Raw genomic sequence first — 142,883 nt, forward strand, 5'->3', positions numbered from 1 at the left:
GAGATGGAGCCCTCGCAGCATGACCCATGTTGGTGCTGTGGTGAGCATGGTGCTGGACCAGAGGTACCTGCCAGCCGAAATTATCCCATGACTCTACAAGAGGGCTCTCACAACAGCTGAAATCCTGTCCTCACTCACCTGGTAAGCTGCACTGCTATTCATTCCTATACTTTGTTTTCACACACAAGTCAATTTTATTATTATTGTATTTCAGTTAGCCTGTGGCAATCCATTTGAAAACACCTCAGTAGACAATCTGCTTTAATGTCAACAGGATTGTAGGGGGATGTATCCTGGTGAACCCATGGCTCAAATAACATTGTGTTTGGAAAACTGGTTGTGTCTTGTAAATAGGAGACTACAGTCGAAAATAAGCTCAATGTGTACGTGCTGTGGAACTGCATTTATTCTTTTTCAACGGGGTGAGCTTTGCAGGAGAATGAGGCAGAAGGTGAATGCCACGTTTTGACAGACAAGATCCATTTTAGCACTCCATTGCTTCTTTGTTTGTCTCATTTTCAGCACCAGAATTTAATGTTCTTACTTTATGAATATGAATGCAGGTATTATGCATACAAGTTACACATTTCAAATTCATGGAAAAACTATGTGAGATCACTTGAAATTGAGAGACGGAAAACTAAGAGGCTATATACTTTTATTTTTGAAGACTGGGTGTTCTGGTAAAAGTAATTTTGACATTAGCTAATATACAGCACCAAAGACTCTTACACATCAGCCCCTGGACACAAGGACAGCCTGGAAAAGTAACTCAAAGGTGTGCCCTGCCTAGCGCCAGTGAGGAACTATCCGTTCTAATTCACATGTGAGCCTTTTCAGGGCTTCTGGGTCTCAGTACAAAAAACCCCCTTTCAATTCTGTTGTGACACACAGATGCTCCACATGCCAATTCACATGAAAGAGTTGTTCACTTGCATCACATACCAGCTGAAAGCGGATTTCCCAAAATATTGTTCCTCCCTGGTCCTCGGAACCCAGTGGCATAGAGAGCAGTTAACTGAGAGTGGCGGGTTATCTTCATAGGTATGGAGACAGGAAAAGGTGGGTGGTTTTTTTTTCTTTTTTTCAGTCAAAGCTGACTGGGGCAGCCAGCTCGTGGCACACACAGTAGAGAAACAGGGAGAGTACATTTAACTGCAACGGGGCCTTCCCCTATGGGTAGATGCACCTTCTCACCTTGCCTGAGCTCCTCTACAGCTCGGGTCCGGAAGCCGCGCGCTGTCCTTACACACCCCATTTCTCACTAGGGTTTGTTACTTCGGCACAGCACTAAGCCTTTTGGCTCGTAGCTCCCTCAGCAAGCCCCTGGCGCGCAGGACGAGACGGAGCACCTGGGATCCGCCGGGTGTGCTGGGCGCAGGGCTTCCCAAGGGGGGCTGCCTCTCAGGGCAGCCTGCCCGGCTCACCGCCAGGCAGGGCGGCTCGCCCTCGCTCGCACGGTGCAGCCAGCCAGCCGGCCGGGGGAGGCACCTGAGGGGCGCAGGCAGCTTGGCCCCTCCGGCATCAGGCCCTTCCCGCGACAGCCATTTCACGCCACCGCCCGGCCGGTCCCTTCAGGTTACAGCGGCAAGCGGGCACCTGCCCGGGCGGCGCTGCCTGCCCTCTCCCCGCCGGCCGTGCTGGCGAACTGCGCCAGCCCCACGCATGAGGGACTGACCAGCCACCAGCGGGCGGGTGGCGCGGTCCTGCCCAGTCCTACGGGCCCGCAGCTCCAGCGGTGACTGCGGGTGAGCAGCTCCTAGCGCCTCCATTTTGTGAGGGGCACCCCCCCGCCCCCCGCGCGCACCAGGGCGGCCCTCACGACCCCCACCACGCGTGAGCTCGCGCGGCGGAGGGGCGGGGCGGCGCGTGCGCAGAGGCGGAGCGGCGGGCTGAGGGGGCGCGGCCGGGGCGCGAGTCTCGCGAGAGCGCGCGGGCTATTTCTGGGAGTGGGCGGGCACAGGCCTTCCTTTAGTGCGCGTCTGCCCGCCGCGCTGCATACCACCCGGTGCTGCATCCCGTCCCGCGCCACCCGTAGGCCGAGAAGATGGAGGATAGCGCCATGGATATGGAGAGCATGGGTCCCCTGCGTCCACAGACCTTCCTTTTCGGTAACAGCTCGGCGCCCGCTGGCCTCGTCGTTCCGCTCCCTCAAGCCGCGGTGCCGAGCGGGAGGCGGCCCGAGGCAGATGGGGGACTGCGGCCTCGTGTAGGCCTCGCGCCGCGCTTCGGTGGGGCGGGGAGGGGTGACAGACGGGGGGGGGGAAGGGGGCTTGTTGGGGCAGGTGGCGCGCGGCGCCCGCGGCCGTTATCCGGCGCGAGCCCCACGTGGCGCATTGCTCCCACGTGGCGGCGGTGCGGCCCGGCCCAGGCCGCATTTGTTCCCCACCCGTTCCTCGGTCGGAGCGCGAGGCAGCGGGTGGCCGCGGAGCACGTGGCAGCGCGGCGGGAGGTGGAGCACGTGGGGGGGGGGCGGCGGGGCCTCGCTCACCGCAGGCCACGGGGGAGCCCCCTACACCGCGTGCCGGGAGGCGGCGTCCCCTGGGCAGCGCGGGGGAGGCCGGGCGGGGCTTGGGGCCGGGGGCCTGAGCGGGAGCTGCGCGGTCGGCGGCCCGCGCGCCGCGGCCTCGCGTGGGGTTTTCCCCACCCCACGTGTGTCGTCTGCCTGCAGCGCCGTTGGGTTTCGCTGCAAGTTCGGGGCCTTGGAGCAGTAAATTCCAAAATAATCAGTGGTTAGCGAATGCCTGCCTCTAAGTAGATCAGTATGCTTACAACTAAGTGGTCTTTTCACAGGCTGCGAGCTTAAAGCAGATAAGGAGTATCAGTTCAAAGTAGATGACGAAGAAAATGAACATCAGTTGTCTTTGAGAACGGCAAGTATTGTTAGTTTTTTACTTCTAATCAGTGGTATGTGATGTTGTGAGAAGTGAGTTTTTAATGCTTAAATTTATTTCCTTGAACCTTTTCTATTTTAGTAGTGTGTGAATCTCTTAAATAATAAGATACTCTTGGAGTGGAATGTACCTTGTCACTTGAAGTATTTGCTATGTTGAAAAAAAGAAAGTTTAAAATCTCCAGTAGTGCATTGTCCTTTACAGCAACCAATGCAAGGCTGCAACAGTTGAAATATTAAGTCTCAGTAGGTTAATTAATGTATAGTAAACAGAGTTAAAGGCCAGAACATACCCTCTGACATCTCTGACGCAATAGCTCAGATGCTGCAGGAGCACAGAGGGAGGATAGATTTGTACGAATCATGGATGGGCACATTTTAGTAGACTTTATTAGAATCCTTATTTTAAAAATCTTTTCCATATATTCCACAAACATGTTTTCAGTCCTTTTTTTCCATAAGCAGCTAATAACCACATTGAAATTGTGTGTATTGAGGGGTTATGTTTTGATTTATTTCCATTAGTGCTTTCCTCTGTAAGGATGTATCTGGGAGCACTGTCTCTGATTCAGGTAATTCATCTAAGAGACTCCTCACTGACAAGGATACTCCTGGAAATCATGAGCTGTACACTGAGAGTTCTTAGATGTGTCCTTAGATCTTTCTGCTGCCACACAAGCAAGACACTATTTCAAGACCTTTGTTCTGGGCTGAGCATGTTACTTCTGGTTAGCAGAAAGATCATATGCCACAACTTCACAGACAAGGAATTGAAATGTACTATCTCTCTATGGTTGATAACCAGTTTTTACTTGAAATCCAAGAGATATGTTGATGGTACTTGGAAACGAAATTGAGCCTTAAATTTGTGGGTTACTTCTTACAGCAAAATTGCTTCCTGTGGGAGACTTGCATAATAATGCTCTCCAGACTTATTCAGAGTGATACTTACAACACTTTAATATAGGCATTACAGTTTTGAGAGTCATGTGTCTTCAGTGCTTGCACTTTGTGAAAATTGCAGCCTGGGCTTGACAATGGCTAATTTCTTCTTAATTAGAATTTCTTTTGAGGGAAGAATATAACAGTAAACTACGTATAGGACAAGTTCATATGGATAGTTCTCATATCTGAATGTTTTGCCATGCAGATGAACTTAATCACTGAGTGATAACTTGAGTTATATGCTTTATCCAGAGAGCCTCTTCTTGGAAAGTTACCTGTAGCATGTCTTCTGATGCTGCACACTCTTCGGGTGATGAAGCACATTGAATGCATCTCAGTACTTAGTTTTTAGGGTTGTGGGGAAAAAGTCTTAATTCAACAACCTATATTTTTAAAGAAAAAAGATGCTATACAGGAGAAATGGGGGTTGAAATAACTGACAAACCAGAAATGTCTAAGAGGCTTGGAAGATCTTAGACATAGCCATGAACAGCAAATGCCTTGGCAAGCAGAGGAAGGAGTTGATGAAGGATGTGTGAAGGCAGCAAATACCTGGTGACTGATCTGTGCACCTGATAAAAGAGTAGATGTATAAAGGTTGACTCACATGTGTCAGTTAAGATGAAAATGTGGTGATGGACTTGGGTATGAGGTACAGAAAGAAGTGGGGAGAAAAAAGGGTAAGAAATGGAAGAGAGGTTGATGTAGAGGTAAAAAGTGGCATGAAGGTTTCTGTAGATGTCTTAGTAATGATAGCTGAGAACATAGAGGGGTGGTCACTGTTTCATTACCTATTTGCCAGTGTGCATACCTTCAGTGTAGAAATGAAAGCGCATGAATGGATATTTGCCAGACACTCAGTAAATAAATTTATAGTAAGTGCTATAGTATTGCTTGAACAGGTGCAAATGACAGGAGTAACTGGGGTGGAGGTATGCTCTTAAATTCTTGGCCTGTTGGGTAGTCCCACCAGCTGAATGATAATGTGTTGTTGCTAACCCATTTGGGAAGTGAGATCAGAGCAGCAATTTCACCTCTTCAGATTTACATTAACAAAACTTGCCAGTAGTAGTGAATTCTGTATCCTGTTTCTCAGCTTCAGTCTGATATATCTAGTCTGGGTCATTATAGCGTGCCTAAAACTCAGCTCTTGGAGAATGGCAGTTTGAATGGTATGCCTCTGCCTGAAGTGTTTACACCCACATCTTCCATGGAGGGTGGAAAGCTTTCTTTTCATGGGCATTGGGAAAGGAAACAAGAGAGCCTTGTTCACTTGTCCCAGGAATAATTGTAGTACTTCAGGGATTCTTGGTTTTCACATCCCTGATGTGTAATCCTGACTCAGATGCCAGAGGTTCAGAGAACTGGAATTTCAGGCCTGTCCCCTGTCTAGTCTCTCATTTGCCTCCCTGCAGCTATGGTTTTTGAATCTTCAGAAAGTGCCAGACTTGCATGTGGTGTAAGGAATCCTGGCACTTGAGTCTTGAAATGCTCTGGGACAGCAGCTCTCAGTCCTTGGTGAATTAGTGCAGAAGGCATATGCATAAATGACAGTACTGAACTGAGCAGTTAAGACTTAACTCCTCACTGAATGTCAACTGAGCAAAAAGTGTGTGGTGTAAGTGATAGTTAAGCAGTTGGCAGATGAAACATGGTGGGAAGGGAGAGGATAAAGGCTGATTCTGGAGTAGTGATAGCAGTTGTTTCCCTTCCTTTTGATATGTGTTTGTACTTCTTCCCTTGGGCCAGCTTCAGTGCTGACTGGACTTGTCACTGACCCATTTCAATGCAATGGTCCAGTATAGCAAAAGGTCTCCTTTTCACTCTTGTCAAAACACATGCCTTGGCTTGTACCTTGCAAGTGCCAGTGTTACGGGGAGAGAGGCTATTGGCTTGGGAAGGAGTGCAACTGAGTCATTGGCAGTCAGAAGAATGAACTTCAGTCTTAAGAGATAGAGAAAGATAGAGAACAGTGAGTTCAAAATAACTCAGAATATTTGGAAAGATTCTTAGAATGTGCATTCTTTCCCTCACAGGTTACTTTAGGGGCTGGAGCCAAAGACGAATTACATGTGGTAGAAGCAGAAGCATTGGACTATGAAGGCAACCCTATTAAAGTAGTACTGGCATCTCTGAAAATGTCAGTGCAGCCTACGGTAAGTACAGGAACTTGGACAAATCTACAAATTGCGCCTTAGGTGAGAAAGACTAGTTAAAAAAGGTTTTAGTGAAGTTTAGTGAAACTGTACAGTGGTTAGTGGGTTCAGACAAGTGTCAGTTTTAGCATGTATAGTAATGCAAGGTAAATAGTAATATATTTTTTGTGCCTAGTGGACTTACTCTAGTCATCTGGAGATGATGGACTTTTGTTCAAATTATGCTTTTTTACAGAATTTATAGTAATTATGCATGACATTTCTATGTATACAAATGTACATGTTTGCAAGCAGATGCATCTATAGCCTGCGTTGCTTTCTTTGAGCCTGGGATGAGAAAAATCCAGTTTTTCTGTAGGTCCCAAGTTCTTTGAGAGAGTCAAAAGGTGACTGCTACCCTTTATTTAAGGGCACCCTGCTTGTCATTCCTGCAATCTGGAATGTAATTTTGAAGCAGTGTTGCAGATGTTGTACAAGTGGAGCTGCAGAATGCTGGGGGTAGGTGTGATGGAAAAATGTTCAAATTGACATTGCTGCCAAGATGAGTAGAAGCAAATGTGGATTAGTCTGGCATTGAGAAGTGTGCTTTAATTATGATAAGCAATGAGAGTGTAGTAAACCCTGTTGTGGCCTACTGACCCTGAATTTACTGAACACTTCCAGAATATTCTTTCAGATGGAAACTTGGAGTAACTGTATTAGCCTTGGAGTCTATAGATATTGGAGCTCTTCGTTTCATTTGCATGAATTGTCTGTTTAAGCATACACTGCCTTTAATATTTGAATAAATAACAATGCTTTTTTTCCTTAGGTTTCATTAGGTGGCTTTGAGATCACACCACCAGTGGTCTTGAGATTGAAATGTGGTTCAGGGCCCGTTTACGTCAGCGGTCAACATCTCGTAGGTATGTGTTACTCTAGTTACTGATCTTCGACCGTGCTGTTGTCAGCACCAACAGAACTTGAGTGATGTGTCTGGTATCTGAAGCAGTAGTTTGTCTGATACTGGCCCTGTGAAACTTCAATTCACTGTCCTCAGAAGCATGAGGTAACTGGAGGACAAAGGACTTAAGAGAAATGCTTGCATACCTTTTCTTGCCTCTTGATCTGTATGCGTAAGGGTTGTGTGTCAGCCTTGCAATTTTAGTTCTAATTTCTCCCCTCAAAAATGGGTGATGGTTCCTGGTGGTATTAGCGTCTCACACCAGAAAGCGGTGAGCTTTTTGCTTACCAGTTGAGAGTGAGAAAGACTGCCCATGAAATAGTTTTTAGTGCATACTCACCCTAAGCTAGGACCAGCCTTCTCCTTTGTAAAATTCTTTGAAACTGATCTTTCTCTCTAGAAGGTCTCTTAAATGTGTCTCCTTAGAACTGGAGAGAATTGTATTCTTAACTATATGCCTTCTGTGTATGGCGCAGAAGGCAGTGTATGGTTGGTATACACCCATTTTGGATTTCAGTGTAGTAGTATCTGCATGCAGTCAGCTGGAAAAGTTGCTGACCTCAGTGTTAGCTTGCTGGTGGGAAGCTTCCTCTATCAGCTCAGCACCTCAGTAAGATCATGCCTATTTAGTTGTGGCTGATATTCTTCTGTTTTTCTTACTAGCAGTCTTGTTTTAGCTATTGTTAAATGAGGTGGGTTTTTACACATTGCCATCATTTTATCAGCATTAGAGGAAGAACCAGAATCAGATGATGAGGAAGATGATACAAAAATTGTGAACACTTCAACAAAGAGACCAGCAAGTGGAGGAGGAGCTAAAACACCACAGGTATATATACTTACAGTCAGATTGTCTGCAGAATTTTCTTTTGAATTTTGTATTAACCCTGCCTCTAGGAGTAAGGTGTTAGATGGCTTGCTTACTTAGTTTGTGGTTTATTGACATCTGTGGGGAAGGATTATTTTGTATATGGGTCTTGACAAATACTAAATAACGGAAGTGTAGTTAAGTACATAGTTTCCAAAGTTTTGCTGGAGGGTTTAATATGAAGACTGCTTTGTGGAGTCTGCACCTGTCTGCAGAGTTTGTGCAGATTCTAGTGTAAAAATCAGCGTACTGCAAGAGTTTAAATGCTGATCGAAGCTCTGTAGTGTAGAAGAAAAGGTTTGTGTGCTTAGATCATGCTGTATATTTGTCAGTAGCTTTTGACTTGTCAGCTGTAACTTGTTCATTTTTAGTGAAATTGATGGAAGATGGTCTTGTAATTATGCCACAAATTGTTTTGGGTCAAGGTTGCTGTTTAAGTCAAAATGGTATTTACACTTCACATACTTGATTTTTTTTAAGAAAAAGGCAAAATTATCAGAAGATGATGAGGATGATGATGAAGATGAGGAGGAGGATGATGAGTATGTATTCTTGCTTTGATAATGTATTTTGAAATACAGGGTTAACTGTTTCAGAATGAGTTGTGTGACATAACTGGATTTTAAGTGAGCAAGCTACTTTTTTCTTGGCTACAAAAAACACAGAATTACCTCAAAGTTTATCTCACAATGCACTCTAAGTTAGTGTTATTCAAATATGTTATACAGGGTTATAAAACTTGGTTTTATGTAATTCATTAACTTATAAATTTAGAGTATCTTTAGTAGTAGTGGAAGTCCTAAGATTTGTGCCTTCAGTATTAAAACAGAAAGGAATGCATTTAACTGTTTTTAACAGCGGAGTATTTGGCCTAACACCTTGCCATGTGTTAAAAGAAGGTATAAGGTAGACTTGAAGATTACTTGCTACCTTCATGAAAAAAAATCTGGGGTGGGAGTGGAGAGGGAAGACTAATATCTGATGTGTTAAAAGCTGTGGGTATGAATCTTCTTATGGTGACTACCTTTCTAATTGTAGTGATGAGGATGACTTAGAGGATGATGAGGAAGAAATGAAAACGCCAATGAAGAAAGTAAGTGGCACATATATACATACATAAGTGCACATTGTGACCCTCTTCACCCATCAAGGGTTAAACAGCCTGTTCAATGAACTTGGAGTGATAACACCTGGTGGACTTAATATCTGCAGCAAGTTTATTCAGACAGGGGGAGCAAGTGCTAACACCCCTTAATGTACTAATAGGTGCTAATTAACTGTCCTGATTTTGAGTCTTTGAGGATTCATATGAAGACCCCTAAAGCAGAAGTGTGTGTGTGAGCTGTGCTTGCATAAATGAGATAGCTGTTTAGGTTTGAACTCTGCATTTATTGTAATGCAGAAGCTAATTGAAGTGTCCTCTTCTTTGCACAGTGTTCTGTTTCATAATGGACTAGATACTAATACAAGGGCTGACAGTAATTGGGCACATAGTCCCTTAAACCAATGAGTTTAAGCACAGCTATTTGGAATGCGTGAATGGGATGCTTTTGATTTAGCTTGGTCTGTATAAAGAAATTCTAATAGAATATTAGAACACTTCAGTGTGAGTGTACATCCAATCCATATTTTATTTATGTTGCTGCAGAGGGGTGGCTGGGTTCTTAACAGTGTGCATGTGCGCAGTTGTGGGACTGGTATGATGTTGTATGTGGCCATTGGGCAGCAAACAAAATCCTGCTCAGAGATGTGGCTTGTGCTTTGCCATTTCAGTTAGTCCTGCATGCTGTGAAAAAGGTCTTTCTAGCAACCTAACTTTCAATAAAAATCTAAATGTGTGAGCCCATTGGAAAAGGTTCAAGTTCACTTTAGGTAGCCAAATGCTTGAACGTGAATGTACATCAGCCCTTGAGTGCCATCTGGTGGTAAAATAAACTGTAAGACAACTTTGCAACTGTGGAGGTTAAAGGTAGTAATTTTTTTCAAAGTTGGGTGCTTTGGCTTGAATTTGTTTACATACCTGCTGTTTAGAAGCAAACGTTTAATGTTTTACTTCACTATATGCTGCTCTGTCCTAATGAATTTCTATAGGTGATAGTACAGAACAGTTTAGGGCCTGAACTGCAGATTTCCTGCCATATAATCAATTTAGTGTGGCTGAACGAAATGGTCCTGTGGTTTATAGAGGAATATAAGAATCCAGTTCTTAAATATACATGTGGTATTGCCCATGTGCATCCCAGATGATATTTCTGTATGAAATGCCAAATGAGATAATGGTTATATTAAAAAAACCCCAAAACACAAACAGCCACAAAAAACCAAGTAGCACTGAGTCAGATCTCAGAACTGTAGTGCCGTCTAGAATTAGTCTTATGCAATATCAGCCCCCAAAAGTCTGCATGGTAATATGTAAGGAAAAATGTAGTGGAGGTCCCATGTAGTTGTGTGGCATCATAACAAAACTTGATCTTGGTTATGTATTGTGTTGCACTGACAGTTTTTCATTTGAGTTCCTGTGGCATGCATGCTTTTTGGTTAAATAGTGGACGTCGATAATGTTGCATGGGCAATAAGAATGTGTTTTTGTTTGATTTAAATAGCATGTATTTGTCACTAAGTCTTGAGTATTATGTTTATGAGCTTAACGTTTACTAGCAGTTTTTCATGGCAAATGACCCTAAGTGCTTTCTTTTCAGCCTGTCCGTGAGGCTTCAGGGAAAAATATGCAGAAGGCAAAGCAGAATGGGAAAGATTCTAAGCCGCCCACACCAGCATCTAAATCGAAAGTGAGTGAAGACAAATGAGTAAAACTGTGGAACCTAGTTTTCTCTTGCCTAAGGGTAACTTCAAATAATGTACTAACCATTAAGTTAGGTTTTTGAATCTTAGTATGAAGCATGCTGGGGATATTCTTCATTGCTTCATGTTGCCCTGTGAAACTCTTCAGTGATCAATATATAACTGTAACAGCCAAGATGTGAAATCAGACATGCTGTCCTGTGTGAGTATCGGTGATCCCATGGTTTAAAATACAACTCTCTTTTTGTGTAGCTGCTTCTACAAAGGGATGAGTGCCCACTCTGTTGCCACTGCAGTACAACAGGGGGCTGCTGCTAATATGGAAGTCTGGCTTAACTGATCCATTTGAGAACTAACAGTTTTCTTCAGTTGCTTTGTAGTTGTCAAGCTTCCTTATGCAGCTTTTCCTTGCTGTATGTACTCAAACATGCATGCAAGGAAGGTTCATACAAAAATTAGTGTGGATTGGATGGATGGCAGGATAGCATCTGAAAAGCAGTGCAGTTGTGTACCTTCTAAAGCATGTCTTAATCTGGCTGCAGTTATGGAGTGAACTAAACCACTGAATGTTTGGGCTATTTTCAGTTCCGTTTCAGTTGGGAGAAAGCTGTGTATGCACCTGTCCAAATGTCTAAGATACTAGCTATGCTAACTGTAGTAGCTCCAAACTTAAATGTTCTTTTCCTTGTCTCTGAGGAATGTGTTGGAAGCACAAATTTAACTTCTGTGATTTTTTTTTGAAAACTGTCTGAAGTATCTATGCAATAGCTAGTTCTTGTAGGTTTTAACAGTCTTGTTTTTAGAAAACATGATCTTGTATACTAACCAGCTTTATGTGCAAGTTCCTAATGAAATTAATAATTTTCAGACTCCAGATTCCAAGAAGGATAAATCTCTAACTCCAAAAACACCAAAAGTCCCTCTGTCGTTAGAGGAGATCAAAGCAAAAATGCAGGCGTCTGTAGATAAGGTGAGTTTTTGGAAGCTTCGGGTTTGTCAGCCTTCTATACTTCCACAGATCAGAAGAATTAGGTGTTTTTAAGAAATGGTTACATGTCACTGATTGCTGTGCTGTTATCAGAGTATGTTGATGTTGAAGCTTAGAGAAATGAGAACTTGTTTGGGATGAAGAAGCCTCTGTACTAATGAGAAACGAAACCACCTAGTTTATTTTTGTATTCCCCCGGTAGTGGTGTTTAGTAATTTGGTATTTCTTAGTGACCACAAAAAAACCCACAAAAATCCCAAAACACCCCACAACAAAACAATAAACAAAGAACACACTTTGGGTGATACTTATTCTAAGTTGTCTTAACTAGTGTACACATCTTAGTTTAGGCAACTAGAGTAAAGCAGAGTTCTTCACACCCTTGGAATGGCTTGGTCTTAACGCAGTATTCAACTTGGATATCTGGATGCTTGTAAGGCATTATAGCTTCCAGAAGGGGGAGACAGGTGCCTGTGATATGCATTTGTGAATCATTGAAGACCTGAAAGCATTTGCTTTCTGAACTGGAGATCTGGGGATAATTGAGTCTCCCCTCATTGGATGCTTCATCTTCTGGAGGTCACAGAGCAGTCACTCAGGCATTGCTTGCTATCAGCTTTGACTAGGACTTCATGGTTATGCGTATGCGTATTCTTCTTGGCTGCTATTTAAGTATAAAAATTTGTGTTTTAGTTACAGGCTGGTTGGGTAAACGTGTAGGAGGTAATAGCAATTCTCTCCCCCGTAGCCAAGTTTGGAAACCTGTGTGCTAGCTAGGGGTGCAGTTCAGTACACATGTACTGCAGAATAGGTGGTAGTGAGGACTTGACATCTAGATTGAGTTCTGGTTTTACTTCACTAGCTCAGGAGAATGCTTATAGATCGTATGCTTGTGACTGAACCAGATTCTTTTCTGGAGACTTAACTTTTGGCTAAACTACACTGATGTCGGTTCTGTGAAGAATTTGGGTATTTTTTTAGTTTGGTCTGAGATGATAAACTTCTTCCCCCTTACACTGGCAATCAAGTAATTTAAAGAATTAGGATGATTTTCCTCTCAGATTCTTGATGTTTTGAGGCAGTTTTGTCCCAGGAATGCAAAATAAGACAGCAAGTGTTTCAGCATACAGTGAATGCAGAGTGTCCAATGTCAGATTATGATCAGGATTGAAATGCATATCCCTAAATTATGAACCTGACAGTGATAGATACTATCATTCTACTAGGTCAAACTAACCTCTTGGATCTAGGGATGCTAGGGTGGGTTTTTACATGACTCAGAGGAGCCATGATTAGTGTTATTTCTGCAGTGTAAGCAGAAGTGGCTGAGCTGCTCAGGGTAGACAGATGTCCCTGTGGAGGGAAGCATGCAGACCAGATAACTGGCAAGTAGCCTGTTGCTGAAGAGTTTTTACTGGGAAATGCTGTGTAAGCACAAATATGTAGAAGCAATAGCAGGCAGCTTAATTTAATGTATTCCAAGATGGTGCTAGAACATACCTTAGGCAAAAGGGTTGTGTGTTGCCACATACAACAGCACTTCTGGCTGACAGCCAGCAAATTAATAATTTCATAAAATACAAAGTGATTTTTTAAAAAGCTGCTAGAGTGGAGCTGCTGTATTGTGTAGTAAGTAGATGTCAGCAGGTTAATAGAAAAGCATCTGTACTTGACAGAACCCAGGGGTAAGAAGACATTGTCTAAATCCAAGCTTTTTGGTTGCAGTATTGCAGTTTCAGGTATTCCTAACAGAGCTTTCTTTCCTTAGAACATAAAATTGCTGTCTTCTGCAGTGTGCTGAGTAGCAGCTAAGTGTATTGTCATAATTGGCTAGGTATATTTCAAGTCAGGTACCTGAAAAATGGGAAAAGTATTACTCATGAGGCATGTGAAAGTAAATTGATGTCTCTTAAAATAGTGGGGCTGTATTTTGCCTGGAGATAGGAGAAGACATGAAGGTAAACCTAGACCCATGAATTACTGAATCTGCTTTGTACATTTGAGTATGTACAAAGACTTTTTCAAAAATACAAGCAAATGTCTCTAGAATGGTTATTTAAATTGATAGAACTAATAAATTAGAATGAGTCTTAAAGGGTGGTGGGAGATCAGTTAATTTTTTGCTTTAGAGAGCTGCAATAAAAAACCTACCTGTGGTAGGATAGTAATAAAGTAATAAAGAAATCGGAGTACAGATCATATAGTAATAAAGTAATAAAAGATAGCTGTAGTAAGAATCCATAAATACAGAATTAGTTCTAGTTTGTCTGAATAGCGCATGAATGTTGACTACAAACAATGTTATCTTAAGTGGTCAGTGCTTGCTGTTAAGTTTTTTGAGCATGACCAAAGATGCATGTACAGCCATTTTAGTGTAGTCACTCTTGTGAGTAATACCTGGGTACTGCAGAGAAGAAAAGTCTTGAAAATGGTTTAAAAGCAGATTTGTTCAGGATGTTATAAGGTGAATTCAGTAAAATCCCATGTGTATTGTAAGAGTTTTAAGCTTTAATAAATGAGTTATTTACTGGAATAATTAAATGACCTGCATACGCTGAATCTTGCTTTTTTTCAAAATAGGGTTCTTCCCTTCCTAAGCTGGAGCCCAAATTTGCCAACTATGTTAAGAATTGCTTCAGGATGGAGGACCAGAAGGTAACTGAATTTATTGGAACTTGATAAAGTCCAAAAACTTTTATAACCTGACTTAGGGGATTCTTTTCCACTTCTTAATCTTTACAAGCCTTGGTATGTTTCAAAGGGTTACAAACCACAAACAATACTTCAAATTAAATAAATGGGAACAGTTTTAAGGGTATAGTTGGCTAAGTTGGGAAAGCTAATATTTTATTACATTTTTCCAGCTTTTATATGGTTGGTAAATTATCTCTTGCTTACTAAACCCACAGAATTTTCCTTTTGGCACCATATTGGCCAAGGAAATGAGCTGTGGTTTTCCTTGCTGCTGAATTTGGCCACCTAGGCCAGTCTGCTGTTCAGCCTTTTGTTGGGGAGGGTGTCTGGGAGGGGGAGCTGTTTTGTGATTGAGATTATGGCTTTCTTACTAAATTTTCTCCCAAAGTCAACTGAACTCTTGCAAGAGGGCAAGCCAAAAGGTGGTATCAGGAAGCAAGTTTCTGAATTAGTTGTTATCCAACATATACTAGGCTAAAATGTCTTGATTTCCCTATCAAGATTCCTGTAAGTCAAAACTTTCTTCCAGTGACAGAATTCCTTATGCTTTCCTGCTTCCTTCAGTGGTTCAGAGTAAACTTGTCTGATAGACAAATTGATAGGTTCTTGAAAGAACATTTAAAAGCAGTTAGCCTCAGCTACTGGAGTTGGTCTGACATTAGCCAGGGTAGGCAGAGTTCAGCCAATATTTGCCTAGCTGGTCCACACCCATCCTCTCACTTACCTTCACTGAATTCTTACTATTGTGACTTACCGTGAGTAACAGTCTTCTAGCAGAAAGGCCTAAGGTCTTGCTTTGAACTTGAGTTTTCTCTGAAACGAATGCTTTTTAAATTTTAATTTAATGTCAATATTTTTTGGAGTTAACTGGCAATAGTAGACTGAAAATAATTAGAAAAATGGATTTCAATTTCTAACTTCTTGTGTACACTTCCAGGTCATTCAAGCTCTCTGGCAGTGGAGACAGACTCTGTAAGAAAAGAAAACAGTTTAACCAGTTCATTAAAATCTGCAGTCTTATTTCTGTAACCATTATTTGGCTGTCCTTTTTACAAATGCTGAAAGAGCTTTCCCTACCATGTCTGATAAATGTCATCCAGATTACCTTGCCAAGAATGTGTTGTCCAAAATGCCTGCTTAGTTTTTAAAGACGGGACTCCACCCTCAGCTTCATTTTAAGTATGTATGGAATGTTTTGATAAGGCATGGTGGTAGTGGTGGTCAGACAAATGGAAATGGTGGGGAGACTAAATGTACGTGGAAAAAATAAAATTTAGTATTTTAATAAAGTACTATCGTTTCTTTTTTATGGGTTGGGGGTAGTTTGCATACTGAACCCAGAACATAAGAGCTTTAAAGTTCTCATAGGAACTACTGCTAAGTATTTTAGCTACTTCTCTTTACCCAGTACACATCAGATAGTCTCATTTATGTTGTCAACTTTAAAAACAACCACTCCAATTCCATGAGCTTTACAGCTACTGAGCAGATGATTGGTGAGAAGACTTAAGTGGTAAGTGGGACTTTATTCTTGTCTGGAAGTGACCACTAATTATATAATTGCCTAAAACAGCCTTTCCTGCATCTCAGTTTCTGACCTGCTTCATTGCTCTTTGGTTTATGGTTTCTCTCTAACAACTGAGTTGGTAGGGCTTGTGACTCCACTTGTAAAATGTAATACTTTTGATTTGGGAATTGCTGGCTGTGCTGTTCTTCTGAGGGTCTACAGTCTCTGAGGTTGTCTCACATATGACTCCTGTGAGGGTTTTGTGGAGAAGAGAATTAGCTTGAATTCTGTAGGGTGTGCCTAGAGAGCTCACTGAGCGAGATCAATGCCAGTGGATAAATTCCTGGGACTGATGAGGAGCTAATCTCCAGCAAATCCCAAAAGCTCAGATGGGCAGGTAGTCCTGTCTCAGTTCCTTGGGTCTTTTCTGATTATTGCCTATGTTACTAAGGTGGAGTTAAAACAAGTTTTTTGACTATTCTTGGTTGTCCTATGAAGGAGAAATGCCAAGGTATAAGGGCTCCTTCAGATGAAGGGGAAGGAAAACATAGATATCGTGCCTGGCACTGAACTCCTCGTCAATGCTCTTGTCTAAATGCTGTATCATTTCAAATGCTTGAATGCTTATCTATGTGTAGTAACTGCAGTAATGGTATGAAGACAAAGAATACTTAAAACATAAGCAGTTGTATGGTAACTATTAAACTGATTTAATCCTTGCTATGTGTGAGAATTAATGCAACTGGCTTCTGTTTTCCAGAGCAGAAAAATCTTTTTTGAGGATGGAAAGGCATTAAAGCAGACTTTAGCAGGTTGGAGGTTTTTTTCCACTTGAAGGACTTGCACAGTTGGTGTCCTGGAACAGTTGTGCTAATTGGGCCTGGGGTCTCTTGTTTTTTTACTGCATGTTCTTTCTTCCAAGTAGTTATAGAAGCAGAATGTATAATTTGGTGTGTAAAATCATCACTGGAAATATTTAAGGTTTGCTCTTATAAAAATCTTTGTTTCTATAGTTGAGATTCTAGGCATGATGGAAACCAAATCTCCAGAAGCAAATATTTCTTTTTGGAAAAACAAAGCCAAGCAAAGTGCATGGTAGAGAAACACAGTGCAAGACTAGTGTCAAAGATTCACTTAAGCTTGAATATAACTGCAGTATGTGAAATGGCAGTGTAAGGGTTTGAAATGTCTGTTTCAGTGGGGTTATGTAAATAGATTATGTCATATGCACAAGTGAGAGCAAATTTCCCTGGTGAAATGGAGCTAATGGCACAGACAGGCTTATTTAAGCAAAATTGCCCTCAATTTCGGCTGAAACAAGTGAAAATTGTACAGTAATTTCAGTAAGAGGTTATCTAGCCAATAAAATATTGAGTATTAAGTTTTTTAAGAATAGCACAGGGTGTTGTCTGTTTATAGGTCACTGACCAAGGCAGGTCTGTGGGGCGCAGCCACCCTCAGCACAGGGTTTGCAGGGTAAAGATGGAGCCCATATGGGCAGTTCTAAAGGAAAATGTATTCCTGTGCTGTAGCTGAGTATAATGTAAGTCAAATCTCTTGTCAGGCTGCCATTAAGTGTCATGAAGTGTCTTTTGAGGCATCTGCATCGTGGCATAAAAATGATAACTTGGTCCTGGTTAGCTTAGTCGTTTTCTGCCAGTTTGTTCTTACAGCTCTAGCTATGAAAAGTGGTTGGTGTGACTGTCTGCCCTGCTCCTGGCTGCATGGCGGCCTGCCCTATCCCTCCCAGGAACAGACCTTGCTTGTTCCTGCCAGTCATGGCTCCAAACACTTCTCTCCTGTTGGGACTGGCCATCCAATGACTCCTGTGGGACTGCTGGGCTTTGCAGCCATAACCTGTAGGATATTCACATGCAGCTGCTAGTTCTTGCACTTCTTTGAACAGAGACTCAAAGGTTGAATTCAAAAAAGTTTAGTTTAAGCTCAGATGTTAAAATACCTGTTGAAGAGAAGATCCCAAATAACAATGTGCCTTATTGAAGTACTGTTCTTGGCTTAATGCAGAATTAAAACATGTTTTTATCATGGTGGTAATACATGATTGCAACAAAGCTGTAATACTGATAGCTATGTTGAGGGTTGTGTGGTCGTCCTTGAGGGTGGCTTATTTAAGAGGTCACAGGCAAATGCATTTGATGTAGATGCAAGTTTTCTCTACTATAGGAAAACAACTCACCTTCCTTTTACAGGATGATAAAATACCTTTGCAAGTGGCTGTTCCTTGACCTCTCCTTTCTCCATTAATTTCTCGCCCTGCTGCCTTTCCTGTTCCTTGCTTTTTCTGTGCTTTCATCCCGTAAGCATTTCATTCCTTATGGTGAATAGATAGCTGGTGGTGTTCCCCTGCACAGGACAAGGGGGAGGCTGCTCACCTGAGCAGGGCTGTGGGATCATGCAGGGTGTGTGGCTGCACTGTCCTCTGTACAGTGTTGGCTGCAGCTACAGCTGCTCCACATGGATCTGTTTTGTCTCCAAGCCTCTGGTGTTTCTGGACATAGTGTTTCAGAGGAGATGATGATAAAAGGATACTGTCCTGCAGTAAAACACCCTTTTCCAGCTTCAGGAGGTCTTGGTCTGTGTCTTATTCCTTGGGGTGTTCAAGAAAAGTGCTTGTGGCCACTCTGGGGTCTGTCTCAGGGTTCTGTTTGCTCCTGTGAATGAAACTAGCTTGCCAAAATGGTGCCTCAGAGCCCAAGTGGTATGATGAGTGCTGGGCTCTGATATTTGCCTGTGCTCAGCTTGTTGCAGCCTTTGGAGAGGAACGACTCTAGTATGGTTGGCAGGAGGGTGGAAGGGAGTGTGTGTGGGCTGAGGTAATGGAAAACAGGGCCAGGATGGGTGGTGGTTCTGGGCTTCTTGCCACCCAGACAGTCCCTCAGGGGCTAAGTTCATGCTGGAGCATTCTGTCCTCTCTAGAAATCTTACCCAGGTACCCCAAACTATGTCCTGCCTCCTTACAACTGAATGGAAGGAGACTGACCAGCAGCCAGAACTCTCCCTACTGTTCCTTCACTCTTTTCTTGTGGAACAAGCACATAGATCCTTAGTCCTCTTCCTGTTTTCCCAAAAGGGAATTAAAGACTGGATCCTGCTAAAGAAATGTAGAAAGAGCTGCAACTGAGTCAGGTGGTTTGGAGCTAAGTGTTAGATGGAGTGCCTTTATTCCCTGGCCTTGTCTAATGGGCAGTAGGTCCTGGCAAGCAGCAGCAAGTGCAATTGATTGTGTTGAGTGAGGCTTGGAGGTTTTGTGATCTGGTATTTATTAAGGGTTGCTTTGTCTGAGTCCTGGCTCTTGTAATCTGAAGGAGAGCTGGGCTTGTGTGACTGGGCACAGGGGAAGTGGTTACCGGCCTTTGAGGTGTGTCTGAAAGGGCCTGACTTGCCCTTCCTACTGCAGACAGCAGAGGGAATCACCTGCTCTCTACTTGCTGCTTGTCTTTTATCTGCATTTACACTTTTGGGAGCAATTCTGTGTGTTGTGTTGGAGCAGCTCTTCAGTGGCTGTCTGGTTGGTTGTCCTATGCAAGTGGATTTTAAGCCGTGCCTGATTGGTACCAAATAAATCAGTCAAATATTAGATGTTAATTAAGATATGAGTCCCATGGAGACCCCTGGACTCTCCTAATTGCATGCATGGTCTGTGGTCAGCTGTATTGGGATGACTTTTGCTCTGTTCCTTACCTTCTTCAGAAACTATCTTCTCCCCTTCTACCACTCCTATCAGCTCTCCCTAGCCAAGCCATAAGATCCTGTATAGGAAAATGATCCCAGGACAAAGCAAAGAACAAGAAAGGACAACGAATAAAAAAAAAGGCAGTTGAGGATCAAAAGTAAGAATGGGAAAAATGGAGATGCTTAGTGGGATGCTCAGCAGGGGACCTCTAATAGTGCCTGCCACTTCCACAGAGGTGGCCATGCAGGCAGCGATGTGCTGCTGCCCAGAGACTTGTCTAGCCAAGGGAATGGAAATCGGCATACTTGAACAGCAAATGGCAAAAGGAGGGAGCATAACTGGGCTACTCAACACAGAGTTAATTCACCTGGTTCATCTTAGACTTAGTGTTTGGCATTTGCTGGTACTAGGGGCAGTCAAACTGAAGACAATTTTCTTAGAAGGGTCCTGCAGTCTTACTCAAGATCCCTTCAACTAATTGCTGGGGCCCTAAGCCTGCTAAGACCCATGCAATTATGTTGACTTACCTGGTATTTAAGAGAAAGTAAGTTCCTCTTCAATTAGGATATAAATGTTTGAAGGTATTTTCAAATTAAACCTGAGGTTTTTAATTGATTTTTTTTTTCCATGAGAAATAACTGCAGGGAGAGTTGAAGGTATATTGCAGCTTGTCGGGGTACTTGGCATTTCACTTTAGTAACCATCTTTATCCATGCCTGGTTCACATAACTTCCCATTACTCCTTATATTTGTCCCATAGTTTATAATTGTGATACTTTCCAAAGAACATCCTAAATGAGCAGCTTCTAGTGACACAGATCATGCAATATTGAGGCAGTATATATTCCAGCATTGCTTTGAGTGTTGCTGCCCAAAGTACCTGCTGCTTTAGGTGTTCCCTGTGTGTAAATGTGTATGTGTATGTGTGGACACTGAGAACAGTGGACAACCACAGCTAATAGGTGAAGCTTTCAATGTAGTAAGTATAATAAGGCCACCTCTGGCCTTCAGGACTTTCTTTCCTGCCCTTTTTCCCATACTTCTAAGCATTTCCTTCAAATTTTCCATGTGGAAATAGATTTTAACTAAATGACCCCCCTGTAGCTAAGGGCAATGATGTGTCATGGGATCACCATAATGAAGGGGGCTCAGCTGTTGTGATCTCATGACACCACAGAAGGACAGGAAGAATGGGGGATCTTGGCTTCTTTTTTAGGGTCTCAAACTAGGAGGGATGCTTCTGCTTGTTCCTTCTAGCTTTATGGTTCTAGATAGTCCCTTCCAGCTTATTCCCACTTCTACATTTTGCCACAGCCTTCTCCTTGCTAACTTAGTCCATCACTGCTCCTCAGGCTTCTCCTCTCTGTCTTCTGATCCTTAACAGTTCCTCCTCCAATGTCTTCTACCCATTGCTGTTGTGAGGAACACTGTCCTTCCCTGGTCAGCCTTGCTGTCTCTAGAAAAATCTTGAACTCCCTTGTAAACATGGTGCTCCTGCATGAATCCGTTCCTCCTTCTGTGTTGCTTGACAAAGTGTCCCTGAGAGCACATCAGAGGCTAGTGCCATCATTTTGGTCACAGTGAAGAACTGATAAAAGCCCATCCTTGCTCTGCTGCTGTACCTCATGCTGTACCTGCATGAGTGGATGGTGTGTTCAGCCTTACCTGCTTGTAGGGCTGCAAGATGCCTCTGCATGCCCCAGGAGAGTGGGACTACTGAAGATGTCCCCTTGCTGACCTGTGACATTGGTTTTCCAGAAAAAGGCCGTGTTTGGGTATATTTTTGTGTAAACAGCAAAGATGACCCACCCATTACATATTTTTGAGCTCTTGTTCCAAAGTGAGGTGTGGCCTACAGCACCTCTTCAGAAGAAGGTTTAGTAGAAACACTTCTTTCAGTGTGGTTTTAAGACAGCTGTCCTGTGTCTGTCTCAAGACCCAACTTGAGTTGTACCAAGGTTGCTCTAGGTTGTTCGTTCAGTTGTGCCATCACTGAGGACAGTGACATGGGGCATTGAGAGGTCTAGCATGTCACTGGTTCAGAGCCTGCAGCTGTGTGTGCATCAACCCTGAACTGCCCCAGGGGTGGCACATGCCAGCTGTTGGGGACATGTGTGGTCATGCAGCCTCCATGTGAGGTCCTGCCTGTGAGATAGTGCCGGGAGGGGTGCAGAGGCAGTGGGCAGGAGTCCACAATGGTGGCATGGGAAGGGATGGGTCATCCCAGAGAGAAGGAGGCTCTGCAGATGGGGGCTGAAATGGTGATTTGCTGGAGGCAGCTTAATTCAGGAGACTTCACTTAAAGAGCTTTATGTTTAAGAGCTGTCAAGCTGAAAAGCTCCCAGTTAAGGAAATATTAAGTTTTGAAGCTTAACAGCTTGTGATTTTTTTTTTTTAGGGAAAAAATGAAACCATGGAGGAATATAAATCCAAGAAGCCAAGCCCTAGGATTTAATGCAGTGGGAAGGCTGGAAAGTGGAATTTCCCACTAGTTTGTGTAGGATTGTCTGTGGAGGTTTGCCTGTTCTTGCCTTCCTTCAGAAGCATTCAAGCAGCTGCTACATGCTTTCAGAGGGGAGCTGCAATGCTGCTGGGTGGTGGGACCAAGGAAAGCCTATGGGCATCCTCCCTGTGCAGGACAGGCAGGACACCAGAGCAGGGTTGGCCATGCTGGGGGGCACAGGGTGGGGGCATGCACTGGCTGAAGGGCTCAGAACACTGAAGGTGTGCTACCCAGGAGAACTAGTCCACTGGCCTCTCCTCTAGCTTGAGAGGTCCGTAATTTTCAGTGATTTCATTTTCCTCATTCCTCTGCTAATAAAGCACTGAGAATTGTTTAAGGAGTGTCCTGGAGCTTTCAGAGGGGTCTGAGGTTTCAGTTCCTAAATCCCATTGACATTCAGGAGGTATTTCAATAGAGAAAAACCTTTACAAACCCTGAAACCGTGGCTGCTGTGTAAGAGGCTTTGTTAGTTTTTTTTTCTTACTCTGTGTATTGTTACTTTGTAAAGGTAGCGTGCTGGGTTCTCCGTTTGCATGGGTTGAGACATACATATTGTCTAGAGCTGGAGGAGGTGCTGCTTGCCTCTGTTCCCAAGAAGTCCGGGAAAGGGCCGTTGGCTGCAGAAGCTCTTGGGAGCATCCTTGCACTCTCTGGAGCTGGAATGGCCTGTCTGCAGTGCTGAGCTGGCTGGTGGCACCTTTTGGGACTTCCTGGTCACCTCTGTCATCCCAGGACTCCCTGCCCTGCCCCAGCTCCCTCCCCGTCCAGTCTGCAGAAGGCTGTCCCAGTTTGTTGCCCCTCTCATTAAAGAATGAAAGCTACCATACTTGATATCCTATTTGTGTTTATATTATTCCATTATTCTGCTATTTTATGTTTATATTTGGCATGCATTGTGTTTTTTCAGTCTTCATTCTCCAAGGTAGGAGTTCCTGGTGGCCAAAAGTGGCCTCACGTGGTCATGGTAAGGAAAAGTCCAGTGGAGCTGTGCTGATATAAGCTCTTGCTCACTATTAAGGGATTTCAGATCATTCCTTACAGCTATTCTCTCCTTAATGCTGAGTGACGGATGTGTTGTCTTTACCCAGGCTCCAGATAGACCTTCACCTCTTTCCAGCTGGGCTTCCTAGCAGCTATTAAATAGTAAATACTTCTTGCCAAAAAGAAGGGGTCATGCCACATTTGTCTCAACAGTGCCAGTCTTCAGGTCTGTTGACTAAGACCCTAACCCACCCAGGTCCTGGGTCACCACATGGGGTTGATGCTTCTGTATTTGCAGGATTACTGTGTCTAATTCTTAGTGCCATCCCTGCTGGCATGGCATGGTGTGGTTCAGGTATTCCAGGTTGGCATCTGATTTGTGGGGCTTAAAAAGCACAGCTCAACAGTCTGAAGCTAAAAAATCAGTGAGCATGAGGCACCCAGCAGCAAAAGCACTGTTTTGGTTTTTTTTAACATAGTAAAGGAAAGCTCTGTTTCAAATGCTTGGTGTGGGAATTCAGCATTTCTGCTTTCACTATATTTATGCCTTTGTTTGGTGTTTCAGTTCATTTCCTATGCCTCCATGCATTTTTAAAGTCCAGGCAACCAGCAGAGCGGTTGCAGACACGTTGGGTCTGGGCTGATCTCCCTGGCTCTTCATCTGTCTTGGGGCTTGGTGAAATCCCATTGTAAAAGCTGACGATGTACGGTTTGGATTGCTTTTATTCCTCCATGCATGGTTTGTTTATGTCCAGGGAGAAACCTCAGTGTGCAAAAACTCCAGATGGAATTTAGGCTAACTGATAAGTGAGCCTTCCCTATGCCTTTTGGTATGCAGTGAAATCTGGGAGTTTCAGGGGCTGAGCACCAGCACCCAGCAGCTTTCCAGCCTCGCAGCTGCTGTTTGATGGCCCATGGTGAAGCAAGTGCTGGGGACCAGCCATGGGTGTGAAGTACCAAAACTGCTAAACACCAGATCATTTCATGCTGCTCTTGTGTTAAACTGTGCTGATGCAGGAATGTGAAGCTGCTGCTTACTGCTGCTACCTGTATGATGTGGGGGAAGCATTGCAGGGTGTATTAGCAGTGTTAGGGGCTGAAGAGGGCTACAGAATAAAGCTGTCCATCTCTGCTGCTCCTGGCTGCTCTGATCTACCCCACTCTAAGCACCTTTCTTGTGCAGTTGTTTGCAGGGCTCTGTCTCGGGATGCATTTTCATTTAGAAATTTCATTAGAATTTTTAATCTTTTGTACAGCCATTCCTTCTCTTCTCTTGTATGTGAGTATCAGCAGGGCTGTTGGCCATGCTGCCACCTACCATACTGACTTGCAAATTGCTATATTACTTTCAGAATTTTTATGCAAGTTTTTATATATATGGCTTTATGTTTTGTGTTTCCAGTGCTTCAAATCAGGGCTTTAGCCTGGTGCTTTGTGGCTGGCTGAGTCCAAGTCCTCACTGTTTGCTCTTCACTGTGTTCCTTCTGCAAGGTTGTGGCTGAATGTCATGGTGCTAAGGCTTAAGTAGTGTTGTTCTTCTGCGTATCAGTTCAGGGTTGTTTTGAGGTGGCTGTTCTGTCAAATGGCAGTAACTACAAAGCATCCCCTCCCTGCCTGTCCAGGCTACGTGGCACAAGTGTATCTAAAATCCCTTCTTACCTTGGGATGAAGTTGCCAGAATAAGTACCACAGCCCTTCTAAAAGTTGTCTTTCCTTTCACTGAATGTTCAAAATGTAGAAATCATCTTCCAGTTGATTTTCAGTAAAAGCTACTTATTGAAATGACCAAAGGCTGGAGATGCAGAAGATGACAGCAGCAAACCGTGCACAGGTTCACTTGCCAGAGGCAGGGCTGAGATGTAGAGCTGAACTTGGTCTTTGTAAAAAAAAGTCAGACTGGGTTTTTTTCCTCCTTTAAATTTCAGATCTAAAAGAGAAAGAGCCCCAGCAGCGCAGTGTGCCAGGTGCAGCGGGGCTGGATCCTGCACTGGCCTTTACTGCTGGCTTCTCATTCACATTCTAAACGGGTGTCCAGTGGGTGGGGAAGGTTTCCCACTCAAGCATGCTGCTAAGTCCTTGGCCCCATTGAATGGGCTTCATGCTCTGTGAAATGTCTGCTTGTTGGGTGATATGGACCACTGGAGCAGGGCAAGGGAAACTCATTTCACTGGGGGCACCTTCACAGCCCTACAAGCGAAAGGTCATCCTGCTCATACTTTGATTTGAGCTGCTGAAGAGCAGTTACTAATCCAATAAGCCACTGAGGCACTGTAAGACATAGTCTTAATTCAGGCATTTGCATGGGTGAGTGAAAGGCAGTAACCCTGAGAGATCCCAGGGGGCACCCTGCAGTGCAGAGATCCTACCTGGCCTGCATCTTGCTTAATAAAATGTCGTGAACATCAAGCTCTCAGGAACATGCCTTTGCAGCGAGTATGCTGTATGAAAAATACACAGCTTCAAATAAAGGGGTTAATTTTCCAGTAGGCATTGGCTGTGGTGGCTGGGTTTGTGTTGGGAATCAGATCAAATAGCAGCCTTCAAGGGTGAAGCAATAAGCATGGGTGCAGAGCTCTTAATATTATATATATACTTACACACACATTCATAACACCATGCAGCTAAGTGATAGTTCTGTTTTTCCACAGATACATGTGAGCTGCCTCATCTATTTTCTAGACTCAGCTGTGTTCTCCAAGGCTGGTAGCCTGAGATTCACTTAATATTGGTATTATTCTCCAGGTAACTCTTGGGATTTTAAAGATTAAAGGGCTTTGTCAGACTACTGAGGCACAAAACATGGCTCTAGTTCAAATAAAAAAACTTGTCTGTGATTGCAAATGAAATGTTTTCATAGTTGAAAAAAGAAAAATCCAATGTACTGTCTTGAAAACAATCCTGCAGGTGTTGCCCTGGCAGTTCTCACTGAGGTGTCCAGGTGCCTTTTGCTCTGTGCAAATTGAGTCCCTTTGGCAGCCAAAGCCCCAGCCAGGATGTGGCGGTGGGAGGCAGCTGTACTGCTGGCATATGGCATGGCCTGGGCCAGTGTTGCCTGTGATGAGTTTTTCCATGTATAACTTGCAGCTCTGCTGTAGTTGCTGTAATTTTCCCTGCTGTTGGGGGAATTGAGATTATGAACTTTAGCAGCAGCTTCACAAATTACTTTTCTAGCTGTGCTGCTTCCATCAGGGTGCAGCAGCCCTGGACCAGGTTGAGTGTTGGGCAATGCCATCAGTTGCTGTCTAAGGAGTCTTTTCTCAGGGATGGGTGATGGGGCTGCCTTGATGGAAAGCCCTGAAGTGGTGGGGTGGGTGCTGGTGGCCACTGTAGGAACTTCCATCCTTCCATCCAGTGCATCATCAGTAGCATTTCTGCATCAGACTTGTCTTACTAAGGCACACAGTACAAAAGCATGAATGTTCCTTCAGATACCGTTTGCATCACTGGGGTGCACAAGTGTAAAACATTGTCCTACTTGAAGCCCTGAGGTCCTCCAGGCCAGCCCATGTGTTGGTAACATAAAGCAGCTGATGTGCTCCGTGTGTTGAAGGCTCTGCTCGTGTGGGAGAGGGAGGCAAGTCATGTGTGAGATGCTTTGGATTTGAAAGCCTCACCAAGTCGTCCTGACTTCTGCATTATGGTTGCTGAGTATTTTCTCATGGAAGGAGGAAAACACAATGCTTTCAGCTGGCACAAAATGTCACCTGTATGAAAGGTTGAGCTTTTAGGCTTGGCAGGATGAACCTAGTGGCTAATGGTAGCAGTGCAGCAGCTTGGCCCCATCACAGCAAGGATGGGGACCAAGTTTGTTTCCCATTTTCTGCATGGATCCTGCTTCCTCAAGGATAACTCTGGGGTTGGGAAGAGAGAAGAAAAGTGACATGGGCTGCTGGTGGAACAGGAGAAATCCGGTTTCAGCTGAGGATGACATCCTTGGTCTAGTGTGGTCTGTGATGTGCTGTCTGTCTGTGGGAGACCCTTGTGGCCATTTCAGGAGCTCTGCTGGGAGGAGAGGTCATGCAGGCTTCCCACAGCCAACCTCTACCATCTTCTCCCTCAGCATGTGATTTACAGCAGATTAATGTTACAGCCTTGCATCTGCGCCTAAAGAAGAATTAAAGGGAAAAAAAGTTACCTAAGGAGGGCCAAAGAAAACCATTGGGGCATGATGCCTGCCCTGGGGCTGTTTCTGAGACAGTTCAGGTTAATTTTCTGATTGCTCTGAGTTTTGGTGGCCAGGAAAGCCAAGAAGGAGCAATTGCTCAGGCTTGCAGATGACTATGAGTGGCTGTGAGCATTACGGAGGTATTACTGCCTTCTGGCTTTGCAGAACTGCCGTGTGCATTATGCAGGGCCTCCTTGGCTGGCAGATACTGGACTTAGTGGGTGATGGGCTGATGCATGTGGAATTGCTGGGCTTGACCCCATGCCACAGGGTCCCTTTCCTGTGGGTGACTGAGCAGTGCCCAACAGCACAAGGTGGCATAGGCTGTGTTCCTCCCCACCCAGACTGCTTTGAGGAAAAATAGATATTGGTGATGAGGAATATATTGAATATTTTAACATCTAAGCTAAGTGCTCTTATCCTGCAAGTCCCCAAATTCTGTTTGTACCATTTCTCCACGGGCATCAGTGAGCTCAACTTGCAGGGCTCAGGAAAGTGGCTCTGATGGTCTTGGCCACCCTTGGAAACAGCCTTCAGCTGTGGCAAGGTGCTGTGGGACTGCTGTGACGGGAATGTGTGGTGCCACTGATGGTGGTGGCATCAGTGAGAGTGGTTTGGACTTCTTTTTTTTGACTTGTGGATCTATAAGACCAGAAGTGTGAAGTCCATTAGATGCATCACATAAGCATAATAGTGCTGGAGGGTTTATAAGAACTTGCCTTTGACATGGTTTTCAAACTTCTTAATCTTTTCTGTGTCTCTCGGGTGTGAAACTATGGGCTGAAAAACACTGTGTCTAGAGGGTGCCCAGTGATGAACTCCAGAGATTAAAGATGCTGCTTGATTTGTGGCTGAGAGCACAGGGGGATTGAGCGCTTTGGTCCCCGCAGATGCGGGAGCTGCAGGGCTGAACGCTCTGTGCTGATGTGTGCCATTATTCGAGTGTAGAATTTGGAAAGCTCAGAGTTATGAGCTATGGTTATATTCTCACTTAATAAGGTGTTAACTGACGTTAGGCTCTCTTCAGAGAGTTAGACTATGCATGGAGGTTAACAGTTCCTGGCATTTTGTCTGCTATAAACGAGCTTTCGGAGACGGGGAAGGAGTTACCGCACGCTCTCAGCGTGTGAATTTTTTTCTTTGCCTAAAAGAAAATGAGGAGGGGGAAGCCCGTCCGGCCTTGCCCGGTGCAGGGGCGCGTTTCGGCGGCGCCGGGCCGTGCCGGGCGGGCGGCGGGTGCGGCGCGGGGAGCGGCCGCTGGAGGGCAGGCGAAGCGTGCCGAAGCGGGGCGGGCAGCGGCGGTCGCCGGCCGGGGAAGTGCCGGGCGAACCCCGACAACCTGACCCCGGTGTAAATATCCCTCCGTGGGAGCGGTGCTGGGCTAATGGACCCGGGCGGGCGCAGCGCGGCCCGGCCCTGCCCGAGCGGCAGCGGGGGGGGGTTGCCCCGGCCCGTGGGGGGCCGCGGCCGGGCTGGCGGGACCCCGCTGCCGCCCGGCCGGGGTCGGGACGTGCTCCCGCCCGCTCGGAGGTAAGAGTGCGGCGGGCTGGGCCCCCGCCACCCCCCGCCTCGACCGAGCGCGGTGCGGGGGACGGCCGCGGCTGACAGGCGTAGGCGGCCCGGGGGCGCGGAGCGGCGCCCCGGCCGTGGGGAGGCGGTGGGTCTGTTGCGGGGGGGGGGGGGTTGTCCTCTCGCGTTTTGGGCGAGCGACGGCACTGCCCGCTCCGTCGGGCAGGGGAGGGCGCGGGGGGGGCCGGAGCCCCGCTCGCTTCTCTCCCTCCCCCCTTTTTTCTCTTTTTTTTCCTAATTTTTTTCAAAATCCACTTTCCCCGCTGGCCGGGCCGGGCCGCGCAGGCGGTGCCAGCCCCGCGGGGGCTGCCCGGCGGGTCCCGCCCCCGCTCCGCGCCCCGCGCATCGCCATGCCGCCCGCGCCCGGCGGCGGAGCGGAGCGGGGCGCGGCGGCGGCGCTCTGTGGGCGCGGGGCCGCGGAGAGGCTTTATCCGCCTCGCAGGGCTGGCCCGGGGGGGCGGCGGGGGGGCACTTGCTGATGATCGGAAGTTACTGACAATAAGCACCTTCATCCCCCCCAAAGGCGGAGAGAGAGAGAGAGAGAGAGAGGGAGAGGAGGAGGAGGAGGAGAGACAGGGGGAGAGGAGAGCTGATGCCTAAGCGAGTCACTCGGAGGAGGCAAAGCGGGCGGTACCACAACTTCTCGGCGGCGCGGAGCGGCGCGGAGCGGCGCGGAGCGGAGCTCGGCGGCCGGATCGCTCCCATGTCAGGGCGGCGGTGGGGGACTGCACTCCGCTAGCGTGAAGCCACTGACCTCCCCTCTCTTCTCGCCCAGCGATGTATTCACTGCTGTCAGCCTGCACTTGCCTGTAAGGATTATGGCATATTTTTAATTTTTTTTTGTTTTATTGGTTTTATTTTTATAAACTTTCATTTTGGAGGCTCCGGTTGCATTTTCCTTGCAATCAGGTGGTAATCGGGACCCGAGCCTTCTTATAAGTAGAGCATCGCTCTGCACCTTTTAAAAAATTGCGAACAAAAACAAAGCAAAAAAAATCAACTTTAACCATTTTACCGCATCATTTGATCTTTTGTTGCTTTTTTTTCTCTTCTCCAGATGTTTACATTTCCTGCTGCTGTGCTTTCAGGTACAGGTACGTGTCCTTTCTGTCCTCTTTCACTTTTGGTTGTAAAATAGAAACAAAGGCGGCGTGCTGACCTCGGAGTGCCAGGCAGTTTTGGCTAGGGCTTTCACTTTTTTCCCCTCTAGTTTTTATAGCCATATTAAAGTGATCCGCATGCCAGATGCTGGAGTGTCACTGGCCCTGGAAAGGGGCTGCCCCTCTCGCTAAGCTCCTTTTCAATGACCGCTAGCGCTGAGGCATCTCCAGCACAGCCGCTGCGGGTGCTTGGCCACCGGGTGCGGGCTGGGGCGCAGCCGGGTGCGCCGGTAGCCTGCTGTAGCGGGATCCTCTGGAGTGCATTAGCCTGGCTAATGATGTGAGAGGGAGTGCTGGACTCTTCTCCTTGCACAATGTTGATTGATGCACTTGCCTTGGAAGAGCAGGCGCTCTCCTGCTCGCCCTCTTTTTTTTTTCCTTTTTAAATTTTTTTTCTTTCCCCTCCCAGGGAACTTACTCCCAAAAACTGATACTTTGAAAAACACAAGTTTCCCTAGCCAGGAGAAGGAGGCTGTGTGCTCCCTCCCCATTATTCAGTAGAAAACCATCCAAGTCAGATCCTGCCTTTGATCCTGCCTCAGCAGGAATGAAGCTGTTGGAGGAACACCCTAGGCAGCGAGGCTCTGCAGCCCAGGCGCCTGCGGAATGGGGATGGCGACTGGGGGTCCTGGGGCAGCTGTTGCCACCCAGCAGCCCTGGGGCCTCGCACCTCCCTGGGATGGGGATTTTAGCAGGGCAACCCGGAGCAGACCCACCTGCGGGGCCGGGCAGAGCAGGTGCCTCTGCCCTGGTGGCTCCAGCCCACCGTCCCACTGGGGCTGGGGGCCGCTCACGCCACCCCTTCAGCCCTGCATGGTGCTTTGGTCAGGATTGCACCTGCTCATCCTCTCTCAGATGCCCGACAGCAGCGAGGGATGGTCCTGGATGAGCACAGCCACAGCCTTGGAGGAGGCTCCATCCCTCTGGCCAAGCTAAAACCCAAACCAGCCCCATCCCCTTCTCCTGCACCCCTCCAAAAAATCCGCAGTTGCATTTTTTTTCTCATCTCCTCTGAAAACTGCAGCTTGAACCTAACACCAGCAGAGCCTCCCCTTGGCGGAGCAGGAGAGGATCCACAGCTGTAAATTACTCTGCGGTTGGAAGGCGTTTGCTGTATTTCTCCGGTGCGTTTTTTTTTTTTTTTCAAGCCCAAGGAATAACAGGCTGTGCAGGACTCGCAGCGACGGCACCCTTTGCAGCGGGGAGACATTTTTTGTGCTTGTGCGGTAACTGAAGTTAATCAGCCCTCCAGCCCCCTCCCTCTCCCCCTCCCTTTGGTGCTTTTAGTGAATCAGAAAAAGTTTGGCTGGCTGCCTGGAAAGCACTTGCTAAAATCTGATCTCTTACTTCAGCAGCCTTAAAACTTGGGAAGTTATTGGCATTTATACAGTTGGAGCTTGCAGGCTTCCAAAGCAATAAAATAATAATAATAAAAAAAAGCTCTGCGCTCTGGTGCTATTAGAACCATACTTGCTCAATTTCGTGCTGATTTTGCAGCATTTTGCAGGATTTGAGGCCAGGTTTTCTTGCAGATGGGCACTGAGGAGGTGTCCTGGGTCGCGGCCGGAGGGGCGGCAGATCTTGCTGGGTGTTACACCGAGAGGTGAGCTCTTTTGGCGATTAGCGTTGGGAGCCAAAACATTAGATTAGTCATACTCAAGGGCCTTCGAGTGAGTGTTTACAGTATTAATGGTAGATGAAAAGATGTGAATGCTGTAAGTTTTTATTGCCCATTTTGTTACACTTTCTTTCTGGATTTATTCACAGGATTACATGTTTTGAGCCTGAATGGGAGCAAGGGATTATAGGATTTCTTTTATAATGATCAGTTTGGGTAGGAGTTAGCCTTTGGTGAACTAGAGTAAATTAATGCATCACTTAGATTTAATATTTATTTAGGCTAAAGGAAGTTGTTTAGTTTTGCTTAAAGGGCTCTGTGTTGTATTGGGGAGATTTAAGAGCGCCTGAAATGGATTACATTCTAAGGCCGCCTTTCACCCTCTCGTGCAAGCCATGATCAGCAGGTTGTCCCACATGTTAATCTTAGAATTGCACTCCTCTGCTGCTGACTTGTTACCCTGTGGCTGTGCATGCAAAGGTAAAAAGCCCACCAGCATGCATTGGGGCTGGAGGTATCCTGGGGCAAAATACCTTGGGTATTGTATTTTCTATTAGCTACTCATGTACAAAGACTGCAGCGCATTGATGAGCAAGCTGGCTGCAATTAGGTGGTATGCTAGCTCAGCTGCTGGCTAAAAGCTTTCTTGTAGACACCGAGCCCACCTCTGCAGCTGCTCATAGGTGACCCTGTCAGGTGTAGTATCACTCGTGGGCGGGTTGTGGCAGCACCGGAGAGGTGTTCCTCAGCTAGGGCTGCGGGGAGGTTGGAGGGATGGGAGTTTTCAGGAGCAGGATTTAAACTCCTGGATGGGTCAGGCTCCTCCAGAGCTTTGCCTTGGGTGACACTTCCACTGAGGGACACTGGGGAATAGCGTGTGGCAGGCCAGAGGGGAGCGCTGCTGGAGTGGAGGCGATGGCTGCTGGAGGCTGCACGTCAGCACAGCCATGAGAGCAGTCCTGTACCTTGCTTGTTCTCCAGTCCCTTCCCCCATGGCAGCAATGCCCCATTTTTTTTCTCTTGCACCTTGGGAAGTTCCTCTGCTGCTTGGGGTTGCTGCAGTCCCAATGGCAGCAGAGACACTGGATATCCTTGGGGACACTGGAGAGATTATTTATGCAAGTTGTTCTGAGGGACGTCCTTTCACCTCTGGTTACTAAACTCTCCCTCTATCGCTTATCTTCATCATACTTCAGTTTAATTTTCCCCTTGCCTTTTCACATTTCCAGGAATAATTTGTCCTCCATGTGCTTTTTTCCTTCCATATGTCCCGCAGCGGTTTTGGGTTTGACTTTGGAGTCAGTCCCCACTCTGCACGCAGGTGAGAAACCCCAGGAGCACCTTGCATGGATGGAGGGGATCTCCCATGCTGTGCTGGCTCTGACAGCAGAGGTGGCCCTTAGGACATCAGGTTTCGGGACCTGGAACCTCAGGAGCTCAGGGGTCCCGCTTCAATAGGGCAGGTGGGGGCTGGAGGCAGCTTCAGTGTAGGCTGAGCAGTAGGATGCAAGGTTTTGGGTGCTGCCCTGGTTTGCAAGAGCTTCCAGCTCTTATGCCGCTGGTCTACCTCCAGTGCACTGTCAGCTGGAGTATGGGGTGATGCCAGCACGGGCTGCCCCAGCCATGCCGTAGAGCAGAGGCTGATGCAGCCTCAGCCTCTTCCCTGCCCTCATAAACCTTGGCACATGAAGTGCATCTGTCTTAGATTATGAAGAGGTCCCTCATAGGGCCAAACCCTTTGCTTTTATGGCTCTTGTAGGTTAAGATCCAGCTTTGGATTCTGATCCAGAAGCAAACAGGAGGTCAGAGGAGTGCTCGAGGCAGCATCGGGCCATTTTCACATCTGCTGGTGTTGTGTAGGAGGAAGGCTGCTGTGCGCCATGCCAATAGGAGCTTATGTTACTTCTAAGCTCCTGTGCAGTGACAGACAGTTATTGTTTGGGGCTTTGTAAAGTGAGACAGAGAAGTGTTGCTTCCACACGTTCAGTGAGCCAGATCCTGCGGTCTGGCGAAGCTGTGTGCAGCACATGTCGGAGGCGTGAGCCTGCTGAGCGCCTCCCTCTCCTCTCCCTGTCTGCTCCTCCGCAGCCATCCTCCCTCAGGCTGGCTGGGCACAAGTGCCACTGAACAGTGCCAGGGACACCATTGTGGACAAGCCAGAGCGTGGTCCTTGTCCCAGGGCTTCTGGCCGTGCCTTCTGCGGGTGTAAAGCAGTGCTGAGCCAAGGGTCACTGCTTGCCCTGCCCTCGACATCCTGGCAGCAGCACTGGTTGCTGGCACTGAAGGCAGTATTCTGGACTGTGTGGCCCCAGCGGGGTTATTTGCATGTCTACCCTCCCTGCTGCTGGGCACTCACATGCCCTAACCCTCCTTGGGTGGCATGAGCATTTGTCTTGAGATGGCAGCCAAGGCTGCATGTGCTGCCGGGGGGGGAGACTCAGGGACTTGGGCATCACTGCATTGCCCTTGAAGCCCACGCTGTGGGATAGGGAAAGTGCTACTTTGATGCGGCATGCCGCTCCGCTCCTCGCACAAAGCCCTGCGTGCTGAGACTCAGCAGGGGCTGGGTGCCCTGCGGCTCCCAGGCTGGGAGATCCTGTGCTTGCCACCTCTGCTCAGCCTGGGCTGGGACCACTGAGTCCTGCTCTGTGAGGGTGTCTGAACCCCCTCAGATGAAGGTAGTGCTCCTCCATGAAAATGTGTGAAGTGAGTTCTGCTTGTCTCACTGTGGTTCCTGCTGCGCTGCAATACCCACCTGAGCTGGTCCACCCTGCACTCATGCGAGGCCGCTCGCACACAGGTTGTAGAAGCAATGCTGTGAAGGACAATATGGCAAAGATGGTTTGGGAAAGACTGGGAAGTTTTCTGTTGGTTTTTCTGATTTCAGCCAACTTCATTATTAGGCAGTGAGAAGACAAGAGAAACTTCACAAGCAAAGCCTGATTTCATTAGAGGAGGAGATGCTCAGCGATGCTGATGAGGTGCATGACCCCACCATGGGCCGGAGTTGCTGAGATGGTCCGTGGCTCTGGGTCTGTGCTGCTGCTGGACTTGTGGCAGTGGATGCCGTGCCTGCTTGTGTGGTTCCATTACTCTGTGACCTGCAGGGTTCGGTTGCATATTAAATCATTTGTTCCTGTTTAAAACCCCCTTGCTCTCCAGGAAATGACCATGCTGCTTGCCACAAGGGACTTCTATTCCCCCCTGCTGACTCGACTCATTGCACCAGACTATGAAGTGTTGTGTCCTGAAGCTGCCCCTCGCGCCCTGCTTCTGCCTCCCAGTCTTTGGAGAGCTCAGGCTCATGGAGGAAGAGGAGGCATGTGGAGCAGTTGCCTGGGCTGGAGCAGGGAAACCTGGCCCCGCTGAGCAGCAGTGCCCTGGCGCTTGTGCTGATGCACGCTCTGGTTTTCCCATGGGAGAAGCGAGACAGATTAGCATGGGGTGAGTGCAGATGTGGGTCTTGCTCCTATGCAGATGGGGGTATGCAGCCTGTGCCCCCCATGGTGGCTGTCGGCTGCCTGCCCTGGGCACATGCTACCTTTGCTTCCCATGGTCCCCAGCCCTTCAATGTGCCGGGACAGGTCCCCTGCCAGAAAACCCCTCAAACACATGTTTAGCAGGAAGATTTGCAAGGACAAAGCTGGTTTTCAGATTCCCATCCCAGACAGTGAGGCAGAAACAAACGTGAACTCCTTCAGCATTTGGGGGCTTGGCATTTTCTGAGTGTGTTGTGGCAACGGGCAGCAAAGCAGAGCTGCTGCTTTGGAGGGTTTGATCCATACACCTGCATGTATTGTAGTTTGCCTTTTCAAAGATCTAGAGGTGTACGAGATGCTTCAGAGAAACGGACTCAGGCGTTGTTGAGGAGAGCACATAGAAGGGTATAGCAGGTGTGGTGTTCAGATTTCCTCGGTTTGAGATAGCTGTATGCATCATGGTTATATTTACCTTATTGCAGCTGGCACATCCCAGACTGGATGGAGGTGAGCAGTGCTGGGTTTGGAGCAGTGCTGGGTTTCACAGGAGGGATGCCTGATCAAACCCCACTTGTTTTCTGCTTGTAGAGCAGCTTGGACATAGCATACTGAGGTAGGAAAGAAAAGAGCAGAACGGGCAAAAGGTGATGATTCCCAAGCTCTGTGGGTGCATCTGGGGTGTGGTGGTGCAGCCAGCGACGGGTCCTTTGGCAAGGGGAAGGCGGGGGTGACTGCTGAGGGCTTTTGGGCAGTCAGGTAGGATGAACAGCATCGGGAGGACTCAGGTGGCCACTCAGAATATTTGATTTTGCTGTAAGCTGATAGCGCCAAGCTGGTCAGCTGGACGAGTGGATCTCTCCCTCTGCTGTGGGAGTCTGAGCTCAAGAGAAAGACTCCCCTGGGGCTGAAAATAGCTTTATAGATAAAAAAAAAAAATTATTTCCTGGAACCTTGGTAGTATTTTTATGGGTCTCTTCCTTTCCTTAGAAGCTGGGAAAACACCTGTCATGCTCGCTCCTCTCTTCCTTCCACCCTCACTGAACAATAGCTGTTTTCACTTTGATTTTCCCCGATATGGACACTTTAGATATCAGTTGTGATAAAAGCAAGTAAAAAACGTGTTCAGTGAACAGTGTGATTTAAAAAGGGAAAAAAAAAGGGAGTGGCTGCTGGTTGTGTCTGGGCAGGGGTATGTGAGGATGGATACCTGCTGCCAGGGCCTTTGCCTAGGCTCCAGTCCTGGGAAGGCTGGGGTATGTCATGCCACCTGTGCTGGGGGGGATAGAAACCTTGGGTACAGGGAGGCACCTAAATACCCTCCTGCCTGTGAGCCCAGCACACAGCCCTGATGGGGCTGGCAGGCAGAAGCCCCCAAGATACTTCAGGGAGAGATGCTCTGCTGCAAAGAGTGACCTTCCCAACCTCTGCTGCTGAGACCAGGGGGGCTCCCACGTGGGAATCTGCGACCCTGACAGGTCCAAACCTTTTTTTTTCTTTCCTTCCCTTCCCTGGGTTTTTGTGTTTTGGTCACCTGCTGTGCCATAAAAGCAGGTAGAACCAGAAATTCTACAGAGCTATGCATTATGCTGCCTACCTGGTATGTTGCTTCTGTGTCCTGGTACTTCTCCCAGTGTCCATGGAGGATTAGGCATCCAGCAAAGCAGCTAGAGGGAAAGTAAGAAGGTAAAAAAAAAAAGACTGTCTGGCTCTGCCAAAGTATTTTCCTATTGACATTCAGCAGCCTCGCCATAGCATGAAGAGAAAGAAAGGGGAACAGAGAGAGGAAGGAGGAGGCTTAGCCTGTCATGGTCTGTGTGTTTCCCTTTGTGCGAGCCCCTTGCCGTGCTGGGGGCTGCAGTGGGTGGGGGCCGACATGCCAATCTTCCCCGCTTGGCCAGGGGCAGGCTGTGGGGTTCGTGCCCCCAGTGCCGGGCTTGTCAGCTTGCTTTGACACAGGGCTGGGCTCCCCAGGCAGCATTTCAACACCTCCTAGCCTGTTTTGCCCACACGAACAGCTGGATTTCAAGCTAAACCACAGGGCAGTGTTCTCCACGTAGCGACAGCGCTTCCTCCCCCGGCACAGCACCGTGCCCTTTGCCAAACTCCACTTACACCCTGCTCACTGCATGCGTTTGATTTTTCATGAGGTTATCTGCTTTATTCTGCTGCAGCCAGCGGAAAAGGGGTCGTGCTGCTGGGAAATCCAAAGTGCCTTTAACATACTGGTATTAGAGTGCAATAACAACATCTAACAGCATCCTCCTGCATATAGCTCCTGTCTCAGAGTGGTGCTGCTCCTGCTTCATGGCTGTAGCTGAGTGATTGCCTGTCGAGCCCACTGGTGATGTCAGCTGAGGTGAACTTTGCTTTGGAGGCAAGCTGGGAGGAAAGGGGGAAGATCTGAGGCTGTTGAGTTATCGCAGCCCCTGCCTTGGGGGGCAGTTGAAATGGGATAAAAAGCAGGCAGTGGGGAACAGTCTGGCAGGTCCTGCTCACTGCCATGTGGCTGGTAATGATGGGAGATGAGGCAGAGCCCAGCCCTCAGGCTCGCTCCACACTGAGGTGGAAGGTGAGGCAGTGCTCTCCTGGGTTCATTGGGGCAGACTGGGGGGGGCTGGGGCTTGCCCTGCGTGGAGGCAGAGCCCCATGTGGTGGCCAGGCTGGGGGCCAGATCCTGCAAACAACGGGGGGATGGCACTGAGGGAAAGCAGAGTGGTGAGGGACTGACTGTGCCCTATGATTCCTCTGTTCATGTTTTATAATCCAAATCACGTTGAGATTGATGAATGCTAGACCTTGGTGAAGGTCCCAGGGAACTGCATATTGCATGGATACAAATACCAGAATACAGCAATTAATTAATCACGGATTGCTTTTCCTACAAGGTATTTACAGCACTCCTTATTCCTCTCAGCTTTTTTTTCTCCTGCTGCATATTTCAAATCCCTTCCTTTCCTGCTAAAATACTATCTTTGGCATCATTTTTAAGGACAGCTTGTTAAAAAGCTGTTGTATCTTTTGGAATACCCCGAGATACTCTTCCGCAGAAATCCAGAATTAACAGAAAAATGCAGGGAGCAGTGGCAAGCTTGATTAATAACTAGGCTTGCAGTGTGTGTGCTGGGTGACCATGGGCATGGATGGTCAGATATGAAGCCCTGGGAGTATAAATTAGAAAATGGGATGAAGGACATTATTGATAAAAGGGCATTTCGCTGCTTCTCTGTTGCTGTTAATCCATTTGAAGAGAGGGGTGGTCTGGAAAGCTGGCACTGCAATGTTGCGATTGCATGGGCTCCCTCACCCACAGGTGGGACTGGGGTCACCTCCTTCCCTGCAAACCCTGGGCAATCCGGTAACCGTGCTGCTCCTTGGGCTTCTCCTGTCGGATTGCTAGGTACGAACCTGAACAGATGCTAATGTTTATTTTCCCAAGTGGGATTCAAACCAGAGGTAGGATTTGACTCAGTTATACAAATGTATAAACTAACAGCAAGTGGGATGTGTACTCTACTTCCAGCCATGATTTCCAACTATAAAATGAAAGCTGATTTTGACCTCTTTAAGCTGCCAGGCCTTAAGGTTACAATCCTGTACGAGTAGCATCAGTGCCTCAGTGTGAGGCTGTACTGTAAGACGGCATGGTGCAGTGCAGTATTGATTATCTGTAAAATAAATTATGATGTATGTAGTGCAGGTTTCTGACCCCGTGGTCGCGACCTTGCGGTGATTGGGGAGACTTCCAACCAGCTGAGATCAGAATAGCAAACAGCCCCCCAGCAATCAATAGGAAAAACAGCAGGTCTGATTGCTGGGGCTTTTTACAGGAATAATGTTCGATGCTACGTACACATTGCATTTTTATCCCGGGGAACAGGCAGTTCTTCTACAAACTTCACCTAAAATGAGATGTGAAACTGTGTTTTGGGTGTTTTGCTGTGCAACAAGCCAGCATAACCACAGGGCAGTCAGGGATGGAAAACTTTGCAGTGCAAAAGAGAGCGTGCACATTTTCACATTGGGGTTTTCAATGACCAACAAAACTGGTACGTCTCAGGTTGGAAGGGAGGAGGAAGGGCAGCTCTGCCCAGCAGTGCTGGCCAGCCCCAGCCCCAATCTGCAGAGCAGGCATGGAGGGTCTGCCCTGGTTATATTGTGTACTTATTTTGCCAGTTCGAAATAGCATTATCTCAGCCCTTGTGAAAGAACTCTTCTGACCTGCAAGCCAAACTGACTGATTTGTGGCAAAATTGACAGCTAGATTTCAGGTTTGAATTTTTAGAGATGTGCAGGTGCCTGCAGATGTGAATGTGGTGAATGAGGTGCCTGCTCCAGTGCTTTGCTGGGGTTGTCCCCCTAACCTGCATAGGTGCAGCTGAGCCACCAAAGCACTGGCAAGGTGAGGGATGGGACTGGGCTGCCCCTGAGGCACCCTGACAGCATCATCCTCATCCTGACCCCACTAGCATGAGTGTCATGGTGATAGCTGCAGCTCCTGGGTCAGCTGGGCTGCATTTGCTGATTTGGAGAGGGAGCAAACAAATAGGAGTAGTCTGCTAGAGAGGCAGAGGGCTTGCTTTTGTGCTGTTTGTGTTTGAAAGAGTAGGTAATATGAATTTAATTACTGTTTGAATTAGCAAACAAGAAAATGGAATTTATTTGTGCAGTTTTCATGTCTTTCTGTGAGCCTGATTTCCCCAGCATGCCCCATCACCATGCACGCCAAGAAGCTGGACAACATCAGGTTAAGTCACCGGGTTTCACTTCTAAAGGAAACCTGTGCTAACTCTGACACAGGGCCAGCAAAGCTGAGCTCGCAAAGCTGCTCTGTTAGCCAGGTGGTGGGCCCAGGGAGGTGAGGAGCTACAGGCATTCCTAGACCAAACAGGAGCTATAGGCATTCCCAGACCAAACAGGGAACTGTTCGTACTGTTTCATTGGCACCGTTTGTCTGCCAGGTGCCTGTGGGGCTCTGGCCGGCTCTTGCAGGTCCTCTTGCAGAAGGATGTTTGGAGAGCAGGGGAATGGGGATGTCTGGACTGAGGCACAGTGCTTTACAGCATCCCAGTGCTGCAGGCACAAATGCTGGTGGCTCAAAGAAAGGGCTGTTGGGGAATCTCCAGCTTCATGTCATAAGGTCTCCTTTCCGTGTTTCCCATGGTTGGACTGAATTTCCCCACAGCAACATTTTTTCCCACTGCTGGTGACTGGTGATGGATGCAGCAAAGCGTGTTGGGCTCTTCCTGGTACCCAGATCTGCATGGGGATGCATCAGCCCAGACCTCAGAAGGTGACTTAGTGATTGTAAATCCTCTTTCTCTTTTTCACCTATTTAAAATGTTTCAAAAAGGATTTATTTTCCAAAACTGAGAATTGTTCCCTGAAAATGGGAAACCTGCAATCTAAATTAATTAAAACCAGATGAAACTTTTCTCTAGCTCAACAGAAGATAAAGATAAGAGATCCTATTTGTCCAGCATTTGCAGTGTAAAGATTTCCATGCAGGAGCGCAGCTAAGAGATCAGTACAAATCTTCTATTAGAAAACAAACCATGCTTTTCATTTCTGGCCCTAGGCTCATACGTTTGTTATATCTGATCCTGAAGGCAGATTGACAGTTTGGTTTGGATTAAATTCAACACATGGTTTATGCCATGCTTTTGATAAGGCTCAGTATTAATCTTTTTTTTTTTTTCTCTGCAGTCTTTAGTACATGAGCAGCAGAATTGTCTGTTCCTAGGAATATTTTTGCAGTGAAACCATTGAGGAATTTACTTCTGGAGGGACAATGAAATTACTGATTCTAAAAATACCCCGGATCCCAAGTAAAGTTGAAATCTGTTAACTGCAAGCAGTAAGCTTGACGTGACCTGGGCAGGTTTTGAGCTGTTTTATTAACTGATGTAAAGAGCATTTTCTTTATATATCTTTGGAAAGGCAGCAGAGGAGGAGACTTGTTCATGCAGAAGGAACAGAAAGGATCATGCAGAAGGATCCTGTACTTTTACCACCAGCATCAGCTCACAGTTCTGGTTAGCCAGGAATGAAGATTGTCACCGTTTGCACCTGTATGTGCTTGTGAACTCAGGTATCTTCATGGGAATAATGGGCATTGCCACTGTCCGCTGGTTCCCTGAACGATCTACTGTGGTATGTCTCAGAGATGGGCTTTTAGGTACATTGGCCCATTAGGTACAACTAGTTATTTATTTGTATAGTATATATTTATTCTGTTTATAAATGAGCTTCACTCTCCAAAGCTGGTGTCTTTTCTCATTGCTCTGTTCCCTAGAAAGAAAGTGGGGAAAAAAGGTAGAAGAATTGGGGATGGGGAGGACTGAAGGAGAAGAGAGGAGAGGCAAAGGAGGAATTTCTTGTCACCTTTGAATTTTGTGGCTAAGCAGTTGTGTGCCTGGAAGCCTGCTGCAAAGCTTTGTGTCCATCATCGCTGTAGGATTCAGTGGTCTGTTGTGGCTAATTTTGGGGCCACCTCCACCTCCGATGCAAGTGTGGCAACTTGCAAACATAGTTGTTTTATCAGGGGTGAAGTTGGTCCCAAAGCTTGTCTTTGGTGCTTGAAGGTAACCGGTGCTGGCAGAACCTGTTGATTGGTTGTACACTGCTAGTACTGGGCATTGGAAGAGCTCTGACCTGATGGTTATGCTGAAAGCAACTGAGATCTTAATCCCAACTATATATTAGCTTAGTAAAAAACGAAATTAATGGAGCTGGAGATGAACATTGCCCGTGTCTGCATTCACTTGAAGCTGCCTCCAGCAGCGAGTTATACCCAGCAAGATGCTTAGTTGAGCACTCCTCTGAGTGATGGAGCTCCTGGGGCACATGTCTCGGGACAAAGTCCTTGTTTCTCAGCAAGATGATGCGAGTTCCCTATATCTATGTGTGTTGGATGAACTGGAGATCTCCAGTCTCAAATGGAAAATGTGTGTTTGCACAATTAGAGTGGCCCCTTCATTCCCTGGGAGCAGAATGGTTTATTGATTTCTTTGGCCCGCTCAACCCCACCTATTCAGCAATAATGACCCTTCCACCCCAACTCTAAATCATCCCAGCCTGCCTTGCCCTTAAGCCTCTAATCTTTTTGGGTTGTTGTTGGTATTTATGCTTGTGGAGGTTTATGGTCTGTCGGTGCTAGCTGCTGAAATGCTTTATTTATCCATACACTGGGCCACACAGGGAGCGTCCTTATTCTGGTATCATGTTCAGGATGCTGTAGTTAAGGTTTGTGTCAGCACTTCCATGCACAAACCTTGTTATTCAGGGGTTTTGCAACTCCGTGGAAAAGCAAACCAGCGACCTGGCACAGTGAGGGGAGGCTCAGAGGCACACATTGAAAACCGAACAACCCACTGCCCATTTAGGGATTATTAGATGGACAACTTATTTCCTCAAGGAAAATAGCCCAAAACATCCTCCTCCCTTGGTTTTATTTTGTAAAAAGGGTTTTCTTTTTTCTGTGCTTGTATTGGTGTCGGGTGGGCAAAATGCAGTGAGGTAGGGCACGGGTGGGAATTGTCTCTGGATCCATCAGCTGGATATATGTGGCTGATGCAGGACAAAACTGCCTTCTCTGAACAAATCTTGTGCTGTGGAGGGTTTCGGGAAGGCAGTGGCTGCTCCCTGCTGCTTTGCTTTACCCGGCCCTGCGGCCGGCAGGCTCGGCACCGCAGCCCTCTGAACAGTAGGTGACGGGGTATATAAATGTGATTTATTGCCCTGTTAGCGCAGGAGCTTGTGGGCTTATAAATTACTTGGAGATTTCTCGATAATAGAGGGAGTGTGGTATAAACAAGAGAGATAATAGGGCTTGAGAATGTATTTCAATGAACTTTTGGGGAAGGAAGAGTTTCATGGCTGTTGGCAAGTATGGAGTGATGGCTGGCTGTGGTGGAGGAAGAGCCTTTACAGACCAACCCGGCCAGGATATTTTTTTATTGCTTTCTCTTAATGGCGGATGGATTTTGTGGGTGCTCCATGGAGCAGCCTGGAGCACAGTTGATAAATCAGAGTGAAAATGCTTGCGGAGCCTGTTAGCCCAAGACAGCAGGCTGGTGTTTGCATCGGGGGTAACTTGTTTAAGCAGAATTGATCAGCCACTAGTGTCTGCAAGCAGGAGCAGGCAGTGATAAAGTATCCTCCAGCTTCCTCAGAAAGCGAACACTGTGGCAGCAGGGTTTTTATAAAGGGAAACTGGGACTGCCAAATAGATGCTCAACCCTTCTGTTAACAGGTACTGAGCTGGCATGACTGGCAGTCCTAAGTTACTGCTCCAAAGCCATTTTTCTCATCTCTGGGATGGTGCCAGCAGGTCTTGCAGCACGTCACCAAGTGTAGCTGAGGGGACTCTGCCACCACACATGGCAGCATGCTGCAGGCTGAAAGCAGCAGTGATGGTACAGAAGCATCATTCTGGGGAGGGCATTAATGAATGGGAGGTGCAGGAATACATCTCCTCAAACGTGCCTTTGGGCTAGGTCCAGGGGATGCCCAGGTTTCATGCCTACCTGCCCCTCAGACCTCAGTTTGACCACCTTTGGCAGGGCATGGGGAGAAAGGGTTGGCAGCTTCTCTGTGCTTGTGAGAGCGCCGGGCTTGATGAGGAGCATCTTGGGTGCTGACACTGAAACAGAGGTGGTTCCCATCTCTTCTGTTTTCCCTTTAAGCTTTTGGAGCTGAACATATATTTTGTTCACTGAACATGAATTTCTAAGCCATTTTTTAGCACCTTGGTCTTACTCTGGGGATGGTTTTGGTATGAAATTTTGCCTTGCTGATCATTCCTGGAAGCTCTGCACCATGTTACTGTGTGACATCTCAGATCGTGGTTTCAGGTAGGGCCACCCTGGAGACACGAGAGAAAATGAAAAGGTGGTTGTTAATGATTACTTTAATTCAGTTTTGCTAAATAAAAGTGGGTCTTCCTGGGTAAGTTGATTTGAAGAGATTTATTTAAAATAAGGAGCACATTTCCAAATGGAAATTGGTTCTGTTCACCTCTGACATCAGGAGGGCTCCCATGGTGATGTATTTGGGGTTCAGAGGACATCCAGAGGGCTCCATCCTGCCTTCACAGTTCGTGAAATAGGTTTTGCAAGGTGAGCAAGCATAAAGCAAGATCAAAAGAAAATATCTCCCTTGCACAGACAAAGGAAATTTTGCATCTTATGTTCCAAATAAGTGAATTACTGAACAAAGTCATCTCTGGAAAGCCCTGTTCCAGAAATAGCTTGCAAGACTTCTGTAAATAAAGGTGCTTCTCATGTACATGGGAAGAGAACTATGCAGGAATAACTCTAATATTGCAGGTGCTTGGTCATGGTAACCTGGGGAGAAGGAAACTTATCAGCAATGCGATGGGAAAGTGTCCAATTGAAATGGGGAAAAGCTGTTTGAAGGACAAGGGAGTGCTCATCTCCATGTCTGTGATTTCACAAATTGCCATTTATTTTCAGGTAATTTGCTGGCCTACTCCACTTTTCACTCTGGCTGCTCTTCCTCAGCACAGTTACTCTGTGACCTTTCCTTTTACAAGTGCCAGTGGCTTCAGAAAGCTCCAATGTCTTGTTCCCGGGAGCTGGTCTCCTGCTGGATTGTGCTGTGCTGTTGTCCCAGTTCCCTGCTCTTTCATGTTCAGGAGCCTCCAACCTAAGCCTTCCTTGTGGCACAGCAGCGCTGGGCATCTCTGGGCCCCTGCATGAACGGGGCAGATGAATCTTATGTCCCCTCTGTCCCCTTTCTGTGAATTTTGGTTTTTGGAACAGCTGTGTACTTTACTTTTTTAAAAAGCAAGGATGTGCACCTGGCTCTTCCAACAGTATCCCAAATCAGGGCTCATCTCATAGCCTATTTGGATATGGTGGGTGAAGTCCAAGGACAGAGAATATGTCACTACATATTTCCAGCATCCCTGACAAGTGGGAACTGGAAGGAGAAAAGGAGATGCCTAGTGTTGGTTGGTATTTTGTTGAGTTTTTAGACCTGAGGAGAAGTCACTGTCTCTGTGAATCATTGCTTGAAGTTTGCAGAGATCTCCTTCACATAAAACTTTTTCCTGTTTTGACACTAAAAGCTTTGGATCAGCCTGGCAGTTGGGGAAGGGCAGATCCACAGTTACACCTCATAATGCTGCCGTACGTCAGCCGTGTTCAGCAACACCAGTCCTGCTGTCACAGGCTTTATTTCACTGGGTCAGGATGAAGAGCTGGGAGAGGCTGTCCCCCACGCTGGACATCGCCATCAGGTATTGTAATTAAGCTCTGAAAGAGACATCAGCCCAGAGAGACAGGACTTTTCCCCCTCAATACTAATATTGGCAGGCTGGTAGGCAGGAAAGATTTAACCGTTGAGGCTGCTGTGTATATACCAGTTTCCAGTGATGTTTTGGTAGTTTCCATAACATGGATTTGATTCTTGCCCTGAACCTGCAAACGTCTCCCTTCAGAGCGGTGCTGTTGGAGGTAGTGGGAGTAAAGATGCTCAGCTGAATGATGGAGAAGACAAAGTTTAAATGTAGGAGGGGAAGGTGCAAGCTATGGCAGGGATTTTGGGTCTCAAACAGCTAATGTCAGCTGGTACTAAAAGCAGGCAAGAAAAAACTGGAGGTAGGCTAGTGGGAATGAATGCAAGGCAGAAATGAGGTATCAGCAGCAAAAACACTCCCAGCGGAATGACTCCTGCAATTTCAGTAAATCCCCTGATTGGCCTCCAGTTATTGCTAGATGGATTAACCTCCTTGTCCTTGGTCACAGCCATTTTCTTGTATCTCAGCACTGTGTAGGGGCTGCCAAATCATGGGATGAGTGAGCAGTGACACCTGAGTAGGTCCCCAGGAGCGGGACCAGTTGGAACTTAGTAAAATGTTTCCAGAGAAGAAACTCAGCAGAGGAAAAGTGGCATGAGATAATTCGATAGGGTCTCCAGGCATCTCTGCTGAATCAGCTGTGTGCTTCTGGAGAAGCCACCTTTTACGTGAGATCAGTGCTTGGGAGCTGCTGTCCAGGGAGACAGCTGTTAGCCACATCTCTTTTTTCCTTTGCAAATGCATGGAAAAAAGGTGTTTTGGAAATCCTGCCCTGAACACGTGTGTGCTGCTTGGCAGTTGCCATCTTTTACCCTAGAGGGGGTTGCTTTTCTATAGTGGGAGCAGGGATCTCTGTGTTCCTTGGACAATGTCAGGGGACTGGGATGAAAGGAATTACCAGAGTAACCATTGGATCACTGCTGTGGTGGTGCTACTGCAAATGTTTATTTCTTTTACGGGGAGATTGGTCTCTGGTTTTCCTGAGTATTGCTTGGGTTTCCTATGTCTTGTGCGTCTGCTCCTGTTTCCGTGGAGGTCCTCAATGGGCTGATGTTGAGCAGAAGAACTAGAGATGTCACCGTGGACCTGATGGGCCTGTGCTTTAAATTGGTGTTGTAAGTCCTAGGGGTGAATGACTCTGCCTTATTCTAGGGTCTGGAAAACTTCTGACTGGTTTCAGGGGAGTGGGCTTGGGGTTTCTGCCCTACTGCTGTGGCCAAATGTGTTTGTGCCTGGAGCATCTGCTCTGGGAGGAAGTTGCTGGGAAGAGAAAAGGTCAGGAGTGCTTTGAACCTGGCAGTTTTTTTTTCAGTAATTGGGCTCAGCTCTTGTTTGAAGAGATGAACAAATTGCTGGTAAGTATTTTTAGGGGGGTGTCTGCAGCTTTTGTCCCAGGAGCACCCTGCGGGGAGGACTGCCCTGGTCTCTGCTGCAATCCAACTGGTGTGGCCAAGCTGGGCGGCTCCACCACTGCGTGTGAAACCGGACAAGGAGCTGAGGGCAATGGGGACAAACCGTGTGCTCAGCTGGCAGCACCCAGGGGACAAGTGGGGATAGGGGAGGGGCAGCCCCCTCACCCTTGTTTCTCACCTTTGCGGAGCTCCCGGTACTTTGTGCAAAGGCTTTTAATTTGTTTGGGAGCAAGTTGGCGGCTGCTGCTGGTCTGCTTCAAAAGGGACCTCCTCTGTGGCTCACTGTGCAGGTGATACATGCTCAGACATGGGTTACTGTGCTGCTGCCTTGCTGGGGACCAGGTTTGCTCTTAGTGTGTTTTGGGCTGGAATGACTTTATCGTTTCTTCTTGAGATTGTTTCTTGAATGCCTGTTTCAACTACTCAAAAACACTAATAGACAACTACTTGCAACAGTTTGAGTTGAATAGTTTTAATTCCTGCATATCAGGGTAGTTTATTTCAGCAGGAGTATTTTCTCTATAAAGAAAAGGAACATTTTTTTTAAGGTAGTGAAGGCAGTTGTAGCATGCCAAGCTCCCTGAATCCAACTGCTAGCTTTGTGGATCCGTGATCTCACAGAAGTTGGATGGGGCTGTTCTGCCAAGCCTTGTTGCAGTTTTCTTTGCAGCGATACCCATGTTGCGAGGAGGGACACAGGCATGAAACTACTTCTGAAAAGTATTCGTGTCCTGGTGCTAGCAGTGAGGAGCGGTCCTGGGTCATGCATAGTGTGTGTGAAGCCTGAGGGATGTTGTCACCAGTCAGCAGAGCATGTGGGGAATTAATGAATACTGAACCCTCCCCCCCCGCCCCCAGCAGAAAATGCACCCCTTGGGATGCACAGCAGGAAGGAAGGGAATTGTTTTGGGTTTTGTTTTGCCCTCATTGAACTTGATGGTGTTGAAAATAACTGTGGTGAAGTGGCAATGATGGGAGCTTAGCTCTTCCCCAGCAAAACCGTCTGGGGAGAAACCATGGTAGGAGATTTCAACTGTAAAGGGGAATATTTTGGAAAGCTTAGGCTTGTGGAAGCAGTGATTTTTGCAGGTCAGGACTGTGGTGAAGGCTATGGTAGTGCAACACATCCTCCAGAGTTGATCCTGTCTGCTCTCCGTGGGTTGTATGTCTCAGGGTGGGTTTGACTGGCATGGTAGGACAACATATGTGCATTGAGGTCTTGGTCCTGGGGAGGTGCAAGCATTTCTGCTGGCACCAAGGTCTGGGTTGCTGTGATCATACACAGTCCAGGTCCAGGCCATGTAGTTACAAGGCAGTGCTGTTCAGGTACCAAAGGGGATGAGACCTGAGTGGGTGGCTGGAATGGGAGATGGCAGGTGGGGCAGTGCCTGGAGGGGACATGGGCACTTCACTGGATGTCCCTGGATAGCTCTGCCAAGGTCTAAGGTGAGTGGCAGAGCTAAATAAACAGTTGGGTGATACTAGTCCAGCTTATTCCTATGTTTCTTCCAGTAAAAAAAAAAAAGAAATTAAAAAAAAATTAGTGCAGTAGTAGATGGGAATGTTGTACATTTTGTACATTTTGGAAAAGCAGGTGCTGAACATAGGAACAAATTCGGAGCCCTGAAACCCAGTCTATCCAACTTCTGTCTGGCACGCTTGACGGCTATGGCATTAACGCTTGCAACTTCCTGCAGCCCAGGCTGCACTTAGATGCTTCATGGAAGCCTGAGGTGACCTCATGAAACTGCCATGGAAATTTAATGTGTTTCAGTAAGTAAGGGAGGAATCTGTTTGTTGAGCTGTTTGGTTTTAATTTAATACCCTCTATTTTTTTCCCTACTAATCTTTTGGAAACTCCCATTCATATTATTCAGGAATCATTCAGGAATATTCAGGAATCAGGAATCAACTATTTCCTAAAAATATAGTTTCACTAAGATGTGGTTGGATTTTTTAAAATGGAAAAGCAGTGGATCTTGTGGGACAGAGTTTTAACACTTGAGCAAAGCTAAACTGCTTTTCACCCATGTGGTCCTAAGTCTTCCTGCATCAGTGTCTCTTCCTGAGAAAAAATCATGTGGATAAATGACAACTTCGGGTGAGGATTGCTGAGATTGCCTTAAACTAGTTTCACAGATGTACTACAAGACCACAGGGCTGGACATTTTAAAGCTCTGTCGTGACCTTGTGTCCCAGTTTGGGAACCCCAGGAAGGACAACCAGAGTTACTTGACAAATGCACATTTCAGCATGTCCACTTGCTACATGGAGGATCTCCATTTTCCCCTTGAGACCTCAGTCCACTGACAGTCAGCCAACAGTTGGAGCTGCAGAACCAAGCACCTGCAGATCCCTTTGGGTATGGGGGGACTTGCAGTGACCCTTCAAAATCACCCTGGGAAAGATGAGGCGCCAAAGCTGGAGTGGTCACATCTGCGTGGCGTCGGGTGGCTTCGGATTGGACCTTCTGACCTCCCTTGCAAGCCCTGGGCAGCAGCTTTGGAAGGCAACGTTTTGCCAGTTGCAGTGGAAGTCAGAAGGACCACCCAGTTCTGATAAGGGCAATTTAGAAAGGAAGGGGAAGATTGTGAAAAGAGGGGCAAAGGGGCACAAAGGGAAGGAAAAAACCCCCCACCACTGAACAAAATGAAGATCAAGACCGCTGTTAAACACACTGCCTGCGAGGGAGGTCTCCACCGTGCCTTTTCTAATCTAGAGCCAGCAAGGATTGTATTAACAGCTTCAACGCAATGGAACAAATTAATCCCTGATGTAATTGAAATCGGTGAGGTCTCACAATAGGTGAGTTTGACCCAGTGGGATAGAAATAGAACAAGTATTGGAATGAAGGAGTGAAATGAAGTCACACTGTTCAGCCATTGGTATTTCATTCCTAGAAACAAAGGCCAGACAAATGCAGAGAATACATGGCTCTGCTGGGCATGGTTGAAAGCTGCTCAATAATATCAAGCTTTGAAGGGATATTTCTGTGTGGAGAGGAAGTATATAGCAGAGATATAACAAGCATTAAAAAGAAAGAGAGACAAAGAAAGAAAGGAAGAAAGAAAAAGCCCTGCTTGCTTGTTGCCTAATTGATAGCTGTGGTAAAATAATACCAGCCCTGAATTTAAAAACAAAAAGGTATATCACAGCTGGAGAAAAATAAGAAAAAGAATTAAGGTCTGAATTGTATTTCCAGAGATTCAAAACTGTCAAGAGCTTGTGGCGAGAGGTGGCATCCTGCAGATACCCCTGCAGCCGAGATGCATGGGATTGGTTTGCTTTGATTAGCACAGGTAGCAGGAACTGGTCCCTTGGGAAAAGAGATGCCTTTTGGTGCAGGGAGGTGGCTCAGTCTTGGCCCCTTTGGTGCTGCTGCACCATGGCATGACACAGACTCCTATAGGGGGGAAGGTGGACACTGGAGGGTTGGGCTCCCTCTTACAGGCTGCTGAGCTGCTGTTGCTCATGGTAATTAAAGTGACTTAGGGGCTGCAGCCAGTGACCTGGTTCTGAATTGCTGAGAATGGGCAGATGCAGGTGGAGATGTGGAGGATGGAGGTGTTGGAGTCTGTTTAAGAGAACTCCATTGCAGCGCTTCAGCAGCACTCTTGTGCTGGGCTTTGCACTGGCAGGCAGCACTGGCTGGAGGCACCTTCCCTTCCTCTGATTGCACAGCTGCTGTTTTAAAAGTCATTAATCAAGGCTGAAACCTTGCTCTTCCCCGGACTGAACCATTTCCCAGGGTAGAACAAGTTTAAAATGTCACCAGCTCACAAATGATGCATTTTCACAGTTCTGGCTAAGGCTCGCTCCATCATCAAAAGGAGAAATTTGGTTTTCTCGAAGGCGGCGTAATCTTTCTCTAGAAAATGGCCAAACACTAACTGATGAGCCATAAAATATTTGTTTCCTCAAACTCAAGTTCCAGTTTTTTGGCACTCCATCCCACCTTCCTCATGGTTTCATACCAGGCTCAGTAACACTGTTGTCTGCCATCCAAGGTAGATGGGCATGTTGCTTTAGAGGAGCTGGATGGCAGTGGTACATGGCTTGGAAAGCGGGCAGGATCTCAGGGAGATGCTTGGGAGTTTGGCTGAGCGATAGCCCTATTTCTCAGGGGCTCTGTGTTTCAGAGAGCATAAAGGTCTGACTCAGCCCAAGGAGATTTAATATGTGGCCTCTCTGAAAGTGGCAGGCAGCTCTCCAGAGAAAAGGAGGCTCTGCTTGCAGAGCAGCTTTTGGATCCAAGTATATGTCACCTCGCTGAGCTGTATGTCCCCTCTTCCAAGCCCTGGAAATGTCTTCTCTTTGGGTCTTGTTTAACATTTCTGAAATCCAAAGGGATGGGCAGGCTCGACCCCCTCATCACCCTGTTTCCTTCTCCTTTCTAGCTCCATCCCTACATCCACTTCACTTAAAGTGCATTAAACGAAGAGCAAACATCATTGAATTTCATGTACTGCAGCAACTTGAAAGTGCTCAATTCAAGGAAATGAGGGGCTCAATTTCAAAGCATATCTCTGCAGGAGCAGGACGAGCTCTGGGTTTCTCCCCATGATGGGACGATGTCTCCTGCCTGGGCCCATGCCAATGGAGGGCTCGGCACCCATCCTTGGTGCAGACAGGAGCTCCTCTGTGATGAGGGCAGGCACAGGAGGGGAGGTGGAGGTGGTCTTGTGCTTGGCTTTCTTCCTTTCTTAGCATTGTGAAATGGAGGTTGGGAAGAGAGCAGAGAAGGGGAATAGCCTGAATGCATAGCAAGGAGAAGCACAAAGGGGGAAAGTATTTTTCAGGCTGAAGGACACTGTTGGTACAAGCATAAACAGATGTAAATATATGAGGTAGAAAATTAAGGCAGAGAATATTAGGGAAGTGTTTCAGTTTCTGAAACAGCCTTCTAAGGAAGCAAAGACAAATGATGGTTCATGACTCAATTTATGAACAAGCTATAGAGTAGTACAGCTCTTGTGGAGTGAGATCTTTTGGCATCTGGGTTTTAAATAGGACATTCATGCTTGTCAAATGAAATATTTTTTCCCCACCCCCCAAAAAAATCAAAAAGCTTTTCGAGTGAAATACTTTGTAAACACCATTGGTGGAGTCTTTTCTGGAGTCTCACCCCTCCATCATTTTGAACAACCACTTCCATGGTACTGTGTTGCCCTTTCTCATGGTGCATCCTGTAGGTTACACAATCTTCATCCAAGGTGGCAACTCCCAAGACTGAGAGTGCAACTTAGCTTTTTGGATATTTATTTTTCAAGGAAAAAATATTTTTCTTTTGATAGCAGGAAGAAATAAACACCCAAACAAAGGTCTAAATTCTATTATTTTGAAAGGCTTAGGTATATTTGTGCAATTCTGGCACTGTCACACCATAACCTCTCTCCCGTTGGATGCACGGAGATTGACTCTGAAGTGCTCTCTCCCTTTGCTCTGGGTTCCTGCTGCTCATCTGAGTATGGAGCTGCTTTGTTTTAGATGAATTTCCAGATATGCTCCTAAACCCAAAGCAGTGCACATGTCAAAGCAGTGCACACCCACTTCTGTCTGGCTTCGAACTAGCTCTGTAACCTGAAGGTAACGATATCTTGATGACGGATGGACTTTGCAGTTAAAAGGAGGAAAAAGCATCAAATAAGGAGTGCATTGTGTTTCACTGTATGTCGAGGATGGCTGTCATGGTGAGCTTGCAAATCCTGCTGTAATTGGCATAGAGGAATTCTGCCAAAGTCATAGAAGCAAAGTGGTTTGTTACTTGCCTTTGCGGACTTGCGCGAGATCTGTCTTGGATATCCTCTTGTTGACCTTATTGAGTTAACTTTCATGTGTTTAGAAGGTCATGGAGAAAATCATTAATATTAGGTTGATTTGATGGCTGAAAGGTAATAAGTATTTCCTGCTTATCAGATGGGGTTTGAAAGGACTTTGAATAGCTTGATTTGTTTATCTTTTGCAGTCGGTATGGCCTTTAGCAAGAGGGATTTTGTATTCCTAGTTCAGTTTGGGGAATGACATGTGGTTTGCTCTCCCCTGAGGCTTGGAGGCTCCGTAGGATAAAAAGCAAAAAATCAGGAAATCCTGAAGTCCAGCTCCCAGCTAACTTGGCCATGCTGTGGGCCTTGGACATCTCATGCTGTAACGCTTTATGACATGAACAGTAACAGATTAACATCCCCTTTACTGGAAAGCTCAAAATAGAAAATTCAAAGCGCATAGAGGTTGGTTGGATGGAAAGCCAAATCCCATAAACATGGCTTGGCACTGTGAGGGGTTTCATTGACCTTGGTGAGGCTGTGATTTCTTTCCGTTCCATTCACAATAAGGCATCAGTGTTTGCAGAGATGTGACACAAGCTTGTGTAGGACTAATATTGCAGTGCTGCTGTCAGAGGCTTTTGCCCTTCTTGAGTGTTTCTTGGATTACTTAATGGTGAAACCTTAGGCTGCATCAGCAAAGTGATCTTACAGTCGCCCTCCATCTGGGATTTAACAAATAGGAGAGTCATTCTTTAAGTTGAAGGATCATTGTAAAGCCATTTAAAATGAAATCCACTCATTGTTTGAGAATCATTCGGCAAAAAAGCACTCAATCTCCCAGCTTGGGTTGTTTGAAGACAGATGTTGTTTCTGGTTTCTGTGGCTGTTTGGAAAGGAGGTAGGACTACATGCACCCACCCTGAATGATTGGGCAAGTACAACAGAGAGGAGGGACAGCTGCTTCTTTTCAGGAGTGAGGCACTTCTGATGCATCAGTTGCTTGAGGTGATGGGTTTTTGTAAAAGAAACACTGTTTATTCCCTTGCATAAGCTCTGTATTGCCAACCGTATTTATAGGATGCCTTTGTAGCTGTATATTATCACTGAAAGATGTAGAGACGAACAAGAAATGGATGAGGAACTGATTGAAAAGAAGAAGAGAGGAAGAATCAAAATGAAACCAAATTTGATGCTCTGTTTTGATGACTGGGATTTTGCAGACTATAAACTGTTGGCAAAGAATGAGGTGAAGTTACATGAAACCCGCTATCCTGAGATGCCGAAGTTGTCCTTCAAAGACAGTGGCCCATACAAGTTGGATGTATTTGCAAAAGAGACCACAATACAACCCCAAATCTCACCAAAATGCTGGAGGAGACAAAGGAATACAGCAAATCCTTTTCCTGTCCCTAGAGATTGTCCCACAGGGCATGTTGCTGGTCAGAAGCTAGAAGGTACAAGCAGCCATTCATTTCAGGGACCTGTTGTGCTTAACTCTGGATCCAGAGTCTGTAGGTTTTGCTACCTACAGCATGGATGCGAAGATGATCAGATTGAAAGGCCAGAAAAAAAGGTGGTAATTTTGTGTATTGTGTTTTTACATACAGTAATCACATTTTAGTAATTAAAAAAAAGAGAAGACTATTTCCTTTTGCTTTGGTGAACAGAAGTGGAAGCCCTTAATTTTTCAAGTGGGGCTGGAACTGAAAGACATTTCTGCATTCATTTTTGTGTGGTTGTGATTGTTACAGAAATGTATTTGGGGGGTGGATGGACTTGGTTTTAATTGACCTTCTTGAGTGAGTGTTGATGATCAGTTACCAAAAGAGGCATATGTTACTAATTTTTTTGAGATATGTGAAAGAGTCTCTCTCTTATGGTATATATAAATTAACTTTCTTATCTCAGTAAAGTTAGCTGCTTAAGGGACTGTACTCTTTAGGGCAGGGGTACTGTGAGAATGGATTTCAGCAATGATCAAATACGTTTTTATCTCACAAAATCACCACTGCATGAAATTTTGTTTTAGCGTATTGATACTCTCTGCTGAGGGCCAGATGCAGCCGAGGCTGGCACAGCTAATTCACCTTGGCCACACTCCAGCAGAGCATCCTGTTTCAACAGAGTGGTTAAGTGTGTGCTTATCTTTAAGCAGGCAGCTAAATCCTGGTGGTTTCACTGCTGCTCTGGATCACGGCTTCTTGACCAAGGGGATAGGTCAGCTGCAAGGAGAACCTGTAGCACTTTTCTCCTACAGGATTTCTTTCCCTGGGTTAGAGCTGGGCCTGTTACTCGAGAAGTGATGGAGGGACACATGCTTGGGCTGACTTTATTTCAGAGGTTGGTGCCCCCTGCTGATCCCCATGCCAGGCTACCACTGGGCTCAGACAAGGTGTTGGGGTTGTGGGTGATGCCAGCCAGGTGCTCGTCTGGGGGAGGAGGAGACAACATCCCTCTGGACTGCAGTGTGCCCTTCTTGTGAAGGGAGGAGATACTTAATTAGCTGATCGTGGGCAGGAGAACTGTGACAAGCAAGCGCAGGCGGGTTTGTGCCATGATCGGAGCTGACCACAGCGTAGGATGGTTCCACGGGTGCTCCAGAGCCCACCTGGGCATTGCGGCTGTGGGCTGGGGCCTCTGTGGTGTAAGTGCTTGAGAGACTATTGAAAGAGAGAATTAAAAGACATGTTTGGGAAAACAGATTGACTTTTTCTGTTTGAAGTTTCCAAGAAAGCAAAGCAACTTGCTCTTCCCCCCCGATTCAGATCCCACCTGTTTTGTTTTTTTCCCTAGAAAAATGTGAAATTCATTAACATATGGTGAAAGCAATGTAGTGACGTCATCTTGATTTAAAATCTGTTTTAAATCTTAAAATGATTAGCCAGAATCTTAACTGCAAGTAGCCTTGCTTTTTTGGGTATGAGGCAGTCTGTCAACATTACTTGAGCATCTCCGGTTTTAGTAGTTTAGCGTCCTTTGCAACAATATCATTTGAAAAGAAAGCAAGAAGGGATATAGGAAGAAAAAAATGAATTAATATTATTCATGTCAAAAGCCAAGTCCTGCTTGCTGTGCTTAGACGTAGCTGTGGTGTCTTGGGAGAGGAGAGTGAGCAGAGCCTGGATCAGTGATGGCAATGAGCTCCATCAGCATCCCATAGTGCTCTCCTGGCAGGTGCCATTGCTGCTTCTCCTCTTGTGTCCTTAGCTTTGGGTCGTGGCTTCTTACTGCGCTGTTTTCTGAGAATGGGAAATACTGCTACGATTAATTGTGTAAGTCTTGTCTGTCACCTCTGTCATCACCTTGAATGTCTGTTTAGACCCAGAGTTGCCCTGAATCTCCTTTTGCTTGGCCTGTGCATTTAGCTTCTGCAGTTTCCTCCTGACTTCAGACAGTAAAATAAGAGAGTTAAATTGCTTTCTCTCCTAGGACTTGGGATTCAAATAGCATAATCCCAGCATTTAATAAGGGCAGCAAAGGTGATCCCACAACATCCCTGTGAACCTCATTGCTGTTGCTACTGTGTTGAATATAATGTTTTTGTTTGGGTTGCTTAGTGAAGGTCTGGTGCTAAGCAGCACTGCCTGCCTGAAGTTTTCCTTCTGTTGCTGATCTGTGTGTCTACTTCATAATTGGAAACACTAAAAAGTTCTTTTGAGGTTTTGACTTTCAGGGAGTATTTGGCTTCAAAATATTTGCTGGTGTGGAATGACATATGCAGGAGGGCTGTTTTGCATGTTGTGGCCACTTGCTCTTATGTGTTTTAGCCTGGAATGGACCTGAACGAGGATTTATTGACCCTTATTCATTTGCATTGCTGGCTCCATCCCCACACCAATATATCAGGACACTGTTGCTTGCAGGCTGGGAGGACAAGCGGGCTGTAGTGAGAATGTGTTATGAGAAGTAGTAACCCCACTAGAAGTAAATGTCGTTCCTCTACCAGTCCCAAACCTAGGCATCATTAAATTCCTATATGATTCTTACTTTGTGGTGGAGTTTGTCTCTTACATGCAAGTGGTACGTGGCATTAGAGCTCACCAACAAAGTGTAGACTTCGAATGGTCTTTTTTGCAGTCAAATTAAAAATTGCTTACTGTGCAGTGGTTTCATGTGTATGCCACTTGAAAATCTTTTGCTTTTGGTTTCTGTGAAGGGAGTCTGCCACCAAAATACTGTCCATCTGTGAATTTGGAGTGGGCAGTGTGGTTGTTGTGGTGAAAACACTCTCGGGGAGAGAACATGGAGTGATTTCTGGGCTTTAGTATCATTTGAGTGTGAAGTGCTTTTGGGTACATGCTGCCCAGCCTCCCCTTTGGGAGGGCATCTTGAAAACATCTGGGTTGTCTGGTCCTCTGACCTTGGGCAAGGCGGGATGACTCTCTGGAAGCAAAAACCAGAATCCTGTTTCAGTGTGTCTTAGGAACAGTTAAGATAAGAAACAATATCTCCAGAAAAGGGCAGATGTGTTAGAAGGTTTCTGGTAGCATTTCAAGGCTGTAGTGAATTAAGGTTAGTTTAATCCACTGGCCAGAAAAAACAGATGAAGTGGCTCAAGCAATCAGACCTCTGCTGATAATGGCCTCATGGCTGGACATGCTGGTTTGGCTCTTGCTCGTCCTCATGATCTCTCCCCAAGCTATGGTCCTGCTGAGGCAGACAGAGGTGCATCCGTAGATGGTGACCAATGAGTTGGCTTCACTAAAAAGCAGAGCTGGCAAAAAAGTTAGGCTGAAAAGTGCCTGTGTACAAATCACACTTTTATAGTAGTAGATTTTATGTGTGTGCGAAGCTAGTGTCCAGTCTGCTAATGTCAGCATAAATAGTTTTTTCCCTTGACTTCTTCGTTGCAGTTAATCTGGGGAATCAGTGCAGCTGCTGAAGGTGAAGCACAAATTCTCTGCAATGGAGATGTTCATTCTCTTTCTCCCCTATGTGTCCACGTAGCCTGGTAGAAGTTATGCATATGCAAAGGAGAGGCTAATTTGTGGCCAGCATGGCTGACCAGGATTAAATCAAAGCAGGACCGAGTAGAAGTTTCTACTCAAAAAACCCCCACAGTTTGATTGTAAAAACCCAGGTTTGGTTTATTGTTGAGAGCCAGCTCTGGCTAGAATTACATGTTGAGTGCCTGATACCATGGCCACAGCTGTCAAGTGAAGGGCAGCCAAATCCGAGTCCTCTTGCGCCACGTGCCCATTGGCAGGTTAGTGTGCAGTCTTTCTGTTCAGGATGCTTGTTTTGTTTCATGGTCTGTTCTGTTCTTTCCCCCTGCTCCCCGTCCGCTCTCAGATGTTTGCTGCTGAGGAGAATGTAGATTTTCGGATACACGTGGAGAACCAGACACGAGCGAGGGATGACGTGAGCAGGAAGCAGCTTCGGCTCTATCAGCTCTACAGCAGGACAAGTGGGAAACACATCCAAGTGCTTGGTAGGAGGATCAGTGCCAAAGGAGAAGATGGAGATAAATATGGTAAGAATATTTACTGGGATCCCCCAGACTCCAGGTCAAAGGCTTTAATCCTGTTTGTTGGGCTGAGAACCTCTTGGGAGAAAAATAAGAGCAGCGATAAAGAACAGGATAAAAGGGGAAAAAAATCCTTTCCAGAACATGGATTTGTTGTGTTGGAGCAGGCTGTCAGCCGGTTCTCAGCTGCAGGCAGTTCCTACAGTAGTGTCATGCCCCAGTTTATTAGTATATCACGGTATTTGAAGAGAAAAATCTTTCTGCCCAACAGATGAGGTCACAGTGCATCTAGTGTAATTCATAAGCAATATCCAGGTGGGTGATTGGGATGTTCTTTCCCCATGAACTCTGGGCTTGAGTTTGGGTGAATCCAGTGCTTCAGTGAAGCACTCTCATCTTTCTAGGTGGGGGGGGATATTGGTTTGAGCTGAAAATAAGCAGACTTTTGAGCTTTGAGAGTACCCCAGAGCTTAAGTGGAATCTAGCAGCATGTGGATTCTGCAGGAACATTAATAATTGGACTTCCTGCGGGCTGGCAGCATGTTCAACTATTCTCCTTGTGATCTGCACACAGGCAACATGCTAGAAATGCTGCTAGCAGGCTGAATTATGAAAAAACTCTAATTCTGGTACATTTTGAGATGTTTGTGGCAGAGATGCTTTTGCTCAGGTTGGTTGCTGGAAGGATTTTAGGGATGTTCAGAGAACTGGTCCTTTTTCTTCTATGGACGTACAGCCCCATGTGTTCATACATTGCTGCAAAGATGTGTATGCATTGGCTAGCACGCACAGCTGACTTCGTGTGCAGCACTGGTGAGGTGGAGGTGGGCTATGATGATGGCAGGTCAAAATATGGGAACGGTTGTTCCCTCAGGGAGCTTCAGGCAGGACGAGGTACATGCCATACCTAGCACAGGGGGCAGCTACTGCTGCTGCCAACATGGGTGGAGGAGCAGTGTTTGCTGTGCCACAGGAGGTGACAGCTAGAAGGCATCTGGCTGGTGTGAAATGAACTCCCATGGCTGTTGTGTAGAGTCACCCAATCTCTCAGAGAAAGCTCTGCCCAGAGGTCTCATCAACCTTATCTTTTGTCATTCCCAAATTTCCAGATAAAACAGGAGTGGAAAGTGCCACTTGCCTGCTAATTATTGTGTCATTTTGTTGCATTCATCCTCTTCAGGTTTGATATGTAAACTAGTCACTGCATGCTCACTGCTGGCTTCCCAGGAAAAGCTCTTGCCCACAGTGGCTGTTGGGTAATGTGATGTAGTTTTCCTCTCCATAAAAGAAGGCAGCATTGACAGTGGAGTGCAGCAGGGAAGTGTGCCCGTGAGCAGCTGACAAGTGCTAATTTATGTGTCAAAGCCCATCTTGTCCCCTTCATACATATGCAATCATGTCTGAACAACATATCCTCGCACAGGAGCATGCTTGTGACCAGTGTCAATGCTGCACAATTGCAGAGCCGGAGATTTCCCAACTGGGGAGCTCCCCGGTGCCTGTGTCGCTGCTCACCACCAAATCTTCTCTGCTTCTAGTTGCTGGCATTCATGTAGGCCATTTGCTGACACCCCCACCTGCTCCCTCCCCTGCGCTCCCTAATAAAAGGCTGCAAAGCCTTCCCATCCCTAGCTGTATTGAAAGGTTATGGAAATCGGTTCATCATCTTGCTTGGCACAGGAACACTTAGAGCATGATAATCGGGGAGACAGTGCGGTGGGACATGGAGGTCCAGGATGTGACCATGCAGAGCTCCTAGCTGTGATAATGAAGGAGGGAGATATGTCAGAGTTACTGAAGTGAGAACCATCTGTGTTACAGCCAAAACTGGATACAAAGGCAATGACACAGGATTCATTATGTGCTGGGACCCCCTCCCCCCAAGGCATTATTATGGAGTAACCTTTGATCAAGACCAGAGAGAGAGGCTTAAACCAGGTCTGAGGATCTCGACAGTTGCAAACTTTTGATCCACATCTCCATCTTGCTGGTTGGATCTGCCACTGAAGGAAGTCACCTTTCCTCTCATGCAGCAGATGGCTGTTTTTCCTCCTGCCCTTTTTCTCTTATTCCCTTTTTTACTGCCTTTACACTGGCACAGTGAATCAGAGCCGGGCTTAGCACCGGGGAGTGCCCAGCTTATTTCTTGGCTGTGTCACCCTTGCAGACGGCGCAGTCTCCCACAGCTTCTCCACTGTCTTAACCCTGTCCCCACTGACAGGGGATATGATGGTGGAGGTGATGTGGATTGATGTCCTAAGGATTACAGCCTGGGGACGGCTTTGGGAGGACGAGCAAGAGCCAATGTCTGAGGAAAGGGAAGAGATGAGGGAAAAGGTGCCCCTGAGCCGGCTCCAGCCCTGAATTCTCCCAGCAACTCAGTGCCATTAAGAGAAGGAAACATTAGGCAAGGGCAATGCAGACTCAGCCTTAATGTGGGAGGCTCTGTCGAGTGGGGTGGCCGTGGCTAAGGTCCATAGTGCTCATCACCAGCAATTAGCACTAGCCAGTTTTAAGGACGGGGGAGCTAGTAACATTTTAGCACCTCTTTCCCCTCTCCTCCCATGCATTCACAACTAGTTGAAGAACAGTGTCCAAGTGAAGAGATTTTTTTTTTTAATTTGTTTTTTTTCTCTTTTTTTTTTTCGCACATAGACAGCTTCCAAATGGCTAGCATTGGAGGGTTGTCATGCCTTTGAAGGGAGGTTAGTTTTACTGCAAGGCTTTATTGACTTCTGTAAAACTTCTCACCTCTTGGTTGAAGAGAATGCCCAGAAAAGAGGAGAGGTGGCAGATTTCAGGCAGTGAATTGCCTGTTTCCAGGCAGCCACCATGAGTATAGCAAAATGACCATGTTTGGTTCAGGGAGAGAAGATACCACAGGGCTGAGGCAATCTGGCTGGAGGAAGTCCCCTTGAATGCTTTATCCAGGCCTACAAATGCCATGTTCAAGGAAAAATGCATGCCCTGCAATGCATAGTTTTGCTGGCATAATAATTCTGGTATGTAATTTTTGGTTTGTGCATTCTTTGGGGCCGAGATCTGGCCCCATGTGTCAAATTATTAAATGGCAAATTAAGTCAGTTAACAGAATTAATTGAGTCGATGTAATCCTTTTAATCAGCTGGATTTGATCCCTTCTTAGATGAATTAGAATCCATTAACAGATAAGTCAATTATTGGACTAAATTAAATCTAATAATAATGCCTGCAGCTCACAGCAAAACTAATTAATATAAACACACTTACCTATCTCCCAAGGTTGATTTTTTTCAAGGCTTAATTGATGTTCCTAAAGTGCTCTGAGATCTTTAGATAACAGTTGATCTATGCGAGCAAAATATTCTCTTAACAGACTATAAACTAATTAGAAGACTGATCTATTTACAGATTGCATTTTTACTTTAATGTCTTCAACCTATTCAGAAGGAGTTTGCACTGGCCCAGAAAAACAATATTCCTGTTATAAGCTTATTACTTTACGGATTCCTAAGTGGTCCTTTCATTCAGAAAATGAAAGGGGGAAGGAGAAAAAACCAACTACTAAAGTGCTGACAAAAAAAAGAAAAGGACCTGGAACCTTTATATTCTACCTCCGATAAATGGTACAGATAGGGAAGAGAGGGATCAGTGACCTGAAACCTTAGATCCTTTCATTTATTTTCATTTCACAAAAGGCAGAAGACATTCTATCCTGTTTGTTCACGATCTTTGTATCCGGCGCAGTTGGGGAGACAGAGCTCTCTTGGATGGGTGAAGGCATTTTTTGCCTCATTTGTATTTCACAGCCATCTGATTTTTGTTTTAATTTGTCCCTGGCTACTGCTGTCCTGTGGGGTGATGAGAAGTGATAGCCATCAGGAGAGAGGCAAGGGGAGTGTGAGAGATTTTTTGGACTTGCACTCTTTGTGGAGGTAACTTTTATTTGCAGTGAGAGCTTGGGTGTCCTGAAAGCTGGGATGCAGTATATGTAGGTAGATTATTAGTCAGTGTGTTCCAGGTTGCTATCCAGTGGTATTTTGTCCATTGACCTAGTCTATCACAGTTTAAAAAAACCTCTTGGGTCCTTATCTATTTTATAAACCTTCTTGTCTATAAACCTAGTCTACAGCATAGGAGGCTTTGTGTGAGGATACCCCACGCAAGGGGAGCACACAGGTATGACATCTCTCTCTCTCAGCATCCCATCTCTGCTGGCGTTTTCAGCCACCCAGTGGGATGGACCATGAGCCAGTGAAGTCCTCTTGAAGAGTCCCCCTGAGTTTGGTGGGTTTTAGCTCAGGACTTAGGAGATGCTCCTGAGACAGGAGGTTTGAGGAGGTTAACAAAGCATGGGTATGCTGGCAGGGTGTTGACAAATCTGGGGTCCAGCAGACCGAGGAGGGAAGCAAATTCAAGAGGTGGTGTGCGTGCATGATGCCAGGCATTACCTCCACGTGTCATGGGCATTCCTGGTATGGAACATCATGCCCCGTACAGATGTGCTTTTTTGGGTGGAACAGGGAAAGCAAGGAGCTCGGAGACAGGTGCCTCCTTCCTGGGGCCACCCCAGCCTGGGTGATGTGCTGCGCAGCTTGTGGTCCTTGCCTTCTGTTCTAGCTGGGGCTTCCCAGAGGTGCCAGTGGACAAGCCCATGGTGAGCACATTACAGCTGTCTAGACATCAGCCACACTCCATCCTGCCAGAGATTTCATTTGTGGTAGAAGCGGGCTCTGTTCCATGAGGAGGTGTAATATGTGCGGAAAATATTATTACAGTAAAATAGCCTCCTTTAATTGACTCTAAATTTTGCAGGATTCCTTCCTAGGTTTGGGTAATCCTCTGCGCTCCAGAATTAATGAGCTGACATAGCACTTCTTCGGGTTTGGCAGCCTGACAGCTAATTTAGAACTCCCTAAACTCATTTCACTAATGACTCCCATTTGTTCTATCTCAAAGCCTGGAAACAAATGCAAAATACCAGCGCCATTGTCCCATCTTTAGCAAGTCATTCTCTCCCCTCAGTATTTCTGGCACCTTGACAGCAAGCTGCCTTGGGAAACCTGATTAACCCTTTACATTCCTAGAATAGTTAAAATCAATTTTGATCCCTCTCCTGGGAAGATCAGGAAGAAAAAAACTAAACTCATTGTGGCTGGAAGATGCAGAATTAATCTGCGGGAAAGATGGGAGATGTAGCCCGAGTAGCAACTGGGGTTAGTTAAATATAGCTGTATTTCCACAGCTGGACACCGGCTGGACATTCAGAAACCTGCCTTTCTTCCCAGGAACCAGGTATGTGTAAAGGGCCTGTCGATCCTGGTGCAGCTCAGCCTGATACCCCACATGAACAGTGATTTGCTTTGTAATTTATTCCGCTGAACCATCAGGATGGCTGTTTCCTATTTAAAGGACGTATCGCTGCTTCCAGTCTCTTCCCATTACAGTTTTGACATGACAACAAGACAAATAATTTTTTTAAAAGACCTTTTATCTTCTAAACCATTTATTTTCACTTACTTAGCCCGGGGGCAGAGCTGACCTCAGCGTAGGGGATGATCATTCACCATGGCAGCTGTACAGTCATATGGGTCCTGGGGACTGGCCCGAGCCAGAGAAGCCTTCGCCGTCCAGCTGCTGTGTTGTGGCTCTAGTGTTTTTTCCCTTCTTGCCCAACATCCCCTATTGCTTCATCTTTTTTTTTTTTTCCTTAAAATATCTCCCCTTCTCATCAGCAGTGGGGCAGTGGTGACGTTTTCCTTTGAAAGCAGGTGTGGGGATGAACTGAAGCACTGCAGCCGGCTCTCTGCTTTGTTGAACCACACGCGGGGCGGCTGGAGCTGGAGCTCCCAGGCTGCGCCAGGCAGCGAGGAGCCTTGGGTGCCCTCACCTTCCAGGCGACTCTGAAAGGTTCGGCAGCTATTTGAAATGTGCTGTAAGCGTCTTATACAAACCATCTGTACATTTAAGACATTTTCATTTTTTATTCTGCCATAATCTGTGCCTGTGCCAGTGTAGGGGAAAGCTCTGCTTAGGCAGGATAAGTTTGGGGAGAAAAATGCAAGCCTTTTGCTTTTTGATTCATGACAAACCTATTTCAAACAATGTATTTGTTGCCAATTTCCTTTACTTTTGGTTTTGATAGCTGCTACCCCAATCTCCCACTGTGGTCTGCTCTGCACCTGAAGTTCAGCTTTCTGAGGCAGTCTCTGGTTTGTACCTGTAGAAACAGCAGAAGCTGTTTATTTTTCCTCTGACACGGCAGTGATTTTTGATTTCCCTGCTTCTGGACCTTGAGATAGCTTAAAAACCCTTGACCTTCATGGGGGGAAAAAAAAAAATCACCTTTTAGCTCTGTGTTCAAACTTCATGTCTCCATAAGCACTGATCAGGGTTTGGAAAAACATAGGCCTGTCTGTCAGTAAATATTAGGGACCCAGAAATAACAAGGAGAAGTAGTTTAGAGGTCTGCTGATAACGTGCCATTTTTAATTTCTGTGTAGAGTGAAAAGTGAGCTACAAAGTGAAAAATCTTTATTTTCATGCAAGTCATAAAAAGCTTTTTGTTAACAGTTTGTGTGTGTATTTAATTCTGTGCTGTGATTTAACTGTCGCCATTAGAAATGCAGAATAGGAAATCGGATCCCATCTGTGAGCAATTTAAGAGGAAGTGAGACAATGGAGTCGATTGCTTCTTCAGTTTAGATAATCAATACAAATATTATTAGTATAGTGATTTATCTTCTGAGACATTTTGCGAAAATGTGAATGCTGGACCCTGAAGACAGGTCAATATGATATTATCTGTTCCTGCCTTGCTGTGATCATGTGTTTTTTTCCCATGAAGCTCAAGCAGCTGCTTTGCTAAATGTTCTTCCCTGGCTGTGATGAAATAACACAGAAACAAAGTTAAGGCTTCCCTTTCTCCTCTGTGACTCTGAAAATGCAGAGTGTGTATTAGTACAAAGATTACTTTTGTCTGAAATTTGTAGACTGCCTGGCGGATAATGGGAGATAATCATTAAGGTCCCTTCCAATCCAAACCATTCTATGATTCTGATTCTATGATGAAGTTCTGGAAGAAGTTTGAATAATTTTAAATATATTTCTAGGCCATAAGTGATTCTGTGCACACTTTGAGCACGCCTTTGAGTTTACTGCAGTTGTTTCATGTTAGTGTTTGTTATCAAGCCTTGTATTGTGGTATCTGAGGTTTTCCAATATCTAAGCATTTGGCCAGTCATGAATTGAAGTGGGTTCTTGGGATGCAATTAAAGGTATCCTGTGAATAGGCTAGTCTACGTTTCTGAAAGGGTTTTTTAATTGCTTTTACTTTGGAGAAGGAGGAAGGAAAAAATCATCAGCAAATTATCTTGTAAATTTTGGCTTTTGTGTTCATTACCATGCATGTTGTCAAGTGGCCACTGAGATTTGTCCTTCACAAGAAATGTTTGGAGGAAATGAAAAACGTTGCTAACTCTATTATGAACATGCCTGATTAAACACAGGATGGGAAATTCAAAACTTGGTGTGTAAAGAGCAGACTTCTGCTTGAAGATAACATGGGATCTTACTAAGTTGCCCTTTGAGAGACCTAAAGTCAGTAGCTTGCTTTGCTGGAGATTTAATGGTGGTGGTGTTAGCCAAGTTGCTCAGCTGGAGCATCTCCCACCATCCACTTTGCCCAGGTTAGGTGGTGGGACACTGGGGCTGGACCCTGTAGACAGTGGAGAGAGAAGGACTTTTGCTCTTCATGTGTAATGAAGTGGCACAAATTTAATTCTCTCAATCTCCTCATGTGTCCCTCCCTCATCTCCAAAACAAGGATTGCACCATTCCCTCACCTTGTAGGTGTGCTGTCAGGATAAAAACATTGCAAATGGAGAGATGCAAAAGAGACGGTGGTAACAGACACCACATCAGTAGCCTGGTTAGAAGTAATTATTTGGTGTTTTTAGGTGCTGAGACACCATTCTTGTTTTCAGGTTGGGGTTTCCTCAAGAAAGGTGTTAGACTTTATAAAAAAATAAGGCACTTTAATCGCTCAGATTTCACCTCAGCTCTTTTGAAAACCAGATAGTCAGGAATTTCCGCAGCTGTGAGGTGGAGCACAGCAAACATTAACAACGCCAGTAGCATTGCGTGGCCGTCTGGAAGAGGGAAGAACCTGGTCCCCTGCAAAATTGTACTGAACCTCAGGCTTGGTGGAAAGGTGAAAAATAATGAAGCTCCAAAGAGGAGAAATTGCTGATGCATGACACTTGGAAATCTGGGAGAGTCCAAAAAGGGAGCTGAAAATACCCCCCAAAAATGACTATCTGCGGCTTGAATGAAATAGTGTCCGATCAGCATTCAGAAACCGCTGAATTCAGGCCGTTCCAATACTGGCATTTTCCAGACTGCCTGCCAGTCAGATGCAGAGGAGAACATGTGTAGAGCGTCTGCGGCCTCAGCGCTTGCAAGAAGGGGAAGGCAAGCTGGAAGTAACAGGAGTGAGAAGGCCCAGTAAAGAAAACCCTATTTTTCCTTACTGTGAGGAAGAGAGGGGCTATTGGGGTTGGAGGGAGATGGTTGCATGGCTGCGCTCTGTGAGCATCCCTTTTAACAAGCCCTGCCAGCAATAAATACTGCACACTTTGGTCCCTGAAGAATTTTAAGTATTTCTGAATGCCCGTAACAGACAATTCATGCTTTTATGGCGACATAGGAGCTGAGGCCTTCTAAATGTCTCTGACTTTGTGTCCCTGACTTCTGCTGTAGTCACTTTGGGGATGTGCCTGTCCTTTGATGCTACCTGGAGTGGCTGAACTTGAAGAATCACTGGGTAGTGCTCAGATTTATTTTGCCCTCATCATTGAGAGCTGAAATGTGCCTAAAAGGCTGTCTCCTCCTCTGCGTTCGCAGCTGCCAAAAAGGGTGCCTTTCTTCCTAAAGCAATATGAAAAAAATCCTGCCATCTGCCATGACCCTGCCTTCTTCTAACTGTAATGAGTTTTGGGTCTCCTCCAATGAGCAGTTTCCCAGTGATCACAACTGGATGGCATCTGTGCTGGCTGGAAGGATCCAGCCCCAGGTAGTGCCATGGAGACGAGTCCTTGTTCTCTGATACCACTCAGCTGCTTCTGTTCCTCATCCAAGAGCTGGGCTGGTGGGATGGAGGAGGAGCGGATGTCGCGCCTGAGCAGCACGATGGTGACACAAGCCATTGACTTTTGAGCATATGGTAGGCGACATACGCTTGGGATCCTGGCTTCGAGTTGGCATGGCTGGTATGGTTTGGTTTGTACCTGATGTTCTCAAGTGCTTTTGGAAGGACAAGCAGGAAAGGAAATGGGTGTTCGGCTGTGAGAGGAGAGCTCTAGCAGCAGGGCACATCACCCACAGCCGCTGGAGGTGGTGAAGACCTCGATGTGGAGAAGCAGCAGGGAAGGGCTAAGAGTAGGATGGCATGTAAACACCAGATAAATCTAAAAATTATAATGTCCAAATGGCCTCAATGCTTGGCCAGGGACAGTCACGAGGCTCAGAGTGCGTCCATGCCCCGTTACTACTCTGGCAGATTTTTGCAGAGGTGAGTGCTGAAGCAGACTGAGGATTGCTTTGGATTCCTAGCTTCAAATTGCACGTTGTGTTGAGGCAGAGGGTGAACTCCACAGCTGCTGAAAGCTGGTTTTGTCCTGTTGGGATCAGTGATGTTGTCCCAGGTTCCAGCAGCAAAGGAGCTTGCCTAAAGGTAACTTCAACATAAATCCGAAATAACATTTCTGCTGGTTGCACGGAGGGATCACAGGGCTGGATCTCTGTTACAACTGAGGCCTGATTATCCTCTTTCCTACACTCATGAAACTCTACCGACTTCAGCAGAGCCATTCCTGGAGCTCCTGTGTGAGACTGAAAGGAGATTAAGTGCCCAGCAGTGCGTCCCATTCCTCCTGTGTCTTGCACCTTTGTTAAGACCTTGCATTTCAAACCATTTTAGCCGGTGGGAGGCAAATCAAAGCTGTTAGGTTTTATCCAGTGACAATGGTAGGGTGCTGCGTGGTGTGCCCAGCCCCTTGCCTTTGTGCAACATTTGCTCAGCGGTGATTCTTGCCTTTATTTCATTTGCTTTTGCATCTGCATTTGTAACCTTTTTTTCAAGTTAAGTTTCTGACCGGTGACTCATTAGGAGTAAATAGGCAAAAGGATATTGACTTTACACCCACTAATTCGGGGGTGCTAACAAGCCAATGTAAAAGCTGTATAGTCACTGGGTAAATTGTTCCACCTGGGAGGACTGGAGGAGGGGAGATAAAAAGCATTGCAAAGAAATTGCACTTTTGTTTCTAGCTACTAGCCTTGGTTGTTCTTGCAACCATGATGAGTTTGGGTGAACGTTTGATGGTCACCATTGCTGTTAACCTGTTTTGAGCTTCGCCAGTATTTTCTGGTGCTGGAACTATAGACCTGTGTGGGCACAAGAAGCAGCTAAGATCCTAATTAGAAGATGCTAAATATGTTCACTCAGAAATGAGGTGCCCTTTACGGCAGCTGGTGGAACAAACCCTTCTTCCTACGGCATATGTGAGTGCAGGGTGGCAGATGAGTCAGGATGCGCATTGCTGCTGGTGCTGGCATGCTGCACGTGTGCTGCACTCGGAAGGGGAGCTAGAGACATATAATAGCCTTAATATAGCTAGTATAGGTCCTGATAGCAGTAAACATCAGCCCATTAGGTAAATGTGAATCAGTGTGGCTCTGTGGACTGTGGCTGCGGGGACAGCAGAGGCTTGTGGTCACGGTCATGGCCATAGGAAGCTTGCTCTGCTGAAGTCTGTTCTTTGTTCCCTCTCCAGCCACATCTCCAATGCAGTGACCACATACCTACCCTTAGGTATGCTTAAATCAAGACAAGGATGTCAGCTTTTGTGGGGAGAGCAACCTGTTTCAGGGGAGCTGGAGCACAGCTAAGGAGCAATGGTCTCTAGCCCTGATGGTCCTGCTGTGAGCAGGGGTTTGAGCTGGATGACCTCCGGAAAGTCTTCCCAGCCTAAATTATTTTGTGATTTGGTGAGTGTCTTTCAACACCGATTGTCAGAACAGAGCTGGCAGATAAAGTTGTCCATGATCCTTTGCTTTGAAGGCAGTGGTTCTCCTCTGGATGCATTCAGTTGGACCCTTAGCAGTTATCTTTTTGTGGTTTGTCCCTCCCTTTTCTCCTTGTGATTTTTGTATTGAGATTTTTAAGGATTTATATTATTTTAAAAAACTGGATGTAGGCGAAAGTTTTCCTTTCTACCATTTTAGTCCTCCTGCCCTTTCCCTCAGCTTGGGGTGGCCCACTTATATCTGTAGAGATGATACCATCTGCACAAGGGTACATAAACTGTAGTTTATCTTAAAAGGTGGGGTCTGCAGAGTGGAGAGGCACACTATGTAGCAATGCAATACCAGTTTTCTTCTCTACTCTTTTCTGAACACAAATCTGGTTTACTGTGTACTTTGAATGGAAGGAAGGAGTCCCCAGTCCTGCTGTATCTGATGTTAGGCTCCCTTTCACTGGCTCCCACTCAGCGGCTGTGACTTCCAGCCTCACTCCTCCTCGGTGCCTGACCTGGCTGCAGCTAATATCTCTCTCTCAGCAGGAGCAATCTGAGGAAATGCAGCAAACTTCAGCTCCTGGGGCTAAATTGTTGTGCTCTGTAACAGCAAACTGTGTTGAACTAATTGACAACCAGCTTTAAACTTACCCCGATCAAGGAAATACATTGATTTATTTTTTCCTCTCTTACCAAGTGTTAAGCAGCCTCCAACTTGGTTTCCTCCCCAGAACTGGATAACTCATCTATCGTGTAGTAAAACTGATGGGCAGTTCTGACCTCTATACAATCCTTTCAGTATGTCGAGGGAGGAAGGAGTTTCTTATGCGAATGTTTGACCACTTAAAAAAAGAAAACAAAAAAAGCCCAACCCAAAACCACACATGACAACAAAAGATGATCCATTTTCTCTGGATGTCTTTGAAAGAAGCTTAGTTTAGAGACAGACTGGAGAGAAAGGCTATTGATTTTGTTTGACCTCCAAACAGACTGCGGTCAGTATATTTTCCCTGTTGGAAGTGATTCAGGGCTCTGAATTTCCATGTCAGCGTTTGTATTCTGAAGTGCACTGGAGCTTTTGCTGCTTCTTCAATAAATAGCAAGCTGTAGGGAAAGGTAACACTGGTATATATGTATTTCCCTCTGGATCTGCCCTTCTTTTCTTTTTCTTTCATATATAACTCGGTCACTTTGCTGATTAAGCATTTACAAGTCCTTTTCACTGAACATCATGCAGGTTAATGGCTTAAGTCGGGACTACAAGGAACAGTTTGGTAATCCCTGTCTTGCTTTTTCCAGTGCTGAGCCAGGTCCTTTCCCAGCCTCTTGCCTGCACCAGCACCCGGTGCTGTACCTGGCATGAGGAGAGAGATGCCTCCCTGTACACAGTAATAAATCCTCTAACAAATACCATCCCTTCTTCTGCCCTGATTATTCTCAGCCTCTACATAGGAAAGCCTTCCTGATTTGTACTTTGCCTCCTACAGTGAAACGGAATCTTCTGTATGGTGACTCCCACAGTACTGGAAACGCTCTGCTCAGTACAGGTTTGCATAGTTTTGTAGACATTCTTGTAAAATGGCTTATGACAACTGAGGTGCCCTTTCTCTGGCAATCACCTATCAGAGTAGCTTTAAGGGATGGAAATACCTGTAGGATGTGTTGATTGTCAGGTTTCTAAATTTGCTCATACAGCTCAACTCCTTTGAGCTGAGCCGTACCAGTTGGCAGCTTTCCATGCCGAGGTTTTGACTCCGTTATCTCCTCCTAATTTAAAAAAAATGCTTCACATGGCATGTTTTTGGTCTGTATGCTTCTTCCTGCTTTGCAGCAAATTCAACACAGCAAGTTTGCTGCTGTCGGGACATCAAAGGGCAGCCCGATAAACCCACCACGATGTAATCAAGCTGTAGATGGAGGGTTGCTGATGTTGGATACCAGTTGCTGAGCTCCTGTGTTGGCTTTGGCAGCATGAGCTTCATTTCTAACCCACGTGGACAGATGTTCCTCTCAGTCCTAATGCTGACTCTCTCTTTAGAGAAAGGGTTGGTCTTCATTGCTGCTGCCAGCCTCCTGTCTGCTTCTAGCTGTGTTTCGGATCAGGGTGGATGTTGCTGGTGCAGATGCATGAGATCCTGTGGCAAATGTGGTCTGCTGACAATTATACGGCATCAGTTTCTAACTTAAGTGCTTAATTTTACAGAGAGTAATAGCCCACTGCATCCCTAAAAATACTGAACGGTAGAAGATGTATTTGCTCAGCCTGTGCCAAATCAAGCTGAGGTTGCAGCTTGCATCGCGCGTGTAACTCTAGTGACTCCCCGGAGCAGGACTTTAATGGTTCCCCAGAATCTTTTCTTGCTGTCTTTAGCCCAACCCCTGCCCCCTACATCTGAATATTCAATTACATTAACCCTTTGCAAATGGATCAGCAAACACCTCCAAGAGTGGTGAGAAAGACACCTGTAACTTAAACCTCTGCACAAACATGAAGGCAAGGAGTCAATGGAGGGAGATTGCAGGAGGTGATGGACTCTCTTCCAGTGATCCCCCAGCCCCAGGCAGGACGTGAGCCTGCCCAATGCTGCCCAGCAGAGCCCAGCACTGTTTGCCCCACACATCCCCATGGCTGGAGCTGCTGGAGGTGGGTCCCATGGGTGCTGCCTGCTGGCCTCCCTGTCTGCCCAGTCATGCTGGGTGCTCGTGTCTACCCTCGGTACCAGTGCTAATTATCCATCAGCTCCAGGCCTGCGTGGTGAGTGGTCCCCACTGTTTTCATTGGGCCATTGGGCAGAAGAGGGCAATGCAGGGGGGCTGCCATGCTGCCTGGGATGATTTAGTAATAATTATTACTAATACAGCAATAATATTAATCAACCTGCTACTTGTCTTGGGAGTAAGTACTCCTGGGCTTACAGCCTGAGTACAGACTGGTCTGTTTAGGTATTACCTACCTCAAGGTTGTCATGAAGCTTTGTTTATTGATAAGCAGAAAGTTTTGCCACAGCCCTGAGCGGCAGGTGATGAATCAGTAAAACATGTTGTTGGAAACGTAGGTAAATACTGGGAAAGCAGGAATGCTATAAGTTTCCCTATTGCAATGGTTTTCATAGGTGGTCTCTAGTACATTGTGATGGTGAATCAGGAATATGACAGTTTCTTGATAATGATCTAAATAAAAAACTAAGCACGCGTAGAAAAGCAAAGATGTCCTTGTGTTTTAAGTGCCTGTAATCTGCTTCTAAGGGCTGGGTACCAAAATATCCCTTTGATTCTCAGAGGTAATTGTACCTCTTAATTAGCTGGAGGAAAAAAAAACCCACAGCCTGAGATCTTGCTATATAAATTATAATTAACCCCTTGGCACTGGAAGTTGAGATTTCCTGCCCCCAAGCACAAATGCAAAACGCATTAGCAGCACTTAATGTCAGGCACTCGCCCACCGCAGCCGAGGGGTCAGCTCCCTACCCCATAAATACTGCTGCACTCCCAAGTCCAGTAGGAAAATGGCAGGGAAGCCGTGGAAACCTGAGGGAAAGGACTAAATAAACTGTTTGAGGATGTTTGACCTGCCTTTTTTTCAGAGCTGCAAATGCCCCAGCAGGAAGGACAACACGGGAAAAAAAAAAACCCCAAACACTGGTGAGGAGATGGGAGCAAGGAGAAGGATGCTTCCTGGCGAGTGGTTTTGTTAGCTGACATGGCTGGTTGCTTCACCGTGAGAATGGCTCTCGGCGCTCCCGCCTCACACACCTCCAGTGAAATAATTGTCTGGTGCCAGACACACTTGGCTGTGCCTGTTGTATGCAGAGCACGCCAGCCAGGGGCCATCGGCCACCCACTGCTGTCATTCACCAGCATCCTGCTTTTTTGTCTCCTTTTCATTCGTGCCTGTTGGGGGATGAGCTTTAACTCTTCACACCGGAGGTGGACCTGCAGTGAAACACCAGGTCAGGGCAGCGGGAGGCAGGGAGGGCAGCATGGCAGTTTCTGTGAGGAGGCTGGCCTGAGCCTGCTTGCACCTGCGGCTCTTCCCTTCCCGCTTCCCTGATCGACAAAGGGTCTCTGCTCACTTCATGACCTCAGTGGAGGGCTTTCCCTACCAGGAGCTTGTGCAGAAGCTCCTTAGTTAAGTTAGCTGGTTCCTTTTCTTCTTTGGGGTCCTGGATGGAGAAATTACTCTTTTCTGCCATGGGTCAGTCCCAGGGTGGCTGCAACTCTATGCTGGGCAATAAAGCCCTTGCAGGTAAGGTTTTGTTTGCCAAGGACTGTCTCTTGCCCCATGGGTTGTGTGGCGTGTCCTCGGGCTCCTTTGTGCTGGTGGCTCTGGTGGTGAGGGGTGTTGTGGGCTCTGGCAGCTCCTTGTGCAGCAAAACTGGCCAGCTGAGCTCAGGTGGTGTCAGCAAGCATGGGGTGACTTGGCCACCGTGGCAGGTTTCGAAGGTGGCTTCATCCTCCCATGGCAAAGATAAGGGACAGCCCTGCTCCTTGGGTTTGGCATAGAGATGTGGTCATCAGGGCTGCCTTTAAATATTTCAAGTCCGCTATGTATAAATAGCAGTGGGGAACATCCTTCTCCTGTCTGTTCCAAAGATTGTGGCAGGAGATAAAATAGGAGAGCAGCAAGGTGTCCCAGCAGGGAGGAGGATTGTGCTCACTGGCACAGGGTAGTGAGTGCTGGAAGTGGGGTTTGTCCTTTGTATGTCTGAAGACTTTTGAAGTGAATTACGTGCTGATTACAGAGCTGGCCAAAGAGCCCTCCAATCTAAATGAGCTCTGCCTATCTGTGTTAGGATGGGTAGAGTTTGCACCTACAACAGCAGCCTCACCTACCGCGTGGCACCCGCTGCCTTGAGGGACTGTCCCCTTTGTGGATGCATGAAGCCACCCCTCCAGGGTGGGGAGAGGAGGAAAGGATACTCTAGTGCAGGGAGGAGAGAAAGGGGCTGAGAAAACTTTGGATGGAAACATGGGCAGGAGGCTGAGCTTTATAGGTCGTGTGGGTCTCTAGATAAACTGAAACTGGGATAAGGAACAAATAATAAAATACAGATTTTTACACTGTCAATGCTGATTCTTTAAGCCCAGAATACCCCAAAATAAGCTGCTACAGATATTGTCTCTTTCCTTTGCTGTTCTTCATGAGGACTGACTTAGTTCTGTACTTGATTTACTTTATATATTAAGATTTAAGATGTGATCTCCTTTTCTTAATCCAAACACTTATAGTTTGAATGCAGAATTATAGTTGAGATTTTTTAAAGTACCTTTGTTAAAACATAAAACTAATTTTACGGTTCTGACAAGTCTTATTTAAATACCTAGTGCCAGATGCCTTTTGTCCCAAATGACTCTAGAAATGTGAAAAAAAAAAAAAACCAAAACCAACCACCTTTAAAACTTCTCCTGCAATTAAAATGCAGTAAAAGGTGAGCAAATAGTCTTAGCTATGCAGTGGACTGGGGGTGATAGTTTAAGAAAAGCCTTGTGATGAATGTGTTTCCAAAAATAAATACATGAAACCAAAGCTGCTAAAGGCAGAGTTAATGTGATATCTGAATTTTGTTATTTCTGTTGCTGCCGCGCTGAGAACAGTTGAAACAATTGTGCGGTGTCTGTAAGGAGAGACCTTTTCAAAGGGACTGACTGCAGAGGACCTTCCTCCAAAGTGCTTCACCTGAGGGACTCGCTTTGGCTACAGTTGGTTCCAGAGGATATGTCTCCCCAGGTGCTGTAAAAGATCAGTTCTTGTCCACCCCTTTCAACCCTTACCCAAAAATAGTTGCACTCTTGTACTCTTATCAGTGTGTGACGATTGTGTATACTTCATTTAATAGTATGTTATCTTTTATATGGCAAAAGTAAGCATCAGCATTAAAAAGTCAGATACTTTTGAAACTGCATTTGCATCCATTTGTAAAAGCAAACCCTGATTGAAATCATAAAACGTAGAGGAAACTTCCTCATGTGCCAGAATATTTTATTTGGTAGGTTGTGCTGCTGCCTCTGCTTTTCTGGGTACCAGAGCCACAAGCATCACATTGAAAATACTGGAGCATTCTGCAACATTTTTAGCATATTTTTTACGTGCTGGAAGAAGGGAGAGTTACAATGAGCCCTTTGAGAAAATGCACGAGCGTGCTTGTATTCCTATCCATAAAATTAATTGTCATAACTTCAACTTTTAGTGGAGGGCACAGAATAATAAAACCTGCATGGTAGAACGCAGCATCATTTTATATCAGGCATAGCTGATAATTTATCTAACACTGCAAATACTCTACGTTTCTCCTGATTAGCGCCATTTTGGGGCACTCACATGTATATGACAGTGGAATCTGGATAGATTAACTTTTGGAGTATGTGAAACCATCATGGTGTTGGCAAACAGTAGAGATTTTTGTGTTTGGGGCTCCTCGTAAGAGGATATGGTGGTGCTAACATACCACCTACTTCATTGCTGAGGATGAGCAGCCAACCACCAGTTTGCCCAAGAGAGGTGGGTGAGTGCTTCATAGTAAATGTGGTCTGTCTTACGCTTCTGGCGACAAATAAAGCAGCTTTGGAGAAGCATGGGTTCCCATAGCTGTCATTCTCCGCTTATTGTTATTTTTGTGTACAACAGTATTTTTTTTGGGTTCAGCTGAGACTGGGAAGAAGAGTCAAAGTAATTTCAGCAGGGTTTGTTCTTGCAGTAATTCTAACCCTCTGCAGGACAGGAAAGGTTCACACTATTTCCAGTGCTTTGGATTCATTTCAGCTAGGCACCCTGGGCCAGGTTCTGAAGTCCTTGTCTGTTGGGCTTGACTGTGTCAGTAGGAGTTTATTCAAATGAGAATGATCAAAGACATCAGGGTTCGGCCCTTTATTTTCCATTTTAGCTGCTTTTTCAAGCATTACAGAGCTTCTGAACTTTTCTGAGGCTCATCCTTCACTAATTCCAGACTCAGAGCCTGGCAGCTTGTCAAGCAGTTTTCCTGCCTCTGTAGCAATACTGTCCACTTGAGCTGTGTTTGGAGGCAGCAAGACACCCTGGTGAGATAGAGGAATTTCTGTGCTAACATTTTTAACGTTTCTCTTTCCAGGCCTACTTCTTAGTCATTGCGAGTGTGCAGGTGGCAAAGACCAGTGCAGAATTTGTCCGCTGCTGCTCCCCGCCCAGGCGATTTTAAAGCACACAACCTATTGCCTCCAGTTTTACTGAATCTTGTCTAAATAAGCTTATTCACCATCATTGAAACAACTGCCAAAATATTTTTAGTGTCTCTTATGGTGAATTATGTATAAAACATCTGCAAGAAGCCAAGTCTGATTCCCTGCTGCTTAATCCTGTTTTCTTAGATCTCCAAATGGGTGCAAATGGCTCAGTGTCAGAATGACAGTATTTTACATTCATTTTTCACGTGGGTGAACGATGACCAGCCTCTGCGTAGTGCAGGCTTGGACCAGTAACATGGTACTCACAATCTTAATATTGTCCTCAGATGTTTTTTAGTTTTTGTTATTGACAGAACCTCAGGTTCTGTGATTTAATAACTTAAAGTTGGGCAAAATCGGTGAGATCTACCTTCCTATTTATTCTGGTCTTACATCAGCTAAATTATCAAACAATTTTCGTGCGTGTAGACTGATCAAAGACATCAAATTAACAAATTTTCATTTAAGCTTCTTCCAAAATGTGGTGAATGGAGTTATTTTATAGGGACCATGTCTGGAAGCTTTGCCATCCTTTAGGAGCCAGAGTGGGCATTTGTTTCAGAATATTCTTTTTTCCTCAGTATTGCCATTCTGGCATAAGCAACACATCTCTTACAGGGTGGGAAGGCAGACCGTCCCCAGGATGGTCCCTGAGATGCCTAGGGAACACCAGCAGCTCAGCATCATTCCCTGGGTGCATTTTGTTAGCCACTGCTGAACTGGTAGTGGAATTTTTTTGGGTGGGTGTCCCTACAGGTGAGACCACTGTAATGGTGTGACAGGCTTGAATAGTGGAGGTTTCACTAGTGTGTGAGTGATATTTTAGTACCTGAAGATCTCAGTCTGTGCACCCCATGAGATTAAGTGCCTGCCAGCAGTGTGTCATGCTCACACATCTGCCTTGGACTGGGTACTCAGGCTGACGTGGTTGGCACCAGCATGGATATTTCTGCATGTCTTGGCCTCGTGTCGTGTAGACATGCCCAGTGAGTGCTGAGGGGGTAGCTCAGCATCCTGGAAATGGGACAGGATGCTTTCTTGGTGTTAGGTGTTTGTTTGCAGATGAGAGTGCCTGAAAGCATCTCCCAGAGACTGAAGCTCCTATCAACTGGTGCAGAGGTGAAACCCAGAGGGAAGGTGTCCCAGAGTACATGAGAAAGAGGAACTTTAGCCCTCATTTCTCCATTAAAAGTGCTGGGATCCTGCACTTTCCTCCATCACATCCAGCCCTTGGAGTGGTCGCAGGTAGGCAGGGTGAGGACACAGCCTTGGGGAGGAGGGAAGCTTGCACCTCCATGTCCAAAGCCATGCTCCTGACGTGTCCAATCATGTGTCTGGTGGCAGAGGTGGGACCCTGAAGGGTCCATGTAGGTCCCATGTAGGTGTCTTTATCAGCACTTGAGGGACTTCCGATGTGTGTGAAGTCCTTTGTGTGAAAGTATTTGCAAGATCAGGTTGCTGCAGTGTAAGTGCCTTTGAGGTCTTTGCTGCATTATAGATTTTCTTCTGATGTCTCCCATGCAAATATTTAACCTGTCTGGTTCCTGAGAGCTATTAATGCTGTTACGCAGGTGGCAGGTTTCTGCAGTCTTTCCTTTGTTCACAGAGAGCCCTCTGTCCTGTTCCCCTTCCTGCCCCAAAATTGGGCCGTGGGGGACTTGGCATTTGGCATATATTGATGTGTTGACGCTCTGAGGGGTTTATGAGCTTCAAATCATGTCTTTTTCCCGAACTACATCAGCTGGCCGAGTAAAAGATATGATGTTTAAATGTTTAAAAGAAAACCTCATTTAGAGAGATGGCATTTTTAAAAGCCTGGGTTAAGACTGGGTGCGCTACTCCCTGTGCAGTCCCCCTTCTCTAACACTGGGTAGTTCTCTTGCTTGTGCAAAGGGGTGACCTAAAAAAGAAAATACCTGAGCCTGGATCTTGGAGGTGCTCTTACTCCTCCTCCCCATGACCATCCCTATTAATAATTTGACTTACATATCCTATGCTCACTCAAGACAGACTTGATGACCTAATTGCAGTGGTATGTGGGTCAGAGCTCTGCCCTTCTGAGCACCAGCCTCATTGATTTCAGTGGTTACTCCTGGTTTGGACCTGAATAATTGAGAAGGGACTTGGGTTGTATGGGATATAACTATTTAAAATGCTACAGTTTGGAGGAATATATAAGTACGCAAACAAAACCTGAGGATGCAGCCTGTATTGCCTTACTTGTTCATAGTCTGTAGGCTTTATTAGACCCTCCAGACTTTACCTAATTTTGGCATTATTCCCTCATCATTACGTCATGAATGTGAAGTGGAGACAGGGTCATTCCCTCCTGTGTTGTGGTCATGTAAGGGATTCACATGGTTTTGGTAGGGAGTAGGCTGTGTTTGAACAGGTTTCAACTGTTTTAAGCACCCTTGGCCATGCTGGGGTTCTCAGTGGAAGATTCAGTCTTACCAGAGAGTAAATCTTACTCTCCAATCAGATGCAATATATGCTGTGAACTATGGTAATGCACTTTGTCTCATTTCATAGCATCAGAGTTACTAAACTAGAAAGCTGCTCTCTACCACAGACACTGTGGTCCCAGCCTCAGCGTATCTGTACATCCTTCCTCTTCATTAACTGGAAATGGTTTAAAGTGCCAAAAATAGTTTCCCCAACTTTGTAATTGCATGAGAAAAAAAAGTGCAACAAAAGCAACAAAATCTTGGTGCCTTCTGCAAGCCTTTTCTCCGGGAAATATGTTTTATCTGGCCTGCTTCAAGATGCCGGTAGGCAGCATAAATGGCTGTAGTTTCTTTTTCTCTGCATTTATACCTGAAAAAAGCAAAAGGCAGTGAAGGATAGACTTGAAGTATCCAGTCCTTCTGCACCTTCATTGTGTTTTCCCTTTTATCTCTTTATTTATTTGAAACTGCCTGGCGTTTAGGCTTTTGTGATAGGTACATGTAAACTTCACACTTCTCAGGTGCCCTCTTTCTCCTTTCTTTCCCCATGATTTTCTGGCTCCCGTCCTCCCACTCCCAGGAAATATCTGAAAGATAATTTGGCATATTTTCTGCCACCTTCACATATCTCCCTGACTTCATGTTTTCTTAGCTGGAAGATAGCTTTTCAACATATATATAATCCTTTTCACCTAGACATGTGAGGAATTCCAATCTCTTCCAGTGGGAGTTTTCAGGAAGGTTTAGGTTAAATGGGCCAATAAGGCAAAAGCATGTTGCAGAAGATCTCACCCTCTAAAGACATCTTTTCTCTTTAGCGCTTCTCTCCTCCTCGCCCCCCCCCCCCCCCCCCCCCCCCCGGAAAATATATCAGAATATCTAGCTGTCAAAGAATTTAAACAATAATACCTGATCTGAAGGCTAGAGTGCAGGGCCTTTGAAAACAAAAGATTGTAATCTCTCTACAGTGTATCCAGGGATTAATGGAGCTGGAAGGCAGGTGTCCTGCGCAGCAGAGTGCCGTGAGGACACTGCTCCAGCTTGGTGGGGTTTATTTACCTGGAGGTCGCAATGGAAATTCTCTTAGACTTTCCCTGGCACTTTTATTGTGGCCATAGCTTCTTTATCATAGAAACAAGACAGCAAACCAAGTCCAGTTTACATTAATTTAAATCCTGTTGGTGGTGACTGAGCTTTTCTGCCACATGTGAGTGGGGTGGGAGACCCCTTCTGCTGGGCCATCTCCATAACCCAGAAACTCTTGTTGCAGCATTCAGGGCTGGGATAATCCCAGCTGATTATAGCTGACTAGATGTGTTGTCCAAGGTCCCTGTCTGGACTCCTGAGCGATGTAAGGGAGAGAGGGGCAAATCCTCCCCCATTTAGATGCCTGCAGTAAAAAGGAGAATCAGCTGTAAGGGGTGCTTTAGGATGGAAGCCAACTGAGTTATGAACCCAGCCCTAAAGCCACACTGATCTCTCATAGGAAAGGAGGTGAAAGATCCTTAGAAATAAGAATATGTTACCAGCATCTTAAGAGTCAGGTTTTTCAGAAGTAGGAACCTATGGGTGGCCTTGGCCTGTACTTCAGCAGGTAGGATCACAGCGGGGAGCAGGCAGCATCTGTTGAGCTTGTTTCCCTCTGCTCCCCACTCCTAGACATTGGGTGAGGGATGATCTCTGGGGCTCGCGAGCCTCCTTGGGGCACTGGAGTATGTATGCCAGTATATTTACTGGTGTGGGTGTCACACTGGGTGCTTGCCCGTCTGCTGCTTCTTGGCCTGTGCTGTGGCACTAGCCTGGGAGGAATCTCAGCACTGGCATAACTGTTGCAGCCCACAGGAAAGGTGACTTCCATTTAGTTCTAAATTATGACATTATTTTATTAGATCTTTAAACTTTATTTAAATTCTTTATTTAAAAAGGGGGAGGAAGGTATCATATTTTAATTAGTAGCAGTGTCAAAGGAGACGTAGATTAATTATTTGAAATCACTCCATCCAGATGGTTTTAATTTTCACAGCAGGGAACCGGCATCTTTTTAAGGTGATATTTTTCAAATTAAAATCAGCTTGGATATTACTCATACTGGCTGCAGAGCAAGGGAGTGGGGAACACGAGCCGGCGTGCCCCATGTTTGTTCATCTGAGCGTGGGCTGCCGGAGGGGACCTGCGTCAGAGAGGTATGGGTTGCCGACTGTCCAGTGGGACCACAGATCGAGGCTCTCACATTGGAGTGCTTTATCAACACTAGCTCCTACTTTGGCCAGCCAAAATCTATATCTGATATTCAGCATTACTCTTAGCAGCTTTAGTCGCAGTGCTGAGACTGGAATGGATGGGGAATGCCTTGCAGTTTAGATGGGGACTTACTGTGTCCTGTTCTTGCTTGTGTGCAAGCTGTGGAGCCCTCACTTGACCCCTTTGGTAGGTGGCCCCAGGTCCGTTTGTGCGCCTGGGTGGCTTTGACACTGTAGATCTGTGGGTGACTCCTTGGCACTCTGGGTGTTGGCTGCGGTCCTTGTGACAGTCTTTGGGACCTCTCGTGCTGGCTCCATAACCTTCCGTCATGTGAGGGCTGCTGCTCTCCTTGTCTGAAGTTGACTGTTAGTCCTCTCTAAAGCCCCTGCTCATTTGAGGGGAAGACCTTTCACCGTTGCCTCTTTAGAGACAGTTGTACCTTTGGCTATTCCCTTGTCTATTAATGCTGTGTTGCATCTGAGCAGCCTCCCTGAACTTACTGAAGCAGTGGGCATTTACCAAGTTATATACCATGTTGCTCATCTTGCCCTTGAAGGTTCATCTTTGACCCTGTGCCATCTTCCCCCATCCTGGCTTTGCTCATCTTTATATCCTTACTCCAATGGGATATTTTTCATTCATGTGGCCCTTCCTCACTCAAGTAGTCACTGGTTCGATACTACCTTGGCAGGTGTGGAGAGAAAGCCTGCAGCACCCGGCTGTCACTGGCAAGCTGCTCTCTGTCACAGATACCTAAAACTGTGGTGCATTTCTGAAAGGCTTAGATAAATATCCATATTTATGCATGATTGCAAGTAATATACTGCTATAATACAGGCATTATCCCACTTGCTGTCAGAAAGAGGTTATTCTTTAAATATCCTCTGTGATAAAGGTTTAACAAATATGTCTAAATAAATGTAAGCAGCTAGTAACTAGAAAACCCTGAACTTTCATATGTGACTGAGTTGCAAGGGGGAAAACTCCATTTAGGGCCCTTGTGAGTTAAAGGTTTGTGATATTTGCACTGCTGCAGAAGCCAAAAGCTGACTTTACAAGTGGGAAAAATATTAATGTGTTTAAAATGAAACAAACTCCTATTTCTATCCCCATGGTAAATCCTTACAGTGAACATATTTGCTCTTAGAGGGTTTTAAAGTTTGAAATATGAATGCCAAAAAGAATGTGACTTTTTGCAGCACAGATCAAACATTCTCCAGAGTTTGGCAAAAGCCATGTTTCTACGGTAAGGCTCGGGTCTTACAAGTGTGAGTGTTTCCAGAGCAGGATCGTGGATTTGCACTTGCTGACACTTACACATTCTTGCATTGTGTTTCGACCATGTCTCCTTTCTCACCCTGCATATCGGAGATGGAGCTGAACCAAAATGTCCAGTCTGTGTGCTTGTGCCTCTCTGGGGAAATTCCTGGAATCCGAACCTCGAGCATGACTGGAATTCATGTTTAGATCAGAGATGGAATAAAATGCTGAATTCGGACATGTCTAGGGTTTTTGAGATGCTGATGGGTGGCAGCTCAGCCACTTCTGCAAATACAGTTGTGACAGGGCAGGTGGCTTATGAAGATGCAGCAGAAATCTGTCCTGTACCATGGCTCCTGGCCATGTACCAGCCATGTACCAGCTCTGGCTTCAATAAACATATGAGGCACTATGAGGCTGGCCATATTTCTCCCAGCTAGAGTAGGAGTCACAGACCTGGACTGCCAGAAAGCAATTAGTGTCCTCCTGGGAACATAGCTAGGCACACAGAGGATGTCTGCAGGGCAGGCATTCATCAGACAGAACAAGCAGTGCCGAATTTCTCTTCTGCTAGCTGTTGCATTGATTGTAGGAGATCACTGCTATGTTTTGCACAACGAGCGTGTGGCTGTACCACTTCTGTGAAGTGTTTGAGGGCCGCTGGCTGTGGGGAAAGGGTTTTCACTCTTGTCATGCTAATCTTTTATCTTCATGAGAATAAAATCCATGTTCTTGCCCTCCAGGAACCCTCCTGCAGAGTGAAGGAGAGCATTAGCATTGAGCTTTATATTGCTGATGGGGTGCTGGGATTGGTGTGGACTGATGGAGCACGCGTGTGTTTATGTATGTTCTGTGCTAAAGTGGCATTAAATCTGGAGCATCCACTTAGGAGTCAGTGGAGGTGTGTCAGATCTGCACCTGTGACCAAGCCTGGAGCTCAGCCCCTGGGTGGTTCCTTGGGTTGCTCCCTTGCAGAGCATCCCGCTGTGGTGTGGTTCAGGCAGAGGTAATGGGACAATGAGACTGATGAGCTTTGCACACTCTGACTTAATGGGACCACACTGGTAAATGCTTTTTTTTCTTCCGTTACAAGCCCAGCTTCTAGTGGAAACAGACACTTTCGGCAGTCAAGTCCGGATCAAAGGGAAGGAGACAGACTTCTACCTTTGCATGAACAGGAAAGGCAAGCTAGTGGGGAAGGTAAGTGTTTCCTATTAATTCATTTGTAACATGAGTGTTACCTTTAGCAGCCTCCTCAAGGCTGTAATGATGTGTTCGAGCTTTGCCTGTCAGCCTCAAATGAAAAGCAGGACAGAGGGGATGTGGGGTTTGCAAGGCAGCTTGTGCCCTTCTGAGCCCTCCCCTGCGTCCATAAACCCAATCTCTGCAGCCAGCCCTGGGATTTCTGATGATGCTTTGGATGTGGGTGGGTTTGTGTGTTACAGTTGCATTAAATTGATGTGAGATGTCATCTTGGCATCCCAGTGTCGTGGCCACCTCCACAATAACTTTGTTACTTGATCTTTCTTTGGAGTGAAATTCAAAATAAAAGTGCAAGTGGAGCACTGTGCTGGGGAGGTAGGCAACATAAGGCTCCTCTCAGTGGTGAGCCAGGGGATGGTGTGGCAGAGCTAATACTGGAATCCGAACATCGTACTGGGGCTGGGCCTCACAGTTCTAGCGTTACAGGAATATTTTATTACTTTGGATCCCTGTACAATGGAAGCATGTAACAAATTACAGTGTGTTCACCCATCTAGCTTAACTTCTTTGCTGAAGTAATATTTTCTATGTATTAACTTGTTTTTGTAACTTAGGCAGTTCTTCTGTATTGTTGGCGAACCTAGAAGCTTGCTAACCAGGCAGGAGCTTGCTCAAAGCTAAAGTATCACCAAAAAAAAAAAAAATTTCAGCCTTCAAAGGCCCCTTCCTTCACTGCCTGCACTTTGCACCACCAGGAATTAAAATCTGGCATCTTTGTGGCTGTGAAAAAGGGAAGCTGAGTTTTGTTTTGCGTCAACGCAGCAAAAGCCACGCTCCCAAACAGAAACCAGAAATAAAATTGCTCTGATGAAACATTATTTACTTTTGTGGTCCCAAGAGTGACACTTGTGGGACAAGTGCCTTCCCCAGAGGATTCCTCCTGCCACTTTTGTTTTCCTTGTGAGCAGTACAGATGCTTGTGTTGAGCCTAAGTCCAGATCTTTCACAGGCGGCCGCTAGTTGTGGCAGCCTGCCTGACTCACTGCGGAGCTGTGGTGGCAAAGCAGGCAGCATCCAGGACGCTGCTTGAAATCAGTGGAGACTTGGAAATTGGTGCTCCAGGAGGATTGGACCAAAGCAGCTCTTTCTCTCTGCTTCCTGCACTGCTGCGGTGCAATTACTGCTCTGGATGAGACACAGTTGTTTGATCTTGGACAAGGAAATTAGCTTTTTAACTGGACTTAGACCTCCAGGATACACATGGATGCTTTTGAATATTGCACTGAACACAAATCTGGCCTTCAATTTTTTTGGTGGGGTTTTTTTTTTGTGCTTTAGTTTTCCATCCTTTAAATGTGATAATAGCATTTTCCCCTGAAATGTTATAAGGATAATTTTGTTAATATTTATGAGGTGCTGATACCACAGTAATGGAGACCTTAGAAATATCCTAATTAGATAGGGTAAATAGGCATGAAACCATACCTTTTCCTTTAATAGACCTTACCCCAGGGTGGATCAGCAGTGGTACACAGTGCAACCCACATCCCTTCCTGGTCTGCACTGGGTGTCCAGGAGGGTCCTGGCAAAGTCAGAGGATGTTTTTCAAAACATGTAGTGTATTTTGGCAAGATTCATCCCTTGATTTGGCCCATTGTGCACCGAGGTAGGACAGTTCTTTAGTGTGTCACCTTTCATGCAGCGTAAAGCTTTTGGTTTTTTTCTTGATGTGCTTTTCATAATGTTAAAACGGCAAATGATTTGTTATAAAAAGAATAATAAATCTATTCTTGTAAATATGAGCCTTCCCACCCCAGACTGCTGACAGGTTCATAAACCAGCCGACTTGAGCAGGAGGGGGTACAGAGCATGGCATTTGGAAGGAAAATGTTCCAGACGCGTTGCCCATATTAACAGCTTCTCATGAGCAGAAGAAGAAAATAATAGCATGTCTTCCTGATACCGAAGAGTGTGGTTTTAATTAGTATCATAGTTTCAGCTCTTTTTGTGGCAAGAGTTTGAGGGAATGCTTTTTAGCTTGAATGCTCTAAACAGCTAGTAAACCCCAAGGAAAACATTAGATAAAACTTATGCCTGGGCTTATACAAATATTTAAGTTCAGTCTGGGGGTTCAGGGAAATGAAACCCATAAACTGATTGTTTCACGGTCACCCCGGTATGTTCATTTGGCAAGAGAGGAACCATGGGACCAAACCGGGTCTTTTTCTATGCTCATTTCCTATTGCCTTACACTGCATAATCCCTAACAATACCAGTATATGCCATCTGGCTTTGTTCTCCTCCTCAGTCAGCAGTTTTGGATCCCCCCCAGTTGAAAACCTGCTTTGAATTTAGCCCTTTTTGTTTCCCATAATCACCTACAAAGGGTATCATAGACTGGAGCAGGTTGTTGTTGTTCTCAGCTGGAACTGGTGACGAATGCAAGAGCTCCAGAGCTAGGGCTTGCTCCCCGCCTTGGAGCCAGTTGTGTTGCAGGCCAACAGACTAACCCACAGGGCTGAGAAGAGCAGCCTTTGTATCTTTTTATTTATTTATCAGAAATTGCACCTACGCCAGCTTTTCTGAGTGGAGGCCATCTGATGGAGCTTTCTCAGGAGCCCCAGACCTTGTGTTTTCCTCCTTGCTTGGTTGTTACCCCATGAGTGTTCACAGCCAATGTTGGCCAAAGGGCTTGGAGGTGTTTTGGGCAGGCTTCTAACTTTATTTATTGTCACAGCATGCAACTGCTGAGGTCACCGACGCTCTACATGCTGCTTATGAAAACTGGAGACAGGGCAGGTGTTGTACAGGGAGTGACTTTTCTGTTAAAGGTGACCAGCACTTGGGGAAAACAAATTGGATCGTGTTTCATCATTGATTCTTGGTGTTATGTTGAAGAACACTCAGTAAAGATTTAATTTTTTTTTTTTCCTTCCAACCATATTATTTTTGCCTGTGGGTTTTTGATGCCTCTCTGTATGGACTTGTAAAAGTTGTAGGTCCTGAGTTTTCTGATTTTGCTGATTTTTCTATGGACCACTGAACATGGTGGGGTTATGTTACAAGGAGAGAGATTAAAATATGAAAACTCAGAACAGGAATACCAGGTGCTTTTCTTAAAAACTTCTTTGTCTTTAATATTACTGTTTATTTATCTCAGGCTTCTTACAAACACGTGGGAGAAGGCGACTCTAAAAGGTTCAGTTCTCCTTCCAAGGAGAGGTGCAATGTGACTTCTCCACTTGTGACAAGGCATGTGGCTGGTCACCTAGAACGCAAGAACTCTGAATATTTGCAATAATTCAGTGTTAGAGGAGAAGAGGAGCTAATAGTATCTTCAGAGGAGCTCTGAGTTTGTAACCGTGGTTCTCCTGGGGAGTCCTTCTGTGGTTTTTCTCTCTGCCCCAGCTTCTCTTATCTCATGCATTGAGACAAGGACATCAATAAAGTGGGGATTTCATACTTGTAAAAGGTTGTCAAGGATAAGTCTTTTAAGTATCCAGAGCAAGGAATAGCAGTCCAGGATGTGAGCAGGTGGTTGATAATTAGCTTGGCCACCTCTAACCCTTCTTGCTGCACCTGTCCTTGCAGCAAATTTGTGCTATCTAGGACTGCAGGATGCTGTGGAGATTTTCTTTCCCTGCCCTGTCCCAGTCCCCTCATCAGGAGAGCATCTGGAAGAGGTCAGAGATCTGTGAAGCTTAAACTGGATCTGTCAGCAGCATTACAAGGTGACCAAAGCCCTGCCCCTTCATTTAGGCACTGCTAAGGCTAGTGTCTGGTATGTGACAATCAGAACATCTCCTAATCCCCAGACACTGTTGCCCGGCAATGTCCCGTGGTTCTCTAGCAGCCACCCATGCGACCACGCAGTCTGGTTGGCACTAGTGCTCAGGTTATAGGAGGTATCCATAATGGGAGTGTTTTGTACTCCCAACTATAAAGGGAGATGAGAGAATAGGCCTGTTTTTTTCTGAACTGACCAAGGGCAGAGGAGAATGGACCTTGGCTTCCTGCAGAGCTGCTGAGTGGGAGAAGAGGCTGCTTATTGCAGATGGTGGCAAGGGAGACATCAGTTTTCAGAGCAAGATATAGACGCAGGGAAGGTAAGTAGTGATTGGAAGTAGTCCAGAAGATTTTAGAGGAATGGGCAAAGAGTTAAGCATGGCTTAAATTTGATCCAGAAATTTCTTCAAAAGATGCTCCGAGCAATCCTACTAATGTTCTTCCATGGCATTAGGTGGATTACAACTTTTCCAGATCCAGCAGCAATATTGTTCCCTGTTGGTTCTCTCTATTGTTATCTGTTGGTTCTGTTTGAGAACAGGTCCATCTCTCAGTATGTTAAGTTACTCCTTGAGCTCTTCCAGGAAGGAGAAGCAGGTGGTGAGTGCTGGAGCCATCTCCTCAGGGTGGGATGGGAGTCAGAGTGCAGGTAGAGTTGGGGCAGTGTAGCAACTGTCAGTTGTGTGCTGTGCTCCCATGTGCTGCTGCTCCACATAATGAAGCTGTAATCTTGACACTGCGAATCTGCAGGAAACTCCCGCACCACTGTAAACAGGGGTGAGTCCTTCCAAGGTAGGATGTGGATACGGAGAAAACTCCAGAAACAGGCAGAGTTAGAAGAGCGATACACGGAATGGGGTCTATCACAAGTATCATCCCTGCCAGCTGTCCAGAAAGTGAGAGCCATTAAGTTGTATCCTGAGAAGTCTCTGCTCAATACATCAGTTCAGCACCTTCTAAGAATTCAAGCCTGAGAGCGTGTGATACTAAAAAATAGGTGTTTTCCCGCCAAATCCACATGCTGACTTGCACCATCTCTCCTTGGGTTTTCTTTCAAAAACCTTCAGTGACCTGGTATACACACACTCTCAGAAAATCATTGTGGTACATACGCATTATTTTTGGAAAAGCATTTTAATGAGTTTAGGGGTTTTTTATTTCTTTCTCTATGCTTAATGTGAACAGTGGGAAAAAGCTGTTGGTTGAAAGGTAGGACCCCTGGGTTGTCCAGATGGCTGAAGCATTGCTTCAGCTCGAGGACAGGTAACTCAGGTGCTATCTGGGGGCAGCTTTGCTGACGCTGTTTGTAGTGCTCAAGACCTCCTGGCGCTCACAAAGCAGACAAGCAGTGCTGAGCTTGTGCCCTTGAGCATAGTCCAGCTCCTGAAGAAAAGCTCTGCCAGTCAAAGCGTGGATGTGCCAAGGGCATGTCATCTGTGCCAGGGGCTGGAGGTAGCATGGCTCTGCTGGCCACGATCACCTCTCCCCCACCCCTGACCATCACTGCTGTGCTGATACCGCTTACAGCATAGAGCTGCCTCTGAGACATAAGATTTTTTCTGGTGTGATAACTGCTTTCCAAGCCAATATATTTCTTAATGTTACCAGAAAGTTGCTAGTACCATATGGCAAGGCTCTCTGTATTTTTGCAGGACAACAAACAAATTGTTGCTAGATGCCAGACTGCTCTGGCAGAGCTTTATCACTGATGCCTGCCAGCAGTAGCCTTTAGGGGATAGTAATAATTTGGGGTTGTTTACATTACAGCTTTAAAATAGGGGTTTTCTTGAAGCATGTGTGTGTGTAGTCAGGAAAGTTGGCTAAAAAAACTCTGACAGCATCAAAGAGTGAAGGCGCTCGCTATGGCCCATGCATGCAGTCTTGGCCTTTATAATACCTCTGGCCTTACAAGAGAAGGAGCGTATTGTGTTACAGGAGCTCTAGGTGGTTCAGTGGGAGCCACCCTTTGCAGGACAAGGGGACTTACCTGGGCAGGAGACACCAGGTGGGTTCTCCAAAGCCTTATCAATGTATCTGGACCAGCTTTGTCATCAGTTGATTTTGGTCAAGGCTGAGCTTTCTTGAAAAGCTACCTTTCAAACACTGATGGTGGGAAAACAGTGCCTTGATGTAAAGCCAGGGGTCTGTGTTAGCCTGAGACAAGGAGAGTGAGGGATGAGCTCTGAGCCTGATGCCCTTCATGTGCTCAAGTCCTGCATGGCATTTGGCAGTGAGTATTCCCTGGTGCCTGCCTGCACCAGGGTCTGTCCAAACAGCCAAATGTGCTGCAAAGATGTCGGGAGGTGGCAAGGGCAGAGGGGCACTCAGAGCTTTGCAGTTTGAAACTTCGAAGCAGTAGATGAGGTGTTTGCACTCCTCAGCTTGTATATTTAAAACCACGCCTAACTGCATATTGGATTTGGGGCAGAACTCTGAGTTTCACAAGGTTTTGATGTATATCCAGAATTCTCCTGGAGTTGCACAGTATTTGGGTTGCTTGAAAGGGGCTTGTAAAACCTAACAATTTCTGGGGCTGAATGCTGAATTTGCAACAAAAACACGATCAGAATTAGTGGGGTGTCGGGTTTAATAGCGTGTGTTTTGCAGATCTCTGTGACATGTTCAGCCATAAACTATTCTGACTTGGCATCTCATGTGGAAGCAAAACTTGACATGGCTTTTGCTGGATCTTGCTCAGATGTCATTTTGAACTGCAGTCTGGTTCTTCATATAGGGTGGGATTGGTCCTTTTTTAAAGTGAACTGTTCCCAGGCTTTTGCTCCCCTGTGAGTTTGTTTTAGTTTAAGTCATCTAGATAAACACCTCAGTGGAACCTGGAGCCAAGCAACCTTGGACCTTGTCATACTTTGAACGGGGACCTGATCGGAAACCAGCCTCAAGTGTCTGAAAATCTTGAATCAGGGCCTGCAGGATTGCAAAGGTCTTAAAAGCAGTGAGATGACAAAGCCAGTTTTCTTTCAGTTGAGCCATTAGAATCTTCTGCATTCACCTAATCAGGCTTTTTCCTGCAACCAGTGGAAAAAAATTTGAGTTATTGTTCTGAAAACTTAGAAGCTGAGATTCTCATCAAATTGAAAGCAGAAGTGGAAGCTAAAATCAGCAGTCGCCCTCCTCCATTCTCAGCCTCCAAATATCATGGGGCTTTTGGTAAAACTGCAACCTTTCACAGCTGCTCCTTTCCCATTGCTGAGCAACCTGAAGCATCACATTCAAACTTGTATGGATGCTGGTGGAATTTGTATCAGCTGGTTCATTTGTTGCAGTTTCAAATCTTTACAGTGCTGGAAATGTGTCAGAAGAATTATCCAAGGAGGGGTTGCTAGATGTTATGGTAGGGATGTTGTTATCACGCTGTTTCAGGGTATGTGGACACAATAATTTATCATGTTACTTCTCGGTAGATGTAATTGTGCTAAGAGCTGGCCAGACCCTATCATGCACCTTCCCTGGGGGCTGTGAGGGCTCTGCCTTCTGTTGTGAAGCTGTAGGCAGAACAGGGAAGAGATGTTGCAGTCTGAGGTGGGTATGGTTGTGCTGGCTTTGCACACCTGGCGAGCAGGAGCCCTGCTGAAAAGGCTCCTGTCCTTGAGCAGAGGCAGCTGTCAGATGCCGAGCGTTCCCCAGCTTTTCCAGGAATCCTCACTCTGGATGGCACAGCCATGTAATGATTCCCAAGAAGCCACTCATGGTTGAGCCCAGTGAAACTACTTTCCAGTGTTTACTGCACTGAGGCTGCCTTGGCACAAAAGTGGATAGGCTCTGATGCTGCAGTGGTTCCTTCAAAGTGGTGGGAGTTTGTGTGAGCTCACTGGACCTTTGCAGTGTTAATATTTGCTATGAGAAATGGGCCTTGTCCTGGTTCTGTATTTGTGATGATTTGTTTACAGCAGTGCTTTGCACAGAAGTTTCTCTGGAGGTAGGAAGGAGAGGGGAAAATGATGTGAATGTGGGTAATGAATTTTGTGGAAGGAGTTTGGATGTTTTGTGGTGGTGTGGGATAGCAGGCAGCTGATCTTGGTGTTGCAAGAAGAGCAGAGGTCATTTTGAAGTTCTGTGTGCTCAGAAGAGGGGGAGCAGTTTGGGTACTGATAAACACTAAATGGCTGCAAGGCTTGAGAAGGAGAGACAGGAGAGTTTGCAGAGAGGATGGGAAATACTGACAGTGCTTGAGCTCATGTGTTGCACAAGAGGTTGAGGAGATGGAAGAAAAATAATTATATGGCAAAGATCCTTTTATTTCACAAATGGTTAAACACTGCATCAATTCTTAACAAAGTCTCTGTGTACATGTAAGCTTGGATGCCAAAGCCCTGAAGGCTGTCTGAGCCTGAAGACTGGTATTCATGGCACTGAATGGAGAGGGGGGCTTATGCCACCACAGAGGCATTTACCAATGTCTTCCTTTTGCCGATCAGTTGTTACTGTTGTGTGTGCATCTTATCTTCATGGTCTGATGGATTTAGGTCATGAGTTTCACAACTAGAGCACATTACTAAGCACATTTAAGCACATGCAGTGCTGCTGGGGTTGGATTTATATTTAGCTGCTTTGCGAGGCAGAACATTTACAGTGTTGGTTGGACATCACCTAACATCTTGTAAGAATAATGTGAATATCTAAGGTCTATGCTAAGACATTCTATGCGACCTTTAGTTCTTGCAGTCTTCTAAGCACCCTGGATGGATGCTGTTCCTCTCAGGCAGAGCAAGGACAGGAGGTTTTGTGTTAACCAAACTGTGTAGAGGAGCTGTGCATGACATGAGCTGTGAATCCTATGAGCCTTTCTTTGATAGTAGCAGGAACATCTGAGATTGGACTGGTGCTTAATACATTATTTCACAGGCCAGGCCAGGCAGTCAAGAGGTCCTTGTAGTCGTGTTTCAGCCATATATGAACACCTCCAGTTACCTTGAGCTTCTCAGCACAACCACAATACTTTGTGTGGCTTAAGGTCCCATATCCTTTTATTTTAAAAAATAATTTTCTTCATGATATTGGTTTTATGCTAGGAGTCGCAGTTGCTCAGCTGAGGATGTGATAATTGGCCTTTATTTCCAGGCTGTGTCTGGTCACCAGAGAGCTGTGTAACAGGTTTATGGATTTCTTGCAATTCCTCTTTAGCAAACTTCATGTTTTCCTTTGGATATTCCTAAGAAGCACCAATTCTCTCTCAAATTAGTTTTGCAAAGTCAAGGTTCACATGGCAGACCAAGCTTATAAGCTTGACCTCTAAATCTTTTTCTTATCCCACGGCTGGAAGCTCTATATCCACTTCCAGGAAAAGCATACCACCTTCTTGAAAGCTACATGATAATTTAATTTAATCCTTTCTGTGTTCAAGGAGCAAGTGTCACCATAAAGGTGCTAACATCCTGTTCCCTGTGTTTCTTGGTGGCTGCAGCTGTGTATCATGTTGGAATATTTCAGTTCTCTAAGGTTAAATGTTAATCAAAGTTATTGAGAGGGTAGTCCTGAGCCCTCATCATGCCTCACCCTGTTTGGGTGGAGAGGGTGTGCTGCATGTCTTGTGCTGACACCTGTATCAAGTTGAATTTAATTGTTTTCCTCAGAGCATCTTATCTCCCAAGTGTGATTTTTGTTGATCTTGATGTTTCTTCTAAATGCTGCAAATACACTGATGCATTTAACTTGCAGCAAGCAACAAAGCAATGGAGCCCTGTCTAATTTGACATGAAAAGAACTAATGCCATCCTGCAGACAATCAATGGCCTTTCTTGGTCCTAAATTCCGCTGATTTCAACTTGTCCCAGGGAAGCTGGTGTCAATGTCAGAATGTCTGCAGAATGAGATTGCACTCATCTGAAATAACTGAAAAAGTCATGGTGTATGTTTGTTTAATGCATATAAACCTGCAATTTACCAGACCTGCGATGGGATCAGCAACTGTTATAGTCCCGTGTTATTGCTCCACTCACTGTCTATACCTGATGTTTTAACCATTTTTTTTAAGTTTTCCTATAGTGGCATAGATCCCTATATAGTGAATTTAAGCCTACACAAAATATGCTACTGCTCTTAGTTGGCTTTTATAGACAGTTCAGGACTAGCCTTTGAGTCTTGGTGGAGGCTGAAAATGACTGCTCTAAAAGGAAACACGGCAAACCCCGGCAATGCATTTAACCAAGCACGTTGTGCTTTGTGCAGATGGGTAAATATGCCTTCACAGCTCTTACCATAGTTAGCACCTAGAAGCATACATGCAACTGGATCGGGTGGGTGCAGGTAATAGTAGATGTCATAGATCTGCTTAGATGTCACGCCTGAAACCTGTCTGTAGTTTCAGATCTCCTGAAGCAGTAGCTTCCTATTGCAGGAAACCAACAGTTTTGACTTAAATTAAATTTTCCTAAATCTTCTATTGGTTTCATAAATTCCATTTAAAAAGTGATTGACGTTTCTCATCATTAATAGTAACTACGCATAGTTCTCTGAGATGCAATTAGGAATTTCTATTAACTAAATGTATATCTTTCCAAATGAAGCGAAGCTAGTTTGCCCCCATTATGGATATGGGCCGTCCTGCCTTTCTGTTGGCAATCAATGTGCTTGTGATGGAAGGATTAGGTTAGGAGGCATGTCCTGGTGTAGCCACAAGCCTTGCTTGGTTCAACCCCAGAAACACTCCTTTCATCTCTGTATCCACCTGTTAATCCTGTGACAAAATGCTGTTCCAGGGTAGTGTGAGGGTTACTGAACAAGTATTGGTTAGAATAGTGACATTTTTGAACGAAAGGTACAAGGAAAGAAAAATTTTAAACCCTTCTTTTCCTTCCTTGGTTCTTGCAGCTTGTGCTGTGCCCAGCATAGGAACAGGGCTCTGGCAAAGCCTGTAGGTCCTATCCCACTCATGCAAGACCATGCCCATTTTTGCACGCTCTCAGGAGAGACCGGGTATACCCCCAGTGCATATGGGCAGGTGGGTGCAAAAATGGGCAATGCTACTTTGAAACTGGGCCTTTGAATGGAGGTGTACCCTCTCTTTGGAGAATCTCCTCCGCGTGGGTTTTATATTACTTCCCCTGCTTCATGAATGCACTTAGATGTCCTATATACATAATTAACCTCTCCACTGCACTGGCAGACACTTTTATTGAACTGCTCATCATGACTCCTAAGTATGTTCCTCGGAGGATTGTACAGGTTCAGAGGCCAGAGAGCTGGAGGAAACGCACATGAAGCTGAGTAACTCTTGGCAGTTATAGATGCAGCTTCCCTGATTTACAGCCTGGTCTAGGGGCAAGAATGTGCATTTGGGTCAAGAGGTGTCTCTGTGGTGAGGATGCCTTGCTGTAAATCCAGGATGCTGAACATCAGGATGCTTATGATGGATCTGTCCTGATAATGCCTGTAAAGTGTGCGAGGGTGGCTGGGCCCAGCTTACTAGCGGCCAGAGCACTCAGGTTTGCCATATTGTGAGGGGGTAATATTTCCCACAGCATTGCTGGATCTGGCAGGTGCCATACCCACTTTGTTGTCACACTTTCTAACCTACCTTTAAAAGCTGTGTGTGTGAAGGGGGAGAGGTGGCAGTGCTAAGAGCTGTGACGTTAACATAGCTCCTGCCTTACCTTCTTCCACTCGTTTTTTTCCAAGCCATGTGGAGTGAGTCTGTGCTCTGACTTTGAGCTGACCTTGTGCGAAACCTCAGAGAAATAATATGCTTCCTGAAAATCATATGTCACTAGGTACATGCTGTGTAAAACAGCTCTGGGGCTTTATAGGGCTTATCAGTGATGCTCAGTGTACCAGCCCTTGGTCCTCAGCTGGGGATGCTTCAGATGTGGCTTACTGGGACTCCTGAGCTGCACATGTCCTGAAAACCCCAGCCTTCCCCACTGTCACTGCTCCAAAATTTAGGAAATTCAGGGCAGTATTTCTTCTGTATAATGCAGTGTGTGAATCTAACAGTGCCAGTGTTCAAAGGAAATTTTAAGCAAGCCTTTGAAATAATTGCTGAGCTCAGTGGGTGTACCTCACAGCTGGGGGTGGTGTGAGATTCAGCACAGTGGGGTACCATTTCTCAGGAACCCCCTCTGTCTGTGGAGGTGGAGGTAGGGATGCAGAAAGGGTCCATTTCAGAGTTTTTCCTTGCAAAAAACCTAGGTGCGTACACCTCTTGGAAGACTTTTGTTTGAGCGGCAGCTTTCCCCACTCTAGGATTGTTGGGATGGAGTAGCTTGTGCAGAGGGAAGCGATCCTGCTTGTATGGAGGGCTTGCACCTTCACAATTTGACTTTGAAGTTGGGGTCTGAACTTGCAGAGAGGTGATAATTAGACAGGAGAGTCATGCCTGTCTCACTTGAAAGGTCGAGTCTTGCTGCCCCCTGTGCCAAGCTGGCATTCCTGGGATGTCACAGACATGTTTCCTATGGCTTGGTGTTTGTTATTATTTGCAGCACATCACCAGTGCATTCCGGCGCCTTACCCAGAGAGCTTCTAATTGCGGTGTCGTTTGAGGCAGGGGGAAGTGTTTTAACATAAGCTTAGCTAACAACAGCTTAACACAGCATCACTTGTAGGGATTAATTTGTGCCCTGATCTTTGCAAACAGAGAAACCTTTCAGTCTTGGAGGCATCTGTCCCCACACTGTGGTGTTACCGGAGCTGCTTGCGTGAGCTTATTGTTGCCGTAAAAGCTGAGTGAAGTTTGGATTTGTCGGTGCCCACTGAGCCAGATTTGTGAAGCATAAATGAGGAAACCTGCCCTGGCCTCCCTTTCCCATAAAAAGCTGCTCAGGTGGCTTAGTGTGGCAGGCTAATAGGGAGAAGGCGGAGGCGGCTGCTGCACCTGCTAATGCTTTGGCTCAGGCTGGTGGCACAGAGGCTGCCGCGAATTCCCCCTGAGCAGCAAGCTGTTAGTGGCAGTAATGCCTCTCTCGGAGGAGTGCTCCTGCTATGACAACAAAGAGTCCTTTGATCCTTTCCATTTGGAGAACTTAAAACGAGAAAGCCAAACTACAATAAGACCAAGTTGGGTCATAAAAAGGAGAGCAGGAGCACCAAAGCACTCCGGAGTGTAATTGTAGAAGCAGCAAATGCTTTGGCACTTAATTCTGCTTTAGTGTCAGTTCAACATGTTTCGTGTTTAATACTGGAGAGCCTGTCGCCAAATGCTCTGCACAAACAATCCGGTGCTGCTCCTTGGTAAGCTCAGGGCACTCGGAGAGCCCCTGGCTCCAGTGCAGCTCCTTCAGCTCCACTGCCTTCAGCTGCACACTGGATGGAATTGGCCCATGGTGTATGAACAGTCTCACACTCGAGATAGCCCTTTCTGGAGCAGAAGCCTTGGTAAACCTTCTTGGTAAAGGGACTGGGACCACTTGGGTTCACTGCCTTGTCACTGGGCAGCAGCTCACTGTGTCCTGGGCTGGTCACCAGCTACTAGCTACCCGAGATGTCCCGTCTGAGCCAGTGCTTTGTGCTGCCCGAGCTTTACCAGCATGGCTGTGCTTTCCCTCGCTTCTGTGCAGACATGGGTGATGCCTGAGGGGTTTCTGTGGAATGTGGTGTTTAGATCAGGCATTTTATAAGATGTATATCAGAAGTCTGGCTAACTGCATCTTCCCATGGCTATTAGGGGTGTGTTTAAACAAAAAATGCTCTGGATTATTTCTATGCAAAGAACGGAACTGCAAGTTGTTGCCTGTGCAGTGGCATGGCCCTGTCACAGTCAGGCAGAAGATCCCAGGAGCAAAATTGGTCATTTGGGGATGGCTCATCAGAGGTACAAGGAGGTCCCAACTTGAAGAGAGCCTGTGCCTTTCACAGGAGCAGAGTTGTGCCTCTGCAACAGCTCTTGCCCTGCTCTGAGCAGGGAGCTTGGCTGGAGATGTTGATGTGGGACGGTAGTGAGCAAATGCTGGAGCAGCTCATTCCTTGAGCATGTGTGGAACACGCTGGAGCTGCAAAGCCCTTGCCCCCACCCCTGATCTGTGGGGCTGATGGGAGTGTGGGGCTGGGTGCGGGTCCTGCCCCACCATGTGGCAGTGCCATCGCTCTGGGCCGGGCGGTTCCTGCACAGCTCTGATGCTTTCAAGAACTCTTCTTTATTTTAAAGAATCAGTTCAAAACATAAACCTCCAAGTTTTGAAGGGTGAGCGCTCTGCAAGGTGCATTCTGACAGCTAAGTATGTATGAAATGTGGCTTGGCAGCATCTCCTGGCTGGTGTCGGCAGCAGAGGATGCAGCCCCGTATCAGCAGCAAGTATTTGCACTAGGAGCTCCTGGGGAAGGGCAAGTAGGTGGCTGGAGCAGGTAGTGATGCTTGGCCAAAGCCGTGTTTCTTTTCTCTTCCACCCTCCTCTCTTTGGAGGAGCAAGGGGATGGGTGACAGACCCAATGAGTGTTTTGCTGTTGTTTAAACAGGGACATGATTAGAACTTAAGTGATAGGCATATGGTGAAAACAAGGTGACAGTTAAAAATTATTGAAAACTCTTATAAATTTCTTTTTCCCCTAATAGCTCTCCATGGCGTTAGGTAATGTGTGCGAGTAATTTATTCTATTGGGGTTTATAACAGATGCTGTAAAACCATTTTGCAAGTATTTGACAATCATTTGTCTGTCTCTGACATGTCTTAGCATGTACAGGAATGCTCTGTTTGGGGAAGTGAGGTCCTTATCCTGATTTATCTTGAGGTGCTTGTGAATGTTGCTGTAATTTCATGTTATCAAATCATTTAGCTCTTCCTCTTCCAGAACAAAGTGATTTTATCTCATGCTCCTTGTTTACTTCAAATTAGCCCTGAGGTTGGCCTGAAGTTGCACCTTGTTATTACTCTACCTCCTGTCTCCATCTTAGGCTTTGTCGGCAAATTTGAAAGTATAAGTAAATACATTTTTATTATTAATAGAATAACTTCACCCTCCTACACATGTTTTCTTTTCGTTCCAGCCTTCAGTTTCCATGAGAAACTGACATTGCAGTACAAGCGGAAACGTCCCAAATTGCATGAAAACACCTTAATTCTCCTAGCAACAACGTCAGGGCTTAAATCCAGGACCTTTCCACAAGTGTGGGGGAAATGGCCCTTCCAATTACCTGCTCCCCCTGTGGTACGGATCCGGTCAGTTCATCAGCACCTGGGTTTGGGTGGATTTGAAACTCAGCCATGGTATTGTTTAAAAATTCTCCATTCATTGGGGAAGGGTTTGTAGTGGGCTGAACCCTGAGAAACCTGGGGCTGGTTTTATGGCTTCCCATTGAAACCTGGTGGAACCCCGTGGTGTTGACTGATTTCCCTCTTCCCCACTCATGTGGCTTTGATCAAACCCAGGGCTTGGAGAACGACTCCCCCCAGGAACTGGAACCACTGAGCTTTGCCCAGTTCTGCCATTCATTAAAGCATTTGTGAGCTTCCAACTATAGATGACAAAATTAGGACCTCTGTGCCTAGCCTGGTATGGAGATTGCCAGTCTTATGGCAGAGCTGGCTTAGTCCCCGTATAGGGGCATGTATAGCGAACACGGACACTGGATTGGCATGTTTGATGCAGAAGTTGCCATGATCTTCATGTCGTCTTAATGGGACCTACCTGTGGTAACAAAACCTTTAGGCAGGATGGTGCATTAATCACATATTGTGTTACCACACATAAACATCACATATTGTTGCACCGATTGAACTGGTATTAAGCCAGGGAGGGATGGCTGGTCCTGGAGGCTGGCAATGATGAAGCTTTTTTCCCTGTTGTTGCCTGTGTGACTCCCACCTGGGTTGTTGTGCCTGATGGTTCCCATCTCGCAGCTCTGGTTGTAGTTCGTACATGGTTATTTGGGGATGGGAGGTGCAGGGAAGCCTGAGCCAGCTCAGCCCAGGGAGCTTCCCTCCTGTCCCATGATCCCCATCCTTCCCACAAACTGCATCAAACTCTGCTGTGACTGTGCAGGACTTTTTAGGAAGGCTTCTAGGAGAGAGCAGGCTGACCTGCCGTACAAGCATAGGCTGGGAGAACTAGGTTTGTTCAGCCTTGAGAAAAGGAGGCTTAGAGGGGATCCCATCACCATGTGCCAGTACTTAAGAGGCAGGTACAAAGAAGGTAGAGACTCCCTTTTTACACAGAGTCACACGGAGAGGACAAGGGGGAATGGACACAAGTTGCTCTTGGGGAGATTCCGATTGGACACCAGAGGGAAATTTTTCACAGTGAGGACAGTCACCATTGGAATAATCTCCCCAGGGAAGTGGTTACTTTCAAGACTTGTCTGGGCAGGGTGCTGGTCCATCTTGTCTAGAGCGCGCTCTTCCTAGAAAGGTTGGACTTGATGATCCCTGAGGTCCCTTCCAACCAGTGATTCTGTGATTCTGTGACCTGGCCTTGGGGAGGGGGAGGTAAGCATGCAGGGCTGGGCTCCTTGTCCCAGCTGTCATGCCCTGAGCAGAGCTGCTGCAGCCTGGGACCGACCATCACTGCAGGTGCTGTGCTGGTCATGCTGCTGTGGCTTACCTGCCCCCCGCTCCCCCTGGGATGGGATGGGTGAAATGACTAAAAACCAAGAGGGTCTGATACTGTTTAGTTTGCGTGGAGAGAGTTTAATAGTCAGCATAGCAGTAGGCATAGGCCTGCAGTACTGAAAAGGTCATTATTTGACTTCAGTGAGGAGTTGGATTGGGCTAATACTATGATGGAAAACTTCCTTTGGCTTTGCTGAGCATTAGATTAAGTCCTGTATGATGCTCCATACTTTGCTTATTCCTGTCTGGAATCCATAAAACACCCAGAGCTAAGACAACATCCAGGACTGAAGTGAGCCTATATCTACTCCCTGATATCTTTTGACACATAGAACAGTGCTGGTGCACACAACAATGCATGACGTTCTAGGTGCAGCACCAGTAACTCAGCAATTAAAGGACAAAATACATTTTCTGGCAGAAGATTATAGGCAAGAAAAATTTCTTCTGTGCTGAACCACTTAAAGATGTTGTCGTGTGATGCTGCAACTCCCTCCAGTGCTGCATGTGCTGTGTAAATTAGTGTCTTGAATCCCAAGATGCATGTTCTGCCACATTCAGAGTCCAGCTCTGGGTCTGTTAGTCTAGATCTCCAATCCCTGTGTGGCAGGTTGACCCTGGCTGGATGCCAGGTGCCCACCAAACCACTGTATCACTCGCCTCCTCAGCTGGACTGGGGAGAGTATATATATCAAAAGGCTCATGGATTGAGATAAGGACAGGGAGAGATCACTCACCAGTTACCATCACAAGCAAAACAGGCTTGACTCAGGAAAAGTAATTTATTACCAATAAAATCAGAGTAGGGTAATGAGAAATAAAAAACGAATCTTAAAACACCTTCCCCCCACCCCTCCCTTCCTCCCAGCCTCAACTTCAGTCCCAGTTTTCTCTACCTCCTCCCCAGTGGCATGGGGGGGACAGGGAATGGGGATTGTGGTCAGTTCATTACATGTCGTCTCTGCCGCTCCTTCCTTCTCAGGGGGAGGACTCCTCACACTCCTCCCCTGCTCCAGCCTGGGGTCCCTCCCACAGGAGACAGTCCTCCATGCACTTCTCCAACGAGAGTCCTTCCCATGGGCTGCAGTTCTTCACGACTGCTCCAGTGTGGGTCCCCCACGGCATCACAGGTCCTGCCAGCAAACCTGCTCCAGCATGGGCACCTCTCTCCACGAGTCCTCGGCTCCTGCCAGGACCCTGCTCCAGTGCAGGCTTCCCACGGGGTCCCAGCGTCCTTCTGGCATGTACCTGCTCCAGCATGGGGTCCTCCACGGTCTGCAGGTGGATATCTGCTCCACCACTAGCCTCCACGGGCTGCAGGGGAATCTCTGCTCTGGCTCCTGGAGCACCTCCTCCCCCTCCTTCTTCACTGACCTTGGTGTCTGCAGGGCTGTTTCTTTCATGTGGTCTCACTCCTTTCTTCTGGCTGCAATTGCACAGCAGCTTTTCCCCTTCTTAACTGTGTTATCCCAGAGGCACTACCACCATCACTGATGGTCTCAGCCTTGGCCAGCAGCAGGTCTAATGGCTGGCATTGGCTCTATCGGACATAGAGGAAGCTTCTAGCAGCTTCTCACAGAAGCCACCCCTGTAGGCCCCCTGCTACCAAAACCTTGCCACACAGACCCAATATACCCTGTTTGCCAAAATCTCGAACCGGTGAGCAGCTGGGGAACTACCAGCACATGGCAGTGACAGGGAGATGGGTTTGCACAACCCTGTATTGGGAAGGAGTCCCAGCAGGGCAGGCATCTTGCTGCAGGGTGGTCGGGAGCAGCAGTCGTGCTCAGGAGCTTCTGACCTCCAGTTCTGCATCTAATCCTGGCTCGCTCTGCAAGGAAAAATGTTGTTTAGGGACATGGTTTTCTAAGCCAGGTACTTGAGTTCTGGGTGGCTGCTTTTAGGCTGAGATTGAAAGGTGGGGAAAGGACCGCATCCCTCCTGCCACCAGGAACAAAACCCTCTTCCAAACACAAACCAACCCTGAGAGAGCAGAGGTGTAAAATCACGTGCTTGTGTCACCCCCTCTGGCAGTGGAGCTGGGCTGGGGCTGGTGGCTGAGGACACTGCTGCCCCATAGCCCTCCAGCTGCAGTCACATCAGGATGCCGGCCATCCAGGGAGCTGCTGTGGTGTGGAAACAGCCCTTTCCACTGATGATGTCACTCAGTGACATGAGCTGGAGCCAAGCCTGGGATGTACAATGCGGGTCTGAAATAGCTAGTTGGATTCAGGGACTAGAGTGGGGGTGGGGACCTTGACGCCTACAGCACCCTTCTGGTTCATCCCCAGAGCTCCATGCACGGTTTATTTGCCAGGTGTTGAGCATGGGATGCTGCGGGGGAGAGTTTTTAAAGCATTGGGAAGGCTTAGTTATGATTTTAGTGGGATTTGGGTAGTTACGGGTGCAGGCCCATAAGGTATTTTGGAAAACATATCAAAAGAGCAGTAGAAGTGGCAATGCTGTTGTTCGGCCCATACAAGATTCTAATTTTTAAAATTTTTTTCTGATTAAGTATGATGTTTCCCTGGCGTGAGTTCAATTCATCCTCCTTTCCTAGTGGAAAAAGCAAAGCTAAATGTCTTTCTTAACTTGCAGTTGAAGGAGCTGGACTGGATAAACTTAACTGTTGTATTTGAAAAATCTTTCTCTCCTTGGATAGGAGTGTTTAAAAAAAGAAGAAATTATGACCTCATGCTTTGTGCTTTTTTAAAAATTCATTTTTATTTCAGCTGATGTTTATAATGGCTCCTATTAACAATGTTTGAACCAAAAACAAGGTCCAGATGTGATGATTTTATTTATGCCAAATTGGGTTTTGGTCACTGATCTTGCATTTGGATAATGATTTTTTTTTTTTTCCCTCTTTCAGCCTGATGGCACCAGCAAGGAGTGTGTCTTCATTGAAAAAGTCCTAGAAAACAACTATACAGCACTGATGTCTGCAAAATATTCAGGCTGGTATGTTGGATTCACCAAAAAAGGGAGGCCACGGAAAGGGCCCAAGACCCGGGAAAACCAGCAAGATGTACATTTTATGAAGAGGTACCCAAAGGGGCAAGTGGAGATACAGAAACCTTTCAAGTACACAACAGTCACCAAGAGGACTAAGAGAATACGACCCACCAATCCCAGTTAAAAATAGACAAAAACAGTGTCACAATAATAAACCACAAAAAAAAAAAAAAAACTGCACCAGAGGAATATTTTTACATTAAAAATAAGGAAGAATCTCTATTTTTGTACATTGTGTTTAAAAAAAAATAAAAATAAAAAAAATTAATAAAAGACTAGATGGCAAACGCTGGGGAAAAGCTGTTAGGGATTTATTGTGACTTGAAAAAAAAATGAACTGCTCTATTTAATTGACTTCTTGTTGATGACACACAGGTGCTTATTTTGCTTTTTTTGGAAAGGACAACTTTTCAAGCATATCCCCAGAGGAAAAAAAAAAAAGGTAATTATTAAAAATAAATAAATAAAACCAAAGAAAACCAAAGTTCTTTCCCAAAGTTACTGAGACCCCACCCTGAAAAGTGCCGGTTTTGCAGTAATCTATTTATTGTCTGCTGCACGCTGGCCCAAGACAAGATGGTGTGTGCCGCAGTGATTGAGTTTCTATGGAGTTCTCAACGCATCGATCTTCTGTAACCTTTCTGACGACATAAGGTGTCACGGCTACGTGATCCTGCATTATGCTCAGTTCTGGAGAATGCTGCTAAATACATTCAAGTGACTACAAGATGACCTAGTACACCAATGATAAGGGAATATTTTAAAACCAGCTATATTATATATATTATATATATATAAGCTATTTATTTCACCTCTCTGTATATTGCAGTTCCATGAACCAAGTATTACTGCCTCAACAATTAAAAAAGTTATTTAAAACACATGTACATATTTTTGCTGTTCACACTTCTTTCCCCTCCCTGTGTAATGTTTTTTTAATGCATATTTATCTTTTATGCGAGGGCAGCAGGATATGTTCGGGGTAGTTTCCCTGCTATAAACTTCATTGCTAATTCTGTAATTCCTTCTTTTCCTTAATACTGTCTTCCTCCCTCATTGTTCCCACAAGGAAGAAATCTTGCATGGGGTGATGATGGGCTGAGAGTGGGGAATCCACGCTGGCATTTTTCAAGAGCAGGAGTTAAATTTGATACTTTTCAGTCTAACGAATATTTCCTAAAGCTTTGGCCAAGCAGAAGGTAAACTGGAAAATTAGCATCTGACTCAATTAACACGTAGTGATGTGTGCCTTGTGTTTCCTCCCCTGGAGGTTTTGAGAAGGGCTATTTGTTTCAGCTATTTAATTCAATATTGTATCTTTTAAAACTTGCCCTAGACTGACCAAGTCCCTCTTCCTCACCCCGCGTAGCTCTCCCAGCCCTCTGGTGACTTGCTCTCCTCGTGAGTCCAGCCAGCTTTCCTCCCAGGTGTTCTGCATGTGACTTGGAGGATGTAAAGCCACAGGGTGTGAATCTGTATATACAGACTAACCCACGCGGTGGGTTGGGTGAGACAACATTAAACAGAGAGTGGGGAAAAAAAAGGACGATGAAATAACTGACCTCAAATTTTAGCTGAAATGATAACTGAGCCCAAATGAAGCTTTAAGAAGCTTGCCTAATCCTTCTCTCTGTGTGCAGACTTTGTTACACTCCCTGATTCCAGCCAGGGCTGAAAATGCTCAAAACCACTAAGAAAGCTTTTTCTTGTTAATCAGAAGAATGACTTTCCCCAGAACAAGCTTTCTCAAGATAACTTGGAGAGCTGCAGCCAAATCCTGCAGATCAAAGCCGTTTGGGAGATGGTGCAGATAAGCATGCAAGCTTGAGGATGCTTATCTGAACCAATCTCCAAACCTTGCAAGCCTAGAGAAAAATGAACAGTGCTAAACAGGGTCACTTCATGCTGCTCCACAAAAAGCTGGGCAGCCTTACAGGTGATGCTTTCACCTCAGCTAAGCATGGGCAGTCACTTGAGCAGTCCCTCTCAGTCAGTGTACTGGGTGCTGCTCTCCTGGCACACCTGGAGACCGGCACGGACGCAGGACCTGATGGCACAGTGGTGGAATTGGTTGGTGCGGGCTGGAAGGCTTTGCCAGCTTTGTGTTCAGGTTGATTCATGTGGGAGAAATTTGGGGAAAGTTGAGAGGAGTGCTGCGGGTGGGGGATTGGGAGTGGCTGGAGATTTGCTGTGTTAGTGTCTCTAAGATGAGAAACCCAGTTGATTTGGAGAGTGAGAAAGGATTTATGGGTGCCTTTTTTCTCCTTGAAATATCACCATGGCCCATGGCACTGATGGTTTCAGTCAGAACAACAGGGTTTGTTTGCTATCAGGGAGATTTGAAGGGGTGGAGGTGGTAAATGCTGGAGAAGGCTGGGCAGAAGGCGTCTCCTGTGAGGCCAAGGGCAACCAGGGGGGACCTGCTGCCTGTCCTGCAATGCCCACTGTGTTGGATTCTGGCACATGGGAACTAGGGGCCTCTGGCACTTGTGTTGCTGGTTTACAAGAATATTTACAGAACAGCAGTGAGATGGGTTCCTTGGGCTGTGAAAAGTCAGTGTCATGAGGAGATATGGTGCTTACCTGGGTCAGATGCTGTTGGAGAGATTTGTTGGCTGAGAATTGTGTGTGTTGAGTATTTGTGTTTAACATCTGCTCTTTAGGCTTTATTAACAATAACAAAGCAGAGGCAAAGACGAGAAGAATTCATACCAGGTTCCATTCATAGCAACTTCACATTAGGCAAAAGCGTGCCTTGGGGAGGAGTTGTTCAAGAAATGAACAGAAATAGGGGAAATCCATCACATGCCCAGTGACAGACAGCCTTGTATTTGCAGTCACAAGGCATGTGGTGTTCCTGCACCTGGCTTGTGCTTAGTGGTTAGGCCAGGCATTGCAAGTGGTTGTCAGCATCCCAGTTGGACAAGTCTCTCTGCTGACCTCCAGACTAAAGAAGCAGCTTGGCTGCAGTGTTCAACATTTCTTCCTTTCAGAAAGTCTTCAAGCTCCCTGAAAATGAGCTAGGATTCCCTGTGCAGGCTATTACATTTTATTTACTTTATAACTGAAAATTGTTAATGATGATTTAATTACTATTGTGGGAATAACCTCAACAGCAAGGGGTGTAATGCTAGGCGATTGCTTGAAGGAACTGATGGCATTAATGTGTGTAGAGCTCTGGGTGGGCACAGTTTAAATAAATACATATTTTAACTGGATTTAATAAAAGCATATTGTACCTACTGTTTCAGAAATACTGATAGATTTTAGCAGTGTTTTCATAGCTGAGATCAGATAGTGGCACGCTCGAATAATGCTGTGTTTGGCATTGTCATGAAGCCAGGTGCAGGTGCCACTGGGTGCACCGAAATATGAGTCCATCCCAAGGGCGAAGCATTGTGGGTCCAGGGAATTTTCTTGTCCATATTTTGAGTGTGTTGCACAAACCAGACTGCTATTTGGTGAGACCTTCCAGGTGGTGGGTCTCCCATGCTGTTCCTGTGATGGTGAAGGGTTGGCAGTCAAAGCTCAGCCAGGGCTTTGCATAGGGTCACAAGTAGGACAAACCTTTCATCATGGTGCTGTCATGACTTGTGTGGGGCTCACTGCTGGCTGAGAAGACAAAGAGTGTCCTGATCCCTGTGCAAGGTGTCTTCCAGCTCACCAAGGACCTTTCCTGGACCACAGAGCTGTCAGTGAGTGGGAGCAGTTGAACAAGTTGACATGCCTGTGGCTAAGGCCCCGAATAATTCTAAATAGCTGAAGGGTGGGTGTCAAGAGGATGGGACCGGACTCTTCAGTGGTGCCCGATGACAGGACAATGGGCAATGGGCACAAGTGGGAATATGGGAAGTTCCACTTAAACATGAGAAAAAGTTTCTTTCCTGTGAGGGTGACAGAGCAGTGGCACAGGCTGCCCAGAGAGGCTGTGGAGTCTCCTTCCCTGGAGACATTCAAAACCCGCCTGGACGCATTCCTGTGCCCCCTGCTCTGGGTGTCCTTGCTGAAGCAGGGGGTTGGACAAGATGGTCTCCAGAGGTCCCTTCCAACCCCTACCATCCTGTAGTTCTATGATTCTGTGAAGCTGGCATGGTCTTTCCTGCTCAACAGCCAGTAGTTTTGTTCTGCCTCTGCCTTGTTGATGCAAATGCAGGTGCCATTGCAGGCTCCACACTGCAAAGCCAGGCACTTGCTGCACCTGGTCTGCCCCATTTGGGCCTGGTCTGCCCCTCTTGCCAACAATTGGCTTTTGGCAACCTGTCTTTCGGGAGCATGAGCACATGAAAGTTGGTGCTCGTTTTCTGGGGCTGTTTTTGCAGTCTTGTTTAGCTCGGGACAATCTCCATAGCACTGGTTCACAGGCTCACAGTCAGAGATGAACTTTTTGCAGATGTGAAGCAGTGGGGAAGCCTTTTCCAGGAGCACGCTTGCAGTTCTAGCTGGGCCCTTCTGCATGCAGGGGATTATTGCCCAAAGATGCAGCCTACCTACGCAGAGGGATCAATCCCTTCAACTACATCACCTCTTACACACCAGCATGAATGATATCTGCACAATTAATATCAGCTTTTGGGCACATAGGTGATACACCCCTCCAATAAATATCACAAGGTGAGATAAGGTGAAGAAGAAGCAATAGGTACAAAAATAACGAAGTCTGGGGAAGGGATGCTGCCCTAATGCTCAGTGATGAGAAGATAAAAACAAGTTTTTATGTTCATGACTTCTGGAGTTAAGGCCATAGCCTAAATGAGCTGGATGCTCTAGGGCCTGTGAACCCAATGTCTCTGTAGGGAGACACACGTGGGAATGGAGCAGAGCTTGGGGAGGATCCTGGAAAGCACCATGAGGCCTGAGCTCAGCTCACCCCTGCTGGCTGCACCACCTCAGATCATCCTGGCCTTTGCAACAGCTTATTTACCTTGGCTTGTGGAAACATGGCAAGGTGGAAGTTAGGTCTGGTTTAAGCAAACACCCAGCCTACACCGGCTCTTGGAGCAAGGCTTGACAGGCACGTGCATTGTGCTATGGGCAGTGTTTTGCCCCATGGATGTCCATCAGCTTTCCCAGATTCACTGAGCATTTTGGTGTCTCCATACTTTCACAAAAGCAGTGGAATGAGGTTTCAGCCAGGACCTCAGCATCCAGCTGGAGAAGATGGTCTAGCAGTTTGTCTTGTCTAGGAGAATTTGTCTACCAAGGAAGATCTGGCTCTAAGCAAACAGAGTCAGCTCTGAGTGGGATAGATTGGGCAACAGAAAACATATGTGAATTTGAGCATGCTATGTTTCCGTACCTACCTTTGAAAAATGAGGTTGTAATATGTTAAAAAGTGTGTGTGTGTGTGTGTAGTCATGGTTGCTCTTTTTTAGGGCACTGAATTACTCTACAATGCAGGTATCTGCTGATGAAGGAGGAGGAGGAGGCATGTGTATGTCGCTGTGAATACCCTTGCAAAGCCCTTTGCCTGTCCTGGCGCAGCCCGGAGCCCTGCTTGGTCCCGCTTGTCCAACATAGCAGAAAGGGCCAAACAAAGTGTGGGTGTCCCCCAGGAAAAAAGATTTTCTCTCCTGTCCACCCTCAAGGTATTAAACATCATGATTTTTGTCTGCTGCAAGGGAAAGCAGGTATATTCCTATGCATAATTTCCTGGTGTATTGCCAAAGGGTGGAAGTTTATACTTAAGATTCACAACAGCTGTTTAAAGTGCCTACGTCTCGTGCCAGCCATACCACCTGAATGGCCAAGGGATATATATAAAACTTCAATTATTTTTTGAATGTTTGTTGTTATTCATTTGGAGACGGATGAGAGGAGATTCCTCACAAATGATGTAACCTATGTAGACTCTGTTATTTCCAACGGTGTGAGCTGAAAAATTAGGGAGGAAAAATCAGGTCAAACTGAAACTTTTCTTTTTTAAGTGAGACAAAGTACTGGGTGGAGAGATTTGGGTTTACCAAAAACATCTAATTCACCCTAGTTAACAATTTACTTCTCTTTAAATATACGCAGTTTTAAAGGAAAAATAGAGAAATCAGAAGCTTCGCTTTGAAAGCAAAAAGCAATATTTGATGTGGAAAAAAAAATCTCACCTTCCTATTTCTCAGTTGACACTGTTTTCAAAGTCTCCAAATAGATTTGAGCCCCCCTCTAAAACTCCATTTCTGTGGCAGTTTACTCTTATTTTAGCAAATGCCACCTCACTTCACTAGCCGAGGCCCTGGATGATAACTCCCCCTGCCTTTCCCTAGAGCCTGCTGAGGAGTCCAGAGCCCAAACCTTCTCTGGCTTGGCCATGCCTTACCCATTTTTGCTGTCGCCCTGCTGCCACCTGCTTTTCTGCAGAGGCTGAATCCTGGCTGATGGGGAAAAAAGCTCATAACACCGTTTCCTTTCTCCAATGGCATTTTAAGCTTGCAATGCCTGCATTAAGGTGTCAACCCAAGGAGATGTAGGCCACGAGCATCCCCTTTGATGGGTAACCTGCAGAGTTCCTGTCCCACAGCAAGGTCTGGCACATACTGGGGTCTCCCTGGCAGTCAGGACCCATGGATTTAGTGGTTAACTGCAGAGACAAGCTGAGCCATGAAGTCCAGGCTGGTGGTGACCATTGCAGTACCTGGCCATGTTTGTTTTGGGTGGGACTCATTTGTACTCAGAAAGTTACGGAAAGTTGTAGTCCGATCAGGGCAGCCCAAAGGTGGCCAACACCTCCATGGGCAAGAGCTGATTTCCAGTTTTGGAGCAGAAAAAAGGGTAACTGTCTGCACATCCCTGGTGTCTGCCAGGCTGGGCCACAGGAAGCGTAACTGAGTTACGCTGGGCTTGGGAAACGACTGGTTGAGTTTCCCTTGCCACATCAAACCGATCTGAAGAGAGACGAATTGGTCCGCTTGGGCCTAAAGGATAGAAAACACTGCCTTTGTTTTGAAAAAAACAACCGCAGCGGCCAGGAATAACAGAAGATGTAACCGCATCAAAGCCTCTAATGCGAGTTTCTTCCTCGATTAAGCAGCAGAAGTGTCATGAGGCTCCCGGTGCATTTTGAGGGATGTCCTGGACGAAGAACAGCATGGCCCAGCCGGGGAAAGCACCACAGGTGATGCTGCAGTTCCCCCTTTCCAGCCAGGTGCCAAGGACCCGCTCCTCCCCTGGGTTGCGTTTTCACCAGCTTGTGCAGTCCCAGGCTTGGAAGGGCCATTTTTTTTTTGCCCAAAAGAGGCAATTCTGAACCTGCTTCCACCCTGAGCAAATGAAAGGAGCTATGGAAATTATAGGAGAAAATTGTATTTGGGGAGATTTCACCCCAAAACTTCCAACCTAGGGTACCCAGAGAGATGCATTCGTTTGAGGGTACACCACCTCTCCATCAGCAGCCAGGAGAGATGTGCCATGAGAAACTTTTCTGTGGGTGGGGCAGTAGGGACACAATTGAAGGCTCTCCAAGTGTTTTGTGAGGCCACATGGAGAGCCAGCTTGAAGCCCTGTCCTGGCTGATTTGGAGCCAGTAGTCTGCTTGAGGGATGTTGTGTGCAAGGCCAGGAGGAAGCAGCATCAGGAACATAGGCCATGGCTTGCAGCACGCCAATGATTAGTGCATTAGTTCCTGGGAGGTAGCACATGTTACTTTGATCATATGATCGTATTTGCATGAATCAGAATGTAAAAATCTTGGCTGGGGTTTACAAAGGAGCCTAGAGGAATGAGCTGCCTATCTATGTATCTGACACAAGCACATAGTGAAAACCCTTCCACTCCTTCATGGGACTATTTTCCAAGGAGAGACAGATATGTGGAGCTTAAATGTTGTTTACAGACATGGCAGGCTTTAGGGCTGTGATCATCTCTGCTCGAGAGCTTTCAAAAGGATAAAATGAGCCTCCTATTATAACGGCTGAAAATGATCTTAAATGAATAACACACATGCAGCCTTCACAGGCACACATTTCTGAGCCATTGGAAATGTTGGCACATGCAAACAAACAAAAACACATGTCTTGGGTCTCTGGTTTTCATAGATTTCTGCATGCCATGACATTTTGGGGGATGGCACTGCCAAGAGCTAACGAACCAGATTCTCAAGCTTGGCTCACAGAGCTGGCTCGGTGATGCAGGAACTAAGAGGGGAGGCCTTTGGGCTGGGGTCAGGCTCAGGGATTGGAGCACTCCGGGCAGAACCTTCAAGGGGTGCCTACCCACAGGAGGACCATGCAGCAGGGAGGGCTGCTTTGTCCAGAGCAAGGTTCACAATGAGGAGGCTCTCTGGAGGCAACCTGAGACTGGGGACCTGTACCCACCTCTTCTTGAAGGCAAAGAGGTGATGGAGAGCAATTGCTCTGAGACTCTCAGCCAACAGCAGTGCCTAAAACACTCCCTGGAGAGAAAGTCTGAGCAAGTTGCCTGTGTATGGGTCCATCTGATCCTAAAGTCATGATAACAGTGACATTGGTGACCACCATCAGAGTCAGCACCAGCCTCCGGGGACCCTGAGGCCAAGTGTGGGGTACAGGGACCCTGCATATGCCTGGAGCCTGCAGAGAGCTGGGCTTGTCCAGGCTGTGCCCTGTAGAGCAGCTGGTGTGACCCATGATGCTCACCCAGCTTGTGTGCACCATCTGTCTGCCTGTCTGTCTGTCTGGGTTGCTTGGGAAAGGTAAAACACCATTTCCTGCGGGGTCAGATATTTTGGAGGGGGAAGAAAGCAATTTGTGGCTGTGTTGTCTGCCTGATCAAAAGTGTTACCGGACTCAGCTACACAATGTGCACTCTTTAAACCAGTCCCAATTAGCCCTTCTTGCTAATGCTGCGTTTCATTCCTGGGAGACTGCACTCAGAGAGCTGTTATGACTTTGTGATTGTGCACATACCTTTATGTGCTTTCATTCTTAATCCCCTTTTTGCAGAAGCCAAAAGGTCTTCTAGCCAAAAAGGAAATCAAAACCTTTTGTTGGCTGCTTCATAAGAATTAAGGGTGGGATGAAGGTTGTAGCAGGATCTTAATTAGCCATTGTAAATAACGAGAGCGGCAGTGCCTGCAACCATATACCACCTTGGGTTGAGATATTGTCAGACCACACAAAGCTAGGTGAATGGGCAGCACAATGGCAGATAAAATTCACCCCTGACGACTGCAAGGCAAGGCACAGTGAGGAATAATTTGAGCTATGCATGCACATTGTTGGGCTCCAAATTAATTGTAATAATTTATGCTTTTATTGAGCTATCCACAATGACTCCGGGGTCTTTTTTCCTTTTTGCTGTTGGGAAAGTAAAACAAAATATGAGGACGGTTAAAGAAAGGGATGTAAAATATTCCTGAAAGCCTGCCTGTTCACAGCAGAGATCCGGAGGAGACCCTTGCTAACATGCCGGGCTCCTCTCTGGATATCTGATCTCAAAAGGGGATATAGTGGAAATAATAAGTGTTCAGAGGCTGACAATGAAAATGATTAGAGGCCTGGTGAGGGAATGCTTTATGGAGGTACTGAAAGGACTGTGCCTGCTTCATTTAGACACAGGAAAGTAATGAATAGTCTAGACTACAGAGAAAGTAAATTGGGATCTCCCGCTCACCTGCTCTCCTAACACAGGCAGGGAAATTCAATGAAAGGCAGCAAACTTCAAAACTGGTGAAAGAGAGTGGTTCTTGACTTGGGAAAATTAACATATGTCATGGCAATTAACCTTGGGGTTCAAACTATGACAGGCTGGAGACTGGCCTTGGAAGGAAGGGCGTTGGGCAGCATACCCCCTTATAGATGGGTTCTTCTTTCATCCCACCCAGCAAAAGCCATTTGTCTTTGTTTTGTCCATGTTAAACAGCCCTGAAGAAAGCACATGATACCTCCAGGTGTGCTTTGGGTCCTTTCCCATCCCTGTCACATAGGCCTGTCACTTCTCACACTCTTGTGCTGGCTGAAGGAGCAGTAAAGATACTCTGCGATGGTCTCATAGAACACTTGTAGGGTCTGTCCTCTCCACGTTACCTTTCCACCTGCACAAGAAGCTCCATGGGCACCTCCCTGCAAGGAGACCTTTGCTCAGGTGACAGCCACTGTACTTGCAAACCCTAGCCTGTGTTTTCTCTTGGTGCTTTTTGGATCCCCAGAACCTTTCCACATTGCACAGGCACCGTGCCATTTGTTCACTATTGAGACAGTGTCAGTGCTGGCACATGGCAGTGTTGTATGGCTACCCTCTCTAGCTGGTTGGAGTTTGAAAAAAGAACTATCAGCACGTGCCTTCACAGGGGCACCCAGCTCTTCTCCAACCCTCGCTGCCTTTCACACCAGCCACGCCAGGCAACTAAGTGCAAGTGATCCTATTCCGGGGGTGGAGAAGTTGAGATTACTCGTTTGATCTTGAACATGGCAAGTTTTGAGCTCAGTGTTTCAGAGCCTGATTGTACAAGCTCCTTGCATACATTCAGGCTGAGATCTTTCGTCGCCTGGAGGATTTGGGTGTTCAAGTCCCATCCATTTGGCATGTTGCAGCCAGATTTCTCCTGTGATTTCAGGATGAGATCCATACACTCAGTGGGCCCTTTGCTATGGGAACCCAAATGGCTACATGGTGTTATTTGCTGGGAAGCATCAAAAATAGCTGCCGGGTGGGAGGCCAGTCTGGCTTCGAAAGCTCTGGGGTGCTGCAGAGTAACTGGGTGTCCTCTCCATCACCTGCATGGGGAGTGGGTTTGGCCTGGCCAGCCCAGCTGTGTGTTGCTGCCGTCAGACATCGTGGTAGGTGGTCTGAACCCAGCCCAAGGTGCTCTAATCTACAATCTGCTGTAGCAGCCAAGTGATTCAGGGCTGGATGTTTGCTTTGTACCTCTTCAAGGTGTGAACTGAGATCACGTCATGCTCTTGAAAGAAGACAATGAAAACAGACCCTCACCCTTCCCAGCTGGGTTCTCTGAGCCACTGGAGACAGTGGCTCCACTCAGGTGGTCAGGGACCGACCACTGCCAGCTCAGCCACAAGCCCTGGAGAAGCCCTTCTCCCTCCCCAGGGCATTGCTCTCCAAATGCATGGGATGCTCCAAATACCAACTCATGGCTGCCCCGGGAGTCAGGGATCACCTTCAAAAAGTGGCTGATTTGGGGAGTAAACCAAAACCCTGCCCTTAGGTGGAATTCATGGCTATTAAATTTATAGGTGGCTTCTGTGTAGCGCTGCATTGCAAGGGAGCCAGGAGCAGACCTTTGTAATGGGGTGCATACCTTTACCGTATGTGCTTCATTAAATACCTTTCCACCCAAGCCAAGTAGTTTGTACAACAGAACAGCAATCAAAGCCTTTCCTGGTGGCTTGACAGCCAAAGGAAAAAGGGCCACACTGTACCCTAGGACACTGGGACACAGGGAAAACCCTCCAGGGAAGGTTTGGCAGCAAAAGGATGGGAGCATCAGTACCTGGAGCAGCCCTGCTGCAGGAGCCCATCCTGTGCAAAGTGGTTGCCCATGCTGGAAAATGGCAAAAAACATCTCTCCAGGAGAAATTACCCCAAATCCTTGAAAATGGCAGCAATGGGGAATGAAAAATGAATCAAAGGAGCATACAGAGATGAAAGATCAGCAAAAGTTTTTTGGTCTGGAAGTTTCCAGAGAAGCAGTGGTGGGTGCAAATGAAGATGTGGCTGGAGGTTGGAGAATCAGGGAAGGCTGTGCCTGTGTCTGCTGGCGGATACCCAAACTGGAGCATTTTGTTTATCTACTTTTGGAGTTTTATTGTCAGCTTCCCATCTGTCCTGCAGCTTCTCCTCTGCTGTTTGAAGGCTGTTGCTAGTTCCAGACCAGGAAGAGCTGCATCTTCCTGGAGGACACAGGGACGCCTGCTAGAGATGATGAGTTGAATGCGCTCAAGTGATGGAGAAGAAAATGTGAGCACCCACCTGCATTGGGAGAGTGCTGCGTCTCTGGCGGGGTCCCACTCTCTGTTGTATTTCAACACATGCACCCGCAGGTGCCCTGAACCATGTCAGGGGTAAATTGAGTCAATTATGTCCCACCATCTCTGTTTAAAGTTGTACTTAATCCTTTCCTCTGAACCTTTTACCTGACGTTAAATGGTCATTAGTTTAAAAGAAAAAAGTTAAGCTGACTCACTTTCCAGCTGGAAAAACCTTTATAATTTCAGTAAAAATGCACCGAGGGCATGTACTGATAACATTGTTTTAGGGAACAAACAAAAACCACCATCAGTTTTGCATTAATTGTTTTTCTAGGCAAAAGACTTATATAAACAGGACTGCTGATTTGTAACTTGTGGGCACATTATTGTGTTTACTATTAGACCTTCCTGGAAATTTCCCGAGTTAGAAGAAACATTTAAATTATAACCAGCTACACGTTTCTGGTGGGAATTGTTCCCAGTTGTAAATAATAAAGTCTTTAGGCTGATGAGAAGGAATTCAGATTCATCTCCCTGATGTTTCCAGTCAAAACCAGGAATCCAAGACCCTCATGTTTTGAGTGGAAGCTCTTGGTGTGGAGAGGGATGCCAGTGGGGAGTCCAGGGACTGATGGTTGGATGCGCGAGAGCGGGAGACTTTGTTCATCTTCCTGTCCTGCTCCACAGGCTTGTTAGTGGTTTGCACCATTAAGCAACCAGTCTCTGCTCTCAGCTTGGCACCTACACCATGCCACCCTGAGGGAGTTTGGGTTGTCTACCAGGGCTTCTCTGTCTGGGCTGTGTCCTGCTGCTGTGGGGCAGGAGCCTCCTGACACATGTCTGATGCTGCAGCCCCTCGTGCTGAGGGTGTGATATGGATCAGAAATGTGGTGCAGGAGCTGGCTTGGGGTGCCCTACACAGTGCCATGATGAGCACAGTGGGACTTCTCCAAACGAAAAATTAGAATGTTATTAGTAGCATCAACGCCTCATCATCCCCAAGCTCTGCAAAGCTGGCAAACCAGTGGTGGTTTCTCTGTATTAACTCTTTATCCCCTTGCAGTGAGCCTGTGCTGCCTCGGAGCTCTGCCACAGCCCTCCCCATTTGCACAGTGTGAAAGGAAAGGGGAGGGAGCCAGACGGGGAGAGTCGCTGCTGTGTGCAACCCTTTTGACTGGCGACTCATGGTGTGATCCAGGACAAGGACTGGGGACATGGCAGCCTGCACCCCACAGCAGCCTCCCTCCCTGCTGTGCACCCAGCAACCACCAGCCCAGGGTGTGTAGTGACATCCTCGCTTGGTGCTTGGTGCTGGCACCCACCTCAGGAGACACCTTCACCAAGGCCAGAGCTGAATCTGGGATTGGACTGGGGTGATTAAACAAGAGCTAAACATTAAATCAGGAATTTGCTAGGGGTCCAGTGAAATGTGACTGGAAATTTTTTCCTTTTTGCCTTGAAAAGTACAGCGAAAGGATTAAGTTTTGTGTTTTTTAACCAGATTTTTTTTCTTGGAAAGTTCTTTGCATTTTTCCAGCCTAGAAACAAAGTCTAGAAATATTGAAATGTGAAAAGAATGCATTTCAGGTCCCAGTCTTTCTACTTTAATCAAAAATAAAGGTTTTTTTTTTTAACACAAAGTTTTTGCTTATCTGTAAATATGTGGAAAATTCTCGCAAAGTCTAACATAGATTATTCAGTTTGTAAATTTTGACATAGACATGCTGAATTTTCACATGGTTAGAAGTGCAGTGCCAGGACACCTCCTCCTGCCCCCAGTGTTGCATCACCCATGGCAGGGTGGCACGCATCCAGAGTGGGGCACAAGTGAGGAGTTCAGCTTTTGAATGCATCAGGACTGTGTTGACATGGCCAATCCAGCTGTTACCATCAGGCTGTTTCCAAACCACCCATCTGAAGCCCCAGAGCAGGGTGTGCTGTGACCCCCCTTCCTGGGACCCTCCGCACCCATGTGCTCAGTACTGCAGCCATCACTTCCAGCAAGCAATACTGGTGGTATTTAATTTACTAGTAAATTATAGATTGTGTGGTCCATTAGCCACCGTGCTTGTGCTGTTGAATTTACATGAAAGGGATAAAGGTTCTGCAGTTCCTGTGGCTGTGGGAGCCTGACTATGTCACACGAGGTCCCACTGATGCCCAGGGAAGGTTTGCCACCGGGCAAGTGAGTGGGAACTGACTCTATTCTTTTAAGTTGCACCTTGTAGCTATGCCTGGGTCCATTGTTACCTGAGGACATTTCATTAATGAAGCATACAGCCCAGCTATGGCTGTCCCATTAATGCCAAGGGTTGAGATAGTAGGGTTATTTGCAGTTGTTCGAATGTTTTGCTTATGCTGGCAACAAGCCCTCTGTTGCTACCTTCTCTGTAAGCAAAGGAGCGTGGCCATGTGCATTGTCTGCTATAGCTGGGGAGCTGGCAGGGCCAAAGGCTTATGTAGCATGGTGTATTCCATAGGAACTCAGTCCTGCAATGCTTTGCAGAATTACGTGGCTCTAACAGCAATTAAAGGGATAGACACAAGGACAGGGGCGAGAGCATCTCCCATTGAGGTGCCATTGCTGCTTACATATGGATGCAAAGCTCCCTGCTTTAGGCTGTAGTTTACTGAGACTAAGCTTTTTTTGGGCTGGAGGTTTGTACAGCAGTTAGCACACCAGGGTTTTTGCATGAGAAACGTCATCATAACTAAAAGGTAGTACAAAGCATGAAAGAAATGACATGGAACGCAAGCCCTTTCTCTGTGCAGCAAGAGCTGCTGTGAGAGGCTCCTGTTTGCATAACGAAGTAGCTCAGCTTTTGCTGTCTGCCCGACTCATTTATGCTTTTCTACAGCTCCTAGCCCCAATCCAGCCAGACTTGACATTAGCAGATGCCAAATGAATATTTGCACAAATGTTCACCAGCAAGTTTTCGTGCCGCTCCCTCCCTCAAGGTGGCAAGTGTGGGTGTGGAGAGCGCTGCCCGTGTTTGCGAACACGTCCCTTTGAACTCCCTGGCGGGGAGGGTGAAAGAGAGGGGAAAAGGTTTTCCAAGCAAGAAAATAAAAATAATAGTAATAAAAAAATCATCTGAACAGGTTCCAGCCTGTGTTATTTTGTTGTTAACCCAGAAACCTGTGGATACTGGAATCTGGGAAAGGAGCAGAGGAAGGGAAATGGGCTCAATAAGAGTGGGAATGTGGCAAGAAATAAAGCAAACCTGAAAAAGTCCCGAATCATGACTTTGGTTTTGTTGATATGAAAATTAGACACATACAAATTAGCTAGGAAATATCCTGTTTCTTTAGGGGGGTTGGGGGAGGAAAAGGTATTAACCTTATAAAGGGAACTCTCCGGCCACCCCAGGGAGTGTGTGAAGTAAGTGTTGGGTGATGTGTTGACTTTAATGCAGGAAAGGAGTCTGCTGCCGAGAGCAGCATTAATCCTATGTCTGCGTTTGGGCTGCAGTTGTTGTCATCCTCCCTTGTCTCCCAAATATAAGCCCCTCATTTAAAGCAGTGCTCGGTGCTTGAAGGATGCTGCCCTGGGCACGGCAGCCCCCACCCTGCCTGGGGCTGGCTGGAGGGGGTGGGCGTGGGGAGGGGGTTTCCAGCTGATGAACCCAAATCTGCTCGTACAGGGGCTGCCAGTGGTGGGCACAACGGTGGGTATTTTGCCACAGACAGGCTTTCGCAGGGATTTGGTGGTGTCCTCCAAGGGAGCAGGACAGACCCTTCTCATTTCACACCCCTTCAGTGGCGCAGGCAGGAGCAGGCCTGTCCCTGAGGCAGGATTTGGCCACCTTCCACAGACCTTCTCAGTCTGGTGTATGCCAGGTCCAGCCGGGTTTGCCACAGAGCCTGAGAGGAAACGCCTGAGGAGGGAAGAGTTAAGCACACCCTGGCAGCACTCCCCTGCCTCCCCTCCCCAGGCTAATCTAGCAGATGGGGGAGATACTAATTATCCCCCAAGCCGGTAGCTGTGCGGTAAGGGTGATGCTGTCTTGGAGCCATGCCACACAGCACGGCGGTGTGGAGTCATTGCTTCACTGATAGTGGGGTGACCTGTTGCGGGTGACCCATGCGGATGCAGTGTGGCCAACATGGGAAGAGGATGCTGCTGTAAACCCCGTGTTCAGGAATAAAAGCAAGGTGCTAGTGGGGCTGAGGTGGAAATAGGCTTGGCTTTTCCCATCTTGCCGTACCTTTGCATTGGGCACACCAATACCCTTAATGCTTCCTAGGAATTCCCAGAAGAACAAGTTGGTTTTAACTAATCTGGTACATCATAACAGGTAACTGGAAAGCTGCTCTGGAAGATACTGTTTTCTTAAAAAACAAACGAACAAAAATCCATGTATTTAGCATGTCTGAGAGATGCCAAAGGTGTCTTGTCAGCAGGCAGCTTGCCCCTGGTGTTTGCTGGGCTGGAGGGACTGGTTCCAGCTCTGCCTTTTTATTGAGGAGCTGTGCAACCCCTGCCTCAATGCCAGCTTCCTCCCCTGCAAGTCTGGGGCACCCGCGCCCCCCGACACCGCTCGGGACTTTGCAGATGAAAGCTGTGTTACAAACAAAGCATTATTGATTATTATCCCCTTCAATTTCAGAGCGGGATAACATTTCATGTGCATGACACAGTACGTGGGCTTGGTGGAATAAATAACACATGGGAACTTGTTCGTATGCCTAGTCAATAGGGAGCTGTCGGCTTACATGCGATTTCACACATTTTTTCAGCTAGCTCAGCAATCCAAATGCAAAAATCCGGCAAACAGGGACATCGTGTTTATTTCTGACAATCTCTGGAGAAGGCTGTATCCGAAAACCAATGAATGGATTACACTCATCCATAGATGATGGGGTTTTTTCCATCTGTGACAGATATTATATGGAAAATCTCCATTTAATATCTGGTCCAAGAATAATTCAATACAAGCGAGTAAAATAAGAATATTGTAAATTCTTCTTAACTCTTTCAGGGCAGTGTGTGCGGGTGGAAGGCAGAAACTGGTGGAAATCTTTTGTGAAATAGGGGAAGGATGCTTTGCAGATGGTATCTCAACTCAGAGACCTAACATCCATACAGCTCTTGGGAATGCACGTTGTGACAAACTGATCAGGTTTTGACCAATTGCGGGGCATCCTAAAAGCCTGGCTGGGAAATGAAAGAGGGGTCTGAAATGCAGATCTCCATCAATGTCATCACAGCAGTAGCTGCTGGAAAGCTGCTCTTCTGGACTAGTCCACAGAGTCATGCCTGGATGGAGCACCCAGGGAATGGGCCAGCAGTTGCAAAATAGTGGTAAGCTATTAATATGTGGTCATCAGTTCAGAATAGATGCTGTGGGAAAATAATAGCGACGTAGATTGTGCAATGTTGACTGGGGCTTTCTCCCTTCATGGCATGGCTGTTGGCGTGGTGATGCCACCAATGCCCTACAGACCAAAATGGGGTGATGAAGCTCTTTTACGAGATTCCTGAGCAGCAAAGCACTAAGCAGAGAAGCACCATGAGCAGAGAGAGGTGACGCTTCTGGCCAAAGGCTTGAAACATTGTTACCTTGGACTCTACTCATCAGCTCTTGCCTTTTGGATCTTCCAAAGGCAGCTTCCGGTAATTCCTGACCGGGTTTGGGCTGTATGAAAGAGGGAGTCCATGACTAAAAGACTCCAGACCTTCTCCTGAAAACTCACCAATATGTGCTAGAAGCAGCGGAAGTGGCTGAGACAAGAGCTGGGCATCAGAAATGGAGACGGCGGGATCAGCTTCTGCTTTCTGTTCCGCTAGCCTGGCACTTTTAAAAATTAATGTAGTCCTGAATTTATACTAGCATAAATGATATCAGATCATTAATGATCACATTTAATAGGCTGTCAGTGTGTTTTTTGGCTCATACAGCCATTAAATGATAGCGGACCATTCCTGATATGCTCTGGTGTGGGTCAGAGGGGCAAGCCAGGATAGTCCTTAACTTACAGAGTTATCAAGTGAGTAAAAAGCCACTCTAGGGTGAAAAGCCAGCACCATACTGGTGGCTCTGCCAAAGCACATGGAACCGTGTCCAGTGCCACAGATCCAGTTGTCAGCCCTTGCTCATGTGAAACTCATGTTAAAAGGGTTTTTCCTGATCAAGGCTGACTTTCTCAAGAGCCTAGGATTGGGCTTTTTGTCCTGCACAGGACTCTCCATGGTGGCAGCTGGTTTTAATAACGAAATGATACTTCAGGCTTGCAAGCTGACTCAGTGCGGGTTTGAGCACATGTCCTGCACGGAGATGGCAGTCAGGCCCTTGGTGCACAGCTGCTCCTCTTCCCTGCCCACGTCATGATGGCAAGAGGCTCAGGAGGTGTATGGTGGCAATCTCATGCCCGTGCTCCTCAGCCCAGCCTGTCCATAGCCTGAGGAGGAAAGGCTGCAGCCTCCATGATGAAAGAGGTGCTGGCAGGTACACACAGTGAAAATGCAGAATATTGAAACTTCTGACCACACAGAGCTTAGACAAATTCCATTATCGCATGCTACATCAGGGCATGCTAACATTACTTGATGTGTCTCCAGAGCCACTGTGATGGCTGGAAGTATCTCTTGCTCCAGCATGAAACAAAAGACTTTGGTTTTCCTGCTGGAAGAAGCTGTTCAAACAGAGCTCACTCTGCAGACATTTTTATTTCAGTGAAGTCCTGTTTTCTGATGAGATTTTTTTTCTTTTTTTCCCACCTAGCCAGGAGAACCAAGGCATTGACTGCCAAAGACAGTGAGAGCCACCCACTGAATACATATAGATGTAGGTATAGAAATAGAAAGAAATAATAGAAATATACACATACACATGCATATACATGCACATACATGTACATACATGCACATACATGCACATACACATACACATACACCTATACATATAATGTGTGTGTGCCTCTGTCTTTTTTGCTACCACCACAGCATCCTGAAGCTTTTGTCCTTGACCTAGGCGACATGCAGCGCCAGCACTCCGAACCCGAGCACGAGAGGAAATGCAGCAGATGGGTGCAGACAGAGAGCGAGCAGAGGGAGACGATGAGCCAATATTGCTCAGTATGATAGACAGTGGTCTTAGCACACCAGCAGCCTAATTCAATTTTTTTTTTGCTGTCAATTTTTTGGTAGATATGTTGGCAACGGATGGATTTAAGGAGGAATGTGAAGTGGCAGAGCTTGCTGCTGTTTGCAGAGATCCTCTCTGTGTGGAGGGTGGACCGGAGGAGGACACTGGGGCCCGTCCAGGTCAGTGGAAATGAGCAGAGGCAATGGTTTACAGTGCTTGACACCAGCATCATGCAGGTGGAAGTCCAGATGAATTCAATGTACATTTTACCTGTCTGGAGAATGGCTCCCCTTCAGATAAACTGAGGGATGGGATCTGGAGCTGGCTGTGGGGAAAAACAAGGAGAGGGAAAAATAAGAAGGCTTTGCTATAATGATGGCATTTCATATGGGATAGAATTATTTTAATCTTAAGAGACGATAGCATTAGTACATATATGTATTTATAATTACAGAATATAATGGCAGAGCTTAGTATTCAGAAATCGAGATGCAAGTGAATTTTCTCCCTGGACAATGTCCTTCTCTCGCTTCCACTCGTCAGCCCTACATGCCAGGGTCTCTGATGCACAGTTAAACCCCTTCATCCCCGCCAGTCACTTGCACTTTTCTAGTCCTGGGTGCTGCATCCCAGAGGGGATCTCTCTCATCTCTGTGTGTGCCAGGTGCCTCATGCTTTTTACTTCATCTTGGTACCATCTCAGGAACAGGGCAGCATCCTTTATCTGAGGCTTCAGCCCTCCAAATCTTTTGGCTCCCCCCAGATGTGTTCCCTGGTCTTACTCCAGGAAATGGGATCAGGATGTGGGATTGCTGCCTGAGCTGGATTCTGCCATGAAAGCCTCCTCTCCCTGAGGGAACCCCCCAGGGAGCTCTCTGTGCCCCTTTCCACCACCCTGCAGCTCATTCCCTTAAACACCTGCAACTTCTTTGAGGATATGTAACTCTTCCCCGGGCTGTGCTGGACTCTGGTATAATTTTAGCAGCTATTTCCACCTCTTGTCCTGGTTGTCCGAGCCTGCAAGCTGGTTTGGTTTGACCTGCTAAGCACAGATGCTGTTATGGACAACAAAGCTGGATTCTGTTCTCCTCTTGTCTTCATACTCTTCATACCCTTTCATCTTTTTCTACCTCAAGCATAATTATTCACATCTTCTGATTTCAGTGGTGCTCAGATGCCTCCTAGGAATTTGGTAATGTTTCCCCCTTTCATCCTGCCCCACTGCATTTTGATATCGTCTGTGTTGGATGGTACCCTGCTGTGTGCTGTCAGCCATGGACCCCAAATGACTACGCAGAATTCAGGAATACTTTGGAACTTACTTTCCCTCACTTCTCTAGGGCCAAATATTTCATTCTGCTTAACATATTGGGGAGGAAGTAATCAATTAACATGTTCATTACTCATTTCTGGTACAGCATAGTCTAAACATCTTAGGTATAATCCATGTTTTTTGCGGTGAGTGCCATATAAGCTCACATTAAGAGATTAATGGCCATTGCAGCGTAGCACTTATTTGAGAAATGAATGCAATTTTGTGTCATCCCAGTAAGCAAAAATTTTATCGTCTTTACTGTCGTGTAGATTTGGATAACCCTCCTGTTGCTTTGAAGATGCTTGTTTATGGTTAGAGCCCTGCTAACTCTTGCAAGGCTTGTATTGTGGTTTATAGCGCAGTATAATGCTTGTGTGTGTCCTTATACTTTTACCGTTCGATCAGTGAGCAAAGGAGGAAATAAGATTTGTTAGCAATAAAGCAGTATACAATAGCTATTAAAATAGGGTAATTACATAATTAGCACGGTAGTGGTAACTCACCCAGCATGAACAACAGTAAAACAGGCCCCTGTTTCCCTTGGTCCGACTCGAGCTGGGACCCTAACAAAACCTCCAAAATGGTTATTTAGTTGAAACACACACGAAAAACTTAAAAGCCATCGTAAAACTGAGAAGGGAGGCCCAAAAAACCACAGGGAAGCCAAACACTTTCAAAGAAACAATAGTAAATTAGGTGTTAAAGATATAAAAGCCTGTTCCCTAACAATTTAATTAGGTAGCATGTCTGTTACAGACATTATGCTGCTCGTTTTGGAACCCATGGTAGGGCCTCACAGCTCTCAATTCACACCAGCCCCCAAGAGAGGAGTTTGTTATGAAGGACTGATGTTTCTGCTCTACAGAAAAGTGTGATGGTAATCAAGTGAAAATGGCAGGTAGCACAAGAAATTACTATTTTTCTTCCCCTTTGCAACTTTCCTTGACATATTTTTACAGTAATTAAAAGCCCAGTTTGAAGAACAGTCCTGGTTTTAATTAGCACCTGCTTCAGTTTCATCTGAGCTCATTCCCTCGAAGAAGGAACAAAACAACAAAACTCTCCTGGAGTGGGCTTGAGTTTGACCAGGGTGAGATAAGCTTGCCTCCAATGTCTGTCCTGCATGCTGGAACGGGACTCAGCAGCAGATGCAGAAGCAGAGCCCCTGCTCTGGGTGTGCAGCCTGCAAACGCGCCTTGTCTGAGGTCTCATTTAACTCCTCCTGCAACCACAGGGCATCTGGCATCTCTTGTGCTTGGAAGTGAGCCTCTTCTTGTCCCATCCTAAACCTGTCTGGTGGGGTTCTGGCTCCACCAAAGAAAGTGAAAGTCCTGGTGACTTTGCCAGGGCTGAGTCCACTGTGAGTGACTTCTAAGATTAAACCCATTAGGTGGAATATGGGACAGGAATGCTTGTTAAGAGGCTGTTGTTAAACTGAAAGGACAGTCCAAGTGCCCCACTGCTTCTCAGAGCGTCAACCTTTCACTAGATACTGCTATAAACCCTCTCTGGAAGGGTTTTACCTCTGGTTTTTTCTCTTTATGGCAAAGAGGTTGGCATTTAACGACTGCTGTAGAAGGAGCAGGATCTTGTGGGAAGACTCTCCCTGACCTCTTCTCAAAGGCAGGCTACTGAGCAGTACTCCTGCTGTGCCTACGGTAATTTTCAGGGATAAAGTTTCCATCAGAGTGTTGCTTGATGGTTTGTTCTTCCATCACCTCCCAGCAATCTTTATACCCAGGAACGGAGAGTCCATCACGAGCTGAGGGGTCATTTATTTTTAGTGGAGTTTCTTTGCTAAAAAATGATGGCACATCCCTGATGCAGTTAACTGAAGCAAAGAGAGGTCCTCATGTAACCTTTCTGTTGGTTTGCAGGTTTTGCCTTAACACTCAGTCTGATTTTACATCATCTAATGGTGAATGTACCACACAGAGCCGTGTGTTGCCCTGCAATTAGCGGCACCATTTTGATGCTTCCCTGGCCCACTCTGAATCATTGCTTCCCTACAGTACTGCTTCTCATCCAACAGATCTCAAATTAGTGACGTGCAGTCGCTCATCCAAACAAAAGCAAGTCCCTTGGAGAACTGGCCCTGCTCCCTGCAGAAATGTGGATCTTCTCTGGTTTGATGTTTGTCTGTCAGCAGGTCCTCTCCAACATCACCAGCTGGAGAAAAATTTGAGCTTTTTCACTTTCAGAGACTGCTCAGGGATACGCAGGAGTTGCTTTGACACTCAGTATACTCCAGAGAGGGGTGATGTCATTTCTACATCATTTTTTGAGGTTTCTGAATCTTACTTATGCCTTTACATGCTCTTTCAGCCCTGCATTGGTGTGTTCAGCTGGAAAACTGAGTAACACTCTAAAACAGGATCAGGTCTGCTTTGAGAAGTTCTTTGTTTTTAAGGACAGGCGAAAAGCAGATCTCTTGGGGAAGAGCCACTTGCCATAGCCTGAGTCCCCATAATTTGAGAGCATGTACCCCCTCACTGGGTTATGTGCTGAGAATGAGCCCGGGCTAAAGTGCCTCCGCTCCAGAGAGGCACACACACTGCAGGACTTGGTGATGCTTTCATGGAGCTGTGGGGAACCAGTGCAGGCAGAACTCATTCTCAGTGGTAACAACCTGCCAGATCACATGGATCGCTTCCTCTGACCCCATGTCAGCTGCTTAGCCAAGTTGCAATGCTGCAGATAAGGAGCAAAGATCCAGTGACTTCTCTTACTCTGGTGTCCATGTCCAGAATTTCCTCCCCAGGCCACTGAGATTCCACTTCTCCTCCCAAAGTAGTTGGCAGCATCTCCCCTCCCTGGGGAGCAAAAGCTCCTGCATTTCCATGCTGTTGTGTGTGTTGCTTGTGCAGGGCTTTGGAGTCAAATCTTTCTCACAAGGCTTTTTTTTTTTTTTTTTTTTTATTAGCACTTCATTGTTTTTTCAGGGCTGGAAACATAAGCTCATCCATCCCGATGCTGTTTTGGACCTCACACCTCTACTTGACCTAAAAGAACTAAGGACAGCTGCAAAAATACAAACAAACAAATAACTTAGAGCATTGGATATGCTTTAAACCACTAATGAGCTAAGCCTAACAACCTCCCTAGGAGGCATATGTTAATTTATGTTTTCATTAAGTCTGGTCTTCAGCCTCTTGATTTGTCTGTTCAATGTGCAGCATTGCAGGGTCCTCAATGAACAAAAAAGGGGAGACAGCAGTGGGACTGAAGCTTTGGCAAGAGTATTTGAGATAAGAGCATTTTCTCATAGTAAACATCTCCAGCTTAAAAAGGACAGTGATTGTCTGTGTCACAGTGATGTGACAAGATGATCACGTCACTGCATATGCAGACACAGCAAGCGAGGCTGCAAAGAGCTGAAATAATGCATGTAATGTTGAACAGCAGAGAGGAGGATGGCACAGATCCTCAGCAAGCTGCCTCAGCTGTGCAGAGGAGCCTCCACTGACCATCCCTCTGCAGGACTCGGGCCAGGGGCTCATTTTTGCCAGAGCTGAAAACCTCTGCCCATCTCACACTGTCTTATTCCAGCTGAGCTCAGATTTCCCACACCCAGGCACTGAAATAGGGGGAAAATAAGCCATTAGAGGAAGGGAAGATAATATTACCCCCTTCCTTGCTTTTCAGTGTTACTAGATGTCAAGTGATTCTGGCATAAACAGCATGTTCCCCCTCGTAGCTCTTTTTTCCAGCTCATTCCCATGAAGCTGCAGTTATTCGTGACTTCACTCCAGATCTATTGCTCTGGGATTTGGGAGGTGCTGCCACTCCCTCAGCCCACATCACTGCCAGGGGGTGGGGAGAAGGAGAAAAGGGGAATAAACAGGGCTGTCACCTTGCACGAAGTGGGAGATGGAGCCTGCCTCTGCTGCCCAATCCAGCTGCAGCTCCTGGGGTGGGGATCAAGGACTGTGACTGAGGGGCAGGGGCATGCGGGAAGCTGTAGGGAAGTGTTGCCTCCACGTACAAATAGCAACATGAGATATACACATAGCAGCTGTGATAATAAAGCACTGGACAAGTCTGTGCCCTGCAGTACCTCTGTAATACCTTGAGGCTAATGCTGTGTGTTGGGTGGTGTGGCAGCAGGGTCAGTGGCTGGTGAGGTGATGGAGCAGGCTCCATCATGCCTCTAGCTGCCCTGTTGCAGGCTCTTGTTCTCACCGTGTGCTACTTGACCCATGGGAGATCCTTCATAACCCATCTTGCTTCTCTTACACAGTGCAGGTACATCCACTGGGATTTTTGGCTCGAGTGGTCTGATCTGTGGAGATCACTGATGATCAGAGGGGTGTTGATGGAGCAGGGAGCCAGGAGTGCTTCTTGCCCAACCCCACAGTGGGCAAGGGGACACCTCCAGAGGTTGGTGCTGGTGTGACTTGCAGCAGAGCAGAGCCCACTGATTTCAAGTGTCTCTTTGGTTAGAGAAGCAAGATGGATAAAAATAGCAGCTTACTGTTGAGGAAAACTGCTTCCTGTCTGGGACTTATTTCATCACCCAGGCCAGTGCCATGCAGCTGTGAAACCGCAGCCTGGCTCCATCTCTTTGCTCCCTACTTGTACATGGTCAGTGCACTCTAATCACAGCACTTCAGTGGGGACCTCTGGCCCTCAGGCCTCTGCTTCAGGGTAGCCAGCCTCAAATATTTGGGGCTCCACATCAGTCACATTTGAAATACATTATTATTTGTTTATTTGCACTGGAATTGCCCTAGGATGCTTCCTAGCTCTGCTAGGAAGTTCCCACCCTGTTTTACTTATGATCTAACCTTGTAGTTTGTAACCTTTTGGCTGGGGGTGGGCATCTGTGGGCTAAAAAACTCAGTGCCCCTGTTCTTGTAATGGGAATGTGGTCATTTTGCAACTGGACGGATCTCCCGTTGAATGACAAGTGGAAAAGGCTGTAGGGCCCTCAGCAAAATGGACAGAAGAGCAGGTCATAGACTGGACACATTCTTCTTGAGTGTGATCCAAAGGCTGTAGCTTAGGTACAACTGAATACTGCCAGGTGTAGGAGGGAATTGGAACAACTTGGTGAAGATCAACCTGGAATTACCTGATCTTCTAAATTCCCTTACAAATGGTGGGCAAGGTTCTTCAGCTCCTAGGACTACAACACAAGCCTTGGTTTGCCTTGTAGAGGTGAAGTTATCTTACAGGTGATCTTAGAAACAGCCCTAACCCTTAGAACAGGTCCAAAGTTATTTTCTAAGGCAAACACTCCCCTGGGTACTACTGGATTTCTGGGATGGCTCCTCTAAAGTGTGGAACCTGCAAGGACAGCAAAGGTGAAATCAGTGGTTGATTTGTCAACTTCGTTTTGGATCAGATCTCATCCTGCCAATCTATGCTTTCTCTGTCTTTCTGCAGATGACTTGCTCCACGTTGCACCAGCCTATATGGCCACCCACCCACTCCTTCGCTGCACTGTCCTGTGATCACCAAATACACAGGAAGTAGCTACATCATCTGAAACCAGTAATCTCAAAGAAATGGCAGATGAGTTCCAGCAATCAAGGAGATACCTTCAGAAAGAAAGGAGCATCTCTGTCCAAAGGAAGAGGAGAGACTGGCTGAATCTTACCCACATATGCTGCTCTGCACTGTATGGTCTCACATTTCACAAGCACTTGGGACACGACTTACTCCAGGAAGGGTTTCCTCTCCTTGTGGTGGGATCTGGTGTGGGTTCTAGCTCCTCAAGCAAAGCCTGTGGGAGGCTGCCTGCCCAATGTCACATGGTATTATTACTTCAATGGCCTGAATTTCTTCACATTCATGTATCTACCTCATTTTTGGTCAAACTAAATTCAGAATTTTTTTTCTCCCATTTTAGGAGTAAAATAACTCTGAAGATTTATTCTAGTATAATTCCTCTTCCCAGAACAAGTAGACATATTTCAAGCTGCATCTGATTTGATTTAAGATCTTGTTTCTGTTGCTGAGGTACATTTTCCTTGCAAGGAGGGCAGGCTGCATCAAAGCCATGATGATTCACTGAGTTTTGTAAAGGGCTGGTTTGCCAGTTGTGTTCTCCGGCTGTTGCTAGGCTTGTGAATCAGATCTACCTTGGACCTTCCCACAGAGCCAAGGGTTTCAGCGGGGTGAGGGCTGAGTGGTAACAAGAGCTGGTCTGAAGGTGGAATTTCCTCTCCAGGAGAAGCTCTGACACTCCCCAGTTCTTTTTGTTATGACTTGAGAGGAAAAGGTGAAATTTGGAAGTTTCCCATGAAATATAAATTTATGAACTATTCAGAAAAGAAAGCCTTATTTAAATGATGTTCGTTTTGTTTCTACTTTCCTATTATATAAAAATGGAAAAGCTAAGAAATTAAGCAGTGCAAAATATGAAATCTGTATAAGGTTTGAGTCAATATTCAACTATGTGCAGCAGTGGAAGCAAAAAGACAATAATGAAATGAAGCACGTCAATGCCATTGAAAAAAGCCACTCCGGCAGTGATGAAACACCATGTTTTGACATTCTCCTGTTGTAAAATTTCATTGAAATTGACAAACTGCTGAGAAATATTTTGATTTTTGAATAGACTTTACTGGATGAGAAATTGCTCTGTTGAAAAAATTTCAGCTGGCTCTATTGCAAACTGAGTCAACAGCTGATGAGCAGACCATCGTCACTGCTGGAGAGGGCCTGGAGACTGCGAGGCAAACATGCAAGGGTCAAACCCTGAGCATTTTAGCAGTCACTCATCAAAATAGCATTTGACTTGAGCAGGAAGCCGGACTAAGTAAGAACGACAGCGTTTGGCGCTTTGTGGGTGTCCAGATGGCCTAGCATTAGGCTCTGGCTTCTAAGAGTGGATAAAACCCAAGATGTTATCGAGGCTTCTCGCAGCAGCCATTGCAGAGATTGACAAGTCAGAATGCCTTCGTTAGGAGCCAAAGTCAGGTCTGCTAAATCAGCCTCTAAATTTCAAGCAGATGCAAGATGTGAAAGTAGGAAGAAGATGGCAAGAAGAGTTGTTCACTGGAACAGACGTACTGGAACGTGCACTCGTGTCTTCTGCTGGAGGGGCCTCTGCCAAAGGAGAACATCAGTTCTGAGGAATTGCTGGTTCAAACTGACATTTAATCTCCTCAGAAGGGATTTCACATACACTCATGGCACACAGATCTTAACTGTCTGTTAAGTCTAGATGTCCACATTGGTCTGTTGTCAGCCTTAGAGCAAGATGAAATAAAAACGCTGAAGACCACAACTACCTCACTTCCAGTAATCCCTTTTAAACTAGTTGAAGTATATACTCAAAGTGCTAAAAAATGACAATAATTTAACACTCAGGAAGAGCTGTCAGTCAGAAAAATGTGAAAATGTGTGCCCTGTTTTTGGGTACATAATGACGTGCTGCTTTGTCTTATGTGCAAAACTCAGTGCAGGCTCAGCTCAACCTGAGGAGCTGCAGCTGCCACATACACCCACATTACACTGTGCAATCTGACTGTGGCTGCACTGGAAAAATGTAGGAAGACAACAGATGCAGAATAGCACCTGACTGGTTTCCACAAGTGTCGTGCATTTGGATTATTGCAGGAGGATTTGTCTTAGGAGTTTCACAGCTGGAAGAAGTGTGTGATAGATTTATGGTAGTAGATAAGACCTTTTTTGGATGCATGAAGAAGGAAGAATACAACTCTGAAATTATGCAAGCCCTGTTGTAAAATCCTATGCACTGCAATGCTGTGACCCCAAGGAAGGTGTGTGTTTGCACTGAAGCTTTGGCATACCTCATGCCATTGATGGTACACAGGAGCCTGGCAAATCAGGACTGGGAGATGGAAGTTGTTACACGCTGGTGTGCAGCCTGGCTGCTGCCTTCATGGTGCTGAGTCAAGGGAACCCTCATAGAGTTCCCTCTGTGGGCTGTGTTTTTTTGTCTGTTATGACTTTGGCATTGACAGTAAACAATGGTATTCTAGTAAATGTGGACGCTACTGTTCGCAGATAACCTATGTTTCAAAGGGAAAACCTACAAAGCTTTGATCTGTTTTACAATGAAGTCCTATTGCTTTGCTTCCACTGACCCTTGGGAAATTCTCAATAAATAGGTGTTTTATCACACAGTTTGATACTGCCTGCTCTTTCTTTTTACTGCTATGTGCTGAGAACATGTTGGATGTCATCTTCTGATTGCCTCTTGCTGTGGACTGAAAGTTAGAGGTGGGCAAGCAAACCGGTGCTGGGCAAAAAGGGAGATTTTTGGTGCACAGCAATGGGTTGTAGACCTACAAAATAAGACATGTGTGTACAAACATGGAGACAAACAAGCAACGGCTATATTCCAGTTTCTGCTGTGGCTTCAGTAGCACTCTGTGCCTTTCCCATAAGCCTCTCCCAAGGCAGCAGCTCAGCTGGTCCCAGTGGAAGCTGCTATACAAGTGAGATTCACAGAAGGGGCAGCAAGGAAGGTCCCACACCGAGTCCCAAAGATACCTTCATCTCTGTATCAATGTAAATCCAGTGTGGTGCTGCTCTATGGTCATCCCAGCCTCACAGAAGAGGTGCAGCACTGGTGAAGCATGTGTCCACAAACTTGTGCAATACCTTTAGTCACCCACCAAATGCCTCTCTGCAGTCTGTGTTGTGAGTTTTGCTTTTATTGTTTATTTCAGTTGTACCTGCTCGTCCCTTTGCAAATGAAAACCTCTGAAGAGGCCTTACTGATGCTCGGCCTCAGAGTGAACATCTGCTGCTGGGTTTGCTAAAGAAATTAGAATATGTGTTGCAAAAGATGGACTTACTGGTTTTACTAATGTTGCAAAATAGCTAGCTTTGAGAAGCAGCTGAGAGTGGAGCTAGTCCCTTTGCCAGCCACAGGTTCTCTCTTGTGTCAAAGCCATCCCTCACTTGGCAGCACAGTGCAAATATGAGAGCTGTGCCTTCTCCTGCCAGTGCTCTCACATTGCCCCATGATCTCAAACAAGCCGTCCAGCCTGGTTTAGCTGAACATGTGAGCTGCCCCTCAGTCAGCTCTGTTGGTCCAGGTGTGCTTGAGTGGGTGAGGGGAAAGCAGGAGACGTCCTTGCATCCTAATGGCAAACTGGGTTCCAGTGACAGACACCATGTCAGGAGGTCCCAGAATCAATTCATTCTGGCTGGATGTCACATGGCTGGTCATAACGACCCTTCCCCTCTCTCTGAAGTGATGCTAACTTGGCCTTTCCACATCTCCAGGCATAGGAAAAGCATGACTGGCGGCAGGAACCAGGTGAGTAATTTGAAATGAATAATTTATGTGAGTAATGCTGCTTTTTTTCTGGTATGTGAGTTGTCTGTATGAAAAAGCTGAATTTTTCCCAGAGAAACTTGCTATTTTGAAATGGTCTTTTGAATAATCTCTGAAAAAAAGAAAATCTTGGCCTGTAGCTTATTAGCGAGTTGTTTGTTGTGAGTGCTTGATAGTCCAAATCCAGACTGTCTTGCATGCATGCACACAGCTCACATGGGCCTGATTAAAGTCCATCTGAAGTCAGAGAGAGTCTTCCTGCTGGCATTGCCAGGCCCTGGGATGGCCCATGCAGTGGACCTCCTGATTTGAAGGGTGCAGGCAGTACTCAGAAACAGGTTTCTCCTATGCTTGCACCTGGCTGTTGGTATCCATCGTGCTTGCTGAGACTCTTCAATATTGGCTTAAAATCTATCAGTTCAGGGAACAAATCTATTCAGTAACTCCTCCGGCGATAAGCACAAGTGAGCTTTGGGCAGCATCCTTGTAAGCTCAGAATTTAGCAAGAGATTTTTTTTAACAGGTTTTGTGAAAACAACTTCTTGGGCAGAGAAGAGAGCCTGGTATTTAGACAACTAAAATTATGTGGGATAAAGTTTTTGAAAGTGCTTTTCCAGTTTTGAAGCACAATTTCCACTTTATATTCTCTTCTGTTAGTTCTGCCCACTTTAGCTCTTATTGTTGGCTTTATTCTTGACTCCTAACCCTTGGAAGTACCATGCTTCCCATCAGCAGCCTGGAGCAATCAGAAGGATATGGGCACCCATACATCTGTGCTACAGGTCCCACTCATTACAGTGAGGTACTGAGACTTGCTGAGAGTGGAGCTCCTGGGATGTCCAGTCTAGTGTGTGCTATCACCAGTTTCAAGGGCTAGAAACCCATTTATGAACTCCCAGTTGGAGTTTTCTTATGTCTTTAGGTACCTTTGAAAGTCTGGTTCTGCAAGCATGAATCCCTTTGACCGTCCCCAGGAGCATTTAGGCACTTCTGAAATCTCCCTTATTCCCATTTCTAGTTATTCGTCCAACAGGGCTTTGGCTGATGTAGGACGTCAGGCTTCTTGCAGCACATAACCCAACTGTGGTAACATTTTATAGCAGCTCCTAAGGGGAGCTGTGACTACACATGGGATACAGCTGACCTCAGCTAGCCTGCCCAAGGTTACTCGGAGGTTAATGCACCATATGTTCATGTGTGCAGTGTGTCACAGAGCAGGGACGGTCCCCATCATTTCATGGGCAGCGCAGCATCATTCCCCTTCCAACAGCAGATGACACTGACAAACAGGAGCACCCATTTCTGAGAGCATGGGGATGCTGAGAGCCAGCCCTGAGACTGCTCTCATGCAGCAGCCTGGCAGTGGGCCAGGACCTTGTTACAGTGAGGACACCAGCAGATTCCTGATGTCCAAACCGATGTCTTCCTAGAGCATGGAAATGCTGAACCAGAGCAAGAGTGCTCAAAGCTGCTGCTTGAGAGTGTAAGCACTGGAAAAACAAACTGGTCTCTGAGGGAGGAAAGGGGATATCTTGCAACCCAAGAAGGTTCAATGGCTCTTTCAGTTGTTTGCACAAATCCCCCTGGTTCCTGATCTTTCCATCACCATCAATGAGACTTGGTTGTGAGTCTGGTCCCCACCACAAGCAGGCTTCCTGCTTCTTGCAGGAGTCTCCTAGTTTGCTCTCACAATGCAAGCTCTGCCATAGCTGCTGCACCCACCCTCATCACTGCAGCCTTCTCCAGCAGAGCCTGTCTTTTGCTTTTTGGAAAGCTACACCCTCTCCCTCTCCCCAGAGTTGTTCCAGCTGGTCTGGAGCACAGGAGACACGACCAGGTCTGCTGCCCAGTAATAGCCTTTTCCACAGTGGACCACATCTATAAAACAGATCCGAACACGAAGGATGTGTTCCAGCTTTGCCTCACAGCAGACTGAGGGTTTTCCCTCCTCCCACAGCACATCTTGGAGTCCAGAACCAAAACCATGCGTGCTGTATCCCTGTCAAACACTTCCAGAGTCCAGCTCTTGTCTCCTTCCAGGTTTGTCTGCCAGTAGAGGAAAGAGAAGAGGTGAAGAGGAGGCAGAATGGGTGATGTCTTTAAAAAGAGGTGGCATTTTTATGGTGGAGTTAATGCAAGCATATCCAAGGAGGGACTGAAAAATAGGAAAGGGAAAGACCCCAGCCTACACAGCTATGCAGATAGTCATGGGTTAGCCAGCACGGAGCAAGAGCACTAAGCCATGACAGGAGGCTGGCGTGGTATCATCTCGGATTTTTAGTGCCTCTTGTTTTATAAGCTAAGTTCTGGGGGAGGAAATACGTAGTGAAGTGAAACTGGTGATTGTACAGGCACACCGGCGATTAAGGTTGAAGTGGGTGGGCAGTCTGTGGGGGCTGGTGTGCTAACTTCAGCCAAGGAGAGGCACATGCTTTCCAATCTATGCTATCTCAGTTTCAGTGCTGCAGACAACCCATCAGGGTGTCATTAACAAGCAGTTACTCCACTCTTGTTGCTGTGCTTTAAGGAAATATGTCAAAGGCATTTCTGGTGAGCGAGGGCTCGGTGCGATCAGATTGCTCCAGCCTTCTCACAGCATTCCATTCAGATTATAATACACAATAGTTCAGACCCTGCTGTGTCCCATTACTCAATTATGAAATTACTTTAGAAGTTGGGAGCTTACTGATTGGCTCTGAATGATTTCATACCCATCATATTTCTGTGTGTGTGTGCTCTTGGGCTGATTGCTCCGTCTAGTTGGGTCAAACCATTTCACCCTTCTGTTTAATGCACTAGAAAATATTTTATACCTCTCTGTATCACTAACAAAATCCCACTCAATGCGCTTTGTGTCTTCAGATCAGGCGGTGGAAGTACAAATTACTGTTGAGGTCAGGTTTTGTGGGAATGGAGCCTTTATGTGTTTGCTTAAGAGCTAGGAGAGGAGGGAAGGTGTAGTGAACTGAAGTACAATCCTGCAGTGCAGAGCTCTTCTGCCTCAACTGTCTGGCAGAGGTGCATCTCCCTGTGAGGGAGCAAAATTGGGAAAGAAGGCTGGAACAGCAACTGAAATTATTTGTGCAACTTCTACCACTCAGACTGAATCTTAAAGCATTTATCATCTAAGCATCATAAACATTTAATCCACTAAGCATCACAACCAGCCTGTATAAAAATTAACTTTGTTCATCAATTGCATGCAAGAGGCAAGGAAAGAGTTACATCAATAGTTTGTGCAGATATGACCTACATTTTTGTATCAGATCTTTAAGCATCTTTTTGCCTTTCTGCCTTGTTTGTCATGGGGTTAACATTTCTTGGTGGTGAAAGACTTAACGGAGAGAGGCACTACTGCTATATGTGTGAAACAGGGATTTTACACCTGTTTGAAATAAAACCCATGAAACCTGAATGTATGTGGTTTGATTCTATTGAATGACCCAATTTATCATATCCTCCATAAAAAGGGAGTGAAAAAGAATCAAGTCAGGAGGACTCAGCTTGTACATCTTTAAGATGTTCAGTCCTGTTTGTATCCATCCATGCAAGAACTGAAGCAAGGTCCTGTTCTAAATTAAAATGATGTTATGTGTTCTAGTTTGGAAAGCCAAAATAAACTCAGTCTTTGAACTTTTCTAAAACTTACTGCAAGTGATCATTTTGAGCACCTATTGTTAACAGCAGTGTCAATTTTCAGGAACATTTTGTACCACCCAAAGCAAAAAAGCTGAGGCTGATAAACTGATAGTACCATGCATTGCCAGAGCCCATTAGAATCAAGTTGTTGACATCTTCTAGGGAGATGTTGAGCTTACAAAAAATTTCTGGGTAAAAATGTCCTCGGTATGCAATTAATAGTTTTTTCCCTTCTCCATCAATAAAGGAATGTGATTTAGAGTCAGAGTGAACTGCTCAGGGGGTTGGATGTGTTTAGAATCCTCTGGATATGGCCAAGCAACTGGATGCCATTGACCCTCTGCTCAAGCCCTCGATCTGTTGTTCAAAGGGGAGAGATTTCTTAATAAAAAGCCTGAACTCTGGTGGTCCCTCAAGAGTTTCTCTTGGGCCAAATCCTGAAATCCTCTCTAGGTTAAGTCCTCACTGGAGACATTTAGATATATGCACAAATAAAAATTAAATGGGGACACTGGATCTGTCTGGACTGTTTTTAAGGAATAATTCCTTTCCCAGAGTCAGCATTTAGCATTTTTTCCCCCTCCTGTTCATATTAGACCACCATCAAGCTTGTTTCACCCTCTAGGTGTTATCAGGGAATTACTGGAAAGCAGCATGACTTTCTATACCTTTGATGCTGTTAAAATTATAGTCCCTTTTGCCTTCACAGGGATGTAGCTAGATGGTCTTTGAGAGGTTTCAGCTTATGTTTCCAAGAAGAACCACTGATTTTCTTATAAGTTAAGGCTTTGGCAACGGGAATGGTATTCTCTCACCTGCCAGCAGATAAGGATCATTGTAAATGTTCACCATTCTGAGCCTATGCTATTCAGTCAATTGAATACTCAAAAAAAAAGCCCCAGTATTGTGCCATCTAAATTTTCCCCTTTCAGACTTTCCACTGGATGGGATCGTTCTGACAATCTGCCATGCCACTAACACAGAGAGGTGCTTATCTTGCAAAGTTATTTCATGTATTTATTAACTCATTGTGTTTACTTATTTAAATATTCTCTGCAGATGAGACATATGGCAAATGCTGGCCAGCTTAGTCTCAGCTGCTTCTCAGATCCAGATGCTAATAACATTTCATAACTTGGCTTGTGCAGTTCAGATCTGTACCAAAAGACTCTGTTTTGAATTACCATTATATTTGATATTAATACTAAGCATACTCGCAGCTGTCCTACATTGCTGTTTCCACCCTCCCTGGGATTCAGCTCTCAGACAGAGGACATAACACTCTTGTATGTCTGCCTTTCAGGCTTTTAGATCTGTCCTGGACTCAAAGGCTATTGTCTACAGCAGAGAAGATGTGCGAATTGCCACTGCATCATTCTCAACTTATGAGCGAGATGGCTTTTTCAAGGTCAGGCCTAATGTGGAAAGTTTTTCCAGCATCATAATAGTGACCTTCAACTGGGCAGCCCAGGGAATACTTATGTGCAGACTGTCTAAAGGCTCTGAGGATATTTGTGATGGAATTTTGGAAGTATTTAGTCACCTAAAGGTGAGGAATGGTATCTAGTGGGATTTTCCAAACCACATTGGGCCCAGATCTGCAGTGGTATTGTAATTCTTTGTCTCAGTGAAGTCAATGGCAATTAAGCACTGAAGCATGCTGAGGGTGTAGGTCTCCATGCCCCCTTCTCTTGGACACATCTTTAGGAACACAAACACCTTTACAAGCCTGGTGACGGCAAGCCCCAACCGGGCAGCTGAGCACATGGCTTCCCCCAGCTCCTGAGGAAAGGCCTCACCTCCAGACCTCAGTCTTGCAGACAAACTGAAACAAAATGTCCCAGCTTGTGTGCATTTGGATACTGTCTAGGGAGCCCATACCCATCCCTGGCTTGAGGTGTGGAGGGTGCACAAGAATGGCATTTCCAGATTGCTAAGGGAAGTGTTCTGCCAGCTGAGACTGCGTAAACATCCCTCGTCAGCGGGAATGACACTTCGGTCAGTTGTATGACTCAAATATTTTCTTTTTCCCGCAGAGGCAGAGTTGTTAGGGAGAGAAAAAACATCAAACAGTTCAATTCCACGTGCTCCCTGGATCCTGGATGAGCAACTCTCAGGGTCACTTTTTGTCCACAGCCACTGATGTGCCCTGGACACTATTTCTTTAGCACAAGAGCAGAATGTGGTCTTCTGCTAATGAGCAGATCAGCAGTTACTCTTTCTAGAGAGACAGGGTCTTGTGTCTGTACTCACTAAAAGCTAAATATTTCTGTTGGTGACAAACTAACTTACCAGGTTTTATGGATGAAAATGGAAAAAAAGCTGTAAATCCAATGTAAATCCTAGTCTCAGCAAACCCCTCAGGAATCAGCCCAGAGATGTTAGGACAAAGGCTAGAAAACGTCTTGGGTGACTTTCAGATTCTGAACAGGTTGGCAGCCTTGGCACAAACCCATTAAAATCCACAGCCTTGCAGCAGGCATAAATCTGGCCCCAGTAGTGAAATGTCCTGGCCAGACATGGGTTTGAGGTGCACCTCGCCTGGGTGTTTTCCAAGGTACACCGAGATGCATGCTGTGCAGTGGAGAGTCAGCTCCACTCCTTCCATCTTCTGCTTTCTCCTCAGAGAGGATTCAAGTTTATTTAATCTCAGATTTCTTGCTGAAAAACGCTCAGTGAGCATGAAATGCCTTTGAACTCTGGGAGTATTGCTACTGCCTGTAATAAGGCTGGGTAGCAGGAGACAGACGCTTCCGTAGCTATTACAAACACATCTGCACAACGTGATGCAGGAAGCATCTAAATGCCTCCATAGCCTTGCACACTTTTGCAAGCACATTAAGAAACATAAAGGACACAGTTTGTGACCTGCATGTCCTGCTCACCAGCCCGCACACAGTATGCAACAGGGGCAAATTGTTGCGCTTAATATAAAAGTATTTCCAGCCCAGACAACAATCAGCTGCGAGGGACTTGGAATACATTAGAATGTGGATAGCCAGGAAACCCTTTCCATGAAGTGAAGAGAGGATTTAGTTGCCGAGTGCTGCAAAGATGCATACATTTTCCTAAAAAAACATTAGTGGAGCCAACATGAAGATTCAGTGCATTGTCAAAACAAGCCAAGATTCCTATTAAAACCAATTGCTTTGGTTTGTTAGGCTACTTTACTATGGTGCCTCTAAGCCAACATATGTATTTGGGTTTAGAAGAACCGTTTCAGCCAAACCTTAGGTGGCTAGAAATGAATGTGAGCTGAGCAGATGCAGGGTATCATTTGCCCACTGCTGCCCTTTGGAGTCTGTTTCATGGTACATGGTACATGGTATGTCAAATGTTGGCTTTCTCTGTGAGAGCAGATGGCCTTGTGATGAAGCTGTACAGTATAACCGCCCAAGACGTACAGGCAATGCTGTGGGAATGCTAGGTGCTCCTCATTTGCATACACAGTAATGTAACAGAAGAAAATAAGACAAAATACATATGCTATTTCTTGTAATACGAGTGTCATTTGACTGAATGTCATGAATAACAAAGACCGTTTTGAAGAGAGCGGTAGTATCTTTTATTAGGCTAACTGTGATGATACCAGAAAAGCAGAAGCCCTTGTAAGCTTGAAAGGTTGTGTGGTTTTTTCCAGCTATATTGGTCTAACAAATGCCCATTGTGGCTACAGCGATACTACTGCTAGCATAAGAAATAAACAGTGTGTGCTTCTGAAGTGCGGTTCTGCTCTTTATGGTACCAGGGTTGTTCCACCCATGCCCATGAAGACAGGTAGGATAAATGAAATTGGAACCAGGCTTGGTGCATCTCTGGTGGATGTGCTAATACAAGTATTAATTTATTACCTAAGCAAACAGAAAAAAAACCAACCTTGAAAAACCTCTTGAATATATATTTGAAGCTAGAATTATTAATTTTTACTGTATTTGGAATATGGAATCAGAAGATGGGCTCTCTTTTAACACTGCAAGCCAAACAAAGGATAAGACTAAGGGGGGTGGGTAGAGATGGCAATTCCAATAGTAAAACGCATCAAAAATCAGGAAGCCAAGAAATAGGAATTCTTTTCCTGTTTCTTTATTGAACCTTTTAGTTCCTCTCAGCTCACATCTATATTGTGCTGGTGCTAATGTGTTCCCCCAGATGCTATTATTTCTGTGTCATAGTTGTTCTGCTCTCCTTATGTCAGACAGAAGGAAACCTGAAAGACCCTGTTTGGGGAAGAGACTGGTAAAAGCAGAAGGGTCTTTAGTTTTTCAGAAACAACAAGATGAGAGTTGGAAACCACAGTTAAAAAATAATCAGCCTCAGCCTCCACAGACCTCTGTCTATGCAGCCCCTGCACATGAGTTTGGCTCCTGTCTCTTTCTTTAACATGCTTTCTTACCCTGATCACATCACTCTGTGCTGATTATCTATTTCCTCAAAGAATTTAACAAACCAATGATGTTGTAATGCGTTGGCTAGTGATGTAATCATCTGCACCGGGTAGTGGACCCAGCTGCTCCATGATGCCCTATGGTTAACAGTTTGGGAGCCCTTCATTTTCAGGCATACTGAAGCAGACTTGAGAATCCCAAGGGGGATATATGTTTTGCAGCAGGGAAGTGTTTGTAAACTGCAAAACAGCGACTCTGTGCTTGGTGTCCTTGATGTGTCTACATGTGCTGTGAGATGTGAAGACCCGACACTAGACTCATGGGTGTTCCTCCATCTCTGGAGAGCGAAGGAGCGTCAGCACCTACCGTTTCCATGGGCTGCTGAGGGGCACTCAGCACAGTCAGCTTTTTAAAAGCAAAAACATACAGCAAGTCCATGATTTGAGCAAAACCTCAAATTCAGCCTGCCTTCCATGAGTGGTATTCGCACAACTGAGCCTCAAGGCAAGCTCCCAGCCTAACTACCAAACTCTTGGCAGTAATTTCCACACTGGTTTGTTGTATTTGGACTCAAGATTCCCCCTTGACCCCAAAAGTCACACTAAAACACTAAAAGTATTTTCTTTACTTGCTAAAGAAAACACAGAGGACTTTATTTAGTTATTCAGAACTCCTCAGCCATTCTTCAGTCACTTCATGATTTCCGGAGATTGTATCTGTGCTGTTGTCTCCCGGCTTGGGTCGCTCAGTGCAGCTCAGAGGGGAAGGAAAGCTGTTACATTTCATTGTCCTCAAAAGAGGGGAGAAAAATCCAACTCATGCTCCCAACCCAAACAACTCTGCTGCCTCATGCATTCTTGACAGCCAGCAAGGCTCCATTGAAAATCATCTGTAGCCTTTAACTCCCTTCTTACAAGTTGGTCATTTCCACAGACAAGATTTTTTCTCAACGGATTTATGAGCTTTAATTTATATGCAAGCCTGGAATACTTGCTTTGGGAAGAGTTCTACCTCAAGCCAAGCGAGCACTGAGATGCACAGCACTTTGCATGGTATGTTTGGTATTTTCATGGCCCAGCCCAGAGCAGGCCAAAAAATCCCAGGTTAGGAGTAGGCCTGGTTGTAGGTGGTGCTGAGCGCTCTCATTTCCGAGCCTGGCTGGGCCAAAAAGGTGTGTTACTGAATTGGGTGGATAAAACAGATTTGGAAAGCCTCTGCATGACCCAAGGAGGCACAGTCTTTAAGTGTGGAAGCGCTGCTGCAGCCTGGGCTCCTGTGCAGCCCATGTGTGATCTGGGAAATTGTTTAACTGTGTCTCAATGGGTGGCAATGGGATTTTCCAATCTGGAGCTGATTTGCTGAAGCCTGGGTGTAGGTAGGATTGTGCTGACCCCGCTGTTTCCTTTGGAAGGGATCAAGAGCATTTGGCAATTTTTTTGCATCAGGTCAGGAGCTCCTGACTTCTGGCTTCTTGGCTGAGATATGGCAACTGGTGATGTGCACCTCAAGCCATGGTAGTATCACATTTTCCTTTGCATTTGTACCTGCTAGGAGGATCCAAATTGCTGCTACTGTGTCTCAGCTGACAGTTGGTACCTTCTAGCTGAAGGGTGGTGAATTTTATATACGCTTTCCTAACTGCATCAGTCGCAATGTAGGTGACCATGCTTTTCATCCATTGGTTTGTTATCACCATTTGGTGCACTGTCTTATGCACACAAATGAAGGGATTGGCTTCTGTATGTTTAAAATCTGAGGAGCCATGTTAAAATCACTGGAGTTTGGTGGAGCTAGGAAGCACACTTTTTTTACTCAGCCCTTCCTGCCCTCTCAAATATAAGTTGTAATGCCCAGGAAACGTGCCTCTTGGGCAGCCCTGCTGCTTCCACACCAGGAGAGGCATTTTATGCTGTGTCCAGAGGAGCAGGCTCAGCTTGGAGGCTGCTGGGATGGCTGGAACCTCCGTGGGCAGCACTCATTGCAGGGAAGGGACTAGCAGATTTCATTTTGCCAAGCAGAAATTGTCAGGCAGCAATGTCTTTCTGGAGTGCCTTCCTTCAGCCAGGTGAGCAGGGTAAGCATGGTTGCAACCCCATGATTGCTCAGCTGTGTGCATGTGCCCTAAAACACTTGTAACTGTCCCCCCCATGAGTCACGCTGCCCCACAGGGAGATCCTGGTTTGCCTTGCAATGGCCAGGAGTGTGCACCCAGGTAGCAAGTACACAAGCACCCCTTGGGTCAGAGACATATGGAGGTCAGGTGGTTCAACAGGTTATGACAGGTCAGCTCAGGCCTCAGGGGAGGTGATTAGACTTGATGAGTTTGAGTTTTCCTTTGAGGGCACACATAGGTGGTTACTGTTGATTGGCAAACTTAGCTGTGGTAACAGGGCCATGGCTGAGCCCTCAAGGGCTTGGTCCAATAGCATGTCCAGAAACCATGCAGAAAAGAACATAACTGCCTGGGTGAGTCCTCCTTCTGTGCAGAAAAACACTTACCGACATGCTGACAGTGAAGCACATGTTTAAATGCTTCTCTAACCACTGTGGCCTTAGACCAGGATCCCCAAGGATATTTAGCTCCCTGATTCCCATTGATTGCACTTAAGGCTCAAAGGCTTAAAACTTGCCTGTAGCAGAAGGAGGCATGTTGGCTTTGGAGGATGGTAA

At 46.2% G+C, this 142,883-nt stretch overlaps 2 protein-coding genes across 2 annotated transcripts; both read left to right on the forward strand.

Annotated features, from left to right (window-relative positions):
- The first annotated feature begins 1,889 nt into the window (after positions 1 to 1,889).
- NPM1 (nucleophosmin 1) lies at positions 1,890 to 15,581 on the forward strand. The gene is made up of 11 exons (XM_075102215.1): positions 1,890 to 2,111; positions 2,794 to 2,873; positions 5,875 to 5,994; positions 6,806 to 6,899; positions 7,663 to 7,766; positions 8,286 to 8,347; positions 8,844 to 8,898; positions 10,505 to 10,594; positions 11,476 to 11,577; positions 14,176 to 14,250; positions 15,227 to 15,581. Exons 1-11 carry the CDS (start codon positions 2,048 to 2,050, stop codon positions 15,263 to 15,265), a joined length of 885 nt encoding a protein of 294 aa, XP_074958316.1. The 5' UTR covers positions 1,890 to 2,047; the 3' UTR covers positions 15,266 to 15,581.
- A 13,531-nt stretch (positions 15,582 to 29,112) lies between these two features.
- Positions 29,113 to 102,808, forward strand: FGF18 (fibroblast growth factor 18). Its single transcript, XM_075102216.1, has 5 exons — positions 29,113 to 29,517; positions 29,766 to 29,802; positions 57,756 to 57,936; positions 83,226 to 83,332; positions 102,491 to 102,808. The coding sequence occupies exons 1-5, from the start codon at positions 29,486 to 29,488 to the stop codon at positions 102,755 to 102,757; spliced, it is 624 nt and encodes a 207-aa protein (XP_074958317.1). The 5' UTR covers positions 29,113 to 29,485; the 3' UTR covers positions 102,758 to 102,808.
- Positions 102,809 to 142,883: the final 40,075 nt, after the last annotated feature.

Source organism: Phalacrocorax aristotelis, chromosome 8 (genome assembly GCF_949628215.1).
Source record: "Phalacrocorax aristotelis chromosome 8, bGulAri2.1, whole genome shotgun sequence".
NCBI lineage: Eukaryota > Metazoa > Chordata > Aves > Suliformes > Phalacrocoracidae > Phalacrocorax > Phalacrocorax aristotelis.

Coding starts and splice junctions, on each gene's coding strand:
- FGF18 (XM_075102216.1), top strand. CDS start 29,486: ATGTATTCACTGCTGTCAGCCTGCACTTGCCT. Junction 29,518..29,765: donor CTGTCAGCCTGCACTTGCCT/GTAAGGATTATG, acceptor TCTCTTCTCCAG/ATGTTTACATTTCCTGCTGC. Junction 83,333..102,490: donor AAGGCAAGCTAGTGGGGAAG/GTAAGTGTTTCC, acceptor TCCCTCTTTCAG/CCTGATGGCACCAGCAAGGA.
- NPM1 (XM_075102215.1), top strand. CDS start 2,048: ATGGAGGATAGCGCCATGGATATGGAGAGCATGGGTCCCCTGCGTCCA. Junction 2,874..5,874: donor ATCAGTTGTCTTTGAGAACG/GCAAGTATTGTT, acceptor TTTCCCTCACAG/GTTACTTTAGGGGCTGGAGC. Junction 7,767..8,285: donor GAGGAGCTAAAACACCACAG/GTATATATACTT, acceptor ATTTTTTTTAAG/AAAAAGGCAAAATTATCAGA.